This window comes from Typopeltis vanoorti, chromosome 14, assembly GCF_054136105.1.
Source record: "Typopeltis vanoorti isolate ZY-2024b chromosome 14, IOZ_Tvanoo_1.0, whole genome shotgun sequence".
NCBI classification, from domain to species: domain Eukaryota; kingdom Metazoa; phylum Arthropoda; class Arachnida; order Uropygi; family Thelyphonidae; genus Typopeltis; species Typopeltis vanoorti.
Genome location: NC_143562.1, coordinates 8,012,947 through 8,156,326, shown reverse-complemented (window position 1 = coordinate 8,156,326; position 143,380 = coordinate 8,012,947). Strand labels below are relative to the sequence as shown.

Genomic DNA, 143,380 nt, shown 5'->3' with positions numbered 1-143,380 from the left:
TTAATCTTGGGAGTGTATGTGGGGAGGGGCGAGTGAATGCACACTACGCATCGCATACGACCTATGACTGAGCATCTGCAATGATCGCTAACACAACACAACACAACACAACAAAAATAAAAAATAAAATATTAATTAGGAAAAGATTTTTGGAAAATTTTCTCGTGTTTTTTTTCCTTTTTCTATGGGGGAGACAGGGCCCCATTCCCCTTCTTGGTGCGCCTCTGCGTTGCACTATTATATAACAGAATAAGTTATATCCCAAGTTTAAGTGATCATCAAGACCTCGCAGTTAGCTACCATCAGTCTCATAGGGAACATACATGTTTTATACAGCCATATCCCAATGTATCTAATAGAAACCTGTGGAGTAAACTGTGTTGTGCAAGTTCTCCTGAAACAAATGAACGGAGATTTTTAAATGACTAATATATTTTATAATTTTGATCGGACCAAATTGTATAATCTATCTTTCAGAATTCCAATATGTTCTAATGTTTTTTTTTTATGGAATAGAAAGTATGGGGGGGGGATTAAGAATGACAAAGTATGAGAATGACAGAAGTGAATATGTGCATGGAATAAATAGTGCAGAAATAGATACACACAGATTGCTGAGTGATATATTAAGAATGTGAGAGAAGATCAGGGACAAAAACAAGCATCAGTGGGAGTAAACGATGGCAAGTTAAGAAGAAACAAAAAAGATGTTGTGCTGTATGGGAATTCTATAATTAAGGGTGTGAAGGATGTTAGAGTAATTAAAGCATGTTTTCCAGGGTCAAAGATTAAGGATATAACTGGGGCTCTGAAATTGCAGAAAGATAGAGTGAGTGAGATCATTGCAGTTATAGGGACGAATGATCTAAGTAGCGAAAGATTTTCTGTAAGATGGGATATGAAGGATTTAATGATAGCAATGAATGCAAAGAGTGAGAGTGGAAAGATCATGAGTGGGCTACCACGATTTGATAGTGATGAAATGAACAGAAGAGCAATTATAGTAAACGGAATGGTGTCAAGATTGTGTAAAAGGTTTTGCAAAGAAATGAAACCGAATATTCATTTTATGAATGTCTGGAATGAGTTTGATAAAAGGAAGGAGTATTTTAAGAGAGACGGTTTGCACTTAAATGGATTAGGAACTTGACATTTAGAACATTTATTGACAAAGGACAGAGTAAAGGGTCATAAACAGGGAAATGGGATTTGTTAGGGAGGCAGGTGATAGAGTCAGGTGTAAATAGTACTAAGGTCATTAATCGCTGTGAATTTGGGATTAATTGTTCGCAGAATGTTAACAGTATTCAGAGTGGGCTAATTCGCACACTGAGAGATTATGGGAGGAAGGGAGTATTGCAGTTTATGTATACTAATGCTCGAAGCATAAGGAATAAGTGTGAAGAATTTTTGTCAATACTTAGTACAACATGGCCAAAGATTATAGGAATTAGCGAATCTTGGTTAACCAAGAATGATATAGTTATTGGGATTGAATGTAAGGGGTACAGTATTTTCAGGCAGGACAGAGATGAAAGAATGGATGGAAGGGTTTTATTAATGATAGACAAAACATTAAAGCCAAAAAATATAGAAGTACCTCACTGTGAGAGGTATGTAGAGGGCAGTTCATTAGAGGCTGTTTGGTGTGAGATAGAGATTAACAAGTCGAAATATGTAATTGGTTGTTGCTATAATCCAAGGGGAATAAGGGAGAATGTAGATAGCATGTATTAGCAAATTAGCACGATGAGTAAAGGTCAAGTAATTATTATGGGGGATTTTAACTTTGGGGACATAGATTGAGGGAAGGAATGGCCACAAGGAACAAAGGAAATGGAGTTTATACAGTTGTTAAGAGATAATTACCTGAGACAGCATGTGATGGAAGGGACAAGAGATTCTAGAGTGTTAGATCTGGTCATAACATCGGAGAACATATCAATAAGTAATTCAGTTACATTGTCTCCACTTGGGGAAAGCGATCATGTGGTCTTGACCTGGGAGATTGTAAGATGTGCTGAATATTCTATTAAGAATGGATATATGTGGGATTACAAGGCTGGTGATTATGACAAGCTGAGAAGTCAGCTTTCAGTTGTACTATGGCATGAGAAATTCAAGGCGAGAGATGTTGATGGTTCGTTGGAGATTCTCAAGGAGTATTTGAAGAAAGCTGTATCAGACTGTATTCGCAGATTCAGAAGGAGAAATCAAGTAGGAGTAAAATGGATGAATAATACTATTAAACAGGTGTTGCAGATAAAGAAATGATTGTGGAGGACATATAAAGAAAAAGCTGATGAGCGTTCCAATGAGCAATATAAGATACAGGCAAAGAGAGTAACCTGTATGGTAAGGAAGGCCAAAGCTAATTATGAGAGGAAGCTAGCTGATGAATCCAAAAGAAACCCTAAAGAGTTATTTCGCTATGTGGCTAGTAAAAGGAAGAATATCCATGGAAAGATTACTTTAAAAAGTGTTGATGGTAGGGAAATTACTGAAGCTAATCAAATAGTTGAGTTGCTTAGTGATCATTTCGAAAAAGTGTATCATCTTCATAGTGATGGTGCAGTGTCAAATATGCCATTGACTGATGAGAGTATAGAGATAGACGAAATTGAGGTGCTTAATATATTAAAGAACCTTAATGCTAACACTGCCATTGGGTTAGATGGCATATCGGCCCATGTGTTACGAGAATGTGCAAGAGAATTAGCAACTCCTCTAACCAGGATGTTTAATTTAAGCCTCAGTTCTGGTAAAGTGCCAATAGAGTGGAAAGAAGAGAAAATAGTTCCATTGCACAAAGGAAGCTCTAAGACTGATGTTGCAAATTATAGACCAATCAATATATCTGGAGTGGTGGTTAAGATTTTGGAGAAATTTGTTAAAATTAGGATTCAGGACTGGGTGGACAGCAATATGATACTTTATAAGGGGCAACATGGTTTTGTGAAGGGTAGGTCTTGCCTCAGTAATTTGCTTACTTTCTATAATAAAGTAACAGTGGAGTTGGATAAAGGAAATCCCTACTCAGTGATACTGCTTGACTTTGCAAAGGCTTTTGACAGGATTCCACATGGAACTCTTTTACATAAATTAGAGCAAATGGGTATGGATCCGAAGATGGTGATTTGGATTAAAGGATGGCTGGTGGACAGATATCAAAGAGTCGTTTACGGAGGAGCTGAGTCCAGGAAAAGGCAAGTGACTAGTGGTGAACCTCAGGGCTCAGTGCTTGGTCCTCTATTGTATTAATAATAATATTAATAATAATTAATATTAATATTAATAGGCATTAATAAGGACGCATTTGGACTATTGTGCACAGATCTGATCGCCAGGATTTCTTGGTGATGCAGAAGTGGTGGAGAGGATTCAGAGTTGGGTTACAAAGATTGTTGCAGGTTTGTGGGATGTTCCCTATGAGGATAGATTGATGATCTGTTGGCTCCAAAAACTAGCTGATAGACGTAGGAGAGGAGATATGATAGAGGTATTTAAATTGTTAAAGGGATTTTACAGGATTGATACTGATGATATTTTTAAGACCAGTGCAGGATGTGAGAGAACGAGGGGGCCATCCTTGGAGATTATGTAAGAGTGTGGTTAACAAGGGTGTTAGGACTAGATTTTTTACTTGGAGGGTTGTGAATGTGTGGAATGCTTTGCCAGTGGTGGTTGTGAATGCTTCAACTGTGAATGAATTTAAGGAGAGGTATGACAGGTATTGTGTAAATAATGGTTAGTGTGTCAATGTCGGGTCTCCAGAGATGAGTCTTTTGACTCCATGGAGACACCGTTAAAATAATAATAATAATAATAATAATAATAATAATAATAATAATAATAATAATAATAATAATAATAATAATAATAATAATAATACATGCAGGAGAAATCTCGAAGCTATACTTGGAGAGGTCACTAAGTTCAGCCTAAGTGGAATTCTTAATAAATTCAATTTCTACATCACCAACTGTGAATGATGTCATTAAAAATAGATTTAAAATGAGAAATGAAAAACAATCTTCGACAAAAAAATCATTCACCTAGAAATATCATAAAAACACTATGCGATTTCTTCTGTCAGGAGAGCAATTCACGTGCAATTATCACATCTGGCATTCCATGTTGCAAAATTCAAAATCTAGAATCCCATTTTAATGATCTGCTCTGCAGAAAAATTACCTTGCCATATCATAATAGCATGACTGCTCAGTCTTTGATCATTCATTACTGAAGCTTGTTTTTCTGCAGTCTCAATATCAACATAAAGGGAAGCAAACTTGGGAATTCAATATTCATAATTCAATGTGGTTTGCTTCTATGTCTCCACTGTCCTATTTGAGAGTGATGATCAAATATTTGTTAACCATTACTAACATAAATTATTGATCTACTCTCGGTCATCGTGCATTTTAGACCTTTTTATGACCATTTTTCTTTCTAAACACAATGTTTACGTCAGCTCTCTTCTAGGTAACTCAGATAATAACCATATTCGTTTACTTTTCTATGGCATATCCTTCACCCATGTATTCAGTCTTGGGTCTTTCGACGTTCAATCGGTAGCAAACCGGATGAATTCTTATTTCTCCTCCTACTCTCCTTTCACTAATTACTGATGCTCTTCTGATGGCCTAAACTCCTGAACTAACCAAACACCATGAATAATCCCTGCTATGCAGGAGGACCTTCATTCTGGGCTACATCCCAAACCCTCAACCACTCTCCATGTTCATTCCAACAACGTGTTCCAGAGGAGTTAGACATAAACATTGACCACATCACAAGTGGGTCAAGGAATATACAGCTTTCATTCAGCTGACAGTGCTGAATGCAGCATTTAGGATGAGTAAAGCCCTTGGATATACCCTTTGTCTTTTTATACTTCATTTCGCATATTAGGACGAACTACGGTAAGGCTACAAAATGCATGTCGATTTTCACCGTATGGTTACATTTTTATCGATGTATGAAAGTTTTAAAAGTGCATAGCGCATCAGCGCTCATTTTAATTGGTTCAATGCAATTAACTGTAGGATAAATTTGAACACTTTAATTTACCAATTAGTATAATTTTAAATACGGAAAGCATAAATGTCAAATGTACAATAGCTATGCTTCATGCGCCCCGTTTATGTGAGAAGCACAGACGTTTACGTTTCGTGATGAGATTAGATTATCATTGGCAAATACTAGAGTGAGACAAAGATAATTTCACTTTTGATATACTTTTTAAATAGAGACACATAATATGCACAGAAATCGGAAAGAGTAATCACTTAGGAAATTATTATTTTTCCGGATTGAACCAAAGGAAGCTGAAATAACTCGCTTTACTTGCTTATTTATACACAAGTTCCACCCTCCTTCGACTATAATCATACAATCCGCGAAAGCTCTGCAGAACACAAGCCATTCAGTCGATTGTCAACTTTGTTTCCAATTGAATTCATTATTATTCATCACCTAATGCCTTTTATTCCTGTATAGTCCGTTTTAGTCCTATCTAAATTTTGGAGACTGATTGGCCACTTCATTTTCCACTGGTACACAATCAGAGATAGCTGGCCAATACTATTATTAATTAAGTGGCACGCAGTGAAGAGACGGCGCAACAATCCCGCTATCTCGTTCCCTAACCCTAACACAATATATTTAAGTCTGAAATAATGTGGGTTCTACGGTCAATTTTCTTGAGTTTACAGGACGAAAAACCAGAGTTTCCGGGAGAAAATATCCGCTTGTTCGTGCCGGAAATCGACTAACCCAGGAGCCGGTCAAAAAAAGGCTTAGAAAAATTTCCTCTATTCGCCGACTAGATTTGAAACCAAGTCTTCCTTCTTGCATCCAAGCGCCGTGGTGCCCCAGCCAAACGCCACATCCACCGAACTACAGCGGCATGGTTTCCAATTGTAAATATGAGCAAAAGAGTTATAAAGATAACGCAGTATATTCTTAGTCCTATTCAACAGTACTCCATTCTGAGATATGAGATCAGGAATCTTCGTAGTGAATTTGAGAACTATTGATAATTCAAGGGAAAACTCTTTAAAAAAGATGAAATGCTGTTTAGTGGTAAAGATGCTGTTTTTGTGAAGAAATTAAATTTTCACTTATTAAGCCAGTTATAGTATTCTTTCATCTACATTACCTGGTATTCCTACACCAGATAGCTTCTGCGTGACTTCACACATTCTGGGAGTTTTGCATACTTAAGCTGCAGTTCTGAGTTTTGGGGTGACTTAGTGATTTGTTTCGGTTCCATTTAGCAGGCTGCCGTTTGAAGCTCATCTCGCTGTATTCATCTCCGTTGGAGGCAAACTATTCACAAACGATAGATTGAGCGTTTTATTACGCTGCCTTATATTGTTATTTCTCACTAGTCACTGGTTTACTGGTATGTTGGTCTGATTTTGGTGATATTTCGAGTAGAGAGACAAGAGTCCCCCCCCCCCATGCTTTATAGTATATGTATATAAAGGGAATCTTCTCCGCCTATCGTCACTTTGTTAAGTCTGCTACTGCACAATCTTCCTTATTTTCTCCATTCGATTCTGTTTTCAGGTTTTCTATCCAAAGACAAAGACAATTTCATCTTGCCATCTCTTCCTTGGCCTTCTACTTTGCCTATTGCATTCCACAGGTGTCCAATCTGGTATCAATTTAGGTCATATTGAATATATCTTGCAGTGTTACCAGTCTACCTCCTTTTCGATTGCATGGTGTGTATCTGTACACCTATTTTCTATCTAATTAGTTAGGAGGATACCTCTTAGAGGTACCATTTAGAGGGTACCTCTAAACGTCTAAACCTGAAATCTAAATAAGCTAGATTTCAGGTTTCACTGCCAAATGAAACACATTATTTACAAAATTTTCAGTTTAAACTGTTGATAATACAAATCAATCACAAATAAATCAGCTACTGACTTTTAAAGTATGCGTTTACTCTTATGTAACTTTTAGAGACTCAGTGGGTAGTTCAATGTCCGCTGTATCTAATAGGAGGTAGCCATACTAAGACTTGCTTTGATTTTAAGCAGCATCCAGTGAAGAGATGGCTAACAACTGTCGCTATCTCGTGGCCATTAACCCTAAAATGTCGGAAATAATGTTGGTTCTACAGTTAATTTTTTTGAGTTTAAGGGACAAAATACTCAAGCTTCTGGGAGAAAAAAGTGCTTGCCAGTGACAGAGATTGAGCTAACTCGAGAACAACTTGCTGAAGATAGGGTTAGAAAAATTTCCTGTAGTCAGTGACTAGAATGGAACGTTCCTTTCTTTGGGTAGCCTAGTGCTGTAGATGCAAATGTCACTTCCACTGAGCCATAATCCTTCTAACAAGAATATGACCGTTGAAATACAGTGATATCCGAAGTTACGTGGTAGGTGGGACCAACGAAAAGCGAATTCGCGTAACTTGGGGTATAATTTTGCATGTAATTTATATATACAAACATACAATTGGGACCAAAGGTTTACAAAAACACCTATATTTTTTAAGAAATATACAGTAATCATAATTGTAGTTTTTCATGCATAAAAAAAAGAAAGTTATTTCGATGTCGATGGTTTCATAAAAACTAAGAGATTCGTCTGACGGCATATGTATTTTTCTTGTCACGCAACGTTTCTTCATAGCAAGCCAGTGATTTTTTTATTCCTTGCCTTATGGTTACAATTCGTTCCTCGTTAAAAGCTATGTCCTCAAAAATCTGTAAACTTTTCTTAATTAAGCTGAGACCTTCTGTTAATTTTGCAATTGTCATGTGCTTTTCTGGTAAAACTGGATCTCAGGTTTCGGTCTCTTCAGTAGCGCTTTGTTTACGCATCTCTATGAGCTCGTCGATTGTAAGCTCCTTGTTATGTGAGTCTAACAGCTCGCTGACATCTTCACTGTCGACTTCTAAATCTAATTGCCTGGCAAGGTTGACAACTTCTTCTATTGCCTCAGCAACTTGATCAGTTTCTGGCAACATTTCCGTTTCGCATTTAAAAAAGGATGGACAAAGTTTTTTCCACACACCATTCAAGTTTTTTGGGGAAATTTCACCCCAAGAATCTCTGATAATCCTTACAACATCAAAAACATTAAACTGTTTCCAAAACTCTTTAACAGACAGTTGCTCATTTTGCCTCATAGCTTCATTCAGACTTGCAAACGAACGCCGTGTGTAGTACGCTTTGAATGTTTCGATAACTCCTTGGTCCATCGGTTGAAGTAAGCTGGTTGTATTTGGCGGCAAGAAAACAACTTTTACACGTGGATCAAAATCAAGTAAAGTAGGAGGGTGACCAGGTGCATTATCAATAATCAGCATAACTTTAAACGGAATTTTTTTAAACTGGCAATAACGTTCAACTTCAGGTATGAAGTGGTGACCAAACCAGTCTTCAAAAATAAAAGCTGTCACCCAAGCTTTAGAATTTGACTTCCAAATCACTGGCAAGCCAGCTTTAGATTTTTTTTCAGAGCTCTTGGATTTTCGGAGCGATAAATTAAGAGGTTTTAACTTGCAATCACCAGCTACATTTCCACCAAGCATTACTGTCAACTGGTCTTTGGAAGCCTTAAAGCCAGGAAACGTTTTTTCTTCACGTGCGATGAAAGTTCTCTTAGGCAACTTTTTCCAGAACAAGCCGGTCTCGTCTACATTAAATATGGTTTGACTGCTATAGCTACCTTCCTCAATGATAGCCTTAAGTGTCTCAGGAAAAGCAGACGAAGCTACTTTATCAGCGCTTGCCGCCTCTCCACTATCCGCGATGCTGTGCCAGTTACAGGGATTTTTAAATCGGTTGAACCAATCATTACTGGCCACGAAATTTTCTTCTTTGGCCGCTTCTCCAGCTTCTGCTTTTAGCCTCTCAAAAATCAGCTTGGCTTGGCTACATATTGTCGTTTGATCAATTGGACAATTTTTTACTCTCACTTGATTATCACACCATAATTTAAACTTTGTTTCCATCTCACCAATAATCCCATGACGTTTACGAATTATGCTTGAATTCAATGATTGGGCATTTTTCGCAGAAGCGAGAATTCTTTATCTTTCATGATTGTTCTTACTGTGGATTCCTGTAGATCGAACTTCTTTGATAGCTCACAATTTTCATTCCGTCTTTAAAATTCTTAATAATGTTGAGTCTTGTTTCCAAAGTCAATGTTTTTCTTTTCTTGCTAGCAGTAGAAGAATCGGATTTGCTTCTTTTGGACATTATTTTTTATGTGATTTTGTAGACTATAAAAATCGTGTATGGAGACTGCGCGAAACACGTCAGTGCTTGTTCACAGCATGTGCGACACTGGCGAATGCGACCGGTGCGGAAAGATACGACTAGTGGTGAGGCATGATGGGAATACATACATATAAGAAACCGCGTAACTCCGGATTCGCGTAAATCGGGGTAGCGTAAGTCGGGGTATTACTGTATCTTATATTCTGCAAAAGTCATCCAACCTCGTTATATCATTATTTATTTCTTGAATCTTTAATTTAATTTAAGCACCTTCACAGCGCTGGAAGAATGACTGTACATTGTGCCTTTCGATTGGAAAATGCCCGAGTTCAATTCTCTGTGAGAGGAATCTTTATGTGGGCTTTATTCAATTGATGGTGATTTAGCTGATTTCATATAGCGGTAGCAGGGTCTTTCTCAGGGAAGTTTGGGTTTTTTAATCCTGTGTACAGGCAAATTAGCCATCAGAACACCCACAAAACAGACAATAAATACTGGTAGGTGTTGGTGATGATGGTAGTCGTATATAGTAGAATAAGGTAGTATGGGAGAGTGAGATGTGTGTAACAAGGGAAGTGCTCTCCTGCAGTGTCCTTGGAGATGTCTCAAATAAATAAAACACATGAATGTATTGTAATATCCTCATCTTGCAGTAAATGACAAAATGATAAAATGTAGTATAGATTTATAACAACTCTTTATGGATGGGAATCACATATAAACAAGTCTTGGTTAAATTGTTATTATTCATTTCAATACTGCAATGATTTGGAAAATGACATTTTCATCCATAGTCTTAGGTACCTAATGGAAGCCCATTCTAAGTTCGATTCCAATGAACTGGACGAGGTTTACTTTTTAAAGTCTTTATTTAACGAGTTACCAAATTAACCAAACTGGCACGGAAGGTCAGTTTTTTCTCTCAGAAGTTCAGATTTTTCATTGTGTAAAATCGACTGTAGAATTTATGGTTTATTATTATTATTATTCGTGACACCTCCAAGGAGTCCGAAGACTCATCGCGGGAGGACACCTACAACTGTCTCAACCACAACACCGAACCTCTACAACGAATCATCTCCATCAACGTCATCTACCGCCCACCTCCACCACTACCACAACTAGTATTTTTTGTCTGTAAATTGCGTGTGTTCTGAAGGGCCGATTTTTCTGTATGCGGGATGAAAAACCCGAGTTTCCGAGAGAAAAAACCTTGCCTACCTCCGTATGAGATCGGCTAACTCACCTCCGATTAAAATCGTCCAGATAAAGATTCCTCCCGCCGCGACGAGAATCGAACTTAGGCCTATTCCAATCGAAGGGCGCAATGTACCGTTGTTCTTCCAATTTGCGCTACGGAGGCAAAAAACCATCCATTACCCTCCAAGGGTATTATTAATTAATCACCACATCTCATGGTCGATTCCTTCACGTCCTTGATCTTTTATACTTGCTAGCCGGTCACTGGGTTTGGTTTTCAATATTTAAACTCAAAATTCCTTCATTAAACTCAAAAATTTAAATTAAATTAAATTAAAATTAAAAGAAAATTAAACTCAAAAATCCTCAAAATTAAATTCGAAAATCCTTCATAATGATTTGAGCCAAAAATATCTGGAGTTATCATTATACACCCTCTATCCAAAAAGAAACCGAACTTTTGATAGAAAATAAAACACATGCCAATTATAATTATTCAAATCATTTATTTCAATCAATATACTCTCCCTAAGCTTTGATACAGCATTTGCTATGGTCAATTAATTCGTTAAATGAGTTTTTTATATCAGTTTTTGGAATACTGTTGAGGGTCATGGTTACTGCTGCTTGTACGTTTTCAACGGTGTCATATCGCTTTCCTTTCATCGGCAAATGAAGTCGGGGGTAGAGAAAGAAGTCACAGGGTGCTAAATCAGGTGGATACGGCGAGTGATCCTACACACAAACTTGGTTTTTGCTCAAACACTGTCTCACAATGTTCGAACAATGAGATGGTCCATTATCGTGCAAAAGTGACCAGCTGCCTGCATCACAATACTCATGCGTACGCGACGAATTCTCGCTATCAATCGCTTCAAAACTTCGAGATAAAATTCGCCATTGACCGTTTCGCTAGGTGGAACGAATTCTTTGTGGATAATGCCCTTGGAATCGTAGAAACAAATCAACAGTCTTTTTTTTACTTCTCCAAGCGATTTTTTTTCGGATGTCGCTCTTCTGGTGGTCGCCACTCAACTGGCGCTTCGTTTCAGGCTCATACTCAAAACACCACATTTCATCACCAGTAACGATCAAGGAAGTTTGAGTCCATACGAGCGGTTTTCATGAGGTCCTTGCAGTGTTAAATTCGATACATCGTGTCAACTTGTGGGGAAAAAATTCGATACATCGTAAAAAGAGGAGCCAAAGCTTTTCCTAGTTTCCTTTTTTTTCCCCTTCAGAATAACGTGTTCAGAATAACGAATGCAAACATTCATCATTCTGAACACATGAAAAGGTTGAGTCTGTCAAAACTCACAATGTAAAAGATGTGTTAGACCTTATGTAGAATACACTTTTGCTAGCTGATCTCAGTCGAATGTTTTTCTCATATGTTGAGCAGACCAAAACACAGGAATGAGTGCACTTGGATAAAGGCTTAAACCAAGTAACCAAATGGAAAAACTTTCAACAACTATCTTTAATCCAGAGTATTTTAATAACCTTGTGATAACTCATATTGGAAAAGTATGACTTGCATTACTTCAACCTTGGTGTCACCCCTGGGACTGGCTCCCACTGATGAGGCCTATATAAAGGTCGAAACGTCTGGGTAGTGACCCTTCCCATAATGCATAGCATTATACATGTCTGCAAGGAGATGTAATTTGCATTATGGGATACTAAGGCAAGTGATGTGAGGTCATACCACCTTTACCACAAGTTGCCCATTCCTGAAAATATTTCAGGCACAAACTTTGTTTGCGTATTGGAAAAATATGACTTTTTTTGTATCTTTAATTTATACTGCAGGAAGAGATTATGAGTGTATTTCTCTAGTAAATTTCAATATCATCTTGAGCAGATTATTAAGGTTACTTTTCAATTTCAAATTGAATTGATGTGATGTGCCTGATCATTACCCCCCCTCCCCCCAACAAGCACACTTGCACACACAATCACTTTCGTTGCCAAAGTTATTCAAAATAATTTACATTTCAACTAGAGGGAAGTTATAAATCCAAAATACCAAATTTCACTATTATATTTGGAATAATTTCAAGTTTAGTTTTCATGACATCTTTTTAATGGCAAAAGGAAATTTAATCCACAATGCAACTGATGTAATAAGACTGCTGTTGCTATTAATTTGGAAGATTTTATTATTATTATTATTCGTGACACCTCCAAGGAGTCTGAAGACTCATTGTGGGAGGACACCTACTACAACTGTCTCCACCACTACACTGAACCTCTACTACAAATCATCTCCATCAACGCCATCTACCGCCCACCACCACCACCAGAACTAGTATTTTTTGTCTGTAAATTGCATGTGTTCTGAAGAGCTGATTTGTCTGTATGCGAGATGAAAAATCTTTTTCCGGGAGAAAAAAATCCTGCTACCTCCGTATGAGATCGGCCAACTCACTTTCGATTGAAAAAATTCACATAAAGATTCCTCCCGTCATAACGAGAATCAAACTCAGGCTTGTTCCAATCGAAGGGTGCAATGTACCGTCATTCTTCCAATTGCGCTACAGAGGTGTTATCAAATATTTTATGGTTTGGAAGATATCCCATGTCCTAAAGACAAGAAATGTATATTTATATTCTTCAAGTAACAACAGCCCTAAATTATCTTTTGAAGAGAAATCTTTTTTAATGGAAGGCTTGGTTAAAAGTCCTGTAATACATTTTCCTCCCCAAACAAAGAAGGTAGAGTTATTTTAGTCCTAAGATTCTGGAAATCAGGAGAGGCAGGTCTTGCCAAAAAAATAGAACCCTTAACTATCTCGATTATTTTATAGGCATCGGGATAAAAGTATAAAAGTTGCCATTTCACGTCTTAAACAAAACACTGATAGTGATCTTTATAATAGTATGAGTTCCATGGTCAGCTTTTCTGTGATGTGGGGTTAAAACTCAACATTCTGGGAAAAACAAACCAATAGAAAATGAAATTGTTAGAATTTCAGGTTCTTTTGGATGTTTTCCACACTGTTTTAATAGATGTTCTACAAGCTATCTATTTTTGTAGAAATTTTTAACCAGTTCATGTGAACTGGCTGCAGATCATCATTCGTTAAAACTTTTGGCATGCTACCATATTAACTAGAATTCAAACGCAAAGAAAATTATTAAAACTTAACCCTACTTAGTGATTGCAATGATCATGAACTATTGTATATATATATATATATATATATATATATATATTACATTACTCAGCTTTCTGTTTCACTTTTACACACTGCAGAGGGTAAAATTAACTTATACCATTATCTAAGAATCAAAAAGCTATTAACAATATTAATAATCTCATCTGTTGGCAGAAAAGTATGCATTCTTCTTAAAGGAGATGGGTTCCCAGATACTAATTTTGTATATCACTGAAGTATTGAATATATGTGAACATAATGGCAACTATAGAACCAGACTAAAGTTTTACAACTATATAATGTGATGACCTCTAGTGAACATGTGTATAGGGGTGAGAATAAGAGTTACTTAATATCCTGATTAGAAAAATCTTTCACCAAGATTCAAATTTTATAAACAAGATATCCTTTTGAAGAGAAATGCTACTAATTTTAGACACTACCATAGGTTCACTGTTTTTTTAAAAAAAAAAAAAAAAAAAAAAACACTACATTTCAATACCTTACATGTTTTAATATCTCTTCTAAAACAGCCAATTACAATTAATTTATCAAAATGATGTACATTTTAGCCTTTAGTGATATAAAATTATATCATGAAGGCAAAGCTCTCAAATCATGGTGATATAATCATAAGATAATTTCAGAGCTATGTAAGTTCTTGAACTTCACAGTACCACAAATACACTGTGCTATGTATTTATATAAGAACACTGCATCATAATTTATATAACATATATAACATTAGGAAATTACCTTATTACATTACCACAAGGACTCAATGTGGTAGAGCACTCCACTCTACTCTGTTACACACAGTACTCTATTTAATTCTCTGCCTACACACAATGACACTACTACCATCAACTGTCAAACAACATGTAAATTGCATATGTTCTCATGGTCAATTTTCCTGTACGGAGGATGAAAAACCCCTACCACCTCCATATGAGATCTGTTATCTCATGTCCAATTGAAAAAGCCCATAGAAAGTTTCATGTCACAACAAAAATAAAATCCATGCTGCCTTTTCCAATCAAAAGGAATAACGTTCTGTCATTCTTCCATTTGCAGTACGGAGGCATGCAGTTTAGTGCACTTAAACAGCCAACATCCAAAAATACACTTAAATTACAGAAAAAAAAACTGCACATTCTTGTTGGAAGCTTTTCCACTTAATACTATAAATTAAAGATGCTAAGAAATTATATTCTTGGTTTAATCCTTTATCCAAGTGCGAGCAAACAATGTTTACATGTGAAGTAACTTCACGACTGGAAAACTCGTATAGAGGCTAATGACTTCACATCACTTGCCTTAGTATCCCATAATGTAATGCACATCTCCTTATGGACATGCTATGCATTATGGGAAGGGTCACTACCCAGACACATTTCGATCTTTATTGAGGTCTCATCAGTGGGAGCCAGACCCAGAGGTGATACCAAGGTTGAAGTAATGCAGAAGTCATATTTCTATATACGAGTAGCCAAAAGGTGTCATACCGGTTTCTGTATCAGAGATAGTTATTGGAAGTGTAAGCAAACAAAGGTCAGGTGCAAACTTTGTTCGCTTATGCTTGGATAAAAGATTAAACCAAGAATATAATTTTTTGGCATCTTTAATTTATACCAAGTGGAAAAACTTCCAACAACTATCTCTGATCCAGAGTATTTTAATAATACGGTGTGACACTTGTTGGCTACTCGTATATGGAAATATGACTTCTGTATTACTTCAAACTTGATATCACAAAGTAGTATTAGAGTGATTGATTGATTGATTGAGAGTTTAGTGGTAGGATTAGTGATTAAAGTGAGTGATTGACAGTGCTCCGCAGTGATTGTAAGATCATAGTGAGTAGTCATTTACTGATATTCTGATGAAAATAGTGTATATTCGTACTCAGGATTACGGATTATTCTCAAAATATTGGAACCTTATTAGAAAGAGGAATACAGGAGCGTTTCGGAGTGCCAGAACTATAGCAAAGGATCCGGTGATGAGAAAACCTACTAAGGTAAGTAGCAGCCAATTCTCTATATGACATAGCAATACCAAGACCATGGAAAAGCTCCTAACATTCGAAGAAGTTTACAGAGAGTTCCTAAGATTAGGAAAACTCTTAAACGATCTCCCCAGGGAAGGTAAAACTGTACGACACATTCCTTCCCCCCCCCCCGAAAGTCACAGACGACAAAAACAACGAAGACAACACATCCACAACAAGACTTAGCACTCTTCTCACAATCAGAAGAACAAGCAATACATAACAATGCCCACCAAACAGCAGAATCTCATGCCGACTTCCAGAAAGTACAAAAGAAAAGAAAAAATCTAACACGACAGAAATACCCAAAACAAGAGAAACAGAAACAGACAAACTGAACAAAGGAAAGAATACCCCCAATCATCCTAAGGGCCAAGGAACACTGGACATCGATCGCCACTGCTCTAAAAACAACAGGAATCACCTTCACAAAAGCAACAAACACAGAAGAAGGAATACGCATTCAACCTAAGTCATCGACAGAGTAAAGAAACAACAAAATTCTTGGATAACAGCACGTTACCATATCACACATTCCAACTCAACAGCGACAAACATCTGAAATTAGTACTAAGAGGAATCACAGAAACAATATCAACAGAAGAAATCACCACAGACCTACATTACAAAGGATTTAAACCAATTAAAGTCAGCCGAAAGCACAGAGCAGACAAGACATCCTAGTCAAAATCTCAAAAGACCAGAAAGATACAGTATATACGACCTCCAGACCATCTGTGACCTAATGATAAAAGTAGAAAATCTCTGAGACACAAATCCACAACAGAATATCACAGATGCCAGAAGTTCGGTCATGCACAGCGATGTTGCAAAGCAGAATTCTGATGCGTGAAATGTGGAGGAAAACATGGCACTCTAGAATGCAAGAAACCACGCACCCAGCCAGCGAAATGTGCTAACTGCGGGGACCCACACCCCGCCAACTACAGAGGTTATACAGCACATCCCCAAAACTAGAAGATACAACCCCAAAGCAGCAAGCCCATACAAGAAAGAGACCCTCCCAACAAATCAGTGTCCACAACAAACAGAAGAACATATGCAAAAGTTGCAAGACCAACCCAGCACGACTCCAAACCCAAAACAAACCACCCACAGCAAACCAGCAAGACCAATCTCCACAATATAACAAGCTGCATAGGAGAGATGTTTGCAGAACTCCGACAAACTGACCCAACACAAGAGGCCAAGGACATCATTCTAAAACACACACACACAGATTTTATTCTCTGCAATCCTTAATGGATAAAAGCAAAAGAAAACTCAACTCTCTACAGATCATCAGCTGGAATGCTAACGGACTACCCAACAAAGCAATAGAACTACAAGAATTCACGGCAGAAACCCAAGTAGACATCATCTTAGTAAATGAAACACACCTGCGTCCATCTGACAAGACAAGAATCAACAAATACACCATATACTGCACAGACAGAACCTATGCAAGAGGAGAAGGAACTGCCATTTTTCATTAAAAGAAGTATAAAACACAACATAATCGCCACACTTCAAACAAAACACATGGAAACAACAGGAATTGAAATACACATGGAGAACACAAGCAGTATCATGGTATTATACTGCTTGTGTGTTATACTACAGCCTACAACCCTCCAAATAAAAATCTCCTAGAATTAGATCTGGACGAAATACTAAATGCAGGTAAAGCAGTAATCATAACTGGAGATTTTAATGAAAAAAACATTCAGCCTGGAATAGCAAAAACTCAAATATTAACGGAAGAATACTTAACTCTTATACTTCTTCACGAAACATTGCAATAATAGGACCCACAGAACCCACACACTACGGAGCAACTGGACGTCCTGATGTACTCGATATAGCTATATTAAAAAACTTAGTGCACAGCTATCAAATACATGTGGTCAACGAATTAAGTTCTGATCACAACCCCATCATATTGCAACTAGGCACCACACAAGATTTAACGGAAAATACCTCCACCTTTATAAACTGGAAACAATTCCCTCAGCCTTCCAGGAAATTCTTGGCCCAATACCACATATAACATCCACTGAAGACAGAAAAAGCAGCAAAAACCTTTGAAAAGCAATTACTAACAGCAGTATCACATATAACCAAATGCGCACCACCAAATAAACTCCCAGAGAACATAAAACGTCTTATCCGAGAGAAAAACATGTTAAGAAGAAAATATCACAGAACACTGGATCCTGCAGATAAGCAAGCAGTTAACAGAGCAACAAACCAGGTTCGGTATGCCCTAAAGGTTCAACGTAACGAACCCTGGAATAACAAAATATACCAATTACACAGAGAGGATCAGTCATTGTGGAGAATGATGAGAGCACTTCGTTCAAAACGTAACATGCTTCCCTCAATCCAAGGAGAATATAGAGTCGCCTACAGTGATGAGGAAAAAGCAGAAGCATTTGCAGACAGCTTAGAAAGACAATGCAGCGCCAATTATACCAATGTAGATTTAACCTTCATAAGAAAAATCCACACACAAATGCGTAAAATAACTCAAAATGCCTCACTTCAATCCAACAACACATGAGTGTCACCAACAGAAATATATGACATCATAAGAAAAATAAACAACAAAAAGGCTCCGGGTCCAGATGGTATAAGGAACAAGGCGCTCAAGCTCCCATGTCAAGGGGTCATGCATCTGGTAGAAATTACTAATGTCATCCTTCGGCTAAATTACCTCCCAGAGTGATGGAAGCTTGCAGATATCTTCCTAATACCAAAACCTGGGTAAAATGCACAATTCCAACATAACTATCGGCTTATCAGCCTTCTATCATGTGTAGGCAAGATAGCATCCAAGTCATACAAGAAGAGAAATTCAGGTTCAGAAAACAGCATTCTACAACTCTCCAAATTTATAGAATCATTGAATACATCACCCAAGGGTATGAATGGCACCAACATTCTGGCGCAGTCTTCCTGGACATAACACAAGCATATGATAGAATTCGGCATAATGGTCCGATTTTTAATTACACCAAGTAGGAATTCCAATATCACTAGTTCTGCTTATCAAATCATATCTCAGCAACAGAAAATTTAAAATTAAACTAAATGGAATCAGATCCACATAAAGGAGTCATGGCAGGAGTCCCACAATGCTCTCTGCTGTCTCTCCTACTCTTCTCCATATACATGGTGGATCTCCCCAAGTTGTCCCCATCCATCCCGCACTATATGCTGATGACACAATTATCATAGCAAGATCCCTCCGTCCACATCTGACCAGAAACAAGCTACAGAGAGCACTCAACGAATTAGAGAATTGGTACACCAAATGGCGCATTGCCATCAATCCAGGAAAAAGCTCTGCAGTACTTTTCACCAGACATACAGCAGAACCGAGCACAAGCATACAGATGTTTTGAAAAATCATCCCTCGGCACAACTCTACCAAATATCTAGGAGTTCATCTTGATAAATGCCCAAATTTCAAGACACACATAAATGGTATCTCCACAAAAGCAAGTCAAACAATAGCACAGCTATATCAACTTTTGAACAGGAAGAGCTTCCTAAACATACATAACAAAATCCTCCTCTACAAAACAGTGATAAGACCACGATTAACTTACGCATCACAAACCTGGGGACACACAGCTAAAAGCAACATCAACAGATTACAGCCCATCCAGAACAAATGCCTAAGAATGGCATTTAATGTCCCTTGGTTCATGAGAAACCTCCAGTTACACCAAGAAGCCAACCTTCCAGATATCAAGACCTACATGATAGGCATTGGAGAAAAATTCTTCGCAATCACAGATAATCACCCAAATCAGCTAATTCAACAGGCAGCAGACTACAAACCCTCAGATCATTTCAAACACAAAAAACCCAAATCCTCCATTACAAGAGAAAGCTAATACAGCCTACAATGCTCACAATGAGTGGATAGTTTACCCACAATAATCGTCTCATACACAAGCTAAAATCAGATGAAGGGATAAAGAGTCAAGGACTTGGTCCATCTCCCAAAAAAGTTCCAAGTTCCTTGATATCACAGATAATAAAAATATGGCAGATTTGAGTGGTGAATTGTATTACGACGATTATGAATTGCGAGTGAATTTGATCAGTATTCGTATATTTCAAATTTTCTTTTCGAGTTTGTGTGGTGCAATGAATGATCAAGGAAATGTTATCTGATGTGCAGTTCTGGTTACTTTAGGTAAGTACTTTATTCCAGAAAACTGTAATTTTCTGGAACGACAAGGGCAATTCTAGGCCTAACTTTGCTTCTGTTACACACCATCGTTAGAATTGCCATTGTTGCCTTATATATATATATATATATATATATATATATATATATATATATTAGAAATAACAGTTAATTAACTATTGATCTGCCCCAAAATGGAAAACATCAAGGAGCAGATCCGATCCTTAATAAGGAACAGTCCCTAGAGGTACTGAAGCTCATAATGGACAAGCTTGCATCTGACTGGCCAGGTTTTATTGCAATACATTCAAACTAATGACCAGGATGGAGAGGAGGAGGAGGTAACACAAGGAGAATTCTTAACTGTTCTGCCACCAAAATCCACATGTCAAAACGACTCACAAAGGGAGCATTCCAACAAAAGACCAGATGGATGAAGACTCACCAACACCAGATGTCCTGAGGAACACGGAAAAGGTTTCCCCTGTTATATTAAGGGACAAGGATAAATGGACTGCTGTCTCATCAGCCCTTAGGACCCATAACATTTCATATTCCTGGGACAAAAACCAAGACGAACTAGTCAAAATCCAGCCAGCCTCAGTAACTGACTACAAACAAATGACAAAGCTAATTATTATTATTTCGGGCTACTCCAGGGAGTCCTTAGACTCATCGAGGGAGGCCCTAAACTCGATGTCCACACAACTATTTGACATTCTCACAGTATCTATCATACCTTGCCTTGAACTCGCTCACTGTCATAGCACCCACAACAGACTCTGGCAGTTTATTCCACTCATTTACCACTCTAATAGTAAAGAACCCAGCTCTAACAGCCCTGCTAACCACACTCTTGCCCAGCTTCCATAGGTGTCCCCTAGTTCTCCCACCACCAGTCCTGATCTCAAAAATATCCTCTGAATTAATCTTATAGAATCCCTTCAGCAATTTGAATGTCTCAATCATATCTCCCCTCTTCTGCCTATCAACTAGTTTCTGCAACCCACAAAATGGAAGACTTTTGTTAATGGATAAATTCCTTACCACAAATCTGCTTTACCCAGTGAAAAGAATCTGAAGGTGGTACTTCGTGGGGTAACCAAAGGTGTCACCTCAGAAGAAATCACTGCTGACCTTATGAGACAGGGCCTGACCCCAGTCAAAGTGAGCAGGATGCTCAGGTCAGATAAACGGCCTATGCCACTGGTGCTGGTAGAGATTGACAAGTTTTGGCCTTGCCCAAAAACTATGCAAGGCCAATTTCAGGTGTTTAAAATGTGGTGAGGGCCATCAGACCATTATATGCACCAAACCGAGATCCACGTCAGCTAAATGTGCCAACTGTGGAGGACCTCTCCCTGTGAACTACAAGGGGTACATTGCACACCCAAAGAACTGTGGGTCAGCAAAAGCTGCCCTTCCAATACCCTGCAGGGACACTCAAGGCAGCAGTATAGGCTGCCCTCCAGTCCAAACAATCTTGGGTTCGGCATCTCAGGAAAGAACACAAGCTGCAGCAATGACCAAAACTTATCTCAAAGCTGCATGAACTAAGGCTATTCCATCCCACTGAAAATAAGCTCTAATCTAACATCGGTATTAATTGCCTCACTAGCTACCATGTTACAAGAATTCAGCATGACAAATCCTTCACCATCCTCCACGAAAAGATACCTTCAAGGTACCCATTCAATTTTGACAGCTCTCAACAATGAGTAAAAGAAAATATAAGCCAAACTCTCTCTCTCTCATGATCACTGCATGGAATGCACAACAAAATCCTGGAATTGCAAGGGTTCACTCGCAGACACAATTCTGATATAATATTAGTAAATGAAACACATCTCAGGCCAGCTAATAACCCTAAATTACAAAGCTACATCCTGTACAAAACAGACAGACTCACCACCAGTGGAGGAGGTACAGCCGTATACATTAAAAACTACCTAAGCCACAATGTCCTGACCAACCAGCAAACCAAGAACCTAGAGATAACAGGTTCATACAAACAATGCTGGAAGTATTAAAATCTATGCTGTATACAATCCACCCAGTATCCCTTTACTGTTACCTGACTTGGACTCCATTCTCGGTTCCACAGACTCCATTGGAATTGGAAGAACGATTGGAAGAACGACGGTACATTGCGTCCTTCGATTGGAATAGGCCAAGTTCGATTCTCGTCGCGACGGGAGGAATCTTTATCTGGACGATTTTAATCGAAGGTGAGTTAGCCGATCTCATACGGAGGTAGCAGGGTTTTTCTCCCGAAAACTCGGGTTTTTCATCCCGCATACAGACAAATCGGCCCTTCAGAACACACGCAATTTACAGACAACAATTACTAGTTGTGGTGGTGTTGGAGGTGGGCGGTAGATGGCGTTGGAGATGATTCGTAGTAGAGGTTCAGTGTGTGGTTGAGACAGTTGTAGGTGTCCTCCCGCGATGAGTCTTCGGACTCCTTGGAGGTGTCAGAAATAATAATACAGCTTGGCACAGCTCCACAATCAGTGATAAAGTTTTTTGCTCTAAACCATTACTCAATGCAAAATTCTATTATCATAGCCGGACCCACAGAACCCATCCATCACAGTCCAGCTGGAAGCTCAGATGTATTTGACATAGTCATCCTCAGAAACATTACATACCATTATCAGCTGGAAACATTAAATGAGCTTTCTTCCGACCACCACCCCATTCTGCTTAAGCTCAGTTACACAAGAGCAATATTCTCTTCCGTACTTTTTTTATATCTTGGGAAAAGCTCTTCAGAATTCTCCCAGAGCACATTGGCCCAGTCCCTGTTATTCACAATAAAGAGATAGACTCAGCTGTAAACAACCTAACCAGTCAAATCAAAAAAGCAATAGTCAGTCACCCATACTACAGTCTTTCACCCTAGCGGTCGGATCCCTGAGGAAATCATGGATCTAACTAGATTGAAAAACAAAGTCAGAAAGAGATACCATAACACAAGAGCCCCACAAGATAAAATAACTCTGAATAATCTAAATAGACAAGTCCGAGAAGCTCTGCAAAAACATTGAAACCAAGATTGGGAAACCAAACTGACAAAATTAAACCCACAAGACAACTCCATATGGAAATTCTTAAGAACTCTTTGCACTAAAAGGCAAATTATACCTCCAATTCAGACCACAAAGGGAATAGCCCACATTGACAAAGAAAAAGGAGAAGCTCTAGTTGATAGCTTGGAAACACAATGTAACCCCTCTTATGAAATGTGAACATCAGTCTTATCTATAAGATTCACGGCCGAGTCAAGCAGATCATAACACAACAAAAGGATAACTCAGAACCTATCACACCTACTTCTCCAGCAAAAGTTATAAATATCATAACCCATTTGAACAACAATAAGGCTCCAGGTCCAGACAGAATCACAAACAGAATAATCAAACTACTCCCTAGAAAAGCCATTGTGCATCTAGTCAATATAATCAATGCCATCCTCAGATTCAAGCATTTTCCCTTAACATGGAAGATGGCAGATATCACACCAATCAAAAAGATTGGAAAGACCCCCACTTCCCAGAAAACTACAGACCAATCAGACTCCTGTCCAGCCTTGAAAAGGTTGGAGAAAAAGTCATCCTCACAAGGCTTCAATCAGCAACGGATAAATTAGGTATTATTCCTAACGAGCAGTTTGAATACAGAAAAAACCCATAGCACCATACAACAGATACACCGATTGGTCGAATTTATCGCTAAAGGTTTCAACTGGAATCTCCACACAGCTGCGGTCTTTATATATGCTGCAAAGGCTTTTGATAAGGTGTAGCATCAGGGTTTTCTCTACAAACTCATCAAATTCGAAATACCCATTAATCTAGTAAAAATAGTTCACACATACTTCAAAGACAGATTCATGCAAGTCAAAATAAATGAAATTGTATCAACCAGATGGAAGATCCTGCGGCACACCTGGCAGGTGTGCCGCAGGGCTCACTTCTGGCACCCCTGCTATTTTCTATCTACACAGCTGATATGCCTCAAAACCCAAGTTCAACAATCACAGCGTTATATGCAGATGATACTGCTTTATTAGCAACATCTCTCAGTCCCAAACTAGCTATTAGAAGACTCCAAAATAGCATTCATACATTGGAGAAGTGGCTGATGGACTGGAGGATCCAAGCAAAACCACAGAAGAGTTCAACCATACTGTTCACTAAAAAGAAGTCTCAGACCAAGGAAGACATAACCTGCTAGGAATCAAGATTCCATTGCAGAACGAAGTCAAATATCTCGGCGTGATGCTTGACAAAAAAAACTTCAATTCACCAGTCATATAAAACACATAAGCTCAAAGACATCCAAAGTAATCTCTCAGCTTTATCACATGATCAACAGAAGAAGCAAACTGGATCTCGAAACAAACTACTCATATACAGGATGGTAATACGCCCAGTCATCACTTACGCATCTCCTGCATGGAGCCATACCTCGGACACAAACATTCAAAAACTGCAGAGGAAGCAGAACAAATGCCTGAGAATGATTCTGGATGGTTCATTAAAAACTCCCAGATTCACAGAGAAGTCAACATTCCCTACATCACATCCTTCCTTTATGATCTAGCAGAAAAGTTCTTCATCAAGTCAAGTAATCATTGAAACTCGATGATTAAGCAAGCTTCAGATTACAATGAAACAGACTTCTGTAAATACAAAAGACCCAAGTCAATTCTATGCTCAGCTGAATACGCTTAATCTCACTGCACTTCCAGGGCAAGCTTAAAGCTCAATAACTCTCAAAGCGGAATATGAAAAGCATTTATGCTTCACCCATTAAATCAGTAATGTTCTGTGTCTGTGTTTGTCCTTGATATCACCTCTGGGTCTGGTTCCCAATAGCGAGACCTCAATAAAGGTTGGAATCGGTCTGGGTAGCGACCCTTCCCATAATGCATAACATTATACATGTCCATAAGGAGATGTGCTTTGCATTATTATTTGACACCTCCAAGGAGTCCAAAGACTCATCGAGGAAGAGTGTGCCAACAGCATCCAACGATTGATCCCTTCCACCTTCTAACCATGCTCAAACTTGCTTAACTTTTTGCATGAGCCATTAGTAGCAGAGGCGCTACCAATCGACCCACCTTTGCTGGCATTATGGGATACTGGCAAGTGATGTGAAGTCATTAGCCTCTATATATGAGTTTCCCTGTCCTGAAAATACTTCAGGTGCAAACTTTGTTTGCTTACATTTGGATAAAGGATTAAACAAAGAATTTAATTTCTTGGCATCTTTAATTTAAACTGTACATTCCTGTCTAGCCATACTAGTTACATGGCTATGCTTCATTCTCCTTTTCTGTTCATAGGAAACTCTCTGTAATACACATGCATGCAAATAAACGACTAGAAGATACTTCCATACGCAATCACACCATCACCTATCTCAACAGTGGAGCATTCTCAAAACACTTACACACAGCTAGGACTATTTGTTCAAATGATACAGCCCTTGCTACTGAATTTGGGTACCAACATAACACTTTTATAGCCAATGGCTATAACTCCTATAAAATAGACAAACACTGCATGCTCCCCCAACCAACACACAAGATCACAGTAGAACTACTCCCCATTTCACTTTTGATCTACATATCCAAGTATCAAGCTTCATCTGATCCTCTCCTAATGATCAGCTTCAACCTTTTTTCACATCTTAGTGTATATATAAAGTTCCTTGTGAATCTTGCAACTTAGCCTACTGTGGACTTGTTCATATCCATTTTAAAGAACATAAAAAAGTCCATGATCATCTGTATGACAAATCAAGAATACGCCAACCGTGCTAGAATACTTTCACACAGGATTAAATAGAAGATGACAACTGTGTCACATGGAATTCATTATAGGTCTAAAAATTGCTTTTAAAATCAAAATCAGCTATGAACTGTATGGGATGTCATTTTAAGACCATAATCAGCCCAAATTTTCTAGCTTAACTTAGTTTTTATCTGGTCCCTAAGGGGAAGGGTGGTTGGGACATTAGTCCTTTTCAGTTACAATTTCAAATGTTTCTACATCTGTGTATTCACAACATTTGTAATTTGTGCTCTAAAGATTTTATTAGAAGTTCAATAAATAAATTATATTAGAATTTCAATAAATAAACAAATAATTTTTCTCTGGTGTTGTTTATACTGTGGAGCACTGTTGAATAACAATGAAAACGTAAGCTTATATATCTGAGTTTTATGTTAGTAATACTGAAACTTGTGTGGTTTTGCATTTAGCACATGAAAGGTCTAGAAATGACAGAAGTATTTAATGTATTTCTGTTTTCTGCTACAATGGCTATGTCATAGCATCAGCTTATGAAATATCAGAACTGAAGATAAGAACCATCAATACAACAAGTATTAATGGAAAGGAAAGAGAACTTGCAGAAGAACTGGAAAAAGAACTATGTGGACATAATTGGCATTACTGAGACGAAGACAAGAGGTGAGCCTTACTAAATAAGTACAGGATGTTATCTTCAAGTAATAATAGTCACAGAAAGGAAGGAGTAGTGATAGCATTCAACACCAAACATGAAGATAAATTTCTTGCTTGGAAGGCATTTTTATTCTAATACTGTATTTAATGTACTTCTGTTTTCTGCTACAAGGGCTATGTCATAGGCAAATCTCAAACATGTGACTTGCTCACCATTTATCTTATGCCACTATTTATTTTATCTTTAGTTCCCTGAATGGCATTTTCAATATATAAATTAAATAAAAGTGATGAAAGTACTCCTTACATTTATTGTTTTCTCCTTATCAATGATTTTAATCTGCCCATTTTGATTTTTATGTAACAGCCTTCTGTAATACCACATCTCAAAAGCAGCTATTCTTTTCTTAATTCTGACTTCTTTAGGTTCCAAGTCTCACATCCATAAGTCGCTGATGGAAAAACAACTGCATCCAAAATACTCAACTTCGTTCCCATGGAGATAGGAAGATAAAAATAATTGATAAATTATTTTTCTATTCCTCAAGTCTATACCAATGTTAGTTAGGAAATTTAGGAATATTTGCTGGTTTATTTTATCAAATGCTTTCTCTAAATCAAGGAAGCAAATCTAAATTGGTCTTCATCCAGTAGACAATCTAATTTTGAATAATTTTTAGCAGAATTTTGCTGACATGTGGAATTAAAGCTATTGTTCTAAATTGGCTGCATTTATTAGCATTATTCTTTTTTTTTTTTTGGTATTATAGTTGACTTCATACTGTCCTTTGGTATTTCTCCCCTCTCATAGATTTGGGCTATTAATTGATAGAGTAAAGTTTTTGTCTCATCACCTAGATTTTGTAGTATTTCTATAGGAATATTGTCTACACCTGAACTTCTTCCCTCACTCATTTCTGATAGTGCTTTATCAAATTCTTCTCACATTATTGCGGGTCCTAGATTATCTTCATTTTGATTTTCTTTGTCAATACTGACATGTAGTTCATCACCATTACAGAGATTTTCAAGATATTTCTTCCATTCCATTAATATATCTTCAGATTCTATGAGCAATTTTCTATTTTTGTCTTTGATAGCATTGTTTTTGCTATTCTTATTAAATTTGAAAGTCAAGTTGTTAATTTCTTTATAGGCTTTATGTTTTCTTTTTTAAATAATTCATCTATGTTATTACATTATTCTCCAAGATATTCTTTTTTTGCTTGTCTACATTTTCTTGTAATTTGATTTTTAAGATATTTGTATTTGGCCGCATCTTCTTCTTTAACAGCATTTTTATATTTTCTTCTTTCATCCATAAGGCCAAGTATTTCATTTGTTATCTAATGTTTTCTTTTTCTGTATTTTTCAATAATTAATTTGATGCATTTGTAATAGACTCTTTAATCATATTCGATTGGTTTTTCATATTACTCTGACTATTTATGCTTTGTGGAAGGTTGTGGTCACTTTTGCCTTGGTATCTTCTCTTTATTTCTTCACTCTTTAATTTTTCAAGGTTCCATCTTATTGGCTTGTTTCTTTTGATTGTTTTCCTATGTTTCAAGTTCAGTTTTCATTAAGACAAGGTGTTGGCTGATGTTGGCACCTGGATAGCTTTTGCAATTTTTTATTTGGTTTCTTGTTGAAAGTTTATTTTTCACTTGGTTAGAGTATAATAAATTTAGTTTAATCCTTTATCCAAGTGTGAGCAAACAAAGTTTGCACCTGAAAGTATCTTCAGGACTGGGGTAAGGTGGTACAACACCAGGACACTCCTTGCAAAGGTGGACAAAGCTACCCACCCTCCTATCTCAGTATCTCCCATAATGCAAAACACATCTCCTTGCAGATATGTCTAATGTTATGCATTAAGGGAAGGGCAACAACCCAGACTAGTTTCGACCTTTATTGAGGTAGAATGGGAGTTCATGTCTCTCATCATTGGCCTTTGGAGAATAAAGCATGCTGAGGATCAGCAGACAGTAAGAGAGGAGGATAATGCAAGATAGAGTAGGATAGTAGGAGGTAGAAGAGGCCTCATTCAACCTGTTTAGCCATTTTAGGCTAATTGGTCTGTAACACAATCTCAATTTATCTGTTCAAAAAAAGGTTAATCATAAAATTTTGTCAAAAGTTCGCATATAAATTTATCCAATTTCATGATTTACTCAGGTGTCTATGGAGGATATCCGTTGAGCCTATTTTGGAACAGTATTTTACAGTTTAAATGTTTGTTCGTAATTTTTGTTACTAAGTATAACATCCTTATTTGTATTCCGGGTAATTAAAATTTACTGCTGTTATTGAAAATCTAAGGACTTATGGTTCAAACTGGATATATAAATTTACCATAAAATTTGAACTTAAGGTCCGGACTAGACTTTTTTTTTTTTTTTAAGGACTTAAGGTCCGGTAAGTTGAAATGAATAAGAACGTTTTGAAGAACTTGCAGACCTCGTACCATTGGGACTTAAAATGGGGTAGAATCTGGCCTGGGAGATGCCGCTCACAGGGAGTGGCACTGCCTCGTTGTAAGCCTTCGCAGCCCGGGCTCTCAGATCCCCCCCCCTTATTTGGAGTAAGAGAATCCGTGCCAGCGAAAGCTTTGTGGCGAGGAAGGACAGAATAGTTATTACTTTTCCTAGGGAGAGTTAGGTGGGGTTTTGTAGATTCTAAAGATGTATACAGGGCTTGATGTGTCCTTGTATGAGAAAGCATATTTTCGGTGGTTTGCAGTATTTGTTCACAAATTTAAAGTCTCCTAATAAATGTCTCTCTTGCGCAAGAAATTTAGGTAGATAGAAAAAAAAACCTTTCCTTATTCTTGCATACATTAAATTTGCATCCTGTGCCTGGGATTTTTTCCGTACCTTCCAGATGTGATACTTTAAGACGTTAATTAAGAAGATAGCGAACTTTTGGGTCTTGTTGACCAGTGGAGGGAATTGTAGACGTTCGACCTCTTCTAGTGACAGCATCAGGATTCCCAATGCTGTGCTCAGTCTTTTCCAGATGCATTGGGCTGGTGGGCAAAAATAAAAAAAATGCTCCACCATTTCCACGCCTCGGCAGACATCACAGAAGGGGTCGCACAGACTGGGTACATACCTGGATTTAACCTGTTTCACCGGGAGCTGCCCGTAGGCTATTCACCAGGCGAGATCCCGATGAAAAGGCTGTCCCCAGCTATTTTTAATGTTTCTAAAAAGAATTTCGTTGTTGGTCCTGAGATTTGGTGTATCACGCCTGGAGAGTTGGAAGAAATCCCAGTATACTGCTTTGGGTTTGTGTGTGAGGATTTCTGTTCCTTTGTCTCTGAGTGTTGTGAGCGATTTCACTAGTGTGCGGTACCACTCGGGCACAACCCTTGCGCGGGGTCCAGCATAGTCCATGATCCCAAAGAGGGGGAGGAAAAATCCTATAAAATATCTAATGAGGAGGCCTGAAGTGTGGTTTGAGTTTAAGGCCTTCCATATGGTTTTGAATGTGTTTGCATGGAGCAAGCTTTTGAGATCGGGCAGAGCATACTCCCCTTCTTCATGTTTTAGTTGTAGGTAATCTTTTTTTACCTCGTGTTTTTTCTCATTCCAGAAGAAGTCTATGAGTATTTTTGATAATGGATTTTCTTGTAGCAGTGTGATGCCTGTGATGCTGACTGTGTGCATCAGCATTGGGGTAATGATTGTTCTTATTACTGTGGCTCTGCCATAAAAGGAGAAAAAGGTTGGTTTGAACAGCTTTATCCTTTCCATGCTTGTTTCCTGTAATTTTTGAGTTGGTAATGCTAGGGTCTCAGAAAACGGAACGCCTAGTATTGTTAGGGGCTGCGTATGCAGGGTTAAACCGTAGGGAAGTCCAGTGTTATGGAAATTTCCAGAACTTTTGATTTTAGTTTTTTGTGCGTTAACTCAGAGACCACTGACTATGCTGAAGTTTTGCAGTATGTCAAGATAGATGCAGATGGACTCAGAATCTCTGAGTGTAGCCACTACATCGTCTGCATATGCCACTATTTTGCATTGTCTGGAGACTTGGGGCAGTGGAATACTGTTAATTGCGGGGAGGGGGGGGTGTTCTCAATTCTGTTGATGAGGGGTTCTAATGCTAGAGAAAAGAGGAGGGGGCTTAGCGGGCAGCCTTGCCTAACCCCTCTCTTTATGCGGATCAGTTCTGTCAGAAACCCATTAATAGTTGTGTCAAGGCCTCCGCGTACATATTTTTAATTATACGCCGAAGTCTCGGGCCCACACCTATTTTTTTGAATGTGTCCTGCAAGTACATGTGGTTGACGCTGTCAAACGCTTTTTCCAGGTCAGTGGAGAGAAGTGCCAGGGGGTATTTTTTTTTCCTTGGCCAGTCTGATTAGGTCTGTTAACAAGAAGAGATTAAATTCCATAGATCTACCTGGGATTCCATAGACCTGTGAGCTTGTTATTATATTTCTATTCCGCCCTTAATGTGCGTGCAGATAATTTTTGCGAAAAGCTTGTAGTCTAAATTGGTTAAGGAGATTGGACGCCAGTTATTTGACAAAGTCTGATCTCGGTCTTTCTTGGGGATAAAGATTGTATAGCTCTTGACGAATTCCTAGGGGATGTTTCCCGAAGTGAGGAATTCGTTGAAAATGTTTACTAATGCTGGCAGTGCAAAATCCCAGACAGATCTATAGAATTCTATCCCCAGTCTGTCTAGCCCTGGGGTCTTTTTTGTCTTCATTGTTTTGCACGTTGCCTTTATTTCCGCTGCAGTTATCAGCCTGTCATGCAGGGCACTAAGATGATCGGGAAAACGTTTGATGTCCCACTCGCTGAAGTCATCCATGCCCTGCTGGTCAGAGAAGATGCCGAGATACTGCTGAGGAAAATGGCGGAGTATTTCATGGGTTGAGTTTAGAATCTGGCCCTTCTCTTCGATCTGGTAAATCGTTCTCTCGTCATTTGCCGCCACCCGTTGTTGATTGTAGAATGCGGCGGAAGGCGTTTCCAAATTTTTGAGATAGAGTCTCGTTCGAAAGTCGAGGTCCTCGACTCTACTCTGCCACTCTTGCTGCAGCTCTATTTCTACTTGTCTGATAAGATCTCCGCAGGGAATTCCGCTCCGTTCGTTTATCCGGTACCAGCCAAGTTCCCTCAGCCGTTTATGTTGTTGGTAGGCCCTTTCGTGTCCACAGTTTTGAAACGGTTCCTTAGCTTGCCACTTGAAGCGCAGCCAGTTTTCCCAGTCCCAGTTGGTGTTTGTTCATCTGTCACAAAGGTTCTGTAGCTGGTCGCTAAAAAGACTGGGAAAGGTAGGAAGGAGCCTCCAAGGCCCTCTGGGAGTGTGATTTTGAATATGACCATTTTGTGGTCTGTTGACATGTTGTGTACTGCAGTGTGACGTATCCTCTGAACATGTTGTTCCAAGTTTTGAGATACGTACACCCTGTCTAGTCTCGTCGATATCTGGCTGCGGCACCACGTTGTCTCTACTTTGGAGGGGTTATTCCGCCTCCAGACATCGATGAGGTCAAAGTTTACACAACATTGTTTTAAGGCGGCAATGCCGCCAGTTCCGGTATTTGCATTCCTGCCCAGTTTGTCTAAACGTGTGTCTTCCACACAATTCCAATCTCCGGCTACTATGAGGTGGTCTGCTCCCAGGAGATAGTTTTCAAGGGCAGAGAAGAAACCGCTTCTGTGGTGTGGGTTGTTCGGAGCGTAAACTGCAAGAAGTCAGATGGTACAGCCACCGTACTTCCAGTCCACTGCTACTAGACGTCCTGTGGCATCTTTCTGGACGTTGAAGACCCCCCCCCCCGCGATTGGGGGCGAATTAGTATCCCCACCCCTTGCGAGTGCGCGTCCCCGAAGCCAGTAGCTGGTGCCTGGGTAGCTTCTCGAGAAGTTCTCCATGTCCCAATGCTTATAGAAATTGGTTTCTTGGATTAGGAGGATATTAATTTTGTGCGTTAACATTAGCTTCATGACAGCGCTTTGCACAAAAGGGCTGCGCAAACCGTTAGTGTTTAGAGTGGCAATTTTAAATTCCATGTTGGTGTTTAGAAGATGGGGGGGGGTTTCATCTGTTCGTAGGTCTACATGAACCACATCTGGTTCTTCATCAGAGCTGTTTGCATCCATATCAATAGAGAGGTTGCCTTCATGTTCCATATCTGTGTCGCTGGCAATGTCTGTTCCGTGGTTATGTGTTTAGGGTTCTGTAGGTTCGTTTGTTACCGAGGGACAGTTTCCCCGGCCTTGTTGTGTCTACGTCGAGGGGCTTTGTGCCTGTTGCTCCACATTGGCCTGTAATTTGGGTGTTATCTGATTCATCCTCCGATGACAGTAGGCTGCTTTGTTTAGCTTTTTTCTTTTCCTCTGTTTCTATTTCTCTTGTGAGCTTTGTTGGAGCACTGGTTGTGACAACTTCTTCCTCTTTCCTGCGCGTTTCGATGTTGGCGGTTCTGTCCTTCGTGTGGCAGGTTGCCTTGGGTATCTTACCCATTGGAATTTTTGTAAAGGTTATGTTTTCCGCTGTTGCCCCTTTATTGGCCTGATGGCGGAGCTCCGGAAAATCGCTCCTTGGTAATGCCTCAGGTTTTCCCGTGGGTGTAGCCCTGACCGGTGTTATGGTCCCTCCGATTACTTCTGAATGCGTCTTGTGCGAGCATGTGTCAACTTTGTGGGTCAAGTCCCCACATTCAAGACAAGGTTCTGTGCAGTTTTCTAATTTGTGCTTTGTTGATTTGCAGTTTCTACATTGTATTCTCGGGCAATCTGTCCCGAGGTGTTCAGCAGAGTCACATCAAAAGCGCAATCTTTTGACACCCGGGTAGTTGACCTTGAGCCTTGTTTGGCTCAACTTAATGAAGTTGGGAACATCTGTTTTCATATCCATCTGGATTTCTACTTCTCCTGTTTTCCAGCCTTTGTATTCTGCATGTTCAATCGCTTTGATATCATGAACATGCAGAATACAAAGGCTACATTAAGAACAAAGCCGACATTAAGAATTTCTTAATGTCGGCTTCGTTCTCCAGGTATTCTGGGGAAAATCTGGTTATTTTTAATGTTCTGCGTAGAATCCCTACTAAAAAAGGCTTGATTGTTTGTCCCAAACAAGGGAGGCCCTCTAATAATTTTCTTCTTGTTTGGTCGTTTTTGACTACTATTTGAAATCTCTCCGTCAAGTACGGTGTGAAACCGTATATGTTTACCGCCCCCTACTGTCTCTATCACAGCTTTCACTAACACCCGCTCGTTTATGGGCTGCTTGACCTTGATACCGAGCATCCTAGTTCTGGGCAAAAAAGGCAGCATTGTTAAAGGAATTCCTAACTACTGGCTGTAGAAAGGGGATGTAAAAGAGGGCAAAATCGAGGAATGCTGGGTGTTCCTCACAGTAAGCAAAAAGATACCGGAAGGGATAGCTAAAACAAATAAAGAAAAAAGAGATCTTACCAAGGCGGTACTACGGTAGAACCTGAGCATGGAGCTCTCTATTCGAGCCGCTGGAACTGGATCTTCTTTTTGGACTGGGAGGCACAGGCTGTCTAGCTGATCCTTTGGGTAGTGCAACACCAAAACACTCTTTCTCTTCGATCTGCAGCTCTCATTTAGGTCCTAGTTGTTGAGGTCTCTTCGGTATCTCCAAATGGTATCTCCATTTGGGCCTGGCTCCCACTGAAGAGACCTCAATAAAGGTCGAAACTAGTCTGGGTTGTGGCCTTTCCCTTAATGCATAACATTAGACATATCCGCAAGGAGATGCGTTTTGCATTATGGGAGATACTGAGATAGGATTGTTGGTAGCTTGCTCCACCTTTGCAAGGAGTGTCCTGGTGTTGTACCACCTTACCCAAGTCCTGAAGATACTTTCAGGAGCAAACTTGGTTTGCTCACACTTGGATAAAGGATTAAACTAAATTTATTATACTCTAACCAATGAAAAATAAACTTTCAACATCTTTCTCTAAATCCAGAGTAATTTTTTAAAAAAGGGTGGCACACCACTTGGCAACTCCTATAAGTAGAAATGACCTGCTAATGCTTCTGCCTGGTATCTCCATTTGGGCCTGGCTCCCACTGAAGAGACCTCAATAAAGGTCGAAACTAGTCTGGGTTGTGGCCCTTCCCTTAATGCATAACATTAGACATATCTGCAAGGAGATGTGTTTTGCATTATGGGAGATACTGAGATAGGAGTGTTGGTAGCTTGCTCCACCTTTGCAAGGAGTGCCCTGGTGTTGTACCACCTTACCCAAGTCCTGAAGATACTTTCAGGAGCAAACTTGGTTTGCTCACACTTGGATAAAGGATTAAACTAAATTTATTATACTCTAACCAATGAAAAATAAACTTTCAACATCTTTCTCTAAATCCAGAGTAATTTTTTAAAAAAGGGTGGCACACCACTTGGCAACTCCTATAAGTAGAAATGACCTGCTAATGCTTCTGCCTGGTATCTCCATTTGGGCCTGGCTCCCACTGAAGAGACCTCAATAAAGGTCGAAACTAGTCTGGGTTGTGGCCCTTCCCTTAATGCATAACATTAGACATATCTGCAAGGAGATGTGTTTTGCATTATGGGAGATACTGAGATAGGAGTGTTGGTAGCTTGCTCCACCTTTGCAAGGAGTACCCTGGTGTTGTACCACCTTACCCCAGTCCTGAAGATACTTTCAGGCACAAACTTTGTTTGCTCACACTTAGATAAAGGATTAAACTAAATTTATTATATTATTTGGTTTCTGTATATTTTCTTGACCAATAATAATCTACTTGATATCTATTTGAATCCTCGGGGTATATACTATTATCAACATTTAATGAATTCCTCATTATAATAAACTCTTACCAAGGCAACCACCATTAAAACTAGCAATAAATCCTTACTTAGTGACTTGTACAATGCTAATCTAACAAAAGAAGCTAAAGTAAAGTAATTACTATAACAAACTATATCTATTGTCCCACAAGTTGTCTATAGTGACAGTTGGCTATAATACAAACCATATGTGACATTCAAGAATATTTCCATGAAGAAAATAATTTTCCATAAGTTTCACATTTAAAAGGGTTCTCATCATTAAGAAAATCATTTTATCAGTTAAAAAAATACCACTTGCAAAAATTACTTTTCACAAGTTTCATGGAATTGATAACCAATCCCATGATTTTTATGATCACAAGCACATGAAAATGATTTTCTACAAGGATCACACAAAAATAATTTCCTACAAGCATCAGATACATGATTATTGTTTGTCAACATCATGGTCACTTTTATGAGTTTTTAAATCTGAAAGTTGTGAAAATGATTTGTCACAAGAATCACATATCAAACTTTAATTATTAGTATGAACTCTTTTATGAGTTTTAAGATTACAAGCATATGAAAATAATTTACCACAAATTTCACAGAAGAAAGGTTTCTCATTAGTATGGACTCTTTTGTGGTCTGTAAGATTTGAAGCATATGAAAATGATTTTCCACAAGTTTCACAGATAAATGGTTTCTCCTTGGTATGTACTCTTCTGTGAATTTTAAGCCTGTTGTCATAAGGAAATGATTTTCCACATGTTTCACACTTAAAAGGTGCTGTGTTATTATGAACTGCATTGTGAATTTTTAAAAGTGAAGCTTTTGAAAATAATTTACCACAAATATCACATTTGAAAGGTTTCTGATTAATATGAACTATTTTATGATCATTAAGATTAGAAGAATAAGAAAATGATTTTCCACAAGTTTCACAGATAAATGGTTTCTCCTTGGTATGAACTCTTCTGTGAATTTTAAGTGCATAGTCATATGGAAATGATTTTCCACAGGTTTCACATTTAAAAGGTGTCTCAATATTATGAACTGTTTGGTGAATTTTTAAAAGAGTAGTTTTCGAAAATAATTTACCACAAGCATTACATTTGAAAGGTTTCTCATTAGTATGAACTATTTTGTGTTCTCTAAGATTAGAAGCGTATGAAAATGATTTACCACAAGTTTCACAGATAAAAGGTTTCTCATTAGTATGAACCTTTTCATGACTTTTAAGAGTACAGGATTGTGAAAACGATTTTTCACAAGTTTTACATTTAAAAGGTTTCTCATTAGTATGGAGTCTTCTGTGAGTTTTAAGACTACAAGCATATGAAAATGACTTTCCACAAGTTTCACATGTAAAAGGTTTCTCCTTGGTATGAACACGTTTGTGATTCTTCAGACCATATTCATATGAAAATGATTTTCCACAAGTTTCACAGATAAAAAGTTTAGTATGGACTCTACCGTGGGATTTCAGATCACTAGCTTGCGCAAATGCTTTACCACATGTTTGACACATAAATGTTTTCTCCAATACCGGTTGCTTTATAGATTCAAAATATTCCACTGAATCCTCAGATATATTACTCATTTTGATAATACATGTAACTTATGAGAAAAAATTGAAGTTTTGATTAGATCACTTGCACTTAAAGATTCTTCTAATGGTGCATTTCAATATTGTTATGTAGAAACTGATAATCCAGAGGTTTTGCAGCTTAGAAAAGTATTTTATAAATTAAATATTTTTGACTCCAGGATACACTAACCATATTTTCCTCAATGAAGCATGTCTACTTAAAAGAAAAAATACATTATTAGCATGTTCATGATCTCACAGTTAAAAAGACAAATCATGAAAGTTACTAGCAGCTATGGTATTTGGTATGTCCAATAATGAAAAATAGCAATTTTAATGAAGAGATTCCCATTCTTTTTTTTTTTTTTTCATTTCAAATGTTGGTCTCAAAAAAATCTAAATATCAAAAAATAAATAAAATTTTATTTTATTTATTTTTTTTTATAAAATAAATAATAATAATAAACAAATAAAATAAAAATGCATACATTACATTGCTGCAAGGATTGCAACAATTAGAATTTATTGTCCAACTCCCAAATAATCACACACATGGAATTTTAAAGTGTCTGCGGCACTTTTATTAGATTAAATTTAAATATTCTTTTTTTTTTATTTTATACTGAAACTGGACCCACATACAATTTAACAGGCCTTCAGAACATATTTAGCTACATCTACAAAGACATGACAATGAAAAGAAACTTTATGGAAATATACTGCAAGCTATTATTAAACTCTTTCAATGTTTCTGCACTCCCAACACTTAATATTATGAAATTCATTCCTCTACAACAACCACTTTCATGAAAAGAACCTGCTCCTCAAACTCTTCTTGTACAGTTTAAAGATGGCTTCTTGTTCCATCTCTTTCTCTCTCTTCCACTTTAACCTGGTAACAATCCTTTCCAAGTTGAATATGTTGCAATCACATACTCCACTCCTCCTCCTCATGAGGCTCTGTCACTAACACTCCTTCAATCTTTCCTGATACATACCCCACAGACAAGAAATTACTCTAGTCAATCTCCACTTAATCTTCTGGACTCTCTCAATAACACCTCAATCCAGGAATTGATAAATTATGCAGAATCCAACTCACTACAAAAAAAAGTTTAATTGTCCATAGTTCATACCCCCCCCAATTTATTAAAATATGTCCCGATAGGTGGATAGGAGTTCCATAGTGATTAGTGGTGTTTCAAGAACATTTCCTTTGTGCGAGAACCATTCAAAGAAGGAAAGAAAGAGAAGCCAATAAATAATAAGAATAGGAAAAACAGTAAAAATAAATTTTCCAAAAAAAAAACAAAAAAAAAAAACAGGGAAAATATAATGTAATATACATTTGCTTTTGTTACTGGAATGGCCCTTTATATTACAGAAAGATTTTTGATGGCACGTTATTTTTTATTAAATACAAAATATTCTATTTCGTCCAGTCTGAAGCTAATCACCATATGAAAAAATATACACTTGACATGCGATTGGACCCTGTCCTCATCCACATGAAAACAAGATGATGTGCCCAATAATCCATACAAAGTCTAATTGAGGTTATGGAACCATAAACTCTTTATTTCTTCATGTCAAAATATTTTCATTGTTGTATAATCCAGTGTTTGTTTCACAACTTGGGCAATGTGATTCCTAAACTTCAAGTCCCTATTTATCACCTCTCCCAGATTGTTCATCTCCTCCACCTACCTTCTTCAAAATTTCAACACCAAGTGTGCATTTTGCATCCATCCCATCCTTGCCTACCAATTTCCAGAAAGTTATACTTTGCAACATGGAAATAACAGTTCCACCCATTTGCTAACTCATGCAATCTATTCAAATTCTACTACAGTGCCATAAAATCTGCATCATTCCTCATTGTTCACCCAAACTTTCCATCATCTGCAAAAAACTACATATCACCAGAAAAATCAATCCCAAATCATTAATATACAAGTTACACAATAATTGCATAAAAACAGACCTCCTGTGGCTCAGCACTTTTCACTTTTGGGATACTGCCCCTCCCCCACCAAAAACAACTTACTGATACCTATCTGACAACCAGTCACCTATCCAACTCACTAATCTAGTATCTAACCTTATGTATTCCAATTCAGTTATTATTATTATTAATGCATTCCAATCATTCACAACTTTCTATGCAAAAAAACCTGCTCACACTCTCCTTTCATGGATGACCTCTTGTTCTCCCACCATTTAATGAAAAACCTGTTCAACATTAATCCTATAACAACTCCCTTACCAACTTGTACGTCTCTACCATATCACCCTTCTTCCTTCTATTCACTAGACTCTGCAAATTGCACTGTCTGAACCTTTCTTCATATTCAACATTCCAGAGAATATAAATTATTTTGGTCAATCGCTTTGGAGCCTCTCCAACATCCCTTCATTCTTTTGAAAACCAGGTGACCAAATCTGTGCACAATAGTCCATGTTACCTAATCAGAGCCTTATAAATGGAACCAGAATCTCCTTACTTCTACAAGTCATCCACATCATTGCCCGAATTTTCACAATATGCCCTGTAAATTTCAGATCCTTTTCCATCATCACCCCAAGGTCTTATTTCCTCCACCTCCGACAATATATCCCCACCAAGATAAATTCTACATTCCATCTTTATTTCCCAAATTTTCAAACCTCGCATTTTGCAACACTGAACTGACATCTTCACTCCCATGCCCATTCACTCTATCTATTCAAGTCTTCGTGTAAGGGATCTTGGGGTGATTATGGATAGCGATTTGAAGTTTCAAGGGCATATTGCGAAGGTTGTGAAGACATCTCAGAGCAAAAAATGCAGCAATGTTGAGGAAAACATTGACCACAATAGATAAAAATGTGTTGATCCCATTGTATAAAGCTTTGATCAAAACACATGAATTTCTGTACTCAGATCTGGTCACCAGGATTTATGGACTGAGGGCATTCAGACTGCAGAGTTTAGTGGATAGAAGGTAAGTGAGAGGATATGATTGAGACATTTAAGCTGTTGAAGGGTTATTAATATCATATTAACCCTGAAGAGATTTTTATATGCTAGAATGAGGAAAAAAGAGCAAGGGAAAGGGGCTATCCACGAAGGTTGCAAAAGGAGGTAAGTAAAAGAGTAAAAAGTAAGGTTTTTTTTGCATCGAGAGTGGTAGCAGCATGGAATGCATTACCTGAGACAGTGGTGAACATGCAGACTGTGGATGAGTTAAACACGTGTATAATAGACTGTGTCTACCTCCCACAATGAATCTTGTAACTACATGAAGATCAGGAAATAATAATTATTACCTGAATTCCATGATATCGACAATCAGTACCGCAGACAGGGTGTAGCATAGAGGCAGCCTGCCTCATGCCGTGGCTTAATTAAGAGTGCTCGTTCAAATATATTGAGGGAGGTGCCATATTAGTGCAACAAGATATTTTACGACTTCTGATGTAGATGTAATAGATTTATTTGAAGAATTAAAAATTCTCTCAAAAATAACACAAGAGAAAAGTAGTCTATACCAAATTTTATCATATATATATGATAAAATTTGGGACAATATCATGCTCGGAAGTGGAAAAGACCTTGTAAAATATATAACCATGTAGAAATCTTGTAGAAATTTTTCCCAACATAACTACTGCCTAAGGATATTGTTGACAATTCCTGTTAGTGTAGCAAGTGCAGGAAGAAGTTTTTCCAAGCTTAAAGTGATTAAAAATTATTTGCAAACAGCAATGACCCAAGAAAGACTGGTTGGTCTAGCAACTATATCAATAGAGGCAGACATAGCTTATAATTTAAATTTAGAAGAGCTTATAAACAGTTTTATTGTGCGATATCCCCCACAAAGAAAACATTTAATTAATATTATTATGTAATTGTTTTGCATTAATGTTTCTTGCAATAAAAACAAAAACAAAATTTTTGTCTTATAATCCATCAGAGGCAATATTTAATTGTTTGCATCAGGTCGCGATCTAATCTGGCGATGGCCCTATAGATAATTATTTCCTATTATCAATAATTAATAATAATAATAATAATGCTTGGTAATTTTAATAATGACAACAACATACACTGAAAGAGAAATCAAGCCACTGGGATAAAGAAAGTGAAATGTGGAACAACTATCTTGGGCATCAATTAAGGAAACATGTTTTAATTTTGGAAACAGCTAAATAAGAATACATCAGTTACACACCTTATCAGGGATAATGATCTGACTGATCTCATTTGGAAACTGAATAAGCATTAAAAAGGGATATATATATAATTAAAAGATGGGCAATTATGATCAACTTAGTAGAGTTTGGGACAATATCATGCTTGGAAGTGGAAAAGAGCTTGTGATTACTTGTCATGATCATATCTTATCTCTTCCCCTCCATTCCTTCTCCAACTAGGATATGCAATTTCCATTCTCTCATTCTGTTCTATACTCAACATTCAAGAGACCCAAAGCTGACATAGTGAAATGTCTCTGAATTCTCTCCAGCAACTCATCATCCTTTTTTAAAACCATTCTGTCAAATCTGTGCACAGTAATTCACATGTCGTCTGATCAAGAGCTTGTACAATGAAATCATAATATACTTACTTCTACATGTCAGTGTTCTCTGCATAATTGCTATAATCCCCTGAGCTGTCCTCACAATTTTACCAAATACGAAAATGTCCCTGAAATTTCAGATCCCTTTCCACCATCAACCCTATATTTTTCATTCCCTCTAAGATATCCCCACCAATCCCATACTCTGCATCCCATTTTTACACCTTACACTTTGCTACATTAGACTGGCATTCCCACACACTCACCCATTCACCCAGGTGCCTGTCATTCTACTTATGAAAGTATTTGCTTTTTGATGTTAGAAATGGCCATTTTCTTTTTTTTAAATTTTGAACAACAATATGATGTTATTGGTTGTTACTGATCCCAGCACTATTTATTTGGATTTGTGGTATTGTCTCCATTAGTGCAAAGTGGCAGCTGGAGCAATTACAAAATTGCTTACTGAGTGTGTCAGCTAACGGAAGGAAGTGAGTGTGTGATAAGAAAAATGAGAGCATGATTGGTAGGGAAAGGAAAATGAAGAAATGCATGTTGTATGGTGATTCACTTGTAAGAGGTGTAATAGATGAGATTTCAATAAAATCGTATATGCCAGGTGCAAAACTTAAGGATGTAAGTGAGGCTATTAGAGTGCAAAAGCAGAGGGTGAAAGAAGTGATAGTAGTGGCAGGAATGAATGATTTGAAAGGAGATAAATTTGCTATGAGAGAAGACTTGAATGAATTACTAGGGGTAGCAAAAGAAAAGAGAGAGAGTTAAGATAGTGAGTCTGTTGCTGCGGTATGACAGAGAAGAAGGACCACAATTGCAAATGACTTTATGTGCAGGTTATGTATGAGGAGTGGTGTGGAGTTTGTTGACGTGTGGAGTGAGTTTGATGGGTAAAAGGACTTATATAAGATGGATGGATTGCATCGCAATGGAGTTGGTGTGCGGAGACTGGAAAGAGTGTTGCTGAATGAAGTGAAAGTGGATGTGCAGAATCAGGGAAACTAGAGCTGTTAAGAGGGAGGGGGAGTGCATGTGCAGACATCAGTGAGGCAGTTGAGTGTAAGAATGTGAATAATATGCCTGAGCTAGTACGAAGAACAACAAATCAGAATGGGATAGTTAGTGCAGGGCATCAAGATAGGGGTGGGACTAACAGGCTTCTGCACTTCACGTATACTAATGCCAGGAGTATTAGGAACAAGAAGGAAGAATTTTTGGTCTTGGTTGGCTCTTCATGGCCACAGGCACCAGTGAGACATGGCTGAAAGAAGATGATATAGCTAGTGGGATAAATTTGTGAAGGGTATAGTGTATTCAAGAGGGAAAGTGAGAATAAAATGGTGGAGAGGAGTGTTATTGATGATAGTTGATGAACTGCAGCCAAGGAGAATTGAAGTTGAACTGCAGGATAGTGAAGAGAGCACATTTGAGGCTATTTGGTGTGAGACTGAGACAAGCAGAACAAAATATACAGTTGGGTGCTGCTATAGACCAGGTGATGGAATAGATGGTGGAGATAGTATGCAAAGACAAAGAGATGCAATGAGTAAAAGGAGGGTAATTATTATGGGGATTTCAGCTTGGTAACATTGATTGGAAGGAGCAGAGGACACATGAGAGGAAGGAATTGGATATTATGCAGTTATTAAGGGATAACTACCTGAGACAGCAGGTAATGGAATATACTAGGGATTCGAGAGTGCGTGACCTAGTAACTGTATCTGAGAATTTGACTGTAATGAATATGACCACTTTACCACCAACTGGTGAGAGTGACCATAAGATTTTGACCTGGGAGGTGGCCAAATGTGTGGAATTTTCAATTAAGAAAGGGGTACATGTGGAAGTACCATGCTGGTAAGTATGACAAGCTCGGGAGATTGCTTGATTCAGTGCCATGGCATGTAAAGCTGGAGGTGGGCAGTGCATGGGAAGTGGTAAAGAAGGAGTGTTTGAAGTAGATAATGGCTGACTCTATACCTAGAGTGCAGATAGGAAATGAAGTAGGAGTTAAATGGATGAATAACAGCTTTAAGCTTGAGCTACAAAAAAACAAACAACTGTGGCAGGAATTTAAGGAGAAAGGTGACCTGCAGGCATACAAACAGTATAAAGCACAGGCCACAAAGGTAATGAGTGTGGTAAGGAAAGCAAAAGCTGATTATGAAAGGAAATTAGCCACGCAAGCTAAAGAGAATCCCAAACAGTTTTTTCGATATGCTGCAAGTAAAAGAAAAAATATGTACGGCAGAATGATTTTAAGGAATGCCGATGGTAGGGAGGTAACTGATTTAGTTGATATAGTGGAATTACTGAGTGTGTACTTTAAAAGAGTATAGCATTCAGGTGGTGATATTGCAGAAATGAAAGATCCAACAGGTTATACGGGAATTGAGGTGAATGAAAAGGAGGTGAATAGTATATTACAAAACCTTAACATGAATAAATCTGTGGGTTTGGATGGTATACCAGCTCGGGTCTTACGTGAAGCCGCAAAAGAATTGTCAGTGCCCTTGACCATTTTGTTTAATTTGAGTCTCATGTGTGGGTTAGTCCCGAGGGGGATGGAAAGAGGGGAAAACAGTACCACTGCATAAGGGAGGTTCCAAGACTGCTGTTGCAAATTATTGACTGATCAGCATATCAGGAGTCGTTGTCAAGGTTTGAAGAAAGTAGTCAAAAGAAAAATACAGGAATGGATAGATGGTAACAGGATACTGTATGGGGAACAGCATGGTTTTGTGAAGAGTAGATCATGCCTCACTAACTCACACATTTTATAACACAGTGACGGCTGACCGGTTAAGGGTAATGGGTTTACAGTCATACTGCTGGAGTCCAAAAGACAGTCTGTGACTAGTGGTGTGCCGTAGGGTTCTGTTCTTGGACCACTACTATTTAATTTGTTCATTAATGATATCAGAAAGGATCTAAGAGGTACTATTCATTTGCTTGCTGATGATGCAAAGTTGGGTAGAGAAATAGTGAATGCACATGGTGTCAAAATTTTGCAAGATGATTTGGATAGATCGGGGGACTGGGCTAAGGAGAATGGATGTCAATTTAATGCGGCAAAGTGTAAATTTATGCATTTTGGGGTGAAAAGATTAGCAGCAGTATACCACATTGGTGGAACTGTCTTCCAGGAGATTGACGAAGCCAGGGATTTGTGGGTGTTGGTGGATAGGGAGCTGAAGTTTAGGGGGCGCATTGCAAAAGCAGCTAAATCAGCTCATCAAATCACTTGGTTACTGAAGAATACTTTGATGAGCAGAGACAAGCAAATTATTGTTCCTCTGTATCGAGCCTTGATAAGACCCCCATCTTGACTATTGTGCCCAGATCTGGGTGACAGGGTTTCTTGTTGATGGGGAGGAGGTAGAGGATCCAGAGACGAATGATCAAGATGATAGCAGGTCTGTGGATGAACCTTATCAGAACAGGCTGAAGATTTGTGGGTTGCAGACATTGGTTGATAGGTGGAAGAGAGGTGATATGATTGAGACATTCAAATTACTTAAGGGTTTCTATAAGATTAATTCAGAGGATATATTTGCAGAACAGGTCTGGTGGTGGGAGGACTAGGGGCCATCCATGGAAACTGGGCAAGAGTGTGGTTAGCAAAGGTGTTAGAACTAGGTTTTTTGCATGGAGAGTGGTGAATGAGTGGAATAAGTTGCCAGAGTCTGTTGTGGGTGTCATGACTGTGAGTGGGTTCAAGGCAAGGTATGGTAGATACTGTGTGGAAGCTGAACAGTTGTTGACATAATGTTTAGGGCCTCCCTCGATGAGTCTAAGGACTCCTTGGAGTTGCCCATAATAATAATAATAATAATAATAATAATGAGTGACATTGATTTCGCTGGCTTTAAAAGGCAACCTTAACTTTTCTGGATTGAAGGCAGAGAATCTGGATTCAAGCAGATTCACAACTGAATTACTAACGTTTGCCGTGTTGTTGTACGACGGCGTAAAGCTGAAACCCTGCAGCAACCATTAACATTTAAAAAAAAAAATTCATTTCATTGTCCCTTGAAGTGCAAACAAGAGAATTGCTAAAGAAGTTATGAAAACAGTGATATGAAAGGCAGCATGGGTACGTTAATTAACCCACCAATCCAGATACTAGTTCCTATTACGACAGGTCACTGCACGTTAGTCATTCACTACCAGACGTGATCTGCCAAGCGTTCATAAATCGCGGTAAGCCTAATCCATAAATTTAAGTTCGTTTAGAATTAAAACACAACGGAAAGAAAAAAAAAAAACATATACCGTCACTCACTGAAATGATTCTGATTTTCTATTTAATATTTACCAACACAGCGTGTACAGATCTAATAACTCACCCAAAATAATAAGAAACACAAAACAGGTTAAAAAATATATAAATATAAACAAGAAGCATGTACACAACTGCGACCTCAACAAACTTCCTAAATGGCTGAAAGCACTCACAAACTGATAAATACAATTTGAAAAATACATCTCAGAGAATAGGATTACGCTCTTCGCTTGCAGCGGATGTGTCGTCACCGGAAGGGGGATGAAACGGAAGGTAATCCATAATATTAAATCATATTCCAATTCTGTTGTATAAAAGTGATCGGTGAGAAAAACATAAATAACATTATCAGCAGGCAATATGTCCAAAGTTTCATTATTTGAAAACGGGTATTCAGAAATTATGAACTTTTTTGAGAAGACGGATATAAATCGTATTTTGATGGTTTGCAGGAAACGTATACCATCCTGCAATCTTTGTTCACCTGCGTATTTCATCGAGGAAAGATCGTTTGATTTTACAAATACGTCCTTAAGACAAGGATGCGTGCCTTTTTGGCACTTTAGAATGCTAACGTTGAACACTCAAGCTAATGATTTTTTTTTAATTTTTTCAAACTCGTTTCCTTTGTCTTTCTTTTAAAATAATATCCAAGTTTGTTTTCGCAGCTAAATCCATTACGAAGATATATATATAACAAAATCTATGTTGGTGCATCTCTGTTTATCCTGGATGTAATAATGGCAGTTCCGTTAACCAGATAAGTTGTTTAAGTTTTATCTATTACAGATTTGTTCAAATATTCTGAACTTATTTAACTTTATACTCATCTCCAACTTATTTTTAACGCTCCATCGATTTCGAGGACAGGAGCGCTATTAATTCGACTAGTAATTCTTTTCTGTATCCTTGACTTGTAAGCATAGCACAGTGGAAGTAGGGGCGTTTTTAGGTTTGAAAGAGTTGGTTTCAAATCCGGTGTAGTGAAAGAATGACGCCTCGGATTTTCAACTGAACATAAGTTAGCCACTCTTATACGAAGGCAGACGAATTTTCTTTCTGGAAATTTGTTTTTTTTTTCTCCTTGCGAAGTAGAAAAATTGGTCTGAGATGGCATTCAGTAACACTTAAGATTATGATTAAGGACCCTATGATTATCAAAACACTGATTTTTAAGAAGCCACATTGCTCTGAATTAGACATTTGACAATGCTCAATGTCGAATACACAGAAGAAGAAGAAGAAGAAGAAGAAGAAATGACTTTGGCAATATGTACTTCATCGTGTATATTTTAATAACCTGGTATACTCATTGAGTAAGATTTAAGTATTCCCATCCCAGCTAACAGGCACGGTAATTTTTTACTTATTCTAATGGTGATTTTATTTCCTGCAGTCGTTCAACAAAAAGAAACAAGAAGAATCTTGAGTAATTGAACAAAAACAAGTCATCCGATATTGGTGGTATCTTTCCTGTTGTGCTAAAAACTCTTGCTCCAGAATTAATACCCATTTTTTATTGCGTTTTAAATTTTTTCCTTCTCGACTGGCACTGCCCTACAGCATGGTAACAATATTCAGTCTATTCGAAAAATAAAATGACAAAAATTAGCCAACAAAGTATTGTCCCTCTTCTTAGTTCAGGTCTCTCAAAAACAATGAAGGAGTTCATTAACAGTCAGCAACTTTGCTATCTGGAGCTAAGCACACCAGCCAATTATTGACAAGCAATATGGTCCCTAATCAGCAGCAGCAGCCTATCTCATCGTCCCACAATCCACATTTAATAGACATGGAAAGGTTTTGTAGAAACTGATATGGTAAATTTTGATGCTTTCAGGACATTCGATTGAGTATGGCGCAGAAGCTAGCTTATCAAATTACCATCGTGCAGTGTTCTTTTTCTCTTTGCATTTGGGTCGAGTTTCTCTCTCTCTCGTCGTTCATTATATGACATGGTTGACGACTTCGTCTCTCCATATTTCATCATTAATGCTAAAGTATCCAGTAATTCATACTCTTTACTGCTCTCTCCTTCCAGTACCAAAATATTCTTTCACTAACCTCCAATCCCATCGGTTCCATACAATTCTTTGCTGATAACAGTACATTTTATATTCCTCTTCTTATCAGAAAGCTTGTGGAGCACAATAATTAAAAGCTTCAAGGTCTTCTTCTTGCTAATGGTAATACCTAGATCTTCAAACACAGATTTCTCTTCCTGGGCTAACTTACATCTCCTGTCTTTCCTAGCACAACCAAATGTCAGCAGTAAATTCAGCCTCCTAAAAATAGTCCTTTTCCATTCAAGGCATTACTTTATGCATGTACAAATGCTGACGGTGTATAGTATAAAACATAAATATGCCAAATCTTAGAATACCTTCCTCACTTTTGAAGTGGTGTCAAAAAACTTCTTACTGTTGCTTGATGCTATCAGGCCAATTAGTCGATGACCTCCACCATAACCCTACACCTTTATCAAAGAGTGTATGGTTATGAGCAGCTACTTATCGAGCTACAAACTTACAGAATGAACCAACTTCTCTTCCTCATCTTTAATTCCATCCACTTCTCTTTCTTAAAACATCCACTCTCACTATCTCTTCAAAGACATTCAACTGTTGTACTGTAATGTATTCATTAACAACAGAAGTTACAAAGTACTTTATAGATTTCATCTGATTATATTCGTCATATTTTGTGTTCATTTCCTTCATAATCTAGATATACAGTAATCACATGAAGCAAAAGCATAAAAAACACTTAAATCAACATTTGTAATTACATAGGTGAGGATAGAATTAAAAAGTCTCTCTCTCTCTAAAAGTCAGTAAGATCTAATTTAAAAATTTGACTTTTGACGATTTTGACGATTGAGTTTGAGTGGGCAGTTCAGTCTGCACTGGGTAGTCAATCAGAAATAGCTGGCTCCCAAGACTTTTTTAAATATAAGCGGCATTCAGTCAAGAAGCGGCAAACAATTGCTGCCAATTTGTTATCCCTAATCATAACACTATATTTGTTCTCTGAAATATGTGGCTTCTAAGGTCTATTTTTTTTTTTTTTAGTTTACGGGACAAAACACGGGTTTCAAAAAAAACTCGCTTACCCGTGCCAAGGATAGACTAACTCGGGATCCAGTTGAAGAAATGGCTTAGAAAAAGTCAGCGATTAGGATTAAACTTAGATCTTTCTTCGAACGACCTAGTGCTATGGTCTCAAGTTTTACTTCCATTGAGCTACACAGACTTCCAAATGTAACGATAATCTTCAAATCCGGAAAGATCTAATCATAACAAAGCACTCCTCTCCAAATTTTTAATCACATTAATGTGATAAAATAAAGTTTTCATATTTTATTTTATCTCTTTACTTTTGCGAATATAAAACTTATAACTTGCAAATCATAAAAAATTAGAACAGTATTACTGAAAATGCGAATAACTCGTAACATTTAGAGAATTATTGAAGATTTGGTTGAACAACAGGAATCCAATTACGGTAAATCTTGGGTTGACAGACGTACCAACACGATCACGTTCCGTTTGTGGCTACTTTTCCATGAAATTGGTAGATATTCCACTCCTCCAAATCATACATTCTGCTAGCTCACTGTCTCTTTTAGGAGAAAGCAAGCTTTTCTGAGAATCAGGTACTGTTTTACATTGCATTTCACAGCCCTGTCCATATGCCAGTTCAATATCCTATCTTAATTTCAGAATTTTTTGCAACACAGAAAGTTTGTAGGAAACGTTTTCACATGAAATGTAAATGTTTTGAAAGAAATTTGGAGATATTACGTACACTTCTCTTTAAGTCAAACGCTTTGTGTTGAAGACACACACACACACACAGTGCCGTAACGAGGGCGTGGTGAAAGAGGGGCCAGCCACGGGCGCAACTAGCTTTGGGGCGCAAAACGTAAAAAATAAAAAGTAATACATAGATATATAAAAGTCCATTATTTTATATTGTATTTTTAAATTTCGGCAATACGCCGCTTTACACACAAATTCTGCAACACACAGTAACTCATTTTGATGGAGTTAATAGTAAGTATTTAACATATTGCATTAGTAAAATTTAACTTGTTACATTGAAATTTTTCAAAATTTTTGCCATTTTTGGGTTAGGAGGGTGCAAGTTGCCCCCCTCGTTACACACACACACACACACACACACACACACACACACACACACACACACACACACACACACACACACACACACACACACACACACACACACACACACAAAGTTTTTTTGTCTTCTGTTCGATTATAAGATGCATTTTGCCAACCAAATACTGCAACTGAGAGAAACATAAACGAAAAAACTGATTTCCGATATACTGTTGAGCTTGTGAAATCTGCAGAAAGTACCGCATGATTCCTCTAGGGTTCAACGAAAAGTCAAGCAACAATCAATTGTTATTTCACCTCCGCTAACGAAAAATTTGATAACTATCCAGTGAGTTTTATGTGATCAAGAAAGTCGAGTGAAAAGCTAATTTCAATATTTTTTTCTTTCCTTTTTCTTTTTTTTTCAAAATGAGCTGGATAATGATAATGTTATTATATCTTATTATTTTCTTCATGGTGAAGCCCACCGCATTTTTCGAAAAAATTTCTAATTATCTGAACTGTCACTATCCCAACAGTTGGATTGGTCGGGGTCTTTATCTTTGTCCAGCTAAATCTTTCGTTGTTTAACCATTTAGATTGCCGGAGTTCGTATCTCATGAAAGCGTAAATGTACGTGCGCAAAAGTTAATGCCAGGGAAGTAATTCATTTGAAGAATTGTGGATGCTGTATACTACCTCATTCGAAATGACTATCCAAAAATAAAGGGAACGCAGCAAATATTATTAAGATGCACGAAAATGCATAGCTAGCAGATGGTAGTCATTTTGAGCTACTATTATAAAGGCTTTATAGTTGCTCATTTCATAAAATATGCTACTTTCTAACTCAAGGAAAATTTCGAAGACGATATTGAAATATTTTATTCTTTTATATACCATGTTTACCATATTTAATATTGTAATTCTGGCAACTCGTGAAGTATTCCCAGAAGCCTTCAGGAAATCTGCATATATACGCGTGGGTCGTTTTGAAACAGGTGTTTCTGATATTCTGAGCATATTATTATTATTATTTTTTAAAAACATTTTATTACCTGATACCTCCAGGATGTCCGAAGACTCATAGAGGGAGGGCACCTACTCTACTCCGTCTCCATCAACTACAGTGAACCTCATTATATACACCAACGCCATCTACTTTCCACCACCACTCATATTTTCATAGACAATCACAAACATCCATGCCCAGGGCAGGATTAGAACCCGTAACCAGATAAGCAGGACAACAGTTACGTTAACCACTCGGCCAACCAGGCTGGCATATTATGAGTGATTGTAGTTTTTCAACCTTGTAGCTAAGTTACATATGGTGTTATTCTTTTATAAGTACTCCCGCAAACTTAGACGACTTAGTAGGTCTCTGCGTGACGACTTGCCAAGAATAGTCGATTCATGCTGAAGCTGAGAGAGAAATGAAGGACGTACAAATTGGTCACCAACACGCGAAATCACGTGCTTAACGGATAAATTTTTCCAACCGTTATACAAGCAACATAGTTAACTACAATTATCATAAAAGAGAAGTTAATTTTCCGACGTGTAATAATAAACAACTCATCCCACAATACGGACTGATTACATTTATTATCGGAATGGATTTTCCTCCTGTTGACATGCGCAGAAGTGTCGAAGAGGCTCGTATCTGTGGGCGCGTGCTATAATATTTACGAATAAACAAAGCATTAACTTTTAGGCTTTGTTAACCGTTTTTTTTTTTTTTTTGGTAAATAACACAGTCGTTCTAAGCCGGGTAGTGCAGCAAAATTGGCTCTTATTACAAGAGTTATTAAGTTCGATATTTGACTTTTTGTAACTCTGAAACTAGTTCATAGTTCTTGGAAGTTTTTTCACTTGACTATGTTACTAATTATATATTGGGTTTTATCGTTTATCCAAGTATAAGCAACCAAAGTTTGCGCCTGAAGTACTGTACTTTCAGGACTGGGGCAACTCGAGGTAAAGGTGGTGTAAGTTCTCATCACTTGCCTTAGTATCTCCCATAAAGCAAAGCACATCTCCTTACGGACAAGTATAATGCTATGTATTAAGGGAAGGTTCACTACCCAGACCGGTTTCGACCTTTGTTGATTGACCTTTATTGAATGAGACCTCAATAAAGGTCGAAACCGGTCTGGGTTAAGTCCCTTCCTTTAATGCCTAGAATTATACATGTCCGTAAGGAGATGTGCTTTGCATTATGAGAGATACTAAGACAAGTGATGAGAACTTACACCACCTTTATCACGAATTGCCCCAGTCCTGAAAGTACTGCAGGTGCAAAGTTTGTTTGCTTACACTTGGATAAAGGATAAAACCCAATATACAGTATAATTAGTAGTTCGTGGTTCATTACTGCCGATCTATCATTTTTCTTGGATGGAAGTGTTTAGCACAACACCCTGACAAACTTGAAACGTTCAATCTAGTTAATAAAAGAAAAATATAAGACGCCTTGAAAATAGCAAAAAACATTCAAATAATAATCAGAACGTTTTGTTTCTTTATTATCTGCTCCACTCCTCTGACATAGTAATACAGGTTGCATTATTCAAGTGATTGCGACTAAATCTGAAGAATTCTTGTTTTCTACCTTGCTGAATTGATTTCTAACAGATTTTATTAAAATGCAGCACGATCTGACCACACACACACACACACACACACACACACACACACACACACACACACACACACACACACACACGTGCTTATCCGGTTTGTTTTCGAACACGGTTTTTGCATTTAATCGAGAATCCATCCACTTATTTCAATACAATGTAGCATTAAAAGACGCTAAGTTTTGAATGGAAAAAAAAAGTGTCGAATAACAAGCCCACCCATCTCATTAAAGATTTTTAGATTATTAATATACTAAGTCAGACATCCAAAAGATGTAATTTTTAAAATAAAGATCTCTGCGTGTTATTTCTTTTTCAGTTTATTATGAAGTTTAATGATGTACTCTCCATACAAATTATTTTTTTAGAAGCAGCTGATACCATAATAGGAAAATCTCGCAGGATACTCAAACCATGGATTGTAGAAGACATTTTACAACTAGGCGATCGAAGGAGAATCTTAGAATCCACTATAAACAAGGATAACAATGACAGAGATAAATGTAAACAACTGAACCGATAATAAGAAACAAAACCAACTGAATTCTGAATGAATGTGGAAAGATAAAGAGAGGGCTACGAAGACACAACCATAGAAGCGTTTTCCAAAATGATAAGGAGATTAACAAAAAATCCTTCACTAACACAAATTGGTCGAGGATGAAAATGGAAAAGTTTTGACTGGATAGGATGGAAACTTGCAGCGTTGGAATGATTACTCAGCTTACCTTTTCTGAGAAGACATTAGTAGTATTTTTGAGTAGCCTTAATAATCCAAGCCTTGAAGACCTAATACAAATGGCATTGGATGAAGAATATTTCCCTGTTTTAAAAGAAGGAGCAATTGGTTCTTTGAAGGTGGGTTTCCCCTACCCAATCAATGCGTAAAGATTGGCGCACTTCTGTTCTGATTCCTAATCCTAAAAATGGAATAGTACGAAATGTAGTAATTATACAACTATCAGTTTAATCAATCATCCGAGCACCATTTTCCCCAAAATCTTACTCTCTAGGATTGAGAGGAAAATAGAACTTATACTTTCAGAGATCCAAGAAAATTTCCTAAAAACAAAATTACAATAAATTATTTATTTACTCATTTCACTGGAGAAAAAAATATACTGAACATAATAAAATACAATGTCACAGTTTTATAGATGTTCAGAAGGCCTTCGATTCAGCATGGAGAATAGGGGACCAGTTCAGAGTAGATGATAAAATAATATGCCTAATGAAAACTCGTTACCGGAAATGTTAATAGGAATTATTGGCAACTCTAACAACCCTTTCAAATGGAAAGTGGTGTGCCTCAAGGCTGCATCCTTTTTAGCGTTTATTTGCAATATATAATAAACTTAGCATCGGGAAAGAGGTATTGGAATCACGGTTATTAGGGAAAAAAAATCAATAATCTCAGGTTCGCCGATGGCGTTGACTTAATAGCAGAGAATGAACATCAGTCACAAGATTTAACAGAGAGAGTTTCTAAGGCAATTAGTGATTGAGGATTAAAGATCAACATTCATACATCCAAAACGATGTATTCAGGCAAAAAGCCTATGAAAAATTCAGTGAGTGATAAAAAAAATTGGAAAAAGTAGAAAGATTCACGTACTGGGGAAGCGTGCAACACGGAGATGGCCACTCTGAACATGACGTTAAAGCACATTGCAAAAGTAACTGTTAAGTAAAGTTGGAGTTTAATTTTTCTACTTATTTTCTTGCAAAATTAAAATTTTTCTTTAAAATGTAATATTCGGATTAATTTTTTCACTACTGTACATTCAAAATATGAATCAAAATGATGATTCATAAAGCATGCGTATATTAGCTCGTTGTGTCTTGGTCGCAGCTTAAGACGATTAGATAAAAAAAATCATTAATTAAAAAAAGAATTACTGCATGCATTCCGAGCGATTTACGTTCGTACGATTTCGTAGTGTTTCACATATATCAAAGAAAAACGATCAAATTTGAAGATGTGGAATGGAGAATTTTTGTTTGGTTCCAAGGAACTGTACCTAGTGGCAATAGCATGAGAAGCACCATCACAGTTTTTGGATTCCAAAAATGTAATACACCTTGACGTTCTTTGATTCTAATAAAAGCAAAACAGACAAAATAGCAAAGATGCACCCAATAAGGAAAAGGTGGTAATGCATTCTTTGTAGATGGTAGGAAGGAAGAAATTATCAAGCTGGTGTGAACGATGCGTATAAATTCAATTTAAAGAATCGTTGCTATTTGAGCCGAGGTTCCTTTAAGGTAGGGTATTGAATTCTTTCCACATCGGACTATAGTGTGGTAGAAGGATGATCATTATCAATAATTTTTTGAATGGTAGTTTCGTTATATCCATTACACATCAGATTTCTTTGGAACCATACAAAGACACTTCCATCAAGTTCAAATTTGATCGTCAGTAGTAGTCCGGTCACTATAAACTAAATCAAGATTAATATAAGACAAGGATTCGCAGGGCCGCGCCGTGGGTAGGAGGCGCCCTTGTGCAAAATATTTTTCAGCGTCCCCATAAAATAAGTTTCCATGAAATATTTTTGTGAAAATTTTACTTTTTTAAAAGTACAAACAGTTTATACGCATACGTAAAAATAAATTCAATTTAACAGTAGTAGAACATTGTAATCACTGAAATTCATTAATAAGGAATTTTTAATAATAAAAATTTTCAAAAATGTTTCATAAATGTTTATATATATATATATATATATATATAAACAAAAATTAAATTTATTTTAATATAAAAAGAAATATTACATAACAAAGATAATTTGGATATATGCTTTTAACTAGATAACAATTAGTATAAATGTAGATTTATTTTACATATTTATCCGTCTTGCTTTAGCCGCCACAAAATTTTTAATAATATCTTTAATGTCTAATGAATCCATAATATTATTTTCAATTGATATAATTGATAAATCCGTTAGACGCTCTCCAGACATTGTTGACCGCAAATAATTTTTTATTAGTTTCAGTTTTAAAAAACTTCTTTCCCCATGATGCTACGGATATTGGTAATGTCAAATAGAAATGCATCACAATCGCTGTATTCGGAAACGTGTCGGTTATTTATTTTCGTATATATAATTTAAAACATCCTGAGGAGCCGACTCTTTTTTTAATAAAACATTGCAAAGTTTATCATTCCTCAAATAAAGTCATACCGGCAATATCGCGATTGTCGGAATCTTGATTGTCGCTCAGTTTTAAGTGCAAATCTTTACAATGTTTCATTAAAACTTCATCGCTCCAATCTTTTAATTTGCTAATGTCTCTTATAACCTTAAAGTCTTCGCTATGTATTTTAAGAGTATGAATCTTTCCCTGACTGAAGTTATTGTCGTGTCTAAAATCGCGAAGAAAAAATTTATTTTAAAATTTTGTTCAGGATCATGCGTTGTCTCATCTGATGCTTCTAACCAAACATTTTTGTTTTTGTTCTTTTGCGAATGTCTAAAAAAATAGGATCAATATTAAGATCATTTGCTACTTCTTCAGTTCTAATAATATTTTCAAAATATTGGTCTGTTCGGCGAGTATTTAATTCTTGTATAACATAATCAAGATTTTCTGTAATTTTTCCTATATCAAATGTCGGATTCTGCATTATTTTGCTTGCAACATTTACTAGACTTAAGATTTCGTACCAAACATGAATCGAGCAAATAAATTTAAACGAATAAATCTTTGAAATTGAGTTGTCTGCCTGAACTCTAGAATCGATATCTTTAGTTTCATCTTCCGTAATATCAAAAAGAGCCTGGTAAATTTCCTTGATATCATTTTTGAGGCATTATTGCTTCTACTCTACTTTCCCACCTAGTAGTAGAAAGTGGTTTCAAATTTAAAACACGGATGTTTTTTTAATATAGCCCAACGCTTCACAGATATTGAAAAATAATTATATAATTCCTGTATTATCCAAAAAAAAATGTACAGTTTCACAAGATATCTTAGCTGCATCATTAACTACCAAATTTAATGAATGAGCAGCACACGGAATAAAAAAAACTCTTGAATTTATTTCAAGGATTTTTTTCTGCTGTCCATTGTTTGCCTCGCATATTTGAACCGTTATCACAAGCTTGGCCGCGTAAATCCGAAATTTTAATATTCAATAATTTTAAATAATTTTTTATAAATTGAAATAGTCCTTGCCCAGTGGTATTTTCTACAGATTGAAAACCCAAAAAATGTGTATGAATTTCTGCTATATTTTTAATCTTTATTTTGATTAACAAATCTAATAACAATAGATAATTGTTCTGTGTGGCTTATATCCGGAGTAGTGTCAAGAATTAATGAATAATAATATTTGCCTCTTTAACCATTTCTAAAATTTTTTGTTTTATAGCTTCAGAAATTATACGGATGATTTCATTTTGTATTTTATCACCTAAATAATCAGCAATGTTCCTTTTTTGTGATGTTTGGATGCGATGCAAGTGTTCTGCCATTATCGAATCAAATTTAGCGACAGTTTCTACTAACTTTAAAAAATTGCCGTTATCATTTTCAAAACGTTTTTTTTTTTTTTTTTTGTGAAGAATCTCTAAAAGCTATACACTGTCTTGATAAATATTGTATTATGTAGATTAACCGTTCTGTAACAGATTGCCAATATTTTTTTCTAAGTTTCATATAATCTTTGTTGTGTGCAATCAACAATGCATTTCTTAATCACCGACATTTTAAGGTCACTGTATTTTGAACAGTTTTTAATGTGCGCGGAACTTGTCTCGTGTATTTTTAGCATATGACTCAAATGTTGCCAATCGTTACAATCGTTGATTGAAGTGTTCTGGTAGTCGAGTTAGGTAGTCAGGTGCGTGAGGATTGCGATCTAGTGTCGTTGTGAATGGACGTATTCCTTTAGACTCTGCCTAGTTGAATTTTATATAAAGTTTTTCGGGAAGCTCACATTGCACTGGTACTAACACAGTTCGAGACCTACTATCTTCCCCCCCCCCTCTGTATGAAATATGCAGAGGTCTAATGACCGGCAGGCCCCACCCAAAATGCGGACCAGTGGTGGATGAATGGCATTTTAGGGAGGTAGGTCTCTGCACCGTGTCCAAGTAAGTTCCCGAAACTCCTTTTTCCTTGTTTTTAGGATAGTCACCTATAATAAACTAACTTTTTTTTTCTGATAGACGCTTACTCTAAGCTGTATACAAGATTAGCTAATAGACTCTCAGTCTACAGGATTACTCGGGAAACCCGAAAACTGCTATTTTCTCTCAGGCCAAATTGTGGACTCCCCATATGATGAGCTCGACTTCAAGCAGCTATTGGCAATCTTCAAACATGTAGGAGGCCTGCTGCAAAGGAAATGGCAAGGAAAGGTAGCAATTCACCAAATGGAAGAGGTTGAATCAGAGGACTGCCAATCCCTTGACCCTCTTCAAGATTCCAGCAAAGAAAATGCCACATCAGCTGATATTCACACACTAGAGGATAATGACGACTTCAAAGTAGTCAGTAGGAAGAAGCGAAAGAAGGAGTCTCTAGAACCGGAAATGCTGCCTCAGACCTCAGAGAGAGCAATACCAATGGATACTACAGCACAAACTGAAAGAATAATAGAGACAGATACAGTAACTCAGTCTAAAGAAAGAATTCCACCAGATCTTACGATCTGGTGGAATTCTCTCTTTAGACTTTAAGTTGATCAAAAAGAAAAATGATGACCCTTTTTCTTTTTGATCTTACGATCCAAAGAAAAATGGTCATCAATCATTGAGTTGATGAAAAACAAGAACAGTAAATCCAACTCAGCAAAGAACACTGATGAAGGAGTCAGGATTCAGCCTGAAGGTGCATCGGACTACGGTCTGCTCACCAGACATTTAGATGAATTGAAAGTCCCATATCACAGTTTTCAACTTAAAAGCGAAAAAAACCTCAAGGTGGTCATTAGAGGTTTGATAGAAACCATACCATCTGAAGAAATAGCCACTGATCTCAAATCGCAAGGACTAACACCAATAAAAATATCGCGCATGTACAGAGCGGATAAGCAGCCCATGCCTCTGGTCTTGGTGGAGATCAGTAAAGACCAACGAGAAATTTAGGATCTTAAGACTGTCTGTAACTTGGTTATCAGGGCTGAACCCCTCAGAAGGAAGACATCCACTGGACAGTGCCACCGCTGTCAAAAGTATGGTCATGCGCAGAAGCTTTGTAGGGCGGAATACAAATGTGTAAAGTGTGGAAATAATCATCCCTCGCATATATGTGCCAAGTCAAGAACCACTCCTGCTAAGTATGCCAACTGTGGCGGCCCACATCCAGCTAACTACAAGGTCTGTTCACTCCACCCATGTAACCTGACACGGACTAGGGAGGCAGTAGCCCCATCCACTCAGAAGCGAGTCACACAACCTGAATCGGAAATTAAAGTGCGGGCTATTACACCTGATAAATCGTATGCCTCTGTAGTTTCCTCATGCAACAAATCGGCAGAAACCATACCAAGCATCGAAAACTCTGCTGCAATGCTTGCTGCCATTTGGGAGAAATGCTATCAGCTTTTAGGAAATCAAATCCAAACCAGGCTGACATAAACAGATTTCTCAAAAATACCCAAGTCATATTCTCGTTGATTGATTGATAATTTGGCCATCACAATAAATTCTATACAGGTTGCATTCTGGAATGCTAATGGACTCAGCAACAACATTCTAGAACTTCAAGAATTTGCTACCCACTACAAAATTCATATCCTGTTAGTTAACGAGACCCATCTGCACCCTGTGATAATCCCAAGCTAAGAAATTAGTCGTTAATTAGAAATGATAGACCTAATGTCAGAGGTGGAGGTACTGCAATCTTTATCAAGAAAAACATCCGTTATAATGAGATAAAAAAGATTCCTACAATTAATCTGGAAAAAACTGTCCTAGAAATTTACACCATTAATGCAGGCAACTTTAAAAATTTATTCTGTTTATAACCCTCCAGGCAGAAATCTGCTATCCTCTAATCTTTCTCAGCTGCTTGACACTACGGAAGCAACAATAGTAGCAGCTGATCTAAACTCAAAACATCCCTTATGGAATAGCAGGTGTACCAATTACAACGAAAAATCCTTTCAAATTTTGCTAAGCTGAGAAATATTATAATCGCAGGCCCGATTGAACCAACACACTATGGAACACATGGCAGGCACGATGTATCAGATATAGCCATATTCAAAAACATATCGCATCAATTCCAGCTGCCAGTAGTTAACGACCTCAGTTCGGACCACAACCCAGTATTTCTAAAACTGGGAGAGGATCCGGAACATATTCCCAGTCAGTAATTTACTAATTTCACAAAATTCAAGGCTACAATCAACATTATCATGGATTCAGTGCCGAATATCCCCGCCTGTGAAGAAATTGACGCAGCCGTGAACACCTGGAAAGTAAAATTCAAACTAGCTTAACTGCAGCCTCTTCTATTTCCACTCCAGTTCACGTAATCCTACTTCCTTGCTCTAATCTAATCAAAAACAAAAATAAAATCATACATCGCTTTCATAACACGTTATCTCCTCATGATCGCCAAGAACTGAACAGAGCATCAAACTTATTTCGCTATGCACTAAAAGATCACAGAAATCAACAATGGGAAAGAAAACTTTGTTCCCTGAAAACTGAAGATAACTCCTTGTGGAAGTTGGCAAATGCTATCCATATGGACCATTCCAATATCCACTACATTCACGGAGAAAGAACTATAGTTTATAGGGACGATGAAATGGCAGAAGCCCTCGCTGAAGCTCTTCAACTGCAATGCAGTCCTAATTATGCGCATGCAGATTTGGTCTTCATAGAGAAAATTCTCCGTCGAGTCCGTACTGCGCTCCAGCAGCCTAACAACTGTGAAAATATCTGTCCCACCTCGCCTACTCAATTATTAGGAAGTTTAACAACAAAAAAGCCCCTGGCCCAGATGAAATTAACAACAAAACAATCAAGACCCTTCTGCACAAAGCTGTCATGTATTTGGTAGCAATCATAAATACAATACTCAGACTAAACTATTTTCCAACCTGATGGAAACAAACAGATATAATTCTCATTCATAAGCCGGGGAAAGCGCCTCAGTTGCTGCAAAGTTACAGAGACCCATCAGCCTCCTTTCATGCTTGGCAAAAATTGCAGAAGAAATCATCCTCAATCGACTTCAAGATGTGCTGAACAAAAACGATAAAATACCAAAAGAGCAGTTTGGGTTTCGAACCGGGCACAGCACCACACAACAAGTTCACAGACTGGTCGAATTCATCACTGGATTCAATTCACTATTGCTACATCCAGAAAAACAGGAGCTGTTTTTCTGGATGTAGCAATAGCCTTTGATAAGGTTTGGCACAAAGGCCTCATCTATAAATTATTTATGGTCAATGTTCCGCTCTATCTTATCAAACTTATCAACTCCTTTCTAAAAAACCGGAAATTTCAGGTCAAGTTGAGAGGACTCAAATCCTCTTTGAAAAGAATCACTGCAGGTGTTCCTCAAGGCTCGTTGCTCTCTCTGCTGCTTTTTAACATCTTCGTTGCTGACGTCCCTAACACGACATCAACCACCACAGCTTGCTATGCGGATGACATGGCAATTTTGAATAGATCTCTCAGGCCGAACTTAGTCTACAAACCGCAGCAACAAACCTAGAAAAATGGCTCAGGAAATGGAGAATAGCTGTGAATGCCGACAAAAGTACTGCCGTTCTGTTCACAAGACGGAGGGCATCCCACTACGGAGAAGCCAAATTTTTCAACACAACTATTCCATGGAAATCCAGCACCAAATATTTAGGTATTCAACTGGACAACGGCCTCAACTTTAACTCTCACAGACTATGCCTGCAGCAAGGCAAACTCCGCAATTATGCAACTTTACTCTCTTCTCAACCGAAGAAGAAGCGTCCTAAAGCGGCTCTGCTCATCGGTATAGAGGCTCCCACACTGCCCTAAAATGGGTGAGCCAGGTGCTCGATAAATTCTCATTAATTTAAGTCATTTTTCATAGAGATGAAGGGATTATAATCCAAGGGATTGAGGTCCATCCAGCCACAAATCTTAAGTGTTAAGTGTCGTTACAACCGTATTCGTTAGTAAGTTGGGAATTTTGACTACCGAATATTTTGCAATAATAACAGAAAACCGAATTTCGCGATTCTGAATAAACTAAATAATTTCGTAAAAGTTTTTCTCCATTTCCTAAAGTTCGATAATAGTATGAATCGGAAAACTTGCGGCCAGATTCATCTTTGGGAAATTCTTTATTAACTATTTCACGCGGGCAATGCTCAACTAAACATTCTCTAACTTTGGTAGTTATATGATTCGGCCAAATACCTGGATCATTAACATTAAAATTTAAAGTAAAATTTGAAGTGTCGTGTTTCGCTGAATCGGAATCCAATATTTCTTCTGCTGCAATTTCTGTACACAATCCAGTCAGGCCAGTTTCATTTTCTCATGTAACATTTGTTTCTTCATAGTTATCTTGTGTCCTCTCTTTTTCTGTAGTAGAGCTACACGGAGTACTTACTTCGTCAGAACTTTCTGTTCTTCGTTTTTTATATGGCCCTAAAGTTAAAAATTTATTCAGCGATCCAGCCAATTTATGTTCCAGTTGTACTCGTTGCAATTGTCTTTTCCTGTTTTGTGCACTAGATAACTTCTTTGGCTTTTTTTCCGACATCTAGGGGTTAACACACTTGGTTAGACTTTAAAATAAGAATAGCGTTAAAAGTTGTCCACCAAAATAAATAATAATTTCTGAAATTTTCCCCTAAACTTATTGTTTAACCCCTTAACCGACTATTATTTTAAGTTGAATGGCTTAAGACTCACTATTTTTTTTTTATTATTATAGAATTTGATTTCAGATGTTTTGAATAATAAATATGCTTACATTTTAGGTATTTTGTATTTTTGGAAAATTAACATGTAGGGATATTAGCTACTCATTGATTTCTCAGTGATATTTATTTAATATTTTTTACATTCTAGAAATTGTTTAATTATTAAGAAATTTCTAGAATATTAAAATTATTTATTAAAGAAATTAGTAAAAGGACCCCAACCCCAATGTCTTCCAACCAGAACAAGAACAAATATATAAATAAATCTCTTATTGAAAATTATTTATTTTCTAGACGTCCACCCAACATAACATAAAAATCTTTCGTTTTCAAAATAAGATAATTAACTAAAATGAAACAATTTAACTGATTTTCAAACTTAGCAATAATCCAAATTCATAAAAAAATGTACTAAATAACAATAAATATATTTTATAAAACAAAAGGCAACTGCACATTGATACTGTTACTGTAACGAACAAAATGAAATGATGCAAAAATATTTCTTGATACTTTCTTGAAAAAAGTATCAAGAAAGAGCCAATTGCAGTATGTGTAAACAAAGATCATCTAAAGGTTTTATAGCTCATAAATAAACTATGTTTATTAATTTAATTCGAGCGGCGCGTCAGGCTGACGCGCCGATAGCTATCCCGCTTATATACGGGATTTTTAGCTATGGTCCCTCAGCTGATTAATATGTTCATAATTTATAAACTATTATCTTTAAAATTTTATTTGTCTATCAAAAATCTAAAAATAAGTACACAATTAAAATCATTCGGATAGACGCTATTTCGTCTATCCAAATTCGAAGCGGAATTTTAGAAAAAGAACAGCGTAATGTACACTTATGTTTCAGACTAAATATTTTTGGATAGATCAGTGTTTCTGAAAGTTCAGATATCTGTGTACCACTTCTTTAATTTTCATTATTACCAAGTACCTTATCAAAATAATAATAATAATAAATAAAAATATATTTCATTGTAAATGTCTGTTTTATTTGAATTTAGATGTACATTTAAACAAAAAAATATGATTTATTTTTAATAGAACAATATTTATAAAGATACTATACATTTTTACTTAATATAAATAATTTATCATCAATGATAGGAGTGAAATTGTTTCTTTCTATATCTGCTATATTGCTCTCTTTTGTGCATTTTATAAATCCAGTATTTAACGAATGATCCATACTTAAGAATTTGAAAGCTAAAAAAATTACCGTATTTACTCGACTATAACTTGCACATTTTCCCCAAAATTAAAGCTAAAAATTCGTGGTGCGAGATATATGCGGGGATTTTCGGAAACTAAAGTTTTCAGAAAAAAAATACAACTAAAAATGGTTATGACTTACCAAGAAGCTTCAATTCTCCATCACTTTTTCTGTCCTCAAGAGCGGTTTCCTTGTGTGCAATCAAAGTTATCTACCCAAATAGAGTCATCTTCTTTCCCATTATATCAAGCAAAAATTACCAGTAATTTAAGGCTGGAGATACGTAATGAACAATCCTTGACAAATTACTAATGAGAAGTGAAAGATGTGCGCGATTGTAGGCCAGTATAATAAAGAAAAAGCCACTATTAAGAAGTGCATATGATTGGTGCGGTATTAACAAAAAGATCGCGCGACCCAAACAAAACAAGCTGACAATTGAATTGAAATGCTAATTCTCTTAAACCGATTTCAATAATATCTGAAATGCATTCATTATATATTTCTTAGTTTTAACCCGTTCATGACGGGGTAGTGTCAAGCAAAACCATATGTTGCACCTGCTGTATAAAGCAGTTTCTGTTGGAGGGAAGATGTGATTCATTAGTTAGTGTTTATATTCCCAGTTGTCTGTAATTGCACTATTTTTGAGAAGTATATTACACACTCTGCAAATGATGTCTGTGAACCTTATCCAGTGACATGATAAAACTAATTGGTTTTCGTGTTTCTGCAGTATAATGGCTGTTTGGGAGGATAGCATATTGTTTACTGCAATGAACGAATTATTGCTCAAATGTGCAATTTGGGGCGATAGAGACTCGCAATTTGAGTAGGATAATTCATGCATAATATAATTTATATATATATATATATATTTATATATAGACTATAAAAGTTTATGAAATTCACATCGTATGATACTTTATGGGTTGTTTCCTTAAGTATCTAATAAGTGGGTTCTAAAATGTTTAGTTTTAGTATGAATGACTATAATTTTTTATTAATAAAATATACTAAGCACATATTTAACTGTCAAAAGGAAATGGTGCCTCTTTTATTTGGTAAACTAAATGCTGTATTTTTGTAATATATCTTGTTGCCGTAATACGGCTGAACGAACGCCCTTATTAAGCAGCGCTGTGAGACATGGTGACTCTATGCAACATCCTGTCGACTGTACTGGGCTGAATTCACGGTCTGTCGTAAACTAACAATTTCCATTAAAAATATAATAAAGAATCGAGAATATTTATAAAATTTTCGCTGAGTCGATGCTTACTCTGTGATATAAAATCTGTGGTAATATTGATAACATTTCACTTCAAACGATATAATTCAGGAAGAAGAAAATTTTTAAAATTATTTCCCATGGTAAAATGGCGCCCCTATCTCCAAGTGCCCTTGTGTGGCACACAATCTGTACAACCGCATGGCTCGGCCCAGAGGATTCATGCTGTGATTGCTCGTACACTATGAACCAGATCAAGATCGAGATAAGATAATGATTCGTGACGTCATTGTTTGATAAAATCAGTGACGTCATGAGTATGGAATGCTTGGAATTTTGCTGGAGGACACATCTGTCTGTGACATCACATTGTGTATTTTGGTTTGTGTACAGAATTTTGGGTAATTGTTCACGTATGGAATTGTGGGTGATGGTTAGAGATAAGATTGAGTATGGAATCCTTGGAATTTCCCAGGGTGACACATCCGTCATTGACGTTACGTTGTGTCATTGGTTCGAGTGTGGATTGTGGGTAAAGGTTCGAGTATGGAATTCTGGGTGATGGTTAGAGTATGGAATCCTGGGTAATGGTTAGAATATGGAATTCTGAAAAGACTGAGATGTAGATAAGATAAGAATTAGATAAGTGATGTCATGTTGTTTGTTTGCTTCGAGTGTGGATGTGTGGGTAATGATTTTAGCATGGAATTCTGAGATCTGGTCTTTTGATCCCAGTTGTTTAAAAAAATTTAAAAAATTTCTATTCCATTACTCTCTGAAATACACAAATCAGCAGACAAGATTGCATCTCTCTGCTTGGACTGAAATTTACTTTCGGCCACTCCTGCCTGGCGAAAACACATACCATCAATAGCTTCCTCAGCATCCAAAAAAAAAAAAGAAATAGCAATCTCTTTCGTTCAAGACATACTGTTTTAATTTAAACGCAACCAACTCTTAATTATATATAAATCTCAAATCCACACATTTAGAATACTGCTCACATATTTGGGATAATTTGCCTACTAAAAGTTCGCTTAAAATCGATAACGCAGTCCAGAGGCTCATAAATGATCCTTCTCTTACAAATTCACTTCTACCTCTATCTCACGGATGCATTGTTTCGGCACTGTGCCTATTCTATGGATAATTCCATGGTCACTGATCCAGCAAACTGCAACCTTCATTCCTCCACTTTCTGATGCACCTGTTAATACAAGAAGAGCAGCTCCCTAACACCCTTTACTGTGCACCTGCAAACACACCAAACCGGCTTCTCTTCCTCCTTCATTCCATCTAACTCCGTCGTCTGGAATAGTCTTCTGAAAGAAGTACTCCCAAACAACTACAACCTGTAACTCTTCAAATAAATGAATAAATAAAATGTCAATAAACTTCTTTGTCAGTCTTCACCTGCATCCCACATACGGCACTGATGTGCTAATAAGACTTTTAATCTCTCGAATATGGGATCAATATATATATATTTTAAAAAATATTATTCAGATTGATAGACTCTACCACTTCACAATTAATAGCCCTGAACATTTTCTTTCTATGATAAAAGATACGCACCTTAAAAATGACGGTGTCATAGAAATTTCGATGTTACTTTTCCTTCTATCGTTCCCAATGAAGAAGTAATAGCACTACTGGAAGATAAATTCCGAGAAAAAATGTGGCACTCTTAAACACCCCAAATTCAGGTCGCCTGGTGTACAAGGACATTATCTACATTCAAAACCCAGACCTACCAATGGGAAATCCTCATTCTCCTGCTAGCAAACTTCTATTGTATATGAAACATTCTAAGAAAGGGCTATGGGAGCACTTATCCATTACGACCAAGAATCTGGAGAAAAAAATCCACTGGTGATGTTTTCTTTATGTAGATTTATGGTAAAGACACTCCGGGAATTCTTAAATCATCTGAACAAATAACATCCAAAAATCAAATTCATGGTACTCTTAGAATTCTAACCAATAGCTCTTTCTTTTTTTTTTATTGCAGTTACACTTTCTCGGTCTTAGCACGTGTTGAAGATTACAACATACAGTAAACTAACCAATAGTAACAAATATTTACATGCCCAATCTCTATATTATTAGCTTAGTCTCTCATTTAATTGCGCAAGCATCATTTTATTAAAAGACCATTTTAATAGGTTTGAAGCCAGTTGAAGGAGAGATGCAAGAGAAACAAACAGATTTCAGTAAAGGGAAGGGTACAAGAGATCAGATCCTTTGCCTTGGCCACTGGACTTGAAGGTTGCACTTGCGATTACAACACACTCTAGCGGTCAAAACTATAAACACGTTTGTTACTTTTGGTCAAAGAACTGTCCTGAAAAAAATCAGTCTCATTACTTAACGGGCACACTGTTCCATCATATAAGTTATATTCTTTAAAACATGTAAATAGCCGTGAAAACCTAATATATATATATATATTACAGTTAAAGTGATAAATCGGGTTATTATTAATAATCACCGGTCAAAGTGAATAATTTACGAGAATTAATCTTTAACCTGTTAAAGTGAATAATTCCTGGAGGAGTCTGATAAAAGTAATAAAAACATGTTTATAGGTTTTGTATATATGTTTTCATTGTCAATAGAAATTATAACAGCTTAGGTTTGGTTAGGTTAGTTTATAATGAAAAAAGTAAGGAAAGTACTTTTGCACTCAATGAAATCAGAAATCATTATAAACTAACCTAAACTAACCTGGATGTCGCATGTCGAACCAGAGTGTAGTCGTAGTTTGTTGTGGGTAGATTAATGGGGATAAAAGATAAATGTTGTTGTGGGCCGAGCTTAATGATTGCGGGCAGATAAATGGGGATAACAAATAAAAGTTGCTGTGGGTAGATGAATGGGGATAATAGATAAACGTCGTTGTCGTACCTCTTTCCTCATCAATGGAGAAAAACACTGATCAGTTCCCCTCTGATTTATCTACAATCCCAATTCATCTACCCACAACAACTTTTATTTGTTATCCCCATTAATGTGCCCACGACAAACTACGACTACACTCTGGTTCAGCATGCGACATCCAGGTTAATTTTGGTTAGGTTAGTTTACAATGATTTCTGATTTCATTGAGTGCAAAAGTACTTTCCTTACATTTTTCATTATAAATTAACCTAACCTAAGCTGTTATAATTTCTATTGAGAATGAAAACCTATATATAAAACTATAAACATGTTTTTATTACATTTACCAGACTCCTCTAAGAATTATTCATTTTAACTGGTTAAAGTGATTAATTCTAATTATTCACCTTAACCGGTAATTATTAATAATAACTGGATTTATCACTTTGACCGTAAGTATGTGTGTGTAGAAAGCTTTTTAACTTGGGTATATTATGTATTCAAGATACCAAGTAATTTTATATAAACTTGGTTTTTAATCCTATTTCCCAAGTGAGCAAACAGACAAGTCAGTCAAGTTTGCGCCTGCACATAGTGCATCTGAGGCAAACTCATGGTAGTGCCACTCTAGCAACTTGTGGTAAAGGTGGATTAAGCTCTTATCACTTTCCTTATTTTTAGTATTTTTCCCTTAATGTAAAGCACGTCCCCTTGCGGAGATGTATGATGCTATGCATTAAACGCAATGGTCACTACCCATACCGGTTTCGACCTTTATTGAGGTCTCGTCAGTGGGAGCCAGACCTGACAATGCTAAGGTTGAAGTAATACAGAGCTTATGAATTTTACCTCAAGAAGTTGCCACAAGGTGCTTCGACTTTATTAAATAAAATTTCAGGATGAGAGATAGAAGTAGAAAGTTTTTTTAACTTGGGTATGGGTAGTGACCATTGCCTTTAATGCATAGCATCGTATATCTCTGCAAGTGGATGTACTTTACATTAAGGGAAAAGTACTAAGGAAAGTGATCAGAGCTTAATCCACCTTTACCACGAGTTGCCTAGAGTGGCACTACCATGAGTTTCCTGGAGTGGCACTATAATGAGTTGCCTCAGAATTGCACTACATTCAAGTGCAAACTTGACTTACTTGTCTGTTTCTTCACTTGGGAAATAGGATTAAAAACCAAGATTATATAAAATTACTTGGTATCTTGAATATATATACACTGTATATATATGTAGAAAGTATTTTACCTTGGGTATAATAAATGTTAAAAATACCAAGCTATTTTAAACCTGGTTTTACTCCATTTCCCAAGTAAGCAAACAGACAAACAAGTCAAGTTTGCGCCTGCACGTATTGCGAGTCTAGCTGACCCTCAAAGTAATGCAAGTCAAGGCAACTCATTGTAAAGGAAGAATAAGCTCTTATCGTTAATCTTAATATTTACCCTTAATGCACAGCCCATCTCCTTGAGGAGATGTATGATGCTATGTATTATTAAAGGCAAGGGGGGGGCACTACCCAGACCGGTTTCTACCTTTATTGAGGTCTCATTAGTGGCAGCCAGGCTAGAAATACCAAGATTTTAGTAATACAGAGCTTATAAGTATTTGAAAAGTATTTGTATTACTAAAATCTTGGTATTTCTGGCCTGGCTGCCACTGATGAGACCTCAATAAAGGTCGAAACCTGTCTGGGTAGTGCCCCCCCCTTGGTTTTAATAATACATAGCATCATACATCTCCTCAAGGAGATGGGCTGTGCATTAAGGGTAAATATTAAGATTAGTGATCAGAGCTTATTCTTCCTTTACCATTAGCTGCCTTGACTTGCATTACTTTGAGGGTCAGCTAGACTCGCAATACGTGCAGGCGCAAACTTGACTTGTTTGTCTGTTTGCTTACTTGGGAAATGGAGTAAAACAAGGTTTAAAATATCTTGGCATCTTTAACATTTATATTTAACGCAATACATATTGTGAAAAGAGTTGAATGACAAACCGAGAGTTAGGTAAAAGGAGGTTTAATAGTAAAACACAACTAGTTTCGGCTTATAACAGCCTTCATCAGGTCACATTATAAAAGAAAAAACACTGAAGGTTAAAAAACTATGAACAACATAGAGAGTCTCTATATATAATTAGTATGGAAACGTTGTAGTTGTATTTAAAGCTGTTTTTCATTTGTTGCATTGTTAGGAGAGTGCGTGCTTGCAACATCACGTGAACGCCAGTACATGATTACAGCTGAATACTATCTGGGAGGTTGTAGCTCAAGTTATTATTTAGATGTCCGCGTTTGAGGATGATTTCCCCAGATCCTACAATTTTTCTCTCCAATTCATCATGACAATGAAAGATGTTAGTAGATCTGTCCTAGTGGACTGTATGACTTGGGGTTTCATCATTAGGATCAGCCGAGAAAAGGATATGGCTTGATAAAGCACTGGCTCGCTGTCTCTTTTAAGCAATGTCACTCATGTGTTGCTCTATGCGTAATTCAATAGATTTGTCTGTCTGGCCAAAATAAAGAATATCACAATCACACCAAATTTTGTACACACCAGAAAATTTAAGATGATGATGACATGGTTTGGGGTGGCTTATTAAGGAGCGGATTTTTGGAAGTGGAGTGAACAAAGTTCTGATATTGTATTTTTTTAGAACCTTGGCTAATTTTTGTGAAACTGAACTTATGTAAGGAATAGATATATTGCCTTTAAATGTATTTATTTCTTTTGTGTGATGACTAGGAGGATTAAGAAAGAATTTATCAAAAACTTGGAATAATTTCTACCTTGGGACATAGAGCTCGGTCTCTTCTTGTTGACCCAAATGAACTTCAAAAAGAAATCAACTATCTCAAAACTACTTTCGTACTTAATGGATATTCTAAAAGAATTATCGAAAAATTCCTTCTTAATCCTCCTAGTCATCACACAGAAGAAATAAATACATTTAAAGGCAATATATCTATTCTTTACATAAGTTCAGTTTCACAAAAATTAGCCAAGGTTCTAAAAAATACAATATCAGAACTTTGTTCACTTCACTTCCAAAAATCCGCTCCTTAATAAGCCACCCAAAACCATGTCATCATCATCATCTTAAATTTCCTGGTGTGTACAAAATTTGGTGTGATTGTGATATTCTTTATTTTGGCCAGACAGACAAATCTATTGAATTACGCATACAGGAACACATGAGGGACATTGCTTACAAGAGACAGCGAGCCAGTGCCTTATCAAGTCATATCCTTTTCTCGGCTAATCCTAATGATGAAACCCCAAGTCATATAGTCCACTGGGAGAGATCTACTAACATCTTTCATTGCCATGATGAATCGGAGAGAAAAATCGTAGATTCTAGGGAAATCATCCTCAAACCCGGATATCGAAATAATAACTTGAGCTACAACCTCCCAGATAGTCATTCAGTTGTAATCATGTACTAGCGTTCACGTGATGCTGCAAGCACGCACTCTCCTAACAATGCAACAAACGAAAAACAGCTTTAAATACGTTTTCATACCAATTATATATAGAGACTCTCTATGTAGTTCATAGTTTTTTTAATCTTCAGGGTTTAGTGTTTTTTTTCTTTTATAATGTCACCTGATGAAGTCTGTTAAAAACCGAAACTAGTCGTGTTTTACTATTAAACCCCCTTTTACCTAACTCACGGTTTAAGTCATTCAAATCGTTTCACAATATATACATATATATATTGTGAAATGAGATATGTTCATTTTTCTAAATTAACTGACTTAAAACCCGAGAATTATAACACAATGACATTTATTTGAAAACACGCAACATGTTTCGTCAAGAATGACGTCATCAGGAGATAAGAACATAGAAAGATATTAAAAGACACGAAATTAACATTGACACACTCTAAAGCTATACAATTATAAAGCCATAATATTCGACTGTAAATTACAGTTATTATGAGCTTGAACTACAGTCCGAGTTAAAGTTCTATTGTTGTACACCTGTGAGTGTGTGGAATCACGCGATCTCCAGTATCTAATAGTAGAGTTGAAAGAGTCAGGCAAATTATAGCTAAGATTGTTATTCATGTGAAAAGGGTCCAAGGTGATTTCCTTTGACTCGACAATGCGGCGCTCTACCTCATCATGGCAGATGTGTAGGTTTGAAGTTGATGCCCAGTTTATTTCGTGTTGGTGGCTTTCGTTGTTCGTGTTTATTGAAAACAGGACATGGCTTGACAGGGCAGTTGCTCTGGTTCTTTTATAAGCATGTCGCGATGGTGCTCTTCGAGACGTAGTAAGATAGATTTCTCTGTCTGCCCATAGTAAGGCTTTCCGCATTCACAAGTGACCTTGTATACACCTGGGAATTGTAGAAGGTTGTGAGGTTGTTTATAGTTGTTGAAGCGTGATCTTATTTTTGGCATAGTCGAGAAGCACGTTTTTATGTTAAACTTCTTTAGTGTTCTACTCAGCTTTTTGGATAGTGTGCTGATATATTCACAAGATCACTTGTGAATGCGGAAAGCCTTACTATGAGCAGACAGAGAAATCTATCTTACTACGTCTCGAAGAGCACCAGCGTGATATAGCTTATAAAAGAACCAGAGCAACTGCTCTGTCAAGCCATGTCCTGTTTTCAATAAACACGAACAACGAAAGCCACCAACATGAAATAAACTGGACATCAACTTCAAACCTACACATCTGCCATGATGAAGTAGAGCGCCACATTGTCGAGTCAAAAGAAATCACCTTGGACCCTTTTCACATGAATAACAATCTTAGCTATAATTTGCCTGACGCTTTCAACTCTACTATTAGATACTGGAGATCGCGTGATTCCACACACGCACAGGTGTACAACAATAGAACTTTAACTCGGACTGTAGTTCAAGCTCATAATAACTGTAATTTACAGTCGAATATTATGGCTTTATAATTGCATAGCTTTAAAGTGTGTCAATGTTAATTTCGTGTCTTTTAATATCTTTCTATGTTCTTATCACCTGATGAAGTCATTCTTGACGAAACATGTTGCGTTTTTTCAAATAAATGTCATTGTGTTATAATTCTCGGGTTTTCAGTCAGTTAATTTAGAAAAATAAATAAATAAATAAATAAATAAATAAATATATATATATATATATATATATATATATATTTATTTATTTATTGTGTGTGTTACTGAGCTTCTACTCGGTTGTTGTAATGGTACATTTTAAAAAATAAATATTTAATGACTTAAACTGAGATGAAATATGAAGTTTTAATGAAAATGATACAACTAGTTTCAGCCTTTTTGTAGCCTTCTTCAGGTATCCACTAACGGTAGAACACAGTAATAAAAATTGAAGTTACAAAAAAACTGAGAATTACAGGCAAAAAATGCATAATTGACACAAAAAAAAATTTGTGTCAATTATGTATTGCATTTTTTGCCTGTAGTCCATTCTCGATTTCTGCATTTTTTGAAAATGCAGAAATCGTTTCTCTTTTACAAAACTAATCGCCCTGACCAAAATTGAAGTCATTATTAAATACGCAACTGCGACATAATAGACATCAAGAATCGTTTGCGTTTTGGATCTTTTCGTAGAATGTTGCCTTTCTCGAATAACACTGCGTAACTTTGAACAGCTATAAAACAATACATTGATATCGCATCTGAAAACTGCATCTTTTCACCTTCAATTGAAAGATATTGTTAGAACGAAGTCCACTTAGCGTGGAAATTCCCACCAGCAGTGTACTGCTGAAATCATTCTAGAACCAGGAAGAATATTCTCGGGAGGGTCTTCCAAATTAATTAATTTGCCGGATTGTTGAAATTCCTTCACCTTCGTACTACGATCACACTTGCTCATCTTAAATCGTCGAACTTAATAGGAAATAATATTCAGAAAGTGGAGAAAACACGAAGTGTATAACAAATGAATACAATGAAAGCTCAATAACTTTTAATTGGAAGAAAATTCAAACAACTACGATTCTGTTACTGGATCAGCGTGGAAAGCCATCTAGTCAGTACAAGAAGGTTTTCCCGCGTGCCATGATTAGATAACAGACGATAAACTTGTTGCTAGGAGACGCTATTATAGTATTATCGACTACAACAGCGACGTTCTGTGGGCAGCATTCTATAATCGTTTTTTTTTTTCTTTTCTAATCCCAATGTTATATCATTATTGTAATTTGAGGATGATGATACATTAACAGTATTAAAAAACGTTTTTTGCAAAATAAAGAATATAATATGAACACTTGGGAATTTAATTTGGATCTCGCACAGAGGATTAGTTGTAAATGATGTTATCTTTTAGGACAATCTGGAAATGTGATTCTTTATTTTTTTTATTTTTTTTATTTATTTTTTTGAAGTGGATATGTGTGGGAGAGCAGAATATCACACACACACACACACACACACACACACACACACACACACACACACACACACACACACACACACACACACACACACACACACACACACACACACACACACACACACACACACACACACACACACACACACACACACACACACAGAGAGAGAGAGAGAGAGAGAGAGAGAGAGAGAGAGAAATTTTTAAATCAGAAAAGTTTAGGCTAATGCCGCTCCTAGGCAAGCAATATTTTTCCTTCTCTAAATTAAAGGGAATATGCAAAAATTAATAAATAATAGAGTAACGATAAGAATATTAACATAATATGATTTTAATAAACAAACAATTATACTCAATATTAAAATAATAAACATAGAAGACAATGCAAGCAGCTTGCAAAACATTTCTGTCTGAATATATTATCACAGCTATATTGTTATCATCATCAGATCTCCATGGAGTCAAGAATCTCATCGTGGGAGGTCCCACTATTACACACACACACACACACACACACACACACACACACACACACACACACACACACACACACAGTACCTTAAATATAATTGCTGTCTCCGCATCAACAACACTCTCAGGTAATGCATTTCACTCCTCACTTCTTTGCTCACACGCTCTTTATACAGCTTCCACAAATGACCTGTTTTCCCTTTGTTCTTCCCCATTCATATTATCATACGAAGACATAAATAAAATGTCTAAACAAAAAACACAAATGTTATTTTGTTCATGAGTGGTTATATTATACTGATTGCTTTATTAAACCAACTTAAATACTTAAAATAACACATCAATTAATAAAACAAAATATACCCAGATAAATATGTGAGGATTTCGGTTTTTTCATTGCCTTAGTTGCTTAGTGGATGCGACGACACTGGTTGGAGGGTACTTCAATAGTTTTGCTTTTTAGCACTTTAAATGTTGTAGTTGACATACCTTTTTCTTTTCATCCCCATCAAGCCTGTTCATGATGATCATGTAGATTTTTGAAAAATACAAATCAATTGTACATAAAATGAAATAGAAAATATAAAAACAAAATAAACCTACTAGTTTCACCACAAATACTTGTGACTTCTTCTGGGTTACAACGAAGAAAAAATACAATAAATAGCTAACGAAACCACAACATTTCTAAAATACATAAAAACACTTGGGAACAGTTAAAATATATAAGTTGAAAAAAAAAAAACACGTGGAAGGGATCTGGCAAGAGTTAGCTATTGTGTGCAGAAGATGTGCTAGCTGAAAAGTTAAAGTCTGACATGTAGGAATATGTAATGAGCGATTTCAAAATTTAAATTTTAGGTTCGAGTTGTCTTCTCTGGTGTTGCTGATGTAACACCAGAGAAGACGTTCTTTATAAACACCAGAGAATATGTTCTTTATAAACCCCAAGATGTTTGTAGAAATGGCTGTGGTTCTTTAGGCGAGCGAAATAAACTTCGTCAATGTGGGATCTCTCGCGATGAGTCTTTTGACTCCATGGAGACACAATAATAATAATAACAACAACAACAACAATAATAATAATAATAATAATAATAATAATAATAATAATAATAATAATAATAATAATAATAATAATTCAAGAGAAATATATAAAAGCAATTTCAGCTGACGAACACTATAAATTCCTAGGAATATTAGAAGCCAATGGTATTCTCTACTCGAAAGTTAAACAACAGGCAGCATCAAAATAAATGAAAAGAGTTAGAAATATTCCGAAAACAAAACTAACTGGATTAAACAATTAGAGCAATGAATTCTTGCGCTATACCAGTGATCCGATACACAGCTTGCATAATAAATGGGACAAAACAAGACTTGGACAAACTAGACCGCAAAACTAGAAAACTAATGACAATGCATCATGCATTACATCGACGAAGTGATGTTGACCGGTTGTACCTACCGAAGAGATTAGGTGGACGGGGTCTGCTGCAAGTAAGACAGGCTGTGGAAGAAGAAGAAATTGGTTTAAGAAATTACATCGACAATAGCTCTGAGCCAGTGCTTCAAGCAATTACACAAGAGGGCCTTCTAAAAGCAACAGGAAACAAATCCGATTACAAAAAAGGAACAACAAAATATCCGATATGTGCGCTGGAAAAATAAACCCTTGCATGGCCAATTTCTTCGAGATACTGAGGACAAAATTGACGTGAACAAGACATGGCAATGGCTACAACACGGATACATTCAAAATGAAACAGAAGGATTTAGTCTAGCAGCTCAAGAACAGGCATTACAAACTAATGCAATCAAAGCAAAAATTTTCAACATCAATAATAACAGCAAATGCAGATTATGCGATCAGAAAGATGAGACTGTAGAATATCTAATCAGTGCCCCTGCAGCAAAATAGCTCAAACTGACTATAAATACCGCCATGATCAAGTGGTCAAAATAGTTCATTGGCATGTATGCAAAAAATATGGCTTTCCTACTTCTGATAGCTGATGGCAGCATAAAACAGAGATTGTATTGGAAAACGAAACAGCAAAAATTCTCTGGGACTTTAGAATACAAACTGATCGGCATTTGGAACACAATAGACCTGACATTACAATTATCGAACATCGACAGGTTTGGATTATCGATATTGCAGTACCCAGTGATAACAACATCAACAACAAAGAACTGGAAAAAATTACTAAATATCGAGATCTGGCAATAGAAGTTGGCCGACTGTGGCTTAAACACATCAAAGTCATTCCAATAGTTATCGGTGCACTTGGTGCAACTTCAAAGAAGCTGTCCAACTATTTACAGCAATTAAAAATCAATGAAGTGACCCCATGACCTACAAAAAACAGCATTACTTGGAACAGTCCATATTTTACGACGCTACCTGACGGACTATTCTTAGATTCTTGGGTAGAATCTGAATTGTTCTGAATCATCAGTCAAATTTTTATTTATATGATATCTTGTTTTGACTGTGTATGAATTATGTGAATAAAATAATAATAATAATAATAATTAAAATGGCTTGAAGGTCACTCATATCTCAGAGGATTTGAAGAGACTAGCGATCATCGGAAATATATCAATATAAGGGATGGAAACTGCAGTTCTGTTGGCAGTTTTCGCACTAACATTGAGAGACTGAAAAGCAGTGAATTCAATTTTTTTTTAATTCGGATACACAGAAAGTTTCGTAAAAAATGAAACTCGATATTTTCTTTTTCTTATAATTCAAGATTCACACAAACATTAATTTGTTTTATTGTATGATTATTATTTTTATTTTGTAGCTCAGTGGAAGTGGCACTAGGCCTCTCTAAGATAGACTTAAATTCAAGTCTAGTCACTGATTGGAGGAACTTTTTCAAGGCCATTCGTCAACTTGTTACAGAGTTAGTTAATCTCTTCTGGTATGGGCAGTTTGTTTTTTTTTTTCTCACAGAAACTGGGGTTTTTCGTCCCGTAAATTCAAGAAAATCGACCGTAGAACCCACATTATTTCAGACAGTAACATATCCTGTTAGGGTTAGGAACCAAGAGATGGCAACACTTGTTTGCTAGTCTCTTCATTGGTCGATGCGTATAATTAGTAATAGTCATAGACCAGCTATCTCTGATAGGCTAGTGGTGGAGATTAATATCATTATTTCATTATTAATTTTTTGTAGAAAGAAAAATTTCGAAGTAATTTTGCTTAGTGTTGAAGGATTTTTAATAGAAAATAAATAAACAAAACTTTTGATATATTTTTAAACATAGTTTAATAGCTTGTTATATTCTAATGTTTTAAAAACATCACTGTCAATATGGATAAAATCCATCACTCCTCTACACTTCACAACCATCATATATTTCAATGTAATATCAATAATATATTTTTAATATGCACTTCTTGGTATACATCTTGGCCAGTTAGGTGGTTAACTCAACCTTTTTTCCAACGTTTATCGTCTCTGATTTTAAATATCACTATTCAGTAAATTTTAAACAAAATCAGCCTTGCTCTTCTGATTTAACAAAAAAAAAAAAAAAAAAATTGCAAACGCCTTTTTATTCCCATATAGGGTGTAGGCGAGGCCATTTTAGTCCTTGCTAACTTTTGGAGACTGAGTGGGCAGTTCAATCTCCATGGTAGCCAATCAGAGATAGCTTGAACAAGGCCTATCAATAATTAAGCAGCACACAGTGAAGAGACGGCTAACAAGTACCGCCATCTCGTGGTACCTAACTCTAACACCATATTTTTGATGTCTGAAAATAGTTTGAGTTTTACGGTCGATTTTTTTGAGTATATAGGATGAAAAAGCACGAGTTTCCGGGAGTTTCTTGCCCATGTCAGAGATCGACTAATTCGGGAACTGGTGGAAAAATTGCTTAGAAAAAGTTCCCCTAGTCAGGGACTCATGCTCTTTCTTCAGGCGGTTTTTTATCGCTGAGGAGGGCAAACACCACTTCCACTGACTTACAGAAAAATATGCTCACACTTAAATTCCCCAAAAGCAGTTGTTGAGAGCGTTTTGCTAACTTTTGAAAATTGGGAACTAGCCAAACTCCACCCTTAGCCAATCACAAAAAGCTGATCCAAGACTATTAGCGATTTCAACTGTCATTCAGGGTAGAGGGTACAACAAACTACCATCATCATGGTTCACTAAATATATAACACTATATAATATTGTCTGAAATAGTGAACTTTTTCATCAGTTTTTTCAGTTGGACATTAAAAATCAGATTTCTGGAGAAACACTTGAAGAAAGGTCAAAGAAACACTGAAAAAAAAGGTCTGCTAGTTGATGAGTAGAACTGACTGGAATTTCTCACAGCCTTTCTTTGAGTGTGTGTTTGCATTCACAGTGGCATACCACTATGAATGAAACAACATTTGCACAGGCCACAGAGGATTGACAATTTCAACATTAATTGATGCTTTAATAAATAAACATATCCCAAGGCGTCATAATCTTGTAGAAATGATGTTTGCATTGATTGCGATAGACTATTCAAAGGAAGGCTCTAAATTCGATTCTAGTCAGCTAGAAGAGTTTTATCCTAATTCTCTCTTCATGCCTTTCTGCATTAGGCGATCTTTAACATAGCAAGTGAGTCTCTTCTTCAGGAAACTGAGGGTTTCATCCCATAAACTGAAAGAAATCAACTGGACAGTTCACACTATTTCAAACAATTTATAGCATCACGGCCCACGACATGGTGACAGTTGCCCACGTAGTCTCCCTCCTAGATGCTAGTTAAAATGAAGATGATTTTGGACAAACTATTCCGTGATTAGCTACAGGTGGAGACTAGTTGACCACTAGTCTTCAAGCTTCAGGGCTGAATGGCCTCATTTACTTCTATAGTTTTTGGATTTCTGAAGGTTCTTTATAGGTTGCTAACTAGACTAATTTTTCTAGGCTTTCTTCAACCCACTTCCCATTTTCCAAAGTCAATCTTTGGCATAGGTAAGTAGGATTCTTCTCCCAAGAAACCCTGATTTTTAAATAAGCAGCCCAAAATCGATCTATAACTATTTACAAACAAAACCGGAAGTGATAGGATTTATTATTATTATTATGGTGTCTCCATGGAGTCAAATGCTTATTGCGGGACCCTATATTGACGCACCAACCATTATTCCCACAATACCTATCATACTTCTTAAATTCATTAAGAGACGAAGCATTCACAACCACCTCTGGCAACACATTCCACCCTTTCACAATCCTCAAAGCAAAAAAATCTAGTCCTAACACCCTTGTTAACTACACTCTTACATAATCTCCAAGGATGGAACCTCATTCTCTCCCTTCCTGCAATGGTCTTAAAATGTCATCAGTATCAATCTGTAAAACCCCTTTAACAATTTATATGCCTCTATCATATCTCCTCTCCTACGTCTATCAGCTAGTTTTTGAAGCCCATAGATATTCAATCTATCCTTGTAGGGAACATCAAACAGAACTGCAACAATCTTTGTAACTCGCCTCTGAATCCTCTCCAACATTTCTTCATCATCAAGAAATCCAGGTGACCAGATCTGTGAGTAATAGTCAAAAATTAGGTCTTTTTAATGCCTTATGTCGAAAAAAACTTCCTTATCCCTGCTTGTTAGTGTTCTTCAACAACCATCTAATTTGATGTGATGTTTTGGCAATCTTTGCAATATGCCCTTTAAACTTATGTTCTCTGTCCACAATAACTCCCAAGTCCCTTGCCTCATCAACTTCTTGCAGTTCAGTTCTATTAATATAGTAAACAGCATGTGATCTCATCCTTCCAAAGTGCATTACCTTACACTTAGCCACGTTAAACTGACAGCCATTTACCTTAGTCCATAGTCAGTCTATTTAAGTCATCCTGCAAGATATCTACATCATCTGAATTAACTATTGCTCTTCCTAATTTTTCATCAGAAAACAAGTGGATATTTCTTTTCAAAGTATTCCCAATATCATTGATGTACAAATTAAACAATAGAGGAACAAGCATTCAGCCCTGAGGTACATCACTAGTCACCTGCCTTCTCCTGGACTCTCCTCCATAAACCACTCTTTGATATCTAACCACCAGCCACCCTCTAAACCAAATCACCAACTGCTCAAATTTACGCAAGAGTTCTGTGTGGAATCCTGTCAAATGCCTTTGCAAAGTCCAGCAGTATGACTGAGTACGGATTTCCTTTTTCCAACTCCACTATTACGTTATCATAGAAAGTAAGCAAGTTCCTGAGGCAAGACCCTTCACAAAACCATGTTGCCCTTTTATAACATATCATATTGCTGTCCACCCAGTTCTGAATTCTAATTTTTACCAATTTCTTCAAAACCTTAAGCACAACTCCATATATATGTTTATATATATTGATTGGTCTATAATTTGGAGCCTCACTTATGCAGTAGAATTATTTCCCACTCTATTGGCACTACCAGAACTGAGGCTTAAATTAAACAGCCTGGTTAGAGGAGGTGATAATTCTCTTGCACATTCTCGTAACTCATGGGCGATATGCCATCTAACCCAATGGCAGTGTTAGCATTAAATTTTTGTAATATATTAAGCACCTCTATTTAGTCTATCTCTAGACTCTCATTAGTCAATGACACATTTGATACTGCAATATCACAACCACTTTACACCAAATTGTGCCCTCTTCTTCACTCGTGGAATACAGCTTACTATTGCTGCTAACAAATATTCCTATATAGTACAATATTGATTATAAATATTAGTAGAGGGCGTTCCATCCTGTTTTACACTTGATTTAACATCAAGCATATTCCTATATTCTTCAATGCTAACTGCCAAATTTCAGCACAAGCATACATAAGCTATGTAATGCTCAGTGTAAGCTTCCATTTACACCATAGAATATTAGTATTTTGAAATCTTAGTTTTAGTACCTTATCATATGCTTTTTCTTATTATATTTCCATGATTTCTCAAGCATTTGTTATAATATAAAAATCCATTCATCTTCCATAACAGGCTCAATGATCTTTTATGGCTGATAAAACTGTCTAAAACCAGATTTTGCAAGTAAAGAATGGCTAATTCTTTTTTCATAGTTTTCTACATCAATAAATTGCATATGCTAATATCAGTGGTGCACCCAGAGGGAGGGAGAAGATGCCCTTCCCCCCAAAGATGAAGGGAAAAAAAAACACTAGAAATTTTTCCAAAAATCTTTCCCTAATTAAAATTCATTTTTTTTTAAATTTATGTTGTGTCATGTCTTCTATTTCTATACTACTTATGAATTAGCAATCATTGCAGATGTTCATAGGTCGTATGCGATGCATAGTGTGTGTGTTCTCAAATCGTCTGCTCAACTCACCCCCACCCTTCCCCAAGATTAAATTCTGAGAGTACTACTGGCTAGTATGCCAGTTTGAAAGAGGAAAAATTCTGCCTATTGCAGATATGATTTGTATTGGGATCCCTAACAAAAGCACATGATGCATGGAAAAACTACTCAGTCACAAAAGATGTCCTAAAGATGTGCGAGTCTTCCATGATAAATATCTAGACTCCATGGAGATACCATATAATAATAATATTTTTTTTACAAAGGTTAATATTAATACCCATTAAATTTGTTTGATTTAATGGTCAAGATCTTGAATTATCCATCCAATATCATAATACAATATTCTGAACACAACTGAAGGACATGTGTAAAATGATGGTACATCTCTAGCATGTGAAGAAACTATAAATTGAGTGGAAAAGATGTGGATGACTGTATAACAGCAAGAATGTAGACAATATTATTTAGTGATGCATCTATTGATGATTCAATAAATGCATCACTTAATAACAGATGCATCATTATTTAGTGATGCATCTATTGAAAATGCTCTTATCTTTCATTTGTGAAAAAATTATTTTACGAAATTATTTATTAAGAAGTAGTTCACATGTTCAGTTCAAGAACTCTTTATTAGCTGATAATTCTAAATAATAAGCAGTAAAGAAAGAACATAAATTATTCTAAACCTGTTGATTTACAATTGGCAGCACAATAATCAAACCATCAACTCAAATTGCACTTGGGATAAACAGATGCTTCCACTGTGTGAACTTAATCTCTTTCTTTGTTTAAAGTTTCTTTCATGTCCATGTACATTTTTGCTAATGATTATATCTATATCATAATCAATTTGCTGTGTTCAAGAAGAACTGGAGCAACGGAAAGTTTACAGTCCTGCAATTTTAGTACTACCTGAGGTTTACAAAATAATTTTATATGGGAAATGTAAATTTTTTTAAGATGAAATGTTCTGCAATTATTAAAAATAAATTTGATGAATATCTATCTTTAGTGTCTAAGTAACATCAAGGTCTGTTCTGCTTCAAAGAGATTTATGATCAACAGGAACTCTTAAGGAATTGAAATACTGTAACATTCACACAGCTGTCTCACATTATAGTAAACTCTCTTACTATAAAAAACTACCAAAAAATCCCTGTCAAAGCTTTCATAGCATCAAAGCATTCTAAAGAAAATGCACTAGCAAACCTTCAGCTATAATAGAATTATTCCTTTAGTTCCTGTGAACTCTTTGTAGGAATCGATTAGCTTAAAGTAACATTTGACGGTTTCCTTATCCCAAGATTTAGCTTAATGTAATATCTTGTAAGAATGCAGTATCAAAATTGCAAAAATTTCATTCTGAAAGTTCATGCATTTATTAAAATATCATACAAACTAAGTACCATCTCTCTAAGAAATATTTGCTCCCCACATCCCATGTGATTCACTGGAAAGCTCCATTCAGAAATTTCCTTGTTAAAGATATGAATAAGTAATAATTAAAATTCTGAAATTGAGTTGCTACAAATGGTAGTAAGTTTGAATAGCAATAATTTCTCATTAATTAAATCTTTTGTGAATTTTAAAACTTGAAATCCGAGAATATTCCAGAGGAAAATTGCCCAATATTCAGCGTTCACCTTCAAGCTTTTGTATTGGTTATCATATTTGCATGTATAAACTTTTATGTGATTTTTAAGAGTAGAAACTTCTGAATATGATTTACCACAAGTGTCACAGGTTGCAGGCTTCTCCTTAGCATGAACAATTATGACTCTTAAGAGATTTAATATGGGAATATGATTTTCCACAGGTTTCACATTTGAAAGGCTTCCCACTGATGTGAACTTTCATGTGACTTTTAAGAGTTGACGGCTGTGAAAACGATTTACCACAAGTTTCACAAGTAAAAGGCTTCTCATTGGTATGAACTCTTAGGTGATTTTTAAGATCATGAGAAGATGCAAATGATTTATGACAAATTACACAGGTAAAAGATTTCATGGCAGTGTGAAGTCTTGAGTGTCTTTTAAGATGTGCAATGTGTGGAAATAATTTACCACAAATTTCACAGTTAAAAGGCTTCTCATTCGTGTGAACTGCTGCTGTATGCATTTTAAGGTCACGTGAGTATGAATATGATTTGCCACATATTCCACAAACAAAAGGTTTCTCATTTGTATGAACTCTTATGTGTCTTTTAAGATCAGAAGAGCGTAAAAATGATTTACCACAAGTCTCACAGGTGAAAGGCTTAGCATTCGAGTGAGCTCTTATGTGTGTGTTAAGAGTTGAAAGATGTGAAAATAATTTACCACATGTTTCGCAAATAAAAGATTTCTCATTTGTGTGAACTGTTTTGTGGGTATTTAGATTTCCAATTTGTGAAAATGATTTTCCACAAGTGCCACAGATAAATGGCTTCTCATTGGTATGAATTCTGATGTGTGTTTCAAGATCACATGAGTGCAAAAACGATTTGCCACAAGTTTCACAAATAAATGCTTTCTCATTGGTGTGAACTCTTAGGTGATTTTTAAGATCATAAGAAGATGCAAATGATTTATGACAAATTTCACAGGTAAAAGATTTCATGGCAATGTGAAGTCTTGAGTGTTTTTTAAGATGTGCAATGTGTGGAAATAATTTACCACAAATTTCACAATTAACAGGCTTCTCATTCGTGTGAACTGCTGCTGTATGCATTTTAAGGTCACGAGAGTCTGAATATGATTTGCCACATATTCCACAAACAAAAGGTTTCTCATTTGTATGAACTCTTATGTGTCTTTTAAGATCAAAGGAGCGAAAAAATGATTTACCACAAGTCTCACAGGTGAAAGGTTTCTCATTAGTGTGAATCCGTAGGTGGATATTACGAGTTGAAAGTTGTGTAAATGTTTTACCGCAAGTTTCACAGGCAAAAGGCTTAGCATTCGAGTGAGCTCTTATGTGTTTATTAAGAGTTGAAAGAAGTGAAAATAATTTACCACATGTTTCACAAATGAAAGATTTCTCATTTGTGTGAACTATTTTGTGAGTATTTAGATTTCCAATATGTGAAAATGATTTTCCACAAGTGTCACAGACAAATGGCTTCTCATTAGTATGAATTCTGATGTGTGTCTTAAGATTACTTGAATGCAAAAACGATTTGCCACAAATTTCACAATTAAAAGATTTCACATTACCATGAGTTCTTTTATGTCTTCCAAGATGTGCAATGTCTGAAAATGGTTTAGCACAAATTTCACAAGTAAGACTTTTCTCAATAGTACACTGTAATGTGTGTTCCATTAAAAATTTGACATAATCAAATGGCATATCAGACATTTCACAGATTAATTCTGGCTTATTAGGTTGATAGACTTCCATATTTCTACTCTTTTTCTGTAGTTATTTCTTTCAGTAAAGATTTTATTTATTTTTTCTTCAGTTTATAATAGTTATCTTTTACCAGAAGATTCATAGTTCGTGAGAAAATTTTACAAAAAACTGATTAATGACGAAAATGATGAATTTCTTTGTCTCTATCAATGAACAGCTGAAATAAACAAAAACAAATTAAGTGTCCTGAATTATTATAATATTCTTATAAATTATACAATTTTTTTTTTTAATAAAATATCATAATACTGTTTCAAGACAAGAACAGCTATTTTATGTGAAATGAATCCCACATATACATATTGTAAAACAAGAATAAGGGTATCTAGTACCAAGTAAGCTTATATATATTTGTGCATCTCTCTGAGAGACTAAAAACATAATCTTCTGCAAAACAATTTTTTAAGAAACAAGCACTAATAAAAAGTAAACTTTGCATTCACCATCTTTTATTTATTTTTTTTTTTATTGTTCAGTGACCAATGTAATCTCCTGTGGAAATGGCATTTACAAAGGTAGTGCTAGGCCTGCCACTGAAAGAAAGATATTCTAGGTTCAATTCTAGTCGCCATACTAGAAGAACTTTTTCTAACCATTTCTTGAACTGGTTCCTGATTTAGTCTATCTCTGGCATAGTCAAAAGGTTCCCTCCCCACCCAGAAACTCAGGTTTATCATAATGAGGTTCTGGGTGCGGGAGTTTCCCATAAAGGTTTGGAATCATTAGATAGTGACAATCAGGTGGATCAAGTGGGTGTCAGACATGGCAGCTGTCAGGGGCCCTGAGCTATGTGGAAAAATTAAAAATCTATAAGAACAATATAAATATTATGCATTTTGATGATGAATTGGAACAGTTTCTACTACTTTTAAAAGAAGATAAAGTAAAATTCAATACTGCCACACAAGTATACTAGGCTGTAAGAGAAATGTCCTCAACTTTTCCAAATGTAGAATTTTTTAGGGTTTCTGTAAATTTTACTGCATGGGGGTCCCCAGCTGGCTTAATCAACCTCTGGTGACAATTATGTTCCATACTCTCAACAGATGGAGATTAAAAATTAATGATGGTCTTCAGATGGCTATCTCTAATCGACTAACTGTGGATTGACTGCACCCAGTCTCCAAATGTTAGAAGGGAGTAGGTGAGGCTGTTTTATAACCTATGGGGAATAAAAGGATTTATTTTATTTTTATATGGTTTGAAGTGCTGGTAATGGCAAGCAGAAAGGGTATTACTTATCGCTGAAATTAAATATGCTACTTTGTAAAGGGAAATGTAAAAATATGCTACTTTTTTTAATTAGAAAACATTAACCTCATTTGACTGGGAAAGTATGTCGTCACGGATATCTGTAATGATAGAAACATCAGAAATCCATGGTGAACACAGGAAGTTAAAGAGACAGTCATGGAAAAAAAAAAAGAAAGCATTACAGAAGTTCCTAGCATATGCTCTGAGCGAATACAGTGAAAAATATAAGTGAAGCAGTATGTAAAAGTAGGTAAACAAAAGTCACAGGAAGACTTTAGTAAGCCTACAGACAATAAATAAAAGAATTATTATTATTACGGGCATCTCCATGGAGTCAGTAGACTCATTGTGAGAGACCCAAACTAGCAAAACCATATCTGTCATATCTCTTCTTGAATTCATTTACAGATGAAGAGCTCACAACTAAGTAAGGCAATGAATTCCACTCATTCACCATCCTCCAGGCAAAAAACCTTGTTCTGACACCTTTGTTAATCACACTCTTCTTTAATTTTCAGAGATGACCTCTTGTTCTTCCATCACTATCACACAGCTGAAACATTTCCCCTGCATCAATCCTATAAAAACCTTTCAGTAATTTAAATGTTTCTATCATATCCCCTCTTCTTCGCCTATCAACCAATCTCTGCAATCCACAAGCTCTCAATCTATCAATGTAGGGGGCATTTTTTATATCACTCACCAACTTGGTCACTCTTCTCTGAACCCTCTCCACAGCCTCCTCATCTCCAAGGAATCCAGGTGACCAGACCTGAGCACTATAATCCAAATGTGGAAGTATCAATGCTTTATAAAGGGGAATAATAATCTCTTTATCTCTGGATGTCAGTGTGTTCCTCAACAACCAAGTAATCCTATGTGCAATCTTGGACACCTTAGCAATGTGTCCTCTGAACTTCATCTTCCTATCTACCAACACCCCTAAGTCCCTTGCCTCATCAATCTCTTGGAGTACCTTTCCATCACTGTAGTACACAGCTGGTAATCTTTTAATCCCAAAATGCATGACTTTACACTTTTCCACATTGAACTGACATCCATTATCTTTTGTCCATTTTACCAGCTTATTTAAATCATCCTGCAAACTTTCAACATCAGCTTGATTTTTTATTGCGCTACCCAACTTTGCATCATCAGCAAACAACTGAATATCTCCCTTTAAGCCATTTCCTATATCATTTATATACAAATTAAACAACATTGGCCCAAGCACAGAGCCTTGAGTCACACCACTGGTCACCTGCCTCATTCTGGACTCGGCTCCTCCATACACCACCTCATGGTATCTCTCCCTGAGCCATTCTCCTATCCATATCACCAATTTAATATCCATTCCCATCTGCTCCAATTTGCATAACAGTGTTCTATGGGGTATCCTGTCAAAAGCCTTAGCAAAATCGAAGTACCACTGTGTAGGCTGCTCCTTTGTCCAACTCAGATGTTATTCTATTATGAATAGTTAATAGATTGCTAAGGCAGGATCTACCTTTAACAAAATTGTAGGGTGGATGGAAGAAGGGTGTGTGCGAAATGTGACCTGAACGAGAAATTGATGAATGCAAATATGAAGTTGATGACAGAAAGTGCTAGTACCAATTGTGTCGCGAGTACACGTTTGAAAGAGAAGGATGGTGAGGAAGACAGGCGAAAAAATGTTAAAAAATCAGGAAAAAAGAAAAAGAGCGATTTGACAACCGTAACGGATGTTAAAAGGGACGAAAGTGAGGCGGAAAGAAACGAAATTGAGAGAACGAATGAAAGTAGAAATGGCGTGATACAGAAATCGCAAGTAAAAAAAATTGAAAGAATGAATGATAGCCAAAAAAGAATGACTGATGGCGAAAGTTGGACGCATGTTGGAACGAAAGTACTGAACCAAAGAAAGATGAATGACAGTAAAAGTGAGAAGAATGATAGCGAAAGTTGGTTGCATGTTAGTCCGAAAGTATGGAAACAAAGAAAGATATGTGAGAGTGAAAGTGAGAAGAATGATAGTGAAAGTTGGACGTATGTTGGACCGAAAGTACGGAAACAAAGAAGGATGAATGAGAGGGAAAGTGAGAAGAGGGGGTCGAGAGTTAGAAAGATTTAATGATAGAGAGAATGTGTCGCGAGGTTCAGAAGGTGAATTGGATTGGATGAAGCAAGAAACGAAATGGATGCGGAATGAAATTAAGAGAATTCAGGTCAAAACTATTAAAATAAATCATGATGGCATGAAAGAGTTAACAAAAGATGAGCGAGTGGCATTGTATGACGACTCCATTATTAAAGGTGTGCTAGAGGATAAAATGCACAAGGTATGTTTTCCAGGCGGTAAAATTAGTAGAGTGATTGAGGCATTGAATATGAGGCGGGAACGACCAAAAGAGTTAATTGTATTAATTGGTACAAATGATTTGAGAGAGAACAAAGAGCATGTCAAAATGAATGTCAGGAGACTGCTTGGAAAGATAAAGGAGAATAGTGTGACAGGAAGGTTAGTCAGTGTGTTGCCTAGGTATGATTGTGGTGAAATGAGGCGGAGAGCAAGGATTATGAATGATATTCTGGCTGAAATGTGTGAGAAGATGGGAGTACAGTTTGTTAATGTGTGGAATGAGTTTGAGGGATGAAGTGAGCAGTATGGGAGTGATGGACTGCATTTGAATGGTTATGGTGTGAGTCGCTTGGAGAGACTGCTGCTGGAAAGTGGAAAAGTGAATAGAGAGAATGAATCAGATCGAGAGGGGAGTGATGTGGAAGACCAGGAGAGTAAGACAGGAGAGATTGAAGAAGTGGAAATGAATGGGGAAGTGAGTGGTATGAGTATAGAAAATGAGAGAATGGGTGTGCAAGAGGAGCAGGGAAACGGGGAGGCTCAGGGTGGACAGGGATACACAGCGTGAGAAAGGTGGATGCTCCAAGAGGAGGTGAGAGCATGTGTAGGCAGGAAAGTAATGGGATGATCAGGGATCAAAAGGAAACAGATGGAATTGCAAAGGGTTCTAAAATGAAGAAGCAGAAAGGGAAATGGCCCCAGTCCAGCATGGAGAGATCACATCGAGTGAGTGGTATCAGTGGAACTAGCTGCAGATCCAGAAATGAGTTGTTGTGTTTGTATACCAATGCTAGAAGTATAAGAAACAAGGCGGATGAAATGGTTGCACTAATTGCGTCTGTGCACCCAGAGATTGTCGGAATAAGTGAGACATGGTTAGATGAGGATGACATCCTGACAGGAATAGAGATGGAAAGATATGATGTGTTTCGTGAGAGGCAGTATGGTGTGAGATAGAGGTGAATAGAATCAAATACTTGGTGGGATGTTGTTATAGACCTGGTAATGTGGATGGTGGTGATAGTGAAATGTATAGTCAAATAAGCCAAGCAAATAAGAAAAGGGTGATCATTGTGGGTGATTTTAATTATGGCAATATAGACTGGAATGAAGAGATAGCAACTGGAAGTAAAGAAAATGAGTTTCTTGAGTTTTTGAGGGATAACTACCTCAGACAGTATGTAACAGAGGGCACAAGAGGATTAAAGGTCTTGGATTTGGTCATCTCATCGGATGATGTAATTATCAATGAGGTATCAAATCATCCACCAATTGGTGAAAGTGAACATGAGGTGATTACTTGGGTGGTTGCCAGCAGTGCAAGGACCCCTGTGAAAAAAGGGTATATGTGGAACTACAAGTGGGGTGATTATGAAGAGCTCAGGAGACAGCTTGCAAGGGCAGCATGGAATGAGGAGTTAGCTGGACCTAACTTCCACTCCCTAGGGACCATACCAGAGTTCAAACTTAAATTAAATATCCAAGTAAGAGGAGTTGACAATTCATTTGCACATTAACGTAACACCCGAGCTGATATTCCATCTAAGCCTACAGCAGTGTTTGCATTTAAATTTTGCAATATATATTTAATACCTCTTATTCTTTAGCTTCAATTCTCACATTAGGTATTGCTACAGGTATAGAGATATCCTCACTTGGGTGATAGACTTTTGAAAAGTGATCACTCAGTAACTCGACTATTACATCTGATTTTGTCACCTCAATACCATCAGCACCCACTAAAGTTATCCTTCCAAAGTCATTCTTCCTCTTACTTGCCACATAGTGGAAGAACTCTTTGGGATTACCCTTGATCTCTTTGGCTAAGGTCTCATAATCTGATTTAGCTTTTCTTACTATGCTGGTAACCTTCCTAGCTTGAGCCTTGTACTGCTCATGGGTGTACTGGTCGCCTTTCTCCTTGTAAAATCTCCATAACCTTTTCTTTTTTTGCAGATCAAGCTTGATACTACTGCTCATCCATTTAATGTCTGCCTTGTTTGACCTCCTGAACCATGGGGTTCAGGAGGTCAAATCTGATATTGCTTTCTTCAGATACCTGCTGATTTTATCCCATGCACTGCTAACATCTTTCCCTTGCAATATGTTCTGCCATGGGATGGCTGCAAGCTCACTCCGAAGCTTGTTATAATTGCCTAACCTGTAGTTCCGTATATACCCCTTCTTAACAGAAAAATCCACAGATTTTGCAACCTCCCAAGTCAATACCACATGATCGCTTTCACCAATTGGAGGTAACGAGGACACCTTACTTATGCATATAACCTCTGAACCAATAACCAGGTCCAACACTCTCACACCACGTGTCCCTTCAGTTATATGCTGTTTCAAGTAATTATCTCGTAGAAGATGTATTAACTCATTTTCCTTTTTGCTACTTGATATTTCCTCCTTCCAATTGATATCACCGTAATTAAAATCCCCAATAATAATCACTAAGCCTTCACTCACTGCACTGATTTGCTGATGCATGAATTCAATATCTCCCCCTGTACTTCCTGGCCTATAGCAGCATCCAACTGTATATTTGGTTGCATTGGTCACTATTTCGCACCAGGCTGCTTCAAATGAACTCGCATTCACATGTCTATCATCTTGATATACTACTTTCTTTGGCTGCAACACATCAGCTATCATCAACAGTACTCCCCCCCCCATTCTATCTTCTCTATCCTCCCTGAAAATACTGTACCCATCACATTCAATTCCAGTGACCACATCTTCTGCTGACAGCCAAGTTTCACTAATGCCTACAACTTTTGGTGAGATTGCACTGACTAATGCCAAAAATTCTTCTCTCTTATTTCGAATGCTTCTCGCATTGGTATACAAAAATTGCAGATTCCCTCTGGATCTTGTACCGGCTTTAGAACTGATATATAAGTCACTAACTTCCGTAGTCCCATGCCGATTTTTATCCCCTCTCTTCTGCAATTTATTCTGCATATAAGGATCAATAAATATACAATCAGTGCTAAAGTTTCTCTCTCTTACACTCAACCTTTTCAATATTAGTTTCCCTGCCCAATAACTTCAACTTGTTCAGAAAACAATAACTTAACAATCGCTTATGTCCTTCCATGTTAAGATGCAGTCCATCTCTAGCATACAACTGCCTTTTTCCTTCAAATACATTCCAAACATCAACAAATTCCAGACCTCTTTTTTTGCACATTTTTGCAATCATATCATTCATTATCATTGCTAGTCTACTTAACTCGTAATTGTCAAAACGAGGCAGCACACACACTATCCTCCCATTGACACTTTTCCTCTTCACAATATCTAATAATGTTCTTAAATCTTTTCCTACCCGATTTATACTACCTCTCAGGTCATTCGTACCCACCATAACTATCATCTTGTCTGCTTCATGCCCTCTCTTTATTGCTAAAGCCACTCTTTCTATTGTCCCACCAGCCATGCACTCCTCATGCATACCACTCTCCATACTCTTAATCATAGAATCACCATATATATTACCACTCTTAACTTCATTCAAGTCCACACTCATGGACTCATTCTCTACGCTATTCAGCATGACTCTCCCAGCTTCGTTACTCAACGCTCTATTTGGATGGTAGCAAAATTTCTGGGGGATATTGAAAACGCTTCTAAATTGAGGAAAGCATACTGTAAAAAGAAATCAGAGAAGATATAAAACTAACAAAAATACTGAAGATATTCTAGATGTCTGGAGTAAAAACTATTACTGCTTTTAAAATCCTGCTAAATAAATAAAACATGAAGTGACAGAATAGTAGCAGAAAATAATCAACAGGAATGCAATCAAGAGTACATTTCAATACATGAGGTAAAAAAAAGCCATCAAAAATCTGAAATGTTTAAGGGCAGCTGGAACAGATGATATCTGACCAGAAACATCATATCGATGATATTGTACTGTCTAATGTACTGACTGATCAGCATATCAGGAGTCGTAGTCAAAGTTTTGGAGAAATTAGTCAAGAGCAAAATACAGGAATGAACAGATGGAAATGGGATACTGTATGGGACAGCATGCTTTTGTGAAGATCATGCTTCAGTAACTTGTTCACATTTTATAATACGGTGACGGCTGAACTGGATAAGGGTAATGGGTTTATAGTGAGATTGCTGGACTTTGCTAAGGCCTTTGACAAGATACCACATGGAATTGTAATCAGTCAAGTGCAGCACATGGGGATGAATATATAGGGTTGGAGAGATAGGAGGAGAGATATATAGGATAAGAGGGTGGTTGATGGAGAGATATCAGAGACGTAGTTTATTCTGGAGTAGAGTCCAAAAGAAGGCCTGTTACTAGTGGTGTGTTGCAGGGTTCTGTTCTTGGACTACTGCTATTTAATTTGTTCATTAATGATATAGGAAAGGATCTGAGAGGAACTATTCATTTATTTGCCGATGATGCAAAGTGGTAGAGCAGTAGTGAATACACATGATGTCAAAATTTTGCAGGATGATTTGAATAGATTGGCAGACTAGGCTAAGGAGAATGGATGTCAGTTTAATGTAGCAAAGTGTAAGGTAATGTATTTTGAGGTGAAAAGATTAGCAGCAGTATACCATGTTGGTGGAAGTGTACTCCAGGAAACTGACGAAGCGAGAGATTTGGGAGTGGTGGTGGATAGGGAGTTGAAGTTTAGGGGCACATAGCAAACGAAAGTCGCTAAATAAGGTCATCAGATCACTTGGTTACTAAAGAATACTTTAACTAGTAGAGACAAGCAGGTTATTGTTCCTCTTTATCGAGCCTTGATAAGACTCCATCTTGACTACTATGCCCAGATCTGGGTGGTAGGGTTTCCTCTTGATGGGGAGGTAGAGGATCCAGAGGCAAGTGACCAAGATGATAGCTGGTCTATAGAATGAACCTTACGAGAACAGGTTGAAGATGTGTGGATTACAGAAATTGGTTGATAGGCAGAAAAGGGGTGATATGACCGATACATTAATTTCTGATGGGTTTTTACAAGATTAATTCAGAGGAAATTTTTGAGAACAGATCTGGTGGTGGGAGAACTAGGGTCAATCCATGTAAACTGAACATGAGTGTAGTTAGCAAGGGTGTTAGAACTAGGTTCTTTACTTGGAGAGTGGTGAATGAGTGAAATAAGCTGCCAGGGTCTGTTGTGGATGCCATGACTGTGAATGACTTTAAAGCAAAGTATGACATATACTGTGAGAATGCTAATTAGGGCCTTTCTTGGTGAGTCTAAGGACTCCTTGGAGTTGCCTGTAATAATATTAATAATAAAATGCTCAAATATGGAGGTGCCCTCCCTCGATGAGTCTTTGGACTCCCTGGAGGGATCACATAATAATAACTTTTATAGTGGCTACACAGCATAATTTGAAATGCTTGGTTAGAAGGTCAACTTCTGGATGACAAGAGTAGAGATCTCATCGTACCAATCTATACAAAGGGAGCTAAAAATAAATGTAAGAATTATGGAGAAATTTCCCAATGAATACTTCAGGTAAAATTTATAGACATATACTTGTTAAGAGGCAAGGTAGTGGTGGAAAAGAAACTTGGAGCGGAGCAAGCACGATTGAAGCAAATTCAGGTTGTCAAGATCACATTTTCACAGATAATTGAGAAAAGTAGAATCTCACAAAAAGCATACTCACTCTCTCTTAGCATTCCTCAAAGAAAGACCATTAATCAGAAACAGGGTAGCTGTAACTGAACCAATGATATGAGTGCATAGATTTTGGTGCGCCACCCCATCTACCATCACCATTAATAACAAACAGGAATCAACACAAAGACCACCACTGTCGCCCTCCATGCATGTCTGTCCTTGTTATCCAGGTCATTTTTTTGTGTCTTCACTAAGTGGGTATTGTTGAAGTGACTCTAATAATGCTAGCATGAGCTAGTGAAACAGTAGCTGGTAAATAATTAATTTTAATGAGTAAATAATTTATATACATTCCAATGTCTACACAGTATCCTGTTATAGAAACTCCAAAATGAATGAAAGATGATCTGTTTGTAAGAGTATGATAGATCTCGAAAACACACAAAGGAAAAGCTGCTCGAAACAGAATTATATGGTCTAAAGAGGGCATTGCATTAACCAATATACAGTCTATACTTGACTTGATTCAATAGTTAGAAATAAAGGAGGTAAGGGAAGATAAATGAATAAAATAGAAAAATTCTTTAATATTTTTTATTCTTGAAAGTGAATTGACTGAGCACTAACTTTCATGTTACAGACAGGTACCAACAAGTCTCTACTACCATATTTTCACTGACAGTAAGCCCAAATTACCAATAAATCAAGGCTTTTCAGGAAAGAGTGTAACAGGCAACTTCCGAAATCTAATGGCCACAAACCTTAAAATACATGTATTATTGTTTGTAAAGTTATCTGTGATTGTCTGTGGAAATACTAGTGGTAGTGGTCGGCAGAAGATGGCGTTGGTGTAGTTGTGGTTAGTTGGTGGAGAGAGAGCTGTAGAGTAGGTGCCCCCCCCCCCCCTCGATGAGTCTTTAGACTCCCTGGAGGTGTCTAATAATAATAATAATAATAATAATTATTATTATTATTATTATCATCATCATCATACCTCCATCATGTCATGAGACTTAGTAGGGAGATCTCACTCTCTTTCTCACACACAAAGGTCATCATACTATGACTTAAATGCAATATTCACCACATTTACAGGCAATGTATCCAATCTCACCACCTCCAAGCAAAAAAATCTACTCCTCATTCTCCCCTTATGCAGCTTCCAGGGATGACCTCTTGTCTAATTAATTTCCACCTTGTTTCCACCCATTTTATGAAAAATCTGATCCACATTAATCTGGTAATTACCCCTTACCCACTTAATAACATAAAAAAAACTGTAATACCTTCCTCAAAGAGAATAGCTCAAACTATCATTTTAAAGACAGGCACCAGCAAGTTTCCATCACCATATTTTCACTGACACTTGAGCACAAATTATACTCTACTTGTAAAGAAGTCAACGGACACTACAGTGTGAGGAACAAACAGTCATGGCACCCACCTTAATAAGATGTAGGACTACCTTTCACTGCAATGACTGCAGCAAGCCTAAAAGGCACATCTACATACCATATTTGCCGGCGTATAAGACGCACTTTTTTTCTTTGAAAATAGGTCTGAAAAACAGGGTGCGTCTTATACGCCGATACTCAGTTTTTATTATTTTCATTTCTGGAAATTTTCTCTGTTCCAAGTTACACAATTTCTTTCTTGCTTCTTTATCCAAGTGTGAGCAAACAAAGTTTGCGCCTGAAGTATCTTCAGGACTAGGGTAAGGTGATACAACAACCAGGGCAACTCGTTGCAAAGGTGGAGAAAGCTACCAACACTCCTATCTCAGTATCTCCTATAATGCAAAACACATCTCCATGCGGATATGTCTAATGTTATGCATTAAGGGAAGGGCCACTACCCAGACTAGTTTCGACCTTTATTGAGGTCTCTTCAGTGGGAGCTGAAGTTGTATGAGGTTGTTGTATCACCTTACCCTAGTCCTGAAGATACTTCAGGCGCAAACTTTGTTTGCTCACACTTGGATAAAGGATTAAACTAATTTTATTATACTCTAACCAAGTGAAAAATAAACTTTCAACTTGCTTCTTTGCGGTGTGTGTGTGAGAGCATTCCAGGTACGTAGAGCAGTGTTTCTTAAACTTCAGACATCCGCGTTCATATGATTGGTGCGGTATTAACAAAAGATCGTGCTACTAAATGACAAAGACAAGCCGACAGTTGAGTTGAAATGCTAATTCTCTTCAACCGAATTCCTTATATATCCAGAACAGATTCACTATATATTTCTTAGTTTTAACACGTTCACTCAAACAAAACCATATGTTGCCTGTGTAACATATGATTTTGCTTGAGTCATAGAGCATTTTCTGTGCATGTGTGTGTGGGGGGGACATGCAATTCATTAGTTAGTGCCATTTTTATCCCAGTTGTCTCTAATTGCTGTTTGTAGAGAAACATATTGCACAGCCTGCAGATGCCTCTGTACCTTATTCAGTGATACAATAGTAACATTTTACGATCTCGAACTTCACAGATACATTGAATTTTATTCTATGCGTTAACGATGCATAGCCAAAAATTGCCACGGACCCCCTGAAGACTTTTCACGTACCCCTGGGGATTCGCATACCACAGATTGAGAAACAATGATGGAGTTCAGTGGATGCGCATGCACTGTCATCGACGATCACAGCTGTGTCCTGTTCATTTAAACTTTCCAATTGTTGTCACAGTTGTGAATGGTGATAAATTTCTGCCGTTAATTTTTCTGTAAATTTCTTGGCAAATTATGGCTGAAAAACGTCGGCTTTGTTACAATGTTGCATACAAGCTACGTGTGATTGCGTATGCAGCCCTGTAGAGAGGATAAATGCCTCTCTACAGGGCTACAGAGAGGTATTTCTGACCACCCCAACTGAGAAAATGATGAGAACTTGGCGGAATCAGGAAGAGAATTTAAAAAAAAGCAACTCACAGTAAACATAACCTATGAAGTGGAACTGTAAAATGGCCAGAACTTGAGGCAGAACTGAATACTTGGATTTTAGGCCACAGAAAAGCAGGACTTTCAGTGTCTACAAAAATGATTATTCATCAAGCGAAAGGATGAATGATGAATGATTATTCATCAACCATTAACAGAGGGATTGGCAACTTTACTGGATCAACATCATGATTTTCAAGATTCATGAAGAGAAACCAGCTATATATGTGGACTAAAACAAAAATATCACAAAAGATGCTAGCTGAATATGAAGAAAAAATGATTGCATTTCATCAATTCGTCATTAACGCAAGGAAACGAGAAAATTTTGAACTTGCACAAATAGGAAACATGGACGAGGTTCCGCTGACCTTTGATGTGCCCTCAAACAAAACTGTAGATTCCAAGGGCACTAAAAGTGTTACTATTAAAACTTCTCCTGCTGTGCTGATGGGACAAAATTGCCACCACTATTGATTTTTAAAAGGAGGACGCTACCCAAAGAAAAACTGCTTAAAGGATGTCTGCATTAATAAACCATTTAAGGGATTTATGAAGGGGAAGTGGAACAGCTGGATGCAGTCTTCAGATTTTGAGGTTATGCCATCAGGAAGAAGCCTAGCATTATGCAAGTTTGTGAGTGGGTCAAAGCTTCATGGGATGCTGTGAAAACTGAGACAGTCGTTAAATCATTTAAAAAGTGTGGCATTAGTAATGTACTGGATTGTACAGAGGACAATTTGTTGTAGGAGGAGTCACAATGTGATTTAGAAGAGGTTTCAAGTGTCTCTTCATTTTGCTCTGGAGATGAATTTCTGGGTTTTGACGAAGAAGATTAAAAGGTGGATACTCTTTCCTAGTTAGATTAGGTATTCGTTGAAAGTACTTAATACTTTATATTTGAAATACTGTAAATATATTATAATATTCAGTGATAAAGTTTTTTTCCTAAAAAATGTGTACAAAAAAGGGGGTGCATCCAATATGCCGGCAAATATGATAGCTATCAATGGGAATTTTGGACTACTCTTCCTACTGACTTCTGAATAGTTGTGGATGGATGTCCCTTGCCCTCACCCAAAGCTCAAGTTCATTCCACAGATGTTCAATAGAGTTGAGATCGGAGTTCTGTGAACCCAGTCAAGTGTGGTGAAATAGATGTCCACAAACTATGCAGGTACAACAGCAGCCTTATGACATTCATCACACTCTCAGGCAATGCATCCCATCACCTACGACTCTTTTAAAAACCAGTTCTTCACTCCCCTGCTCACCCCACCCTTATACAGATTCCAGAGATGGCCTCTTGTCTCCTTGCATTCTATCAATAACTTTGTCTTCACCAGTTGCCATAATTCACTCTGCTGTCCTTACAATTTTAGGTCCATATCCATGATCATTCCCATATTCCTCATCCACATCAATCCAGTAATAATCCCTTACCGACCTATATGTTTCAATCAAATCCCCCCCCCCCTCTTCCTATCCACCAGACATTGCCAATTGCATTTCCTCGCTCTGTCTTCATACTCACCATTCCATAGACCAAAAACTACTTCAGTCAATTGTCTCTGAACCCTTTCCTATATCTCTTCATGCTTTTGAAATCTGGGTTATCAAATCTGTGCACAGTAATCCATATGTGAGCTGATCAAGCTTTATAACATCTTTACTTCTACATGTCAATATCCTTTGCATCATCGTTGCCATAATTCACTGTGCTGGCCTTACAATTTTAGGTCCTTAACCACATCTCCCATATTCCTCATCTCCTTCACTCTAAGAGATCTTCACCAATTGTATACTTTGCATCCCATCTTTGCTTCCCAAATTTTAAAACATTACCCATTGCAACAGTAAACTGATAATCCCACTGAATTTCCCCATTCACTAAATCTATTCAAGTCCTCTTGCAAATCTATAATATCTGCTCTACTTCTCACAGCAATACAGCTAGGTTTTCAGCCCCCTTGACACAATCATAGCTAAGTGCCTTTTATAGTGCGACAATTTCGATAATTGGTAAAATATCCTGCCATTGGTATCCCTGGCATCTGCTCCAATGCCAAAATGTTCCTACACCACTGACTTCTCATACTTTTTCCCAACTTTGCATTATCTGTAAACAACTGCACATCACCATTCAAACCTTTCCCAATATCATTAACATACAAGTTAAACAGCAACTGTCCCAAAACAGACCCTTGAGGTACACCACTAGGAACTTCACTCTTCTGTGATATTGCTCTCACATACATAACTTATGAATATAAATATATGTTTATATAATATATTTATACAGTCATAAAATCTCCCATCATCGAGCTGTGATATTTAGATTATAGCTAAAGCAACTACAATTAAGAGGACAGTATAATTTCTGTTAATTGCCTGTTCTCTGCTTGGCAAGTACAAAAACCTGCCATTTCCAATGAGACTGGCTAACTCACCTTCAGATGAAAAGCTCTTATAAAAGCTCTCTCCATCCTAGACAGGATTTGAACCCAGGTCTTTCTAACCAAACTGTCCATCTAGCCTAGAACAGTGGTGCTGTTCAAACATTACATGAAATTCATACCATTTGTTTTCTAGAATCTACCTGCAAAATGAGGCGACTTTTAATAAAATTGAGATCACAAAACTGCCATAGTTAATAATGAATACAATACTAATAATATTTATATTTTTTAAAAATAACCAGGAAAAACAAAAACAGTCAAGGTTGTGTAGGTCAGGCAGGGTTTGCTGAAAGGAATTCAATCCTTTTATATCCTTAAACAGAAAGAAATAAAACAGAATATACATACCTCACAGTCTTAGTTGGCATAATCATAAACAATGAAATCGTAAACATGTCGGTGATGTCACTTAGGCTACAATTAACAATATTCTTTTAAACCTTACTCTATTGCAAACATTTTGCATTTTTAAGTGATGGCCATAGGATCAAAAATCACATACTTGTAATTCAAATACAAGAAATCAAAAAAGCATAATAGATTTATGAATCTAAAACATTTAATAAATTTTTAGAATATTTAAAAACATTATTTACTGGGCATCTCCATGAAGTCGATGAAAACTCACTCTAATCATTGCTGTGATATTACTCAATCTAACCATTGCTCATTATACCAATTGTACCTCATACAAAGTGCCAGCATGGTTGGCTGAGTGGTTAGCATATCCACTCTCCAGTTAACAGACTCTAGGTTCAAATCCTCCAAAGGACATGGATGTTTATGATTGTCCTACTCACTGTTTACCATATGACTGTTGTAACCTGTATCCTGGCAGAGTATGACCTTTTATGTCTTTGTGCCAGTGGTGCACCCAGAGGGGGAGACAATGGGGCCCTCCCCCCCCACCAAAGAAAAAGGAGGAAAAAAACTAGAAAATTTTCCAAAAATTGTTTCCTAATTAAAATTCATTTTTTTATTTATGTTGTGTCATGTCTTTTATTTCTACTCTAATTATGAATTAGTGATCAGTGCAGATGTTCAGTCATAGGTCGTACGCAATGTGTAGTGTGTATTCTCAAATCGTCTACTCAACATGCCCCCCCCCCGCCCCCAAGATTAAATCCTGAGTGCACTACTGCTTTATGCCATAAAAATCAAATCAAAATCGAACAAAGCACTCACTACCACCACTGGCAATTCATTCAACCCTCCAAGAAAAAAAAAAAAAGTCCAAACACCATACTAACTACAGTCATAAAACTTCCAGGGGATGACTTCCCTCCCTCCCTCACATCCAGAAAATGTCTGGATGCGAGGATGCATTATTAGTGCTTAATACATTATTAGAAACCAACACCAAAAAGACGTGCAAAAAAGAAGAGAACACAAATCAGTCCTAGCATACCGTACAACTTCCACTGGTTTCATACAAAAGCGTATGAATCCTGCCATGTACTGGTAAAAAGTCTTCATGTCCATCCTATAAAACCACTTTAATAATTCATATGCTTCTAATCATTAGCTAATTTTTTGAGGTTCACTGGTCTATTGGGGTGTTGCCTGTGGCAACACCCCAATAGACCTGCTACTACAATCTTGGTCACTTGCCTCAGGATTCTCTTCACTGTTTCATCCCTGCCAGATCTGCACTGAGTAGTCCAGATATTTGCCATTGTGGCAATTGCCAAGGGCACAGCGTCAGAGCAGCACCAGTGGCAGGATACTTTAGTTATCGAAACCGTGACATTATAAAATGCGCTAAGCTACAAATGTCAAGGACTCTAAAAGCCAGTTACACTGCTGGTTGTTTACTACCAAAGGATGCTGTCGCTGAGAAAATGTCTTGATGTGAGGATGCATTATTAGTGCTTAATACATTATTAGAAACCAACACCAAAAAGATGTGCAAAAAAGAGGAGAACACAAATCAGTCCTACCATACCCTACAACTTCCACCGGTTTCATACAAAAGCATAGCATTTTTCTCTCCCATAAAACATGAAAACTCACAGAGAATATGCAATATTATCAGACAGGAAACAAAAATCTGATCTGAGAGCTGGGTCAGAAGTAAAACACTTGACCAAAGACTAGAGACCGCAGATATGAGAGTACTGAGAAAGATTATAGGCGTGAACAGATGGCATCAATGGCAATATCATATTAAAAATGAGGATATTAGGAAAGACCTTGACATTGTCAGCATCAAGGAATCCATTAGCAGAGCTAATCTCAGGTGGTATGGTCACTTAAACAGAATGGGCGAGGAAAGATTAGCAAAACAAGTGTTCTCTTCCAGGTTAGCAGCAAAAGGACCCAGAGGAAGACCAAGATATAGGTGGATTGATACAGTACAAAGTGCCTTAGACGATAGAAATATAAGATCTGATAATGTTGGAGTCTTGACAAGTAACAGACTGATCTGGAGGAAAATTGTAGATGGAAGTTAGTAATGATGTAATTTTTTTCATGTAGTACTATCATATCCTGTACACCCCTTGAGAGTACATAGCAGGAATTTGATGATGATTGGAAACAAAAATATATTTCAACTGGGTGAAAAGAACTGTTTGATTGGAGAATGGTATGGCCTCCTGTGATTAATCCCTGGTATTGATAAGAAAGCTAAGTGCCAATTTATAATAATAATTATTATTACTATTATTGCACTGACATCTCCATGGAGTCCTAAGACTCATCGTGGGAGGCCCAAACTATCAAGACAATATCTATCGTACCTCTCTTGAAACTATTAACAGACAAATTACTGACATCTGACAGGCAATCCATTCCATTCGTTCACCACTCTTCAAGTGAAAAATCTTGTTCTCATGCCCTTGCTAACCACACTTGTACCCAACTTTCAGGGATGACCTCCTGCTCTGTCAACTGCTGAAACATTTCCCCTGCATCAATCCTATAAAATCCTTTATATAACTTAAATATTTCAATCATATCCCACATTTTTCGCCTATTAACCAACTTTTCGTTCCATAAGTGTATCCTAATAGGGAGCATTCCAGAGACCACTCACCATCTTGGTCACTTGCTTCTGGATCATCTCTACCACTTATCACTGCCAAGAAACCATGGTGACCAGACCTGCACACAATAATTCAGATTATAATAGTAACTGAGACAGCTTGTTCTTCACTTTCATATTGGTTTGGATGTTTAATACTGTATACAATTCAAAATATATTTTGCTTACTAATACCAGAGTAAACCTAAAAATTAGTTCTCAAAATCATAAAACAACAATTTCAAACGGTTTCTATGATTTCTTGCCTACAGAATTGAAGACTAAGTAGTATCTGATCTGCAACCTACCTAAATACAACCTTATAGGAATCTAAGCAAGAGAATTAACCATACTTATATTTTCTTTAAAAAAATTTAAGCACATATGTTTCCATCGCTATTTCAATTAACCCTCTAGTGGTGAGCAAGTCTTTTCAGTATGTGAAACATCACTCAAAACTGAGATTTTCAGAATCCAGAACTTCATATAAACTTTAAGAAAACGCATTCACAGTATCTTTAACATTATGAGATATACAAAAAAAAAAAAAAAAAAAAAAGCTTCTAACTGAATGCAGATTAATGATTTTGTCCCATTAAGATGATGTAATTTTTTTAAAAAATAAGTGAATAAAATGCCAGTTTCCATACAGCAAACTCAATCTCAACCTCTTTTTGGTAAATTGTTTAGCCATCTATACGGTTGGAAGAGATCAGTGCATGCCATTATGCACAAAAAGAATCAGAAGACAACTGCTGCCATCTTGTGCTCCTAATGCTAACTAGTTTTAATATGTCCAATGCAATTTCTACTGTTAATTTTTCTGACTTGCCAGTTAAAATATGAAGTTTCAAAAAAAAAAAAAAAAAAAAAAGCCTGAGATCAGTACTATATTTTTTCTTCTTCCATGAAGAATTTCGGTTCTTAATAGGCAGTGTAACACACATATATGAATGAGTGCATTAGGGTGACCAGATGTCCCTGTTTTAGACTCTGGTCCCGTTGTCCCGACAAAATCTTAACGGGATGCTAATTGTTAATTTTTATTAACTTTAGTCCCATTTTGTCCCTTTTTTAAATTCGTGGTGTTTCATGCAGTGAAACATAACCGTTCTTTGAGGTCAATGGACTGCACTTCTAAAATAGTGAGAAATTTATTTCAAAAGAAATTTACATGTGGGCAAACAAAGTGCCAATCAATTTTATTGAATGCCTTGGCACCTTACACAATGCAAGAATTAGCAATTGAATTGAAACAAGCCAAATATGTGTCAGTTATGGAAGACACATCAAACCACAGAGATTTGAAGTTGGTGCATGTCTTTGTTAGGTACTTCATCCCGAATAAAGGTATTCAGGTTAAAGTGATAGATTTTAAGAACATAACAAGAAAAACAGCAGAACTGCTTGCAAATCATATGTTGGATATTTTGCAGAAACAGCAGCTGACTGAGAAAATTATTGCATTTTCTGCAGATAACTGCAAAAACAACTTTGGCGGATACAAACGAGGTGGCTACAATAATGTATTTTCAAGACTCACCAAAGGAATAAAAATGAACATTAATGCTGTGCTGCTCATGTTGTTCATGTTATTTCAGAGCTCAAAGATGAGGGCATCTTTGATGGAAAAAGAATTTTTAGACACTAGAAATTTATTTTATGATACTTTCCTTGAATATTTAAGCAACTCCACTAACTTGGGCAGAAATTGCAAGCAGCCTAAAAGCAATCAGTGATGTTGACAGCAAAATATTCAATATTGGTGATGAAGATGAATTATCTGATGAAGTCAGCCATATAAATAATGCTGTGAACTAAAGATGGAAGAATGGAAGGACACAAACGCTGAAGTGGAGAAAAAGCGATGTGACGTGTTTAAGGTGTTCTAAGAAAAAACCATCCACTACAAAAACATGCTGCCAGTTGTTGTATTTTTATGGCAATCCCAGGAACAAACACAGCTGTAAAGAGAATACTTTTTCTGTGAAGAGTTCTATGTGGTCTGATGAAAAGAACCACTTCAAACCCAAGACTGTGAAAGCAATAATTGTGATCAAGACCGACTTCGACATTCCGTGTGTTGACTTTTATGAGTGCATCTTTAAAGAACCAACACTTTTGGATGTCTTCATATAAATATAATAATAATGATAATTATTATTATTGTATATTGCGCCGTTCGATTGGAATAGGCCTAAGTTCGATTCTCGTCGCGATAGGAAGAATCTTTATCTGGACGATTTCAATCGAAGGTGAGTTAGCCGATCTCATACAGAGGTAGCAGAGTTTTTTCTCCCGGAAACTCGAGTTTTTCATCCTGCATACAGACAAATCAGAACACACGCAATTTACAGCAGTTGGAATCTACAGCTCTAAGATTGTGCCAAGCAGGATGATTGTGACATCTTTCTTTTCCTACTCAGATTACCGATTGTACTCTTCTAATGCAATGACTTCTTCTAATCAAATTGGCTAAGTAGTTCTTGTTTAAATGAAAGACTATATCTTTTATCCCATCGATAAATACCAGCTTTTTTTTTACCACTAAAACAAACTTGGAAATATAGTCAAGTAAAAATTTTTGCATGATAAAATTAGTTTGAGGCAAAAACTCCAACTGACATTGAATTATGTAATAATTCAGTGTGTAAAATAACCAAATTTTACCACCAAGTACGGAAGGACTAAACATGAAAGAAAGAGCAAATAGAAAAAGTATAAAAGTGCGAGAGACTATGAGAAAAGAGATATTATTGTATGGGGATTTGATGATAAGAGTTGTACTTAATGAAAAAATAATGAAAGTACGTTTTCCATGTGCAATGATAAAGGATGTTAGTGAAGCAGTAAGTATGCAGAAGAAAGAAGCGAATGATATAAATGTTTTGGCTGGAACAATTATTTGAAAGAGAGAAATATGCAATGAGAGAAGATATGAAAGAGTTGACAGTGGAAGTGAAAATGAAGAGCAAGAAAGTAAAGATTGTAAGTTTGCTGCCTTGGAATGATAGGACAGAACTGAGAAGAGGATCATGATTGCCAATCAGTCAATGAGAAGACTGTGCAGGAGGAATGGTGTGCAGTTTATTGATATATGGTGCGAATTTGATGGACAAAAGGACTTATATATGCCTGACAAACTACATTTAAATGGATTTGGAGTTAGATGTTTGGTGAAAGTGTTGTTTAGTGAGAGTGTGGTAGTGCAAAACTAGGAAAACTGTAGATATCAGAGAGGATGATATCAAGCACGTGCCTGGCCACCCCTGTGATAAATGAGCATGGGTACGATAATGATTATGCAATCTGCATGGGATTTCACAGTCTCCAATTTAAATGGGTTGATAATGACATTACACAAAGGAAACTATGGGTACAAACAGGGCTGTCGCCAGATTAGATTGCACCCTGAGGCAAACAATTAAATATTGCCCCTGGCTGATTATAAGACAAAAATATATTGCTATTTTGTTTTCATTACAAGAGAAACATTAATGCAAAATGATTACATAATAATATTAATTAAATGTTTGCTATACAGGGATATCGCAGCAATGGTAAGTTGTATACCACGAGTGAAGAAGAGGACACAATTTGGAGTAAAGTGGATGACAAACAATATTAAACAGGAATTGCATGCGAAAAAGAGGCTATGGAAGAGATATAAAGAGACAGGTGAACAGACGATGCATGAAGAATATAAGACACAGGCCAGAAGAGTGACTAGTGTGGTAAGGAAAGCAAAACTGGAATATGAGAGGAGATTGGCCCTAAGATCCAAAGAAAATCCTAGGGAATTTTTTAGTTATGTGGCCAGTAGGAGGAGAAATGACTATTGATATTGTGGGATAAAAATGAGAATAGAGTGAGTGATGCAGAGGACATAGTGGAATTGTTCAATGAACACTTTATTGGAGTATTTCATCCTAGAGGAGTCAGTTTTAATGCTAGAGGGATAGGGCTGGTTCGAAGTTTAGAGGTACAGGAGGAGAGTGTGTTTCATATACTGAGTACTCTGAGTATTTCACCACACGTTTTGAGAGAATATGTTAGGGAACTGACAGTGCCTTTAACCTGGCTTTTCAATGAAAGTCTGGCTTCAGCAAAGGTGCCCAGGGAATGGAAGGAAGGTAAGATAGTGCCATTGCATAAGGGTGGTAACAGACTGGAAGTGTCTAATTATAGGCCAGTCTGTGTGTCATCAGTAGTTGTTAAGATCTTGAAAAAAGGAGTGAGGGACCGTATACAGCATTGGGCAGATGAGGGTAATGTTACCTGTGAGAGTCAACATGGATTTGTGAAAGGGCACTCTTGTTTTAGCAATATGCTAGCCATTTATAATAAAGTTACAAGAACATTAGATGAGCAAAAGGCATATACTGCAATTTTCTTAGACTTAGCAAAGGCATTTGACAGGGTGCCACATGATAAGCTGATATTTAAGTTGCAGCACATGGGTATAGATGTGAGATTGGTCAACTGGATTCAGGATTGGCTGTTTGATAGGTATCAGAGAGTTGTGTATGATGGAGCAGTTTCAAGGAGGCAGAGGGTTACAAGTGGGGTCCCACAGGGCTCAGTACTAGGACCTATATTGTTTAACCTTTATATCAATGACATTGCAAGTGGATTGCAAGGGGATATTCAGTTGTTTGCGGATGATGCGAAGCTGGGAAGGATTATTAGTAATAGTACTGGAAGCCCTGCAAGAGGATTTAAATAAGCTAGATAGATGGGCAAATGAATGGGGATGTCGGTTTAATGCAGCAAAATGTAAGGTCTTGAGGTTTGGGAAACATTGATGGGATGCTGCATACTCTATGGGAGGAGTTATACTGGAGGAAGTAGGGGAGACAAGAGATCTGGGGTTGATGATTGATAGAAACCTGAAGTTCAGGAGACATATTGCAAAGGTGGTGAAGGTAACACATAGGATTGCTGCAATAATGAGAAGGACACTGACCTGAAGAGATAAGAGGGTTATCATTCCGTTGTATAAGTCTCTAATCAGACCACACTTGGACCATTGTTCTCAGATTTGGTCCCCAGGATTTGAAGGGGATAAATTAACTGTGGAAAGGATACAAAGATGGATGACAAAGATGGTTGCAGGAACTGTACAAGCATAGTTATGGCTATCGGCTGAGGGAATGTGGACTGCAGAGTTTGGTGGATAGAAGAAGGAGAGGTGATATGATTGAGACTTTTAAACTGTTGAGAGGTGGTTACAGGGTTGACACTGGGGAGTTCTTTCGCTTGGTTGAACAGCGGGAAGGAGTGATGACAAGAGGCCATCCCTGGAAGTTACGAAAGGAAACTGTGAGCAAGAGGGTAAGGAGTGGTTTCTTTGTGTGGAGGGTGGTTGAACAGTGGAATGCATTGCCTGATGGAGTGGTGGGAGTGAGAACGGTCAATGAGTTTAAGGAGTGGTATGATAGACTTTGTGTTTCTTAGGGGGGGACCTCCCCTCGATGATTCTTGACAGACTTTATGTTCTTAGGAAGGACCTCCCACGATGAGTCTTTTGACTCCATGGAGGCCTGAATAATAATAATAATAATAATAAAACTGTTTATAAGTTCTTCTAAATTTAAATTATAAGCTATGTATGTCAGCTAGCTATGTATAGTTGCTAGACCAACCAATCTTTCTTGGGTTATTGCTGTTCGCAAATAATTTTTAATCAGTTTAAGCTTGGAAAAACTTCTTTCCGCACTTGCCATGCTAACAATTCCTGTCAGAGTAGCGATGGTGCCTACTGGCGTTATGGCTGAACGAGCGCCCTTATTAAGCTGAGCCGTGAGGCAGGCTGCCTCTATGCTAAACCCCCTGTTGATGCTACTGCCCATAAGATTGACAAAATACTAAATGCTCCACAGAAATCCCCCCCCCCCCCGCTGTCTACCACAGAAGACTACAACAAAACTATCACCATCCCATATATTAAAGGCATATCTGAAAAGATATCTAGAGTGCTTGATAAACATCAACTACACACCATATTTAAACCATATGTGAAATTGCGACTCTCATCCATTCACCCACAGACAGAATCTCTCCTTTATCACATCCAAGAGTCTATGAATTGTCCTGTTCATGTGATCGAGCTTATTATGCACAGACAGGAAGAACTGTGGGCATTCGCTTCTGCAAACATAAAATATGCATCTGGCGTTATCGCTATGGCAAGTCAGGTCTAACAGACCATGCTTCAGATACTCCAGCATATAGGATCAATTGGGAAAAAACAAAACTGCTGCACAGAAGCTTTTATAAATCAGAGATGTTGTACCTGGAATCAACAGAAGTCCTGAAACATACATTAATACCTGCTTTCTCTCTCTGTGTTTTTTTTGTTTTTTTTTTTACTCAATGTAGATGGGCGTCTACGTTGAGTTAGGACTTCAGCCTTTGTGTTGTAGGTTACAATTCTTCAAACTAGTCCTATTGTTTATACCGTATAGTTATTATTATTATTATTTTGACACCTCCAGGGAGTCCAAAGACTCATCGAGGGAGAGTGTGCCGACAGCATCGAACGATTGGCCCCCTTCCAACTACTAACCGCGCTCAAAGTATAGTTGTCTAATGTGCTGTGACAAAATGTTTTTGTGCTCTGAAGATGCTGGATAGAATACCAGCGAAATATCAGCAATAAGTTAATAAATAGTTATTTTCTTATCAGTCTGTGTTCCCGTGTAAAGGGTTAAAATTAATCAACAAGTAGTAGAGAGGGTTAGATCTAATTAATGAAATAGAGTAGAATGCTATCCTGCGATGAGTTCTTGGACTCCCTGGAGGTGTCAAGTAATAATGACAATAATATGGTATGCCCATAGATACGAGACCCTTTGACACTTCTGCGCATGGAGAATCCATTTCGATAATAGGGTAATCAATCCGTATTGTGGAACGAGTGTTTATTATTACAGATAATTTCAGAAAATTATCTTCTCTTTTATTATCATTGTAGTTTTTAAAGTGGTTCTATTTTGCTTGTATAACAGTTGGAAAATTTTATGCATAAAGCACGTGATTTCGAGTGTTGGTGACCAGTTCGTACACCACCTTATTTCTTTCTCCCCTTCAACATGAATTGACTCTTCTTGGCAGTCTGACAACAACAGCTCTCTAAATTGTATATATACTATACTAACATAGAAAAAAAAAAGTTACACCAAAAACTTACAAAATGTTTTAAATGATATAATAACACTGAAAGAATTAAAGGATAACTTAAGTAAAATAAAAAATTATAAATTAGCAGGAGAAGATGGAATAAATGACTGTAATAAATCTGCTCGAAAAAATGCGATTATTATTTTTTTTAAAAAATAAAATATACACAAATGGACAAATACAAATAGAATAGATTAGAAGTATAGCAATACCTGTTTTTTAAAGGGGAGCGAATGAAACAAAACCTGCTAATTACAGAGGTATTAGCTTATTGAATACATGCTACAAAATATATAGTAGAATACTGAATGAAAATTTGAAAATATACAGTGAAAAAGTATTACTAGAATGACAAAATGGATTTAGAAAAGGACACTCTATAATGGATGCATCTTGTTGTTTAAGACTCCTTATAGAGAAAACAAGACAATTTAATTTACAAAAAAAACTCATATTTTGTTTATAGATTATTAAAAAACATTTGACAAAGTAAAAAGCTATACAATGTTTGATATGGTACAAAGAATAAAGAATAAAGAATAAACAAAGAATAACTAATATTTAAAAAAAAAAAAAAAATCAGCTAACACCTTTTTATTCCCGTATTGCGAGTAGGCAAGGCCATTTAGCACTATCTAACTTTTGGTGCCAGAGTGGGCAGTTCAATCTTCATTGGCAGCCAATCAGAGATAGCTGGCCCAGGGCTATCACTAATTAAGTGGCACGCAGTGAAAAGAGACAGCTCAACAAGTGCCGCCATCCCATGGTCCATAACCCTAACACAATATATTTAATGTCTGAAATAATGTAGGTTCTACCGTCGATTTTCTTGAGTTTACGGGAGAAAAAACCTGCTTGCCCGTGCCATGCAATATTGAATATATACAAAGATAATGAAATCAAAATAATGAAAAAATGTCTGAAACACAATCTATAAACCAAGGAGTAAGACATGGATACCCTCTGTCTCCAACACTTTTTAATATTTATGCTAATGATATATTATGGCAGTGGAACATTTTAAATAATCCAGGTATAGAAATTTCCTGGAATAACAAAATAAATACACTGTTATTTGCAGATGATCTGGTAATAATATCAGATAAGAATCAGATAATTTACAGAGAGCAATATTATTATTATCTTTAATATTATTACTATTATTATTCAGGCTCCATGGAGTCAAAAGATTCTTCTTGGGAGGTCCTTCCTAAGAAACACAAAGTCTATCAAGACTTATCAAGGGGAGGTCCCCCCCCCCAACAAACACAAAGTCTCTCACACCGCTCCTTAAACTCATTGACCGTTCTCGCTCTCACCACTCCATCAGGCAATGCATTCCATGGTTCAACCACCCTCCATGCAAAGAAACCACTCCTCACCCTCTTGAAAACAGTTTCTTTTCGTAACTTCCAAGGATGGCCTCTTGTCATCACTCCTTCCCTCTGATCAACCCTGTAACCACCTCTCAACAATTTAAAAGTCTCAATGATATCATCTCTCCTTCTATCCACCAAACTCTCCAGTCCACATTCCCTCAGTCGATCCTCATAATTAACATGGTACAGTACTAAAACCATCTTTGTTATCTGCCTTTGTACCCTTTCCACAGTTAATTTATCCCCTTCAAATCCTGGGAACCAAATCTGAGAACAATAGTCTAAGTGTGGTCTGATCAGAGACTTATACAACGGAATGATAACCCTTTTATCTCTGCAGGTCAGAGTCCTTCTCATTATTGCAGCAATCCTCTGTGTTACATTCACCACCATTTCAATATGTCCCTAAATTTCAAGTTTCTATCAATCATCAACCCCAGATCTCTTGTCTCCCCTACTTCCTCGAGTATAACTCCTCCCATAGAATAAGCGCTTACATTTTGCTGCATTAAATTGATTTGCCCATCTATCTGGCTTATTCAAATCTTCTTGCAGGGATACCACATCTGCACTATTACTAATAATCCTTCATAGCTTCGCATCATCCGCAAACAACTGAATATCCCCTTGCAATCCACTGGCAATGTCATTGATATAAAGGTTAAACAATATAGGTCCTAGTACTGAGACCTGTGGGACCCCACTTGTAACCCTCTGCCTTCTTGAAACTGTCCCACCATACACAACTCTCTGATACCTATTGGACACCCAATCCTGAATCCAGTTGACCAATCTGACATCCAGACCCATGTGCTGCAACTTAAATATCAGCTTATTATGTGGAACCCTGTCAAATGCTTTCGCTAAGTCTAAGAAAATGGCAGTATATGCCTTTCCCTCATCTAATGCTCTTGTAACTTTATTATAAAAGGCTAGCATATTGCTAAAACAAGAGCGCCCCTTCACAAATCCATGTTGACTCTCACGGATAACACCACCCTCATCTGCCCAATGCTGTATATCGTCCCTCACTACTTTCTCCAAGATCTTAACAACAACTGATGACAGGCCTATAACTGGTCTATAATTAGACACTTCCAGTCTGCTACCACCCTTATGCAATGGAACTATCTTACCTTCCTTCCATTCAATCTATAATATATAATTTAAAGATTATATTAGAGCAGTTTGGAATAAAAATATCCATAAATAAAACTAAAACAAAAAGGTTGGTCGATTGGTAGAGCCTCTGCTACTAATGGCTCGCAAAAAGTTAAGAAAGTTTGAGCGCGGTGAGTAGTTGGAAGTGAACAAGTTGTTCGATGCTGTTGGCACACTCTCCCTCGATGAGTCTTTGGACTCCATGGAGGTGTCTAATAATAAAAATAATAAACCGAGAACTCAACACTACGGACATAGGATATACCAGGGCATAGGGATGGTCGCCTTATCCTGAAAACGGTTTGAGGTCTGATGATTAATAAACCCTTGACACTGCAAGGTAAAAGAGGGAAAATGAAAGATGAAATGAGATAATATGATAGAACAGGAGAAAAAGACATAAACAGCACACTCAAAATCCAAATATTGTGCAAAAAACAAACACGCTTGAAAATATACAGTACTTGAACAGTGCCTACATTATTATACGACAGCGAAATGTGTGCAATAAACAAACAAGATAAACAAAGAATCAAAACAAGCGAAATGAAATTAATGAGAAGAACAGAAAAATACACATTATTAGACAAAAAAAAAAAAAGAACAAAGATATTTTACAAGAACTAAAAATAAAATTAATAAACGAAAAAAGTAAACAATTACAAACAAAATTGAATGGAATAAATTAAAGATATCAAGAAATTATATACTTGGTTTAATCCTTTATCCAAGTGTAAGCAAACAAGTTTGCACCTTAACTATTTTCAGGACTAGGGCAACTCATATATAGATGCTTATGACTTGACATCACTTGCCTTGGTATCCCATAATGCAAAGCACATATGCTTACTATGTATAATGCTATGGGCATGCATCATGGGAAGGGTCATCATGCAGCAAATAACTTGAGAAAATGACAGACAAATTACAAAGGATGGAAGGCAAACCATATAAAATGCCAATTTTCTAAGCAGTCCTCTGTGCTGAACCCTCTCCAATACTTTGGAAATGTAAAATACAGCAGCACAGCTTACCAAACCTTCCCATTGCTTGTGTCTTGAGGTGGGTGATATAGGTGAGAAGTTCTTACTGGTGTTCGCTGATCATTTGATAGTTCTCCAAGTGAAGTGAAGAAGAATAGACCGTTGATTAACTTCTCCATTATTTTAGAGTACCGAAATAAGTGCAATGAGTTGGTTGTCTATGCAGAAATTGGAAAGGAAAATGATGCTAGGAGGTCAGCTTTATGTTTAGGTGTTGATGCAATATAGTCATCTGGTTTAATACAGATATTTTACTTCTCTATAGAAATTCAGTATACAAGTTACTGAGTACATTCTTTTTAATATACTTACTTGTCTGAGTGGCATTTCTGCTTTCTTCTTCAAAGCTTCTGCAGAGCTTATCTTAGGAAGATAAGAGATGGCGGTCGTTTCGCAGTTTTGTTACAGTACCTGTCGCGACCAAGGTATAGATTTAACTGTTGATATGTATGTATGTACGTGAAAACTTATACACTGTATAAGTTTTCACCATATCACTCTTCCTTGAAGACTGAACTGCTCACTCAGTCCTCCCTATAAGGGAATAAAAGCTGTTAGGTATATATATATATATATATATATATATCAACTACCATCATATATATATATATATATATATATATATATATATATATATACATATGATGGTAGTTGTGTGTAGTAGAATAAGGTAGTATGGGAGGGAGTGCGATGTGTGTAACATGGGAAGTGCTCTCCTGCAGTGTCCTTGGAGATGTCTCAAATAAATAAAACACATGAATGTATTGTAATATCCTCATCTTGCAGTAAATGGGAAAAAAAAATTCTTAGCCCACCCATGGTATAAAATGTACTATAGGTTTATAACCACTCTTTGTGGATGGGAATCACACATAAACATGTCTTGGTTAAATTGTTATTATTCGTTTCAATACTGCAATGATGTGGAAAATGACATTTTCATCCAGAGTCTTAATTACATAATGGAAGCCCATTCTAAGTTCAATTCCAGTTAATGAACCGGACGAGGTTTACTTTTTATAGGCCTTTATTTAACAAGTTACCAAATTAGTCAAACTGGCAGGGAAGGTGTTTTTTCTCTAAGAATTTCAGATTTTTCATTGTGTAAAATCGACTGTAGAATTCATGCTTTTTCAGCCAATAATATCTGGAGTTATCATTATACACCCTCTATCCAAAAAGAAACCAAACTTTTGATAGAAAATAAAACACATGCCAATTATAATTATTCAAATCATTTATTTCAATCAATATACTCTCCCTCAGCTTTGATACATCATTTGGCATGGTCAATTAATTCTTTAAATGAGTTTTTATATCGGTTTTTGGAATACTGTTGAGGGTCATGGTTACTGCCACTTGTACATTTTCAACGGTGTCATATCGCTTTCAATTCATCAGCAAATGAAGTCGGGGGAAGAGAAAGAAGTCACATGGTGCTAAATCAGGTGAATGTGGCAAGTGAACCTACACACAAACTGGGTTTTTGCTCAAAAACTGTCTCACAATGTCCGAACAATGAGATGGTACATTATTGTGCAAAAGTGACCATCTGCCTGCATCACAATACTCATGCATACGCGACTAATTCTCTCTATCAATCGCTTCAAAACTTCAAGATAAAATTCGCCATTGACCGTTTCGCCAAGTGAATTCTTTGTGGATAATGCCCTTGGAATCGTAGAAACAAATCGATAGTCTTTTTTTTAATTTTCCAAGCGATTTTTTTTCGGATACCGCTCTTCTGGTGGTCTCCACTCAACTTGTGCTTTGTTTCAGGCTCATATTCAAAACACCACGTTTCATCACCAGTAACAATCAAGGAAGTTTGAGTCCTTACGAGCAGTTTTCATGAGGTCCTTGCAGTGTTCAATTAGATACATTTTTGTCATCGGTCAACTTGTGGGGAACAAATTGCAACTTCAATTTATGAAGGCCCAAACTGTCGGTCAAAATACTGTGCAGTTGATTTTGGAATCCCCAAATCATCTTCAATCAATCTCACAGACGATTTCAGGTTTTCTTTGATGAAATCATGCACATTTTGGATGTTAACTTCGCTCAGTCTAGTTTTTGAACGGCTCTGCTTTTCATCATCCTTAAGTATCTCACGACCATTTTGAAATTGCTTAAACCTCTCGAAAACTTCAGTACGGGATAAGCATTCATCACCATATGAACCATTTGGTGTTGAATTCATGTTTAGGTGTTGCTTTTTGAACCATTTGATTTGTTTCAATAAAACTTTTACCAAGTTTAGCAGAAAAGTCAATTGCGGTTGAGATTAGGGCTCTCTGTAGGCCACTTAAATTCTTCAAACTATTTCTGCACAGATCTTGCTTTGTGGGTGGGAAGATTCTTGTACTCCTGGTAGTTATGAGGAATCTTAATGATGTAGCTATAATGAAATTTGGCAATTCTCAGCCTACAGCTTTATGTCAATGATTTTGTGACATATTTGCCTAGAATGTCATTAGAGGCCACGGTATTAAGATTCTGTGTTTATGAAATTAGGGGGCCCAGTCCAAACTATGAAAAACATTCCAAGACCATGGTGGCTCCACAAAAGTTTACAGTTGGCACAACACATTCAGACAAAGTAAAATTTTGGAATCCACCAAGCCCACACTAGTCACTGGCCTGCTCGATGGAGAAGCTTGACGCTTCACTACTCCAGAGAACACACACACACACACTCCCTTCCTAGTAGTAGTACATATGGCAACCATGGCTCAGTATAAAACAGAGAATATGGTCAACAATCTTAATAAACAAACATTAACAGCGAAACAGGCCATGTTGAAACTCGATTATTTTTGATGTGGCCCTTTGAAACAACTCAGTTCAAGAAATGTTCTTTTTCCTGCAGCTGCCCTGACCAATATTAAGTAATGTTACTGTGAAGTGTAAACATTCAGGAGCAACCGCAGTACAATCACACCTTGGAAGATCACATAAGATCAGAGTGGGAGTACTGAGCGCTAAAGCACATGACAAAAAATTACCCATCTTTGAACACACTTCCTGCCAATTTCTGAAATGCCTCCTCAGATCACAACTGTTCATTGGGAGCTGAAGAACATGGGTGTTTTCTTGGATGCCCTGATGTTAAACTTGTGTAAAACAAGTTTAACATCAGAGTAAATGACATGCATCAGGTGGAATGATGTGAAGCCCACTGCCATTGGACTAACGAGCAGTGGAAATGCATTCTCTGGAGTAATGAATGATGTCTCACCATCTGGCAGTGTTACCGATGAGTCTAGATTTGACAGATGACAACTCCATCTGACTAAATGTGTGTACCAACTGTGAAGATGGCTGGAACAATAATAGTCTCAGGCTGTTCATCATAGTTTGTGCTGCGCTCTCCTCCAGTTCCAATGATGGGGAATCATAATCTCAATGAGGAATCTGTTTGTGTCAGTTGGTTTTTCATTACATTGGAATTTTTAGCTTGTCAATAGACTAGAAATTCTGATGTCCAGAAAGAAGTGAACCAGTAGTCTCTAATTACACCATAACCTTCATTTTTGGTTGTAATAATGATTTAAAATCTCCTGAACATAACTCCATTATGAAGAAAACATCAGTGCATCTCTTCCATTCATTATGAATAGGTGTTTATGGGTCTTTCACTAGAAACATGATATACCATTACCAAGCATGATTGTTTGACTTTTGTATGTGAAATAACCTGAAATTTTTATAATCATTTTGAAGTGGAATAACTAAATCTGGCTAGTTTTCTTCCAATTGTGTTATTATTCCAGTGTGGGATTGTTCGTGAAAAGAGGAGCCAAAGCTTTTCCCAGTTTCCTTTTTTTTTTTTTTTTTTTCAAATAACGTGTTCAGAATGATGAATGCAAACATTCATCATTCGGAACACATGAAAAGGTTGAGTCTGTCAAAACTCACAATGTAAATGATGTGTTAGACAACCTTATGTAGAATCTACACTTTTGCTAGCTGATCTCGGTGGAATGTTTTTCTCATATGTTGAGCAGACCAAAACACAGGAATGAGTGCACTTGGATAAAGGATTAAACCAAGTAACCAAATGGAAAAACTTTCAACAACTATCTCTAATCCAGAGTATTTTAATAACCTTGTGGCAAATCATATTGGAAAAATATGTCTTCTGCATTACTTCAACCTTGGTATCACCTCTAGGTCTGGCTCCCACTGATGAGGACTAAATAAAGGTCTAAAACGGGCTGGGTAGTAACCCTTCCCATAATGCATAGGATTATATATGTCTGCAAGGAGATGTGATTTCCATTATGGGATACTAAGGCAAGTGATATGAGGTCATACCACCTTTACCACAAGTTGCCCCAGTCCTGAAAATACTTCAGGCACAAACTTTGTTTGCGTATTGGAAAAATATGACTTTTTTTGTATCTTTAATTTATACTGCAGGAAGAGATTATTGCGAGTGTATTTCTCTAGTAAATTTCAATATCATCTTCAGCAGATTATTAGGATTACTTTTCAACTTTAAATTGAATTGATTCATAGATGTGATGTGCCTGATTATTACCCCCCCCCCCCCTCCAACAAGCATACCTGCACACACACAATCACTTTCATTGCCAAAATTATTCAAAATAATTCACATTTAAACTAGAGGGAAGTCATAAATCCAAAATACCAAATTTCACTATTACATTTGGAATAATTTCAAGTTTAGTTTTGATGACATCTTTTTAATGGCAAAAGGAAATTTAATCCACAATGCAACTGATGTAATAATGCTGCTGTTGCTATTAATTTGGAAGGTTTTGTTATTATTATTATTCGTGATACCTCCAAGGAGTCTGAAGACTCATTGTGGGAGGACACCTACTACAACTGTCTCTAGCACTACACTGAACCTCTACTACCAATCATCTCCATCTATCGCCCACCACCACCAGAACTAGTATTTTTTGTCTGTAAATTGCACGTGTTCTGAAGGGCCGATTTGTCTGTATGCGAGATGAAAAACCTAACAAGATTCCAAACCTAAAACAAACCACCCACAGCAAACCAGCAAGACCAATCTCCTCAATATAACAAGCTGCATAGGAGAGATGCTTGCAAAACTGCGACAAACTGACCCAACACAAGAGGCCAAGGACATCATTCTAAAACACAGATAGATTTTATTCTCTACAATCCTTAAAGGATAAAAGCAAAAGAAAACCACCAACTACAAGAATTTGCAGCAGAAACCCAAGTAGACATCATCTTAATAAATGAAACACCCCTGCATCCATCTGACAAGACAAGAATCAACAACTACACCATGTACCGTACAGACAGAACCTATGCAAGAGGAGGAGGAACTGTCATTTTTATTAAAAGAAGTATAAAACACAACGTAATCGCCAAACCTCAAACAGAACACATGGAAACAACAGGAATTGAAATGCTCACATGGAGAATACAAGCAGTATCATGGTATTAGCAGCCTACCACCCCTCAAATAAAAAACTCTTAGAATCAGATCTGGATGAAATACTAAATGCAGGTAAAGCAGTAATCATAACTGGAGATTTTAATGCCAAACATTCAGCCTGGAATAGCAGAAACTGAAATATCAATGGAAGAATACTCAACTCTTATACTTCTTCACGAAACATAGCAATAATATGACCCACAGAACCCACACACTATGGAGCAGCGGACATTCTGATGTACGCGATATAGCTATATTAAAAAACATAGTACACAGCAATCAAATACATGCAGTCAACGAATTAAGTTCTGATCACAACCCCATCATATTGCAACTAGGCACCACACAAGATTTAACGGAAAATACCTCCACCTTTATAAACTGGAAACAACTTCCCTCAGCCTCCCAGGAAATTCTTGGCCGAGTACCACTATAACATCCACTGAACACATAGAAGAAGCTGTAAAAACCTTTGAAAAGCAATTACTAACAGCAGTATCACAGGTAACACATACAACCAAATGCAAACCACCAAATAAACTCCCAGAGGATATAAAACGTCTTATCTGAGAGAAAAACAGGTTAAGAAGAAAATATCACAGAATACTGGATACTGCAGAATAAGCAAGCAGTTAACAGAGCTACAAACCAGATTCGGTAGCCCTAAAGTATCACCGTAACGAACTCTGGAATAACAAAATACACCAATTACACACAGAGGATCAGTCATTGTGGAGAATGATGAGAGCACTTCGTTCAAAACGTAACATGCTTCCCCCCAATCCAAGGAGAATATAGAGTCACCTACAGTGATGAGGAAAAGGCAGAAGAATTTGCAGACAACTTAGAAAGAAATGCAGCCCCAATTATACCAATGTAGATTTAACCTTCATAAGAAAAATCCACACACAAGTGCATAAAATAACTCAAAACGCTTCACTCCAATCCAACAACACATCAGTGTCAACAACAGAAATATATGACATCATAAGAAAACTAAACAAAAAAAGGCCCCGGGTACAGATGTATAAAGAACAAGGTGCTCAAGCTACTCCCACGTAAAGGGGGTTATGCATCTGGTAGCCATTACCAATGCCATCCTTTGGCTAAATTACTTCTCAGAGTGATGGAAGCTTGCAGATGTCTTCCTAATACCAAAACATGGGGAAAATGCACAATTCCCACAGAACTATTGGCCTATCAGCCTTCTATCATGTGTAGGCAAGATAGCCGAACGCACTATACTAACAGATTCAAGAGGCAAGAGATAGCAACCAAGTCATACAAGAAGGGCAATTCAGATTCAGAAAACAGCATTCTACAACTCTCCAAATTTATAGAATCATTGAATACATCACCCAAGGGTATGAATGGCACCAACATTCTGGCGCAGTCTTCCTGGACATAACACAAGCATTTGATAGAATTTGACACAATGGTCTGATTTTTAAATTACACCAAGTAGGAATCCCAATACCACTAGTTCAGCTTATCAAATCATATCTCAGCGACAGAAAATTTAAAATAAAACTGAATGGAATCAGATCCACAGAAAGGAGAGTCATGGCAGGAGTCCCACACGGCTCTCTGCTGTCTCTCCTACTCTTCTCCATATACATGGTGGATCTCCCCAAGTTGTCCCAATCCATCCCCGCCGTCTATGCCGATGACACAATTATCATAGCCAGATCCCTCCGTCCACATCTGGCCACAAACAAGCTACAGAGAGCATTCAACGAATTAGAGAATTGGTACACCAAATGGCGCATTACCATCAATCCAGGAAAAAGCTCCGCAGTACTTTTCACCAGACATAAAGCAGAACCAAACACAAGCATACAGACGTTTGGAAAAATCATCCATTGGCACAACTCTACCAAATATCTAGGAGTTCATCTTGATAAACGCCTAAATTTCAAGACACACATAAATGGTATCTCCACTAAAGCAAGTCAAACAATGGCACAGCTATATCCACATTTGAATAGGAAGAGCTTCCTAAATATAAATAACAAAATCCTCCTCTACAAAACAGTGATAAGACCACAACTAACTTACGCATCACCAACCTGAGGACACACATAGCTAAAAGCAATATCAACAGATTATAGACCATCCAGAACAAATGCCTAAGAATGGCATTTAATGTCCCTTGGTTCATGAGAAACCTCCAGTTACACCAAGAAGCCAACCTTCCAGATATCAAGACCTACATGATAGGCATTGGAGAAAAATTCTTCGCAATCACAGATAATCACCCAAATCAGCTAATTCAACAGGCAGCAGACTACAAACCCTCAGATCATTTCAAACACAAAAAACACAAATCCTCCATTACAAGAGAAAGCTAATACAGCCTACAATGCTCACAATGAGCGGGTAGTTTACACACAATAATCCTCTCATACACAAGCTAAAATCAGATGAAAGGATAAAGAGTCAAGGACTAGGTCCATCTCCCAAAGAAGTTCCAAGTTCCTTGATATCACAGAGAACAAAAAGATGGCAGATTTGAGTGGTGAATTGTATTACGACGATTAGGAATTGTGAGTGAATTTGATCAGTATTCGTATATTTCAGTTTTTCTTTTCGAGTTTGTGGGTGCACTGAATGATCAAGGTAATGTTATCTGATATGCAGTTCTGGTTACTTTAGGTAAGTACTTTATTCCAGAAAACTGTAATTCCAACGAGGACGATTCTAGGACAAAATATGCTTCTGTTATATACCGTCGTTAGAATTACCATTGGTGGCTTATATATATATTAGAAATAACAGTTAACTAACTATTGATCTGCCCCGATATGGAAAACATCAAGGAGCCGATCCGGATCCTTAATAAGGAACAGTCCCTAGAGGTACAGAAGGTCATAATGGACAAGCTTGAATCCGACTGGCAGTTTTATTAACACGTTTGCTGCCAACTATGAGTATACTCGTAGTTGGTAAACCAGCTAAACAATCCAGCTATGAGTATACTCATATGACGCTTACCAGCAACGAGATTACTGTGCTGACCTTGAAGAAGTGAAAATGCTTGGCTTGTGGAGCTAGCATCAAAACTATGTATTCTCATAGATAGTATATGCTCTGCACAAGCTAACTAAGAGTATACTCGTATGATGCTTACTGCTGGCAACGAGATTACCATACTGACCTTGAGAAGTGAAATTGCATGGCGTACGGGAACAGACTTTGCTGAAGTAGCATGGCAGCAAACGTGTTAAGCAATACATTCAAACTAATGACCATAATGGAGACGAGGAGGAGGTAACACAAGGAGAATTCTTAACTGTTCTGCCACCAAAATTCCCTTGTCAAATCGACTCACAAAGGGAGCATTCCAGGACATCTGGTGTTGGATGAAGACTCACCAAACCGGATGTCCTGAGGAACACAGAAAAGGTGCCCCTGTTATATTAAGGGACAAGGATAAATGAACGACTGTCTCATCAGCCCTTAGGGGACATAACATTTCATATTCCTGGGACAAAAACCAAGACGAAGGAGTAAAAATCCAGCCAGCCTCAGTAACTGACTACAGACAAATGACAAAGCTAATGGATAACAAGTCTTCCTTACCACAAATCTGCTTTACCCAGTGAAAAGAAGCTAAAGGTAGTACTTCATGGGGTAACTGTAGGTGTCACCTCTGAAGAAATCACTGTTGACCTTATGAGACAGGGCTTGACCCCAGTCAGATAAACGGCCTATGCCACTGGTGCCTGGTGCTGGTAGAGATTGAAAAGATGCAGAAGAGGAACATATATGAACTGACCACTATCTGTGGCCCCAGAATCTCCACTGAACCACTAAGGAAAAAGTCATCAGCTGGGCAGTGCCATAGGTGCCAAAGTTTTGGCCATGCCCAAAAAATATGCAAGGCCAATTTCAAGTGTTTAAAATGTGGTGAGGGCCATCAGACCATCATATGCACCCAACCAAGATCCACATCAGCTAAATGTGCCAACTGTGGTGGGCCTCACCCAGCAAACTACAAGGGGTGCATTGCACACCCAAAAAACCGTGGGTCAGCAAAAGCTGCCCTTCCAATACCTCGCAACGACACTCAAGGCAGCAGTATAGGCCGCCCTCCGGTCCAAACAATCTCCAGTTAGACTCAGGAAAGAACACAAGCTGCAGCAATGACCAAAACTTATGCCAAAGCCACACGAATTAAGGCTATTCCATCCCATGGAAAATAAGCTCTAACCTAACATCAGTATTAACTGCCTCACTAACTACCATGATACAAGAATTCAGCATGATAAATCCTTCACCATCTTCCACGAAAAGATACCTTCAAGGTATCCATTCAATTTTGACAGCTCTCAACAATGAGTAAAAGAAAATACAAGCCAAACTCTCTCATGATCACCGCATGGAACGCAAATGGACTGAACAACAAAATCCTGGAATTACAAGAGTTCACTCGCAAACACAATCCTGATATAATATTAATAAATGAAACACATCTCAGGCCAACTAATAACCCTAAATTAGAGAGCTACATCCTATACAAAACAGACAGACTCACCACCACTGGAGGAATTACAGCTGTATACATTAAAAACTACCTAAGCCACGATGTCCTAACCAACGAGCAAACCAAGAACCTAGAGATAACAGGCATTGAGGTTCATACAAACAATGCTTGCAGTATTAAATTCTATGCTGTATACAATCCACCCAGTATCCCTTTACGGGTACCTGACTTGGACTCCATTCTCGGCTCCACAGACTCCATCATCATGGCTGGAGATGCCAAACATACAGCTTGGCACAGCTCCACAATCAGTGATAAAGGTTGTGCTCTAAACCATTACTCAACGCAAAATTATATTGCCACAGCCAGATCCACAGAACCCATCCATCACAGCCCAGCTGAAAGCTCAGATGTACTTGACATAGTCATCCTCAGAAACATAAGATACTGGTATCTAATGTTTCTGAGGATGACTCTGTCTTCCGACCACAATCCCATTCTGCTTAAGCTCAGTTACACAAGAGCAATTCTCTCTTCCACACTCTTTTATATCTTGGGACAAGCTCTCCAGAATTCTACCAGAGCACACTGGCCCAGTCCCTGTTATTCACAATAAAGAGGAGATAGACTCAGCTGTACACAACCTAACCAGTCAAATCAAGAAAGCAATAGTCAGTCACCCATACTACAGTCTTTCACCCTAGTGGTCAGATCCCCGAGGAAATCATGGATCTAATTAGATTGAAAAACAAAGCCAGAAAGAGCCCCACAAGATAAAACAACTCTGAATAATCTAAATAGACAAGTCCGAGAAGCTGTGTAACAACATTGAAGCCAAGATCGGGAAACGAAACTGACGAAATTAAACCCACAAGACAACTCCATATGGAAATTCTTAAGAACTTTTTGCACTAAAAGGCAAATAATACCTCCAATTCAGACCACAATGGGAATAGCCCACACTGACAAAGAAAAAGCAGAAGCTCTAGTTGACAGCTTGGAAACACAATGTAACCCCTCTTATGCATCAGTCTTATCTATAAGATTCACTGCCAAGTCAAGCATATCATAACACAACAAAAGGATAACTCAGAACCTATCACACCTACTTCTCCAGCAGAAGTTATAAATATCATAACCCATTTGAACAACAATAAGGTTCCAGGTCCAGACAGAATCACAAACAGAATAATCAAACTGCTCCCCAGAAAAGTCATTGTGCATCTAGTCAATATAATCAATGCCATCCTCAGATTCAAGCATTTTCCCTTAACATGGAAGACGGCAGATATCACATCAATCAAAAAGATTGGAAAGACCCCCACTTCCCAGAAAACTACAGACCAATCAGACTCCTGTCCAGCCTTGAAAAGGTTGGAGAAAAAGTCATCCTCACAAGGCTTCAATCAGCAACAGATAAATTAGGTATTATTATGAGCAGTTTGAATTCAGAAAAAAACCATAGCACCAGACAACAGATACACTGATTGGTCGAATTTATCACTAAAGGTTTCAACTGGAACCTCCACACAGCTGCAGTCTTCATATATGCTGCAAAGGCTTTTGATAAGGTGTAGCATCAGGGTCTTCTCTACAAACTCATCAAATTTGAAATACCAATTAATCTAGTAAAAATGGTTCACACATATCTCAAAGACAGATTCATGCAAGTCAAAATAAATGAAATTGTATCAACCTGGAAGATCCTGGCAGGTGTGCAGCAGGGCTCACTTCTGGCACCCCTGCTATTTTCTATCTACACAGCTGATATCTCTCAAAACCCAAGTTCAACAATCACAGCGTTTATATGCAGATGATACTGCTTTATTAGTAAGATTTCTCAGCCCCAAACTAGCTATCAGAAGACTCCAAAATAGCATTCATACATTGGAGAAGTGGCTGATGGACTGGAGGATCCAAGCAAACCCACAGAAGAGTTCAGCCATACTGTTCACTAAAAAGAAGTCTCAGACCAAGGAAGACATACACCTGCTAGGAATCAAGATTCCATGGCAGAATGAAGTCAAATATCTTGGTCTGATGCTTGACAAAAAACTTCAATTCACCATCATGTAAAACACATAAGCTCAAAGTAATCTCTCAGTTTTATCACATGATCAACAGAAGAAGCAAACTGGATACTCGAAACAAACTACTCATATACAGGATGGTAATATGCCCAGTCATCACTTACACATCTCCTGCATGGAGCCATACCTCGGACACAAACATTGAAAAATTGCAGAGGATGCAGAACAAATGCCTGAGAATGATTCTGAATGCCTCATGGTTCATTAGAAACCCCCAGATTCACAGAGAAATCAACATTCCCTACATCACATCCCTCCTTTATGATCTAGCAAAAAAGTTCTTCATCAAGGCAAGTAATCATCCAAATCCGCTATTCAAGCAAGCAAGCTTCAGATTACAATGAAACAGAATTCTGTAAATACAAAAGACCCAAGTCAATTCTACGCTCAGCTGAACACGGTTAATATCATTGCCTTCCAGAGCAAGCTTAAAGCTCAATAACTCTCCACTCAAAGAACTTCCCTCTCAGACAAAGGGGAATATGTAAAGCATTTATGCATCACCAATTAAATCAGTAATGTTCTCTGTGTCTGTCCTTGATATCACCTCTGGGTCTAGTTCCCACTAGCGAGACCTCAATAAAGGTTGGAACCGGTCTGGGTAGTGACCCTTCCCATAATGCATAACATTATAGATGTCCGTAAGGAGATGTGCTTTGCATTATTCTGTCATTATCATTATTATTAGACACCTCCAGGGAGTCCAGACTCATCGAGGAAGAGTGTGCCAAGAGCATCGAACGATTGATCCCTTCCACCTTCTAACCGTGCTCAAAGTTGCTTAACTTTTTGCGAGAGCCATTAGTAGCAGAGGCTCTACCAATCGACCAATCTTTGCTGGCATTATAGGATACTGGCAAGTGATGTGAAGTCATTAGCCTCTATATATGAGTTTCCCTGTCCTGAAAATACTTCAGGTGAAAACTTTGTTTGCTTACATTTGTATAAAGGATTAAACAAAGAATTTAATTTCTTGGCATCTTTAATTTAAACTGTACATTCCCTGTCTAGTCATACTAGTTACATGGCTATGCTTCATTCTCCTTTTCTGTTCATAGGAAACTCTTTGTAATACACATGCATGCAAACAAACGACTAGAAGATACTTCCATATGCAATCACACCATCACCTATCTCAACAGTGCAGCATTCTCAAAACACTTACAGCTAGGACTATTTGTTCAAATGACACAGCCCTTGCTACTGAATTTAGGTACCAACATAACACTTTTACAGCCAATGGCTATAACTCCTATAAAATAGACAAACACTGCATGCTCCCCCAACCAACACAAGATCAGTTGAACTATTCTCCATTTTACTTTTGATATACATATCCAAGTATCAAGCTTCATCTGATCCTCTCCTAATGATCAGCTTCAACCTTTTTCACATCTTAGTGTATATATAAGGTTCCTTGTGAATCTTGCAACTTAGCCTACTGTGGACTTGTTGATATCCATTTTAAAGAACATAAAAAATGTCCATGATCATATATATGATAAATCAAGAATCGCCAACCATGCTAGAATACTTTCACACAGGATTAAATAGAAGATGACAACTGTGTCGCATGGAATTCATTATAGGTCTAGAAATGGCTATTAGAATCAAAATCAGCTATGAAACACTGTATGGGCTGTTATTCATAGCATGGGCTTATGAAATATCAGAACTGAAGACAGGAACTATCAATATACATACATACATCTTCAAGGCCCACCTTTCCTAATTGGGTTGTGGGGGCAACAGCTGCAAGAGGAACTTCCAATGGTCACATTCCTCTGCCACCAAGCTTAGGTGTTCTGGTGGGATTCCCAAACGTATCCACCCAAGGTTTTGGATATAATCTATACAGCAAGTCCTTGGCCTCCCACCCTCTGGCTTGGCAAAGAGGGCCTGTTGAGGGAGCCTCTCTTGTGGCATTCTGATCAGGTGCCTGTACCAACATAACTGTGATCTCTCAACACAGAGAAGTAGTAGTTGAATATTGAGGGTTTCCCGAATTGCAGAGCTTATGACTCTGTCGAGTCTTGTCAGCCCCGCAACCCCTCGAAGGAACCTCATTTCAGCCACTTGGATTCGTGTCCACATTCTTTCGGTCATTACCCAACTCTCATGACCATAGGTGAGGATGGGGACATACAATGTATTGAAGACAGCCAGCTTTGCCTTCTGGCTTAACTCCCGCTTCAATACTACCAAACGGCCAAGCTCCCACAATATTGAGCTTGCTAAGCCAATTCGAGTATCTAGCTCTACATCCCATTTTTCATCATTCGTGAATATGAACCCAAGGTATTTAAACTTCTCCGCCTGCCTCATTAGAACTCCACTTACGTGTAGAGTGCAATGGGATGGTTGTCCTGAGACCACAAATGTTTCAGTTTTGGCCACATTGATCTCATTCCAGCATCTGCACAAACAGCTATAAACCTATCCAGGGTCTGCTGGAGGTCATCTGTGGAAGAGCTAAGCAGAACTAGGTCATCTGCAGACATCCAATGCTTCATCTTCCAATTCTGACACACTCACTGCCTCGGCTGTGCCTATCAATCCAGTCAATAAATATTATGAAAAGGAGGGGTGACAGAACGTACCCTTGGCAGAGGCTAACAGAGACTGTGAAAGGTTCAGACTTTGTGCTGTTTATCCTGACACAAAACTCTTGGCATTCATACAGGGACTTCATGGCCGCTAATAGTTGGCCATCCACTCCATACTCCTGTACTACTTGCCAAAGCTTATCCCGAGGAACCTGTTGATATGCCTTCTCCAAGTCCACAAAACATGCGTAGACATTCTTGGTATATTCCCGAGATTTCTCAGATGCCTTAATGTGAAGATTTAGTCAGTTGTGCTTCTACTAGGATGAAAGCTACATTGTTCTTCCTGGAACTTTGACTCAACTATGACCCTGCACTGTCTTTCCAAGCACTTAGTATACACTTTCCCAGGCAGGCTGAGCAGAGAGATGCCACGATAGTTACTGCAATCCTTCTGGTCTCCCTTCTTGAAGACTGGTATTATTATGCCTGTCTGCCATTGCTTTGGTGCTTGCCCACATATCCAAGCAGCCTGACACACTCAAGTCAGCCAGAGAACACCGTCTCGATTTAAGGATTTTAGCATTTTGAGCCAAATTTCATCATCGCCAGCAGCCTTGCCCGATTTAATTGCTAAATGGACCTCTTCTTCTGTGAGACTAGTCATTGCCCCGATCTGCACCTCTTGGATGTCCACAACTTCTGGGCCACCCGGGTTAAGAAGGCTCCCAAAGTATTCCCTCCACCATCTGTGGAGGGAATACTTTGAGAATGTCCTTCTCAGTTGTTAAAAGTGCACCATCAGAGGCCTTAATTGCCCTTGCTGTGCATGATTTCCTCTCTCGAAGGTGGCAGATGGTCTGCCAGAATACTTTGTTTGCATTTGCATAGGATGAGTCTAATCTTTCTCCAAAGGATTCCCAAGCCTTCTGCTTTGCTGTCTTTACTGCCTCAGCAGCAGCTTTTCGTGTCTCAGCATACCACAAATGCATCTCAGGTGACCTGACCCTAAGCCGTGTTAGGTAGGACTCCTTTTTTGCCCAGACATTTTTTTTGGACTTCTTAGTTCTACCAAGGTGTCCTTTTCTCACTGCCCGTTGCCACGCCAAGCCGCTTTCTGCCACAGCATGAGAATGTAGAGGCAGTGACAGCTGTTCTGAACAGCTTCCACTCCTCCTCAACATTTGCAGTATGCTTGGGAATCTCTTTGAACCTAGATGAAATGTCATCTGCAAAATTCTTCCTCACAGCCTCATTTTCCAATGTCTGCCATTTCACGCGGTATAGCTGCTTAGGCCTACCAGCGTTGATGGTAGCATGTGGTTTCTGAAGCCGTGGAGTGCACACGACAAGGTGGTGGTCAGTTGACAGTTCTGCCCCTCTTCTCACACGAATGTCCAACACTGAGGAAAATAGGTCTGCTGAGACTATAAAGAAGTCAATCAGAGACCTTTGTTCTAGTGTATCCCTGTACCAGGTATACTTATGGACTTCTCGGTGCTGGAAGAAGGTATTCATTATGAACAAGCTGTTAGTACAGCAGAAGTCCAATAATTTGAACCCATTCGCGTTAAGGTCAGGGGCGCCTTTCCTCCCAACCACACCCTGGTCATCTGTTCCAACATGTGCATTGAAGTCACCCATTAGCAGGACTGATTCCATGTCTGCCATCCTGTCAAAAGCAGCATCCACTTCCTCTAGGAAGGCAGAGTATTCTGACTCCAGATTAGGAGCATAGACTTGCACCGCAGCCAAATCATGGTTTTTCATCTGAAGCCTTAGCACACATACCCGTCTCCCCAATGGGATCAACTCAGCAACACAGTCTGACAGCTAGGGGCTTGTGAGTATCCCCACACCTGCCTGAGCAGACATTGTCAGGCTCACACCAGAGAAGTAAAGCTTCCACCCCTTATCCAGGTCGACAGTTTCAGAGCCTCTCCTCTTTGTTGAAGAAAGCCCGACTAAGTCTAGCCGGTAGTGCTTGGCTTCTTCGACCAGTTCAAACTCCTTCCCTGTCAGAGAGAAGATGTTTCAGTTGCCTAAAGCCATAGTCTGGTGCTGTTGTCGTTGCCATTTCCGTCTCTTGCAGAACCATTTCTTTGTGCTACCCCTAAACACCTCCCCAAATGGGTAGCGGGCTCATTGATGGAGTTTCCTCTAGCAGAGTGCTGAGGAGTAGTGTCTAAGGGAGACTGTAACATATTTTTCAAATGGGTCCCTCTGCCTAAAACTCGAACACGTCCCTTGGTAACCCGCACGACGGACGATGCGGTATGAACATTTTTTGATGGCCTCATCACGTTACAGTGTTTGAAAATGTCCTGTTAGCACAAGACGAAATGACACTGCAAAATAGGAAAGATTTCCCTTGAATACTCTAACAGCATTCGGGGGAAGGAGCAAGAAGAGAAGAAAGAAAGAAGCAAGGGATGAAGAGGAGGGACCAGTCCACAGATAATATAACAGATGTATATCACATGAAGTAAGGCATGGTGCAGCATCAGGTAAATCAGGTTTGCCATGCCCGTACTCACTAAAGTGAGCCCCTGAGGATAACCATCAATATAACAAGTATTAATAGAAAGGAAAGAGAACTCGCTGAAGAACTGGAAAAAGAACTATGTGGACATCATTGGCATTACTGAGATGAAGACAAGAGGTGAGCCTTACTAAATAAGTACAGGATGTTATCTTCAAGTAAAAATAGTTGAATGCTATCACATCTCAAAAGAATAGCTGCTTTTAGGATGTGATAGCATTCAACATCAAACATGTAGACAAATTTCTTGATTGGAAGGTATTTTGTATTCTAATACTGTATTTAATGTACTTCTGTTTTCTGCTACAATGTCATAGGGCTATGTCATAGGCAAATCTCAAACATGTGACTTGCTCACCATTTATCTTTATGCCACTATTTATTTTATCTTTAGTTCTCTAAATGGCATTAAATGGTCACTTTTATGAGTTTTTAAATCTGAAAGTTGTGAAAATGATTTGTCACAAGAATCACATGTGAAACTTTTCTTATTAGTATGAACTCTTTTATGAGTTTTAAGATTATAAGCATATGAAAATAATTTACCACAAATTTCACAGAAGAAAGGTTTCTCATTAGTATGGACTCTTTTGTGGTCTGTAAGATTTGAAGCATATGAAAATGATTTTCCACAAGTTTCACAGATAAATGGTTTCTCCTTCATATGTACTCTTTTGTGAATTTCAAGCCTGTTGTCATAAGGAAATGATTTTCCACATGTTTCACACTTAAAAGATGCTGTGCTATTATGAACTGCATTGTGAATTTTTAAAAGTGAAGCTTTTGAAAATAATTTACCACAAATATCACATTAGAAAGGTTTCTGATTAATATGAACTATTTTATGATCATTAAGATAAAAAGAATACGAAAATGATTTTCCAAAAGTTTCACAGATAAATGGTTTCTCCTTGGTATGAACTCTTCTGTGAATTTTAAGTGCATAGTCATATGGAAATGATTTTCCACAGGTTTCACATTTAAAAGGTGTCTCAATATTATGAACCGTTTGGTGAAATTTTAAAAGAGTAGTTTTTGAAAATAATTTACCAAAAGCATTACATTTGAAAGGTTTCTCATTAGTATGAACTATTTTGTGTTCTCTATGATTAGAACCATATGAAAATGATTTACAACAAGTTTCACAGATAAAAGGTTTCTCATTAGTATGAACCTTTTCATGACTTTTAAGAGTACAGGGTTGTGAAAACGATTTTTCACAAGGTTTACATTTAAAAGGTTTCTCATTATTATTATTATTATTATTATTATTAAAAACAAGACCTCATGGAGTCAAAGACTCATCTAGGAGGTCCTTTTATCTTACACACACATCTCATCATACCGTGTCTTAAACACATTCAAACTACTTGCAGACACCACGCTCTCAGGCAGGGCATTCCAATCACTCACAACTCTGCATGAAAAAAACCTGCCTCTCGCTCCCTTACTCACACCCTCCTTATACAGTTTCCAGGGATGACCTCTGGTTCTCCCCTGATCTCCCACTATTCTCTGTAGAACTTCTCCACCATTGATCCTATAACAACCCCTTAATAACTTGTAGGTCTCTATCATATATCCCCTCTTCCTTCTCTCCACGAGACTCTGCAAATTACATCTTTTCAATCTTTCCTCATACTCAACATTCCAGAGGTCAGAAACTACCTTTTTTAGTATGGAGTCTTCTGAGAGTTTTAAGATTACAAGCATATGAAAATGACTTTCCACAAGTTTCACATGTAAAAGGTTTCTCCTTGGTACGAACACATTTGTGATTCTTCAGACCATATTCGTGTGAAAATGATTTTCCACAAGTTTCACAGATAAAAAGTTTAGTATGGACTCTACCGTGGGATTGCAAATGCTTTACCACACATAAATGTTTTCTCCAATACTGGTTGCTTTATAGAATCAAAATATTCCACTGAATCCTCAGATATATTACTCATTTTGATAATACATGTGACTTATGAGAAAAAATTGAAGTTTTGATTAGATCACTTGCACTTAAAGATTCTTCTAATGATGTGTTTCAATATTGTTATGTAGAAACTGATAATCCAGAAGTTTTGCAACTTAGGAAAGTATTTTATAAATTAAATATTTTTGACTCCAGGATACACTAACCATCTTTTCCTCAACGAAGCATGTCTACTTAAAAGAAAAAATACATCGTTAGCATGTTCATGATCTCACAGTTAAAAAGACAAAATCATGAAAGTTACTAGCAGCTATGGTATTTGGTATGTCCAATAATGAAAAATTGCAATTTTAATGAACAGATTCCCATTCTCTTTTTTTTTCTTTCAAATGTTGGTCTCAAAAAAATCTAAATATCAAAAAATAAATAATAATAATAAACAAATAAAATAAAAATGCATACATAACATTGCTGCAAGGATTGCAACAATTAGAATTTATTGTCCAACTCCAAAATAATCATACACATGGAATTTTAAAGTTCTGCAGCACTTTCATTAGTTTAAATTTAAATATTCTTTTTTTATTTTATTTTATGGTGAAACAGGACCCATATCCACTTTCACAAGCCTTTAGAACATATTTAGCTACATCTAGAAAGACATGACAATGAAAAGAAACTTTATGGAAATATACTGCAAGCTATTATTAAACTCTTTCAATGTTTCTGCACTCCCAACACTTAATATTATGAAATTTATTCCCCTACAACAACCACTTTCATGAAAAGAACCTGCTCCTCACACCCTTCTTGTACAGTTTAAAGGGATGGCTTCTTGTTCCATCTCTTTCTCTCTCTATTCTGTTAAAAATCTCTTTCACTTTAACCTGGTAACAATCCTTTTCAAGTTGAATATGTTGCAATCACATACTCCACTCCTCCTCCTATCATGAAGCTCTGCCACTACTCCACAAACTCCATGAAGATCAGGAAATAATAATTATTACCTGAATTCCATGATATTGACAATCAGTACTGTAGACAGGGTGTAGCATAAAGGCAGCCCGCCTCATGGCGTGGCTTAATTTAGGGTGCTCGTTCAACCATATTGAGGTAGGTGCCATATTAGCACAACAAAATATTTTATGACAGCTGATGTAGATGTAGTAGATTTATTTGAAGAATTATAAATTCTCTCAAAAATAATAAAAGAGAAAAGTAGTCTTCACCAAATTTTTCATATATATATATATATATATATATATGTATGATAAAATTTGGGACAATATCATGCTTGGAAGTGGAAAAGACCTTGTAAAATATATAACCAAAATCTTGTAGAAATTTATCTCAACGTAACCACCGCCCTAAGGATATTGTTGACAATTCCTGTTAGTGTAGCAAGTGCGGAAAGAAGTTTTTCCAAGCTTAAAGGGATTAAAAATTATTTGCAAACAGCAATGACCCAAGAAAGACTGGTTGGTCTAGCAACTATATCGATAGAGGCAGACATAGGTTATAATTTAAATTTAGAAGAGCTTATAAGCAGTTTTATTGTGCGATATCCCCCATAAAGAAAATATTTAATTAATATTATTATTAAATTGTTTTGCATTAATGTTTCTTGCAATAAAAACAAAAACAAAATTTTTGTCGTATAATCCATCAGGGGCGATATTTAATTGTTTGCCTTTGGTCGCAATCTAATCTGGCGATGGCCCTGTTGATAATTATTTCCTATTATCAATAATTGTCTTTAAGGGCTCACTCTAGTAAGTACAGGAATGGAAAACCCGAGGTACCTGGTGCTGGACCATGCCTTACTTCATGTAATGCACGTCTGTTATGTTATCTGTAGACTGGTCCCTATCTTCTTTCTTTATACTTCCTCTCTTCTTCTTGTTCCTTCCCCCAATGCTATTAGAGTCATTCAAAAGCTAGAGGTGAATCTTTTCTATTTACTTTATTTTCTACATTTGGTAGTGAGAGGAGTAGCCTATTTTAAGCAGTGGGAGTCTGCTGTTCTCCCAGGTTTGAAACCATACCATAATGGTTTCCTGAGGAAGGCAATGGGAAGCCACCTCAGTATTATTTCCAAGAAAATATGGTGAACTCGGAAAATTTAATTTCCACAACTGGCAAAAATGGGGTCTATCGGCAAAGGATGGATGTCATGCCCGGCAGAAGAAGAAATGAGGTTTCTCAGGTCGTTAACCTACAAAATCCTCAAATGGACAACGAGGATGGGATCCCAAGTATTGAGGAAAATAGGAAGAAAATAAGACATCTAAGAGAAAATGAGATAGAAACTATATATGTTGCAACTTGGAATGTAAGAACAATGTTAAGAGCTGGTAAATTAGAGAACTTGAAGAAAGAAATGGAGAGGAATAAATTGGATGTGGTTGGTCTAAGTGAAGTCAGATGGGAAGATATAGGAGATTTTGAAAGTGATGGTTATAGAATTATATATTCCTATAGAACACGGGGGGGGGGGGGGGGGGAATGGAGTAGCGTTTGTTTTGAATGAAAAGGTTAAAAATTCAGTAGAAAATATAATATATAAAAGTGACAGGGTGATTATTATTATTATTAAGGAAGAAGACAGAACTAAAAGGTGTACCATCTGGATGGGAGACTGGAATGCAGTGGTAGGTGAAAAGGTAGAGAAAGGAATAACATGAAGATATGGCCTTGAAAAAAGGAATGAGAGGTGAAAGACTTATAGAGTTTGTAAAATACACAAACTAATCATTGGTAATACTTGGTTTAAACATCCAAAGAGAAGAAGATATACATAGAAAATGCCAGGTGATATCGCAAGATACCAGATTGATTATATGTTAATACAAAACAGATACAGAAACAGTGTGAAAAGGATATCAACATATCCAGGAGCTGAAATTGACTCAGACCATAATTTGCTTGTTATGGAATTAAGAATATGATATAAGAAAATAAACAAAGATAAAAGCAAGAAAAGGTGGAACCTAGAAAAATTCCAAGGAGATGCAAGTAGGAAATTCAGAGAAGAACTGGAAAATAAAATAAGAGAATATATCTGAAGAAACTATGGATGTTAATGCAAAATGGAATCAACTGAAAAACTTGATATATGAAAACAGCTGCTGAAGAGATAAGTTTTATGGAAGGGAAAAGAATTAAAAAGCCATGGATTACAAATGAAATGATAAGAAAAATGGAAGAAAGAAGAAGATGGAAAAATGTAAACACTGAAGAGGGAAGAAGAAAATACAACGTATTAAATAATGAACTGAGAAGAGAAACTGATAAAGCAAGAGAGGAATGGTTGAAAACAGAATGCAAAGAAATTGAAGAAATGGAAAAAAGGGGGCAATATGATAAAATGTTTGAAAAAGCAAAAGAAATTACAAATAATAAAAAAAGCATAAGAAATCTGCCATTAGAAGATAAGCAAGGAAAACTGATTTACGATATTGAAATACAGAGTGAAAGATGGAAGGAATACATCGAAGAACTTTACACAAAAAATGAAAGACCAACAAAAATTGAATTGGAAGAGCAAAATGAAATCTCAACAGAAGAAAGTAGTCCTGAAATACTAAAGAGAGAAGTAGAAACAGCAATTAAGGAATAAAAAGTGGAAAGATGGAAGGAGTGGATGGAATACCTAGTGAAATCCTAAAACAACTGGAGAAAAGGTATAACAGATACATAGAAACTCTGCAACCGCATTTACAAAACAGGAGTATGGCCTAAAGATTTCACAGAAAGTATTCTTATACCAATTGAAAAGAAAAGCAATCCTGCTAAGTGCAGTGACTACAGAACTATAAGCATACTCTCACATGCCTCCAAAGTACTGCTAAGAATATTAAATCAAAGATTGTATAATAGAGTGGAATATTTTCTGGGGGATGATCAATTTGGATTTAGAAAAGACAGAGGAACCAGAGATGCAATTGGAGTAATGAGGACCATATGCGAAAGGAATAGAGAAGTAAATAAAGAAGTTTATATTTGTTTCATTGACCTTGAAAAAGCATTTGACATGGTGAAATGGGAAAATCTGATGGAAATATTATGCAAAATAGGTTTAGATTGGAGAAACCGAAGGTTAATAGCTGAATTATATATGAACCAGACGGCCATAATAAAGTAGGAAAAACTAAAAAATGTGTGATTGGCAGAGGTGTAAGACAGGAATGCTGCCTGTCACCGACGCTCTTCGATATATTTGCAGAAGAAATGATAAAAGAAGCATTTTATGAAGAGGAAAGAGGAATCACTATTGGAGGAAGAACAATACAAAATATTAGATTTGCAGATGATCAAGCAATATTAGCTAATACCGAAGATGAACTACAGCACCTAATGCAAAAATTTGAAAATATATGCAAGAAATATGGTATGAAAATTAACGCAAAGAAAACAAAAGTGATGAGAGTCTCCAGGAAACCAGGGAGCATCAAGGTGATGATGACTGGAGAAAGTGTAGAGCAAGCGAGACAATACAAATACCTTGGTAGTATAATACAAGAAAATGGAAAATGTGACATGGAAATAAAAGAAAGAATTAACAAAGGAAACTATGCCTTTTATAGCAAGAAAAATTTGTTTATTAATAAAATGAATAAAAATCTAAAGAAAAGGCTTATTAAGTGCTATATTTGGAGTATGACCTTATATGGGTCAGCAACATGGACAATTAGGAAGAAAGAAGCTAAAATTGGAGGCATTTGAAATGTGGTTATGGAGAAGAAATGGATAAAATAAAGTGGACTGAAAAAATCACCAATGAAGAAGTATTACAGAGTTGAAGAAGAAAGGAATTTACTAAAGACCATAAGAAGAAGAAGAAAGCATAACTGGATGGACATGTATTAAGAGGAGACAGCCTACTGAAAAGAATGATAGAAGGGAAAATTGAAGGAAAGTGACCAAGAAGAAGACGACGACGATGACTAACGATGCTTGATGATATAATGGGAACAAGAAGATATCAGGAAATGAAGGAGGAAGCAAGAGACAGAGGAAATTGGGGGAAGAGAATCTGCTGAGTTATACCATTGGACCTGTCAAGAGGCAGAACACTAATGATGATGATGATGATCAATAATTCTTAATAATAATAATGCATGGTAATTTTAATAATTATAACAACATACACTGAAAGAGAAATCAAGCCACTGGGATAAAGAAAGTGAAATGTGGAATAACTATCTTGGGCAGCAAGTAAGGAAACATGTTTTAATTTTGGAAACAGCTAAATAGGAATACATCAGTTACATTCCTTGTCAGGGTTAATGATCAGATTGGTCTCATTTGGAAATTGAATAAGCATTAAAAAGGGATATATGTATAATTAAAAGATGGGCGATTATGATCAACTTAGTAGAGTTTGGGACAATATCATGCTTGGAAGTGGAAAAACGCTTGTAATTACTTATCTTGATCATATCTTATCTCCTCCCCTCCATTCCTTCAACAACTAGGATATGCAATTTCCATTCTCTCATTCTGTTCTATACTTAACATTCAAGAGACCCAAAACTGACATAGTCAGTTGTCTCTGAATTCTCTCCAGCAACTCATCATCCTTTTGAAAAGTTCTGCCAAATCTGTGCACAGTAATTCACATGTTATCTGATCAAGGCCTTGTACAATGGAATCATAATATCCTTACTTCTACATGTCAGTGTTCTCTGCATTATTGCTATAATCCACTGTGCTGTCCTCACAATTTTACCAAATACAAAAATGTCCCTGAAATTTCAAGTCCCTATCCACCATCAACCATAGATTTTTCATTTTCTCCAACTCCTCTAAGATATCCCCACCAATCCTATACTCTGCATCCCATCTTTGCTTCCCATTTTTACACCGTACACTTTGCTACATTGGACTGGCATTCCCACATTCACCCAGGTGCCTGTCATTCTACTTATGAAAGCATTTGCTTTTTGATGTTAGAAATGGCATTTTCTTTTTTTTAAATTTTGAACAAAAATATGGTGTTATTAGATGTTACTGGTCCCAGCACTATTTATTTGGATTTGTGGTATTGTCTCCATTAGTGCGAAGCGGCAGCTGGAGCGATTACAAAATTGCTAACTGAGTGTGTCAACTAATGGAAGGAAGTGAGTGTGTGATAAGAAAAATGACAGCATGATTGATAGTGAAAGGAAAATGAAGGAACGAGTGTAGTATGGTGATTCACTTGTAAGAGGTGTAATAGATGAGAGTTCAATAAAATCATACATGCCAGGTGTGAAAATTAAGGTTGTAAGTGAGACTATTGAGTGCAAAAGCAGAGGGTGAAAGAAGTGATAGTAGTGGCAGGAATGAATGATTTGAAAGGAGATAAATTTGCTATGAGAGAAGGCTCGAAGGAATTACTAGAGGTAGCAAAAAAAAAGAGTAAGAGAGTTAAGATAGTGAGTCTGTTGCACGGTACGACTGAGAAGAGTTGAGAAGAAGGACCATAATTGCAAACGACTTTATGTGCAGGTTATGTATGAGGAGTGGTGTGGAGTTTGTTGATGTGTAGAGTGAGTTTGATGGGTGAAAGGACTTATATAAGATGGATAGATTGCATCTCAATGGATTTGGTGTGCGGAGACTGGAGAAAGTGTTGCTGAATGAAGTGAAAGATGTGCAAAATCAGGGAAACTAGAGCTGTTAAGGGGGGGGGGAGTGCATGCGCAGGCATCAGTGAGGCAGTCGAGTGTAAGAATGTGAACATGCCTGAGCTAGTACGAAGGACAACAAATCAGAATGGGATAGTTAGTACAGAGCATCAAGATAGGGGTGGGACTAACAGGCTTCAGCACTTCACGTATACTAATGCCAGGAGTATTAGGAACAAGAAAGAAGAATTTTTGGTCTTGTTGGTTCTTCCTGGCCACAGGTATCAGTGAGACATGGCTCACAGAAGATGATCTAGCTAGTGGGAGAGAATGTGAAGGGTATGGTGTGTTCAGGAGGGAAAGAGAGAATGAAATGGGGGAGAGGAGTGTTATTGATGATAGCTGATGAACTGCAACCAAGGTGAATTGAAGTTGAACTGCAGGATAGTGAAGAGAGCACATCTGAGGCTATTTGGTGTGAGATTGAGACAAGCAGAACAAAATATGCAGTTGGGTGCTGCTATAGACCAGGTAATTGGAAGACCAGTAAAATGGAAGGAGAGTAATTATTATGGGGGATTTCAGGTATGGTAACACTGATTGGAAGGAGCAGAGGACAACACATGAGAGGAGGAATTGGATTTTATGCAGTTATTAAGGGATAACTACCTGAGACAGCAGGTAAAGGAATATACTAGGAGTTCGAGAGTGCTTGCCCTAGTAATTGCATCTGAGAATTTGATTGTAATGAATATGACCACTTTACCACCAACTGGTGGGAGTGACATTAAGGTTTTAACCTGGGAGGTGGCCAAATGTGTGGAATTTTCAATTAAGAAAGGGGTACATGTGGAAGTACCAGGCTGGTGAGTATGAGAAGCTCAGGAGATTACTTGATTCAGTGCCATGGCATGTAAAACTGCAAGAGCTGGAAGTTGATAGTGCATGGGAAGTGGTAAAGGAGTGTTTGAAGTAGGTAATGGCTGACTGTATACCTAGATTCCGGATAGTAAATGAAGCAGCGGTTAAATGGATGAATAACAGCATTAAGCTTGAGCTACAAAAAAAGAAACAACTGTGGAGGGAATTTAAGGAGAAAGGTGACCTGCAGGCACACGAACAGTATAAAGCACAGGCCACAAAGGTAATGAGTCTGGTAAGGAAAGCAAAAGCTGATTATAAAAGGAAATTAGCCACGCAAGCTAAAGAGAATCCCAAACAATTTTTTCGATATGCTGCAAGTAAACGAAAAAATGTATACGGCAGAATGATTTTAAGGAATGTTGATGGTAGGGAGGTAACTGAATTAGTTGATATAGTGGAATTACTGAGCGAGCACTTTACAAGAGTATATCATTCAGGAGGTGATATTGCAGGAATGAAAAATCCAACAGGTTATACAGATATTGAGGTGAATGAAAAGGAGGTGAATAGTATATTACAAAACCTTAACATGAATACATCTGTGGGTTTGGATGGTTTACCAGCTTGGGTCTTACGTGAAGCAGCAAAAGAATTATCAGTGCTCTTGACCATTTTGTTTAATTTGAGTCTCAGGTGTGGGTTAGTCCCGACAGGGGTGGAAAGAGGGGAAAATAGTACCTTTGCATAAGGGAGGTTCCAAGACTGCTGTTGCAAATTATCGACCGATCAGCATATCAGGAGTCGTCAAAGTTTGAAGAAAGTAGTGAAGAGAAGAATACAGGAATAGATAGATGATAATGGGATACTGTATGGGGAACAGCATGGTTTTGTGAAGGGTAGATCATGCCTCACTAACTCTCACATTTTATAACACAGTGATGGCTGACTGGTTAAGAGTAATGGGTATACAGTCACACTGCTGGACCCTGCCATGGCCTTTGACAGGATACCACATGAAATTCTCAGCAAACTGCAGCATATCGATATAGTTATAGGGTTAGTGAGATGGTTAGGAGGGTGGTTGACGGGGAGTATCGGAGAGTAGTTTATTCAGGAGTAGAGTCGAAAAGATAGTCTGTGACTAGTGGTGTGCCGTAGCATTCTGTTCTTGGACCACTACTATTTAATTTGTTCATTAATGATATCGGAAAGGATCTGAGAGGAACTATTCATTTGTTTACTGATGATGCAAAGTTGGGTAGGGATATAGTGAATGCACATGATGTCAAAATTTTGCAAGATGATTTGGATAGATCGGGGGATTGGGCTAAGGAGAATGGATGTCAATTTAATGTGGCAAAGTGTAGTTATGCATTTTAGGGTGAAAAGATTAGCAACAGTATACCACATTGGTGGAACTGCACTTCAGGAGATTGATGAAGCCAGGGATTTGTGGGTGTTGTTGGATAGGGAGCTGAAGTTTAGGGAGCGCATTGCAAAAGTGGCTAAATCAGCTCATCAAATCACTTGGTTACTGAAGAATACGTTGATGAGCAGAGACAAGCAAGTTATTGTTCCTCTGTATCGAGCCTTGATAAGACCCCATCTTGATTACTGTACCCAGACCTGGGCAACAGGGTTTCTTGTTGATGAGGAGGAGGTAGTGGATCCAGAGGCGAGTGACCAAGATGATAGCAGGTCTATGGAATGAACCTTATCAGAACAGGTTGAAGATTTGTGGGTTGCAGACATTGGTTGATAGGTGGAAGAGGGGTGATATGATTGAGACATTCAAATTACTGAAGGCTTTCTATAAGATTAATTCAAAGGATATTTTTCAGAACAGGTCTGGTGGTGGGAGGACTAGGGGCCATCCATGGAAACTGGGCAAGAGTGGTTAGAAAAGGTGTTAGAACTGATTTTTTGCATGGAGAGTGGTGAATGAGTGGAATAAGTTGCCAGTCTGTTGTGGGTGCCCACTCACACTCATGGGCACCCACATGACTGTGAGTGGGTTCAAGGCAAGGTATGGTAGATACTGTGTGGAAGCTGAATAGTTGTTGACATGATGTTTAGGGCCTCCCTCGATGAGTCTAAGAACTCCTTGGAGTTGCCAGTAATGATAATAATAATCAGTGACATTGATTTCGCAGACTTTAAAAGGCAACTTTAGCTTTTCTGGATTGAAATCAGGATGTTTTGTAGTTTATCTGGGTAATTTTATTATTTTTTTTTCACTCTGTTTCTGTTAATCAAGCAGATTCACAACTGAATTTTACTAACGTTTGCCGTGTTGTTGTACGACGGCGTAAAGCTGAAACCCTACAGCAACCATTAACATTTAAAAAAATATAAAAAAAAATCATTTCCCTGTCCCTTAAAGTGCAAACAAGAGAATATTTCACAAACACCACTGCTAAAGAAGTTATGAAAACCGTGATATGAAAGGCAGTATGGATAACTTAATTAACCCAACAATCCGGATACTAGTTCCTATTACGACAGGTCACTGAACGTTAGTCATTCACTAACAGACGTGATCTGCTAAGCATTCATAAATCGCGGTAAGCCTAATCCATAAATTTAAGTTCGTTTAGAATTAACACACAATGGAAAGAAAGAAAGAAAGAAAAAAAAAAACATATACCATCACTCACTGTAATGATTCTGATTTTCTATTTAATATTTACCAACACAACGTGTACAAATCTAATAACTCACCCAAAATAATAAGAAACACAAAACAGATCAAAATATATATAAATATAAACAAGAAGCACGTGCACAACTTCGACCTCAACAAACTTCTTAAATTGCTGAAAGCACTCACAAACTGTTAAATACAATTTGAAAATTGCATCTCAGATAATAGGATTACGCTCACGCAGCGGACGCATTGATGCGTGAGGGGTCCCTCGTCTTCGTTCGCAGCGGATCTGTCGTCCCGGAAGGGGGATGAAACGGAAGGTAATAGATAATATTACATCATATTCCAATTCTGTTGTCTAAAAGTTTTCGGTGAGAAAAACATAAATAACATTAACAGCAGGCAATATGTCAAAAGTTTCATCATTTGGCAACGGGAATTCAGAAATTATGAACTTTTTTGAGAAGACGGATATAAATCATATTTTGATAGTTCGCAGGAAACGTATACCATCTTGCAATCTTTGCTCACCTGCGTATTTCATCGATGAAAGATCGTTTGATTCTACAAATACGTCCTTAAGACAAGGATTGCCTTTTTGGCAATTTAGAATGCTAACGTTGAACACTCAAGCTAATGATATATTTTTTAATTTTTTCAAACTTGTT

At 37.3% G+C, this 143,380-nt stretch overlaps 2 protein-coding genes across 6 annotated transcripts; both read right to left on the bottom strand.

The window, feature by feature from the left end:
- Positions 1 to 35,664: 35,664 nt before the first annotated feature.
- LOC150099161 (uncharacterized) lies at positions 35,665 to 45,920 on the bottom strand. The gene is made up of 2 exons (XM_090404142.1): positions 45,663 to 45,920; positions 35,665 to 36,950 (listed from the first exon to the last, which is right to left on the bottom strand). The coding sequence occupies exon 2, from the start codon at positions 36,746 to 36,748 to the stop codon at positions 35,681 to 35,683; it is 1,068 nt and encodes a 355-aa protein (XP_090260268.1). The 5' UTR covers positions 36,749 to 36,950; positions 45,663 to 45,920; the 3' UTR covers positions 35,665 to 35,680.
- Positions 45,921 to 82,385: 36,465 nt separating this feature from the next.
- Positions 82,386 to 143,128, bottom strand: LOC150099160 (uncharacterized). 5 transcript variants are annotated; one of them, XM_090403844.1, is made up of 3 exons: positions 142,787 to 143,128; positions 113,872 to 114,093; positions 82,386 to 85,322 (listed from the first exon to the last, which is right to left on the bottom strand). In XM_090403844.1, exon 3 carries the CDS (start codon positions 85,151 to 85,153, stop codon positions 83,534 to 83,536), a length of 1,620 nt encoding a protein of 539 aa, XP_090259970.1. In that variant the 5' UTR covers positions 85,154 to 85,322; positions 113,872 to 114,093; positions 142,787 to 143,128; the 3' UTR covers positions 82,386 to 83,533. The 5 variants fall into 5 exon arrangements, 3 of the variants coding, with proteins under 3 accessions (XP_090259970.1, XP_090259971.1, XP_090259972.1); XM_090403845.1 differs by having other exon boundaries at positions 142,896 to 143,128; XR_016549360.1 differs by lacking the exon at positions 82,386 to 85,322 and adding an exon at positions 85,362 to 85,951 and having other exon boundaries at positions 142,787 to 143,126.
- Between the last annotated feature and the right edge of the window lie 252 nt (positions 143,129 to 143,380).

Bases quoted from the DNA above. Each gene is read 5' to 3' on its own strand.
- LOC150099161 (XM_090404142.1), bottom strand. From the start codon at position 36,748: ATGAGTAATATATCTGAGGATTCAGTGGAATATTTTGAATCTATAAAG.
- LOC150099160 (XM_090403844.1), bottom strand. From the start codon at position 85,153: ATGGAAGTCTATCAACCTAATAAGCCAGAATTAATCTGTGAAATGTCT.